The 121,896-nt window shown below is 33.4% G+C and overlaps 2 protein-coding genes and 1 long non-coding RNA gene across 5 annotated transcripts; 1 reads left to right on the forward strand and 2 right to left on the reverse strand.

Moving 5' to 3' along the window:
- Positions 1–48,565: 48,565 nt before the first annotated feature.
- Positions 48,566–62,194, reverse strand: LOC143258049 (uncharacterized). The gene is made up of 2 exons (XR_013032115.1): positions 62,003–62,194; positions 48,566–48,749 (listed from the first exon to the last, which is right to left on the reverse strand). It is a non-coding gene; the product is annotated as an uncharacterized LOC143258049 (long non-coding RNA).
- Positions 62,195–63,883: 1,689 nt separating this feature from the next.
- Positions 63,884–77,154, forward strand: LOC143256091 (uncharacterized). Of its 3 annotated transcripts, none has more exons than XM_076512814.1 (3): positions 63,884–64,032; positions 72,954–73,199; positions 74,148–77,154. In XM_076512814.1, exons 2-3 carry the CDS (start codon positions 73,007–73,009, stop codon positions 74,558–74,560), a joined length of 606 nt encoding a protein of 201 aa, XP_076368929.1. In that variant the 5' UTR covers positions 63,884–64,032; positions 72,954–73,006; the 3' UTR covers positions 74,561–77,154. The 3 variants fall into 3 exon arrangements, with proteins under 3 accessions (XP_076368929.1, XP_076368928.1, XP_076368930.1); XM_076512813.1 differs by lacking the exon at positions 63,884–64,032 and adding an exon at positions 66,443–66,835; XM_076512815.1 differs by lacking the exon at positions 63,884–64,032 and adding an exon at positions 66,713–66,849.
- Positions 77,155–77,284: 130 nt separating this feature from the next.
- Positions 77,285–119,253, reverse strand: PEK (pancreatic eIF-2alpha kinase). The gene is made up of 19 exons (XM_076512811.1): positions 118,930–119,253; positions 116,314–116,443; positions 112,242–112,439; positions 111,221–111,351; positions 107,883–108,108; positions 106,021–106,147; positions 104,610–104,735; positions 102,004–102,123; positions 100,213–100,354; positions 98,737–98,848; positions 97,676–97,791; positions 93,627–93,749; positions 93,099–93,242; positions 90,476–91,055; positions 87,185–87,331; positions 85,370–85,549; positions 85,012–85,113; positions 84,787–84,849; positions 77,285–81,048 (listed from the first exon to the last, which is right to left on the reverse strand). Exons 1-19 carry the CDS (start codon positions 119,097–119,099, stop codon positions 80,878–80,880), a joined length of 3,108 nt encoding a protein of 1,035 aa, XP_076368926.1. The 5' UTR covers positions 119,100–119,253; the 3' UTR covers positions 77,285–80,877.
- Between the last annotated feature and the right edge of the window lie 2,643 nt (positions 119,254–121,896).

Below are 121,896 nucleotides of genomic sequence, written 5' to 3' on the forward strand. Positions count from 1 at the left end.
CGAAACAGTATCCGCAACAGCTATATAAAGCGCTTATATGAGACTGAATTAATTATTTCGTCTTATAAATATTACATTTAAATTTTCAAAATTTGAAGATTTGTTCCGACCCGCGGTGTCCACGGAGCTGCAGGTAATGATAGGTATGGCGCCGATAGGAGCGCTAACTTTGTAATTCTGAAAAGTTGCGACGTTGTTGTTGGAAGTTTGAAAATTTTAGTGGTAGGGCCCTTGGGCACGTGGTCGTCGGTGCGTGGCTCGTAAAGAGCGAGGAATTGAATAATAGTTCTTTAATAGTCCTTAAACATCGCCATCTATCGACCTCTTCGAAGAATGAAGAATTATTGGTTTTTAATGGATGTATTCTCTTTGAGCTGAAGAAAGATGCGAGTCCCACAATTTAATTGTAATTCTAATAAAGACTTAAATCTACCGACAGTCAAGGTCACCAAGTAAAAAAAGAACACGTGAACACATGTTAATTTTCTTTCTCTTAAGTCGGTCTTTTTCTTTTAAAGATATAATTACTCTTAAAATTTTATTTGAAGTTGTAAACTATAACAGCAAAATAAATATATATGTTTTTTGTTATCTTTTACGATTTTCTGAGAACAAATCTTTTAAAATTCTTGATAAAACTTTTGACAACCCAAGTAGTCAGTTAAATAATTTTGTCCTCGGTCAACGAAAGACCAGATAAAGATTTATAAAGTGAAAACTTGATTTATCTTTCAAATTTAACAAAATATTTTCACGATCCTAGAACTATGCTTGATTACATTTTTACGTTTCGCTCGAAGTCAGATTCCATTTTATTCCAGTAAAACGAAGCGACAGTGATTTTCTGTAATTTATGTTCCTGAAACATTCCTTATCTGGAATGGTTAAAACATTCCACTTAGTATTGTTAACTTTTCCAAAGTAAAATGAAACAATAATAGGCAGAGTTAGATTTTATTACAACAATGATCTAAGAATATTTTGTTCGACCATTTTCCTCGTGCTAAAGTAGAGATTTCCAATTGTCTTCAGACATGGCTGTTTACATAAGAGTTACTACCTTATTGTATCCTTTGTTTGATTATTGTAATATGAGCTACTACCTTATTATATCTTTTGTTTTATTGTTGTAATATGAGCTACTAACTTATTGTATCCTTTGTTTTATTGTTGTAATACGAGCTACTATCTTATTGTATCCTCTGTTTCATTGTTGTAATACGAGCTACTACCTAATTCTATCCTTTGTTTTATTGTTGTAATATGAGCTGCTAACTTATTATATCCTTTGTTTTATTGTTGTAATATGAGCTGCTAACTTATTATATCCTTTGTTTTATTGTTGTAGTACGAGATACTGCCTTATTGTATCCTTTGTTTTATTGTTGTAATATGAGCTACTAACTTATTGTATCCTTTGTTTTACTGTTGTAGTACGAGATACTGCCTTATTTTATCCTTTGTTTTATTGTTGTAATATGAGCTGCTAACTTATTGTATCCTTTGTTTTACTGTTGTAATACAAATTATTACCTTATTGTATCCTTTGTTTTATTGTTGTAATATGAGCTACTAACTTATTGTATCCTTTGTTTTACTGTTGTAGTACGAGATACTGCCTTATTTTATCCTTTGTTTTATTGTTGTAATACGAGCTACTACCTAATTGTATCCTTTGTTTGATTGTTGTAATAATTCATAAAATTACTTTCATCGTGTAAACAGAAGATAAGAGAAAACTACAAATCATTTTCTTGATTTATTCGCGCAAGGTTGTCAAAGATTTACTTGCGTTAATTGTCCCGAATTTTGCGCTTACAGACTAAAAGAATGGCAGTAAGTCAACGCTAATGCTGCTTTAAACTAATAATCATGTCACCGAAAATGACTTTCTATTTGGTTATAGAAACATTATTAACAACTACACGCCTGGTTCCACTCCTTGCTTGTTGCGAGTTTAGTTTGGTTTGAATTTCGCCAGCCGTTATTAATTTAGCGGTGAGAAACTAGAGGGAAGACCAACCACCAACAATTCTTGGGCAATTCATGCGATTAATAGTAGGTCTGATCGTCACGTTATAATGTTCCCAAGACTGAAACGATAAGCATGTTTGGTAAGACGAGGATTAAACCCCCGATCTTCAGCTAGCGAGTCAAGTACCTTAACACCTGGTGACGTTATTGAATGTTTGAATAAAAAGACAACTTTACTATGGTGCACGAGGACTTATAGCTCTTTACAACTAATTGTGATATGTTATTCAGTGACAATACGAAATAATTTAATGTTTAGTTTTAGATTTTAAAAGTGCTCATAAGATGGACGTAATAATAAGAAGAGATGATCTCTGTGCTTTACACTGCTTTTAACCCGAAGTGACGATTCACACTGCTAGCACTTCATTCCACCAAACAAATCTTTTGTTACACTTCCCGAAACTGCCCTTTTCTCTCAATACGTCCCTGTAATTGTAACCCACTACACTTTACTGCTCTAATCTACTAATAGAATTTAACTGTCATTTTAATCCACTACACTTTACTGCTCTAATCTACTAATGGGATTTAACTGTCATTTTAACCCACTACACTTTACTGCTCTAATCTACTAATGAAATTTAACTGTCATTTTAACCCACTACACTTTACTGCATTAATCTACTAATGGGATTTAACTGTCATTTTAACCCACTACACTTTACTGCTCTAATCTACTAATGGGATTTAACTGTCATTCTAAACCACTACACTTTACTGCTCTAATCTACTAATGGGATTTAACTGTCATTCTAACCCACTACACCTTAATGCTCTAATCTACTTATGGGATTTAACTGTCATTTTTGTGTTTTACATAACGCGTCAATGCCTCTGTAAGTTTTAGTTTGGATTGAATTTCACTCAAAGCTACACGAAGGTTATCTTTGATAGCCTTTCCTAATTTAGAAGTGAAAAGAAGTAAAACAGTTATCACCACCCCCTGCCAACACTTGTCAACTTTTTAACCAACAAACAGTAGGATTAACCGTGACATTATAACGACCCCATGGCTGAAAGGGCGAGCACGTTTGGTGGGACGGGAATTCGAACCCGCGAACATCCACAGCTCCAAAATGTGGAACCCTTTATTTTTATATCAACGGGACACAAGCCACGGACCCTTCAGTATCTGGTATGCTAACCTCTTGACCACGAATTATCTTGAAAGAGTGATTTGTGTAAAATAAAATATCATTAAAAATATTTATATTTAGTTCAAAATAAGCAAACACTCACGCTCTTAGAGATTAGTAGACAGGTGACTGGATAAATGTTCTAGCACCTCTCGATAAATCGTCATATATTAAAATATTATATACAACACAATTGCATGGTATAATTAAAACATACATTTTGTTAAAAATCGCATTTTATTCACTTCACCTTACCTTGTAAGAAAATGCTTTGGGTTTTTGGAATAGTCTAAATGTATTTACATGAATATAATAATACTGTCTATTGTTTGTCCATGAAATTACTTATCTATATAAATGTAACAATACTATCTATGCAAAAACGGCTCGTTTGGGTTGAGAAAATATTTTACGTAGATGAGCGAACAACGTTCCGATCTTCTTCGGTCATCGTCAGGTTCACAAAGAAAGAAAGAGGTAACTGACCGGAAGCTGACCACATTTTTGGAAGGGGTTGTGTAACTGAGTGTCGGAATGTAGAGGGCGGTGTTATATGTTTGAATATATAATTTTATATTATTATATTATATTAAAACATGGACCCCTATTTCCCAATATTACATGTCCATTATTTTTAAAACAAGGACGCGTATTTCCCGATATTATATGTCCATTGTTTTGAAAACAAGGACCCGTATTTCCCGATATTATATGTCCATTGTTTTTAAAACAAGAACCCCTATTTCCCAATACTCTATGTCCATTGTTTTTAAAACAAGAACCCCTATTTCCCAATACTCTATGTCCATTGTTTTTTTATAACATGGACCCCTATTTCCCAATATTATATGTCTATTATTTTTAAAACAAGGACCCGTATTTCCCGATATATATGTCCATTATGTTTAAAACAAGGACACGTATTTCTCGATATTATTATCGTATTGTCATTTTGTTAAAGTCTAAAATACTTCGGTCTGTTCTACGAACTTTGTTCCCCCTTCCCAGTGGCTTAGAGGAAAATCTGTAAACTTATCACACTAAAAATCGAGTTTCGATTCCTGTGATGAGCAGACCACAGATAGCCCATTGTGTGCCAATGCGCCTGATAACAATCAATTCAAAACCGAACTATGTCAAGAAAAAATAATAATCTTTGATAGTGAAGAATAAGAAATTTACGAGCTATTTACTTGCCCCGTCGCACCAAACATCCTCGCCCTTTCAGCCGTGGCGGCATTACAATGTGACTGTCAATCCCACTATTCATTGGTAAAAGAGTAGCCCAAGAGTTGGCGATGGGTGGTGATGACTAGCTGCCTTCCCTCTAATCTTACACGACTAAATTAGGGATGACTAGCGCAGATAGCCATCGTGTAGCTTTGCGCGAAATCCAAAAAAACAACAACAAAAACAAATACTCGTCCCTTCATCCTTCTATCCCTTCACCCTTCTGTAGGAACTACTCCACAGGAGCTTACAAGCTACAATGAAGACTTGGTATCTGCTTAACATCTCAAAACTTAATGATAGTAGGTTAACTCCAGGCAAGAAACCCTGAATAACTGGGGCTCTGGTGACTTCAACATACTCCATTTAAATGGTAGAAGGCGTACACTGAATCAGATAACAGCAGTGTTTCAACAAACATTAAGAACCACTATATCGACTGTTTTCAAATAATGTTCGAAAATGTTCTGGTAAGAGTCATTGTATTTGTATGAAAGGAACTTTGATGACTTCAGTTTACTTGGTAAGGATGAAGTGTGACGAATGGTTAGGGAGAATTTGTCTGTTATTGTCGCCGTTAGTTTCACGTTAACCTTTGGGAAATCGGTCTTAACTCACAAAACTAAGAACTTATCTAATCGCTAATCCGGCCTTAACTATAAAAACTAGGCTTACGCTTAATACGTCTGTATTACTTAATTTAGTATATTTAAATCGGGAGATAGCATTAATAGCAAGTTGGCAATTTATAAAGTGATTTATGTTTGGAGGGAACATAGTACGTGTTTGACAGAACATCGTTCTGTCTTCTGCACGTGAGAAACATGTCGCATGTTCCTCATCCCTTCAAAAAAACAAAAACAAATAAATTAAAAGCGTATCTCAGAACGGCTGGTATGGGTATTAACACTTTTATTGATAAGCAGAGAACAACGTTTCGATCTTCCTGAAGATGACCTAGAAGGTCGAAACGTTGTTCTCTGCTTTATCAAGTGGGTATCTCGTCATCAAAAAACAACAAACCACTTCCTTGTGCTTATAAACTGTTCTTTGCCAATTTATCATTATATTAGGGTAATATGCTTTCATACTCAAGTACAATAGTATGATTAAAAATACCCGTCACATCAAACATGTTCGCCCTTTCATCCGTGGGGGCTTTATAATGTGACGGTCAATCCCACTGTTCGTTAGTAAAAGAGTAGCCCAAGATTTGGTGGTGGGTGGTGTTGACAATGGGTCTTTCCTCTTGTCTTACACTGCTAAATTAGGGACAGCTAGCGCAGATAGCCCTTGTGTAGCTTTGCGCGAAACTCAAAACAAACAAACCAAAAATACCCATAAATTCTTGCTTAAGCAACTTCAGTAACATTATCTCCAACCGCAATAACAGTTTACGTTTGTTGTACTTTTTATCACTAAGAAAGGCTTAGAGTCTTGTATTTGTGTCTGTCACAAGGTCGAACAAACTCAGGCATTTGCAGTTTGTAAATTAAGTGGTTGTGTCATTAGCATGTTTTACTTACTAACGACCAGATGTTTCCCACTGGGGGAAAAATAAAAGTCCACTAAGTATACATTAATCACCTCACATAAGCTGGTTGATATCTTAATGGATCTTACTTTATAGGTGACAACGACTTTGCTTTCCTAAAAGGGAGGGAATCTACAGGACAAAAAATATATAAAAGAAACTAAAATATTTTCATTTTTGGTTTTTGTTTAAAACATTTCTGACTGTCGGTCATAATAAATATAAAAACACTAAAATAATAATCACAATACAGTTGAAAATTCACGCCATCTGTTAATTTTGTGGATAAATCTATGTTGATAATTTCCAAGACGATTTTTATATGTTTAATAAATTATTTTCCGAGAAGGAAAAGATTGGAATATAAAAGAATAGCTGGATCCTTGGTGGATTTTCACTTATCTAACCGATTTTACTTTATGGGATCCAATATTATGGAATATAGCATTTTACTGGGAACAATACGGATTAGGAAATATTCGATTAACATGAAATTAGAGCAGACTGGACCTGAACATATGGACTACTTAGGAGGAAAGTCTTCTCGTGAGAGAACGTCACACTAATGACATTTTTCTAGCCACCTACTGGTTCTGCAGTACGTTTTCAAGTTTACGACGTTAAATATCAGGTTTTGATACCTGTTGTGGACACGGTACAGATAGCACACTGTAAAGTTTTGTGTTTTAAAGAATACAACACCAAACCCTTTGTGCAAAACTGTCTAATGCACTAAATCTGATCTGTGTTTGTGCACGGGGATTGTTATAGACTAATAAGGAATTATTAAACCAATCTCAGCTGGTCCTACCTTCAGAGAGTTATAAGATCTAATCTCTAGTAGACAACCAGATGTTTTTGATAGCTAAACTTTCCTTAACTCTTAAATCTCGTGTCCTTCGATGGGACGGCGGTAGGTCTACGAATTTACAATGCTAAAATATGAGGTTCGATCCCCCTCTGTGGACATAGCATATAGCTCAATATAGCTTTACTATAATAAACAAACTATATTAAAGTTCACCACTCACTCATAACCAATAGTTAATTTCGTGCAAAGCTTCATGACGGGAGGGCTATCTGCGCTGGCCGTCCCTAATTTAGCTTAGCAGTGTAAGACTAAAGTGAAGGCAACTGGTCATCACCACCCACCACCAACTTTTTGGCTTCTATTTTACTAACGAATAGTGGGATTGACTGTCACATTATAAAGCCTCCACAGCTAACAGAGCGAGCATGTTTAGATAGAATGAAGATTCGAACCCACGACCCTCAGATTACGAGTCGAGCGCCCTCATCATCTGACCATTAACGGTAACTTGTATTCAGTGTAACGTATAACTGTAATGACGCATACCATACTTGTTTGTTTGTGTTTTTATAATAACAGCTCCTTCCCACTTTATAACAGGACTTAGTATGACTTTTGCATTCTTTACCTTTATGCCAAACTGTTCGACGCCACTTATTGAAGCTTAACACGCTAAGAAAAGATAATCGAGTCTCGTTTTGATTGTCGTTGTCGATAGTGAAACTGCGTTAACGACACAGCTTCGGGGAGTTATATCCATCCATCTTTGGGAAGGAGGGAGGTGTCGTGAAGGGGATAACATGAAAGGAGGGTTCAGAAAGGTGCCGGTGACAAGTGATAAGCCTACCAAAACGTGTCAAAGTAACCGACATCGCTCTTTTTAGTCTTTTATACATAGCTTGAGCATTTTGTGTGTGTGTGCTTTCAACTACAACCACCAGAGTGTCAGCGGTCATTAAATGACAGAAGTGCTTCGCGAGAATTGCATATTCCTCATGTGTTGTACATTTGGAGGCGTTGAGCTGCATAACAAGCACTTACCTACCGATGTAGCTATAAAGACAATATGTTAATAAGCCTAACTTCACGTAAGAAAGAAGGACATTTTATCCAGAATGTGTGGGTAAGATGCAGACACACCGCAAGTCGATCTTTAAGAATAGGAATACGAAAAGATAAACGACTTTAAGCCTACAAACAAATTCATACTTTTTCTGCCAACTGTGTCGTAACTTTCAAATAATTAAACGATGTTTCTTGTGGATATTTGTGTAAAAAATAGCAGTACCATAGTTTATCTTCTTACTAGATTAGTTAAAGATCAAAACGAAACTTGTTTATGAAAACAATGTGGTTAATAAAAATTTATTCTCGCCAACTTACTGTATAATCAGAAATAATTCATTTAACTTTGAGTCGAGACTTTTCGGTGGTTGTACTATTCAGAAAGATAGAGTTCTATCTCTTGTGCTCAGTAATTATGTTTTTTAGAAAGTGTGTGCTTTCTTATAACAAAGCCTCATAGGGCTATCTGCTATGTAAACCGATGGGGAATCGATTCCCTGATTTTAGCGTTGTAAATTCCAAGACTTACTGCTGTTCTAGCTGGGGACATTTTCAGAAAGATATACTTTTACCTCTCGTGCTCGGTTGTTATACTCTTCAAAAATGTACACCTTTATCTCTTGTTCTCACGAGTTGTTCTCTTCAGAAAAATACACCTTTGTCACTCGTTTTCAATGGTTGTACTCTCCAAAAATATACACCTTTGTCTCTCGTTCTCAGTAGTTGTGCTCTTCAGAAAAATACACCTTTGTCTCTCGTTCTCAGTAGTTGTACTCGCCAGAAAGATAGACTTCTAGTATCTCGTGTTTGGTAGTTGTCCCTTTCAAAAAGATACACCTTTATCTTTTGTACAAAAATATTTTGCTTGAGGGAAGAGTTATCAACCAGCAAATGTGACTTTTAAACGTTCTAGAATAGAATCTGAGTGGTGGGGTTTTCCAAAAACCATGGAAAAGGGACTTTATAACTTTTCAGACCAGCATCTTTTCAGTGGAATATTTTACTTTTAAAGATGTGACTTCAAAAAATATTCTAACATTCTAAAGCATTTTACTATGAGTCACTTCTTTTGCGCCATTTTTGGTTTCAATATACGCTACTGGCCAAAATCTTAAGGCCAATGAACATAAAGAAAAAAATATGCATTTTGTGTTGTTAGACTGAACCACTTATTTGCGTAGAGCTTCGAAAGATGAAAATAAGAAAAGGGAACAAATAAAACCTTTTTTAGCATTTAATAGGGAAAATGTGAATACTATGAAATTAGCCTAAATACTAGCTTGTCAAAAGTTTAAAACCATACCAAAATGAAGTCCTAAACAGGGTAGAAAATGCCCAAGAAGTAGTGAGTTGCACGGCCGTAATTACGAATAACTTCAAACATTCGCTTTGGCATGGTCGATATAAGCGTTTACAGAAGGCTGGCTGGAATGTTATTCCAAGTGGTGAAAATGGCTTCACGAAAATCATGCACTGTCTGGAAATGACGTCCATTTCTAAAGACTTCACTTACCTTGCTCTCTCCAACATGCCTATGTAGCCAGCTGCTATTTGACGCTCCTGTAAACCTGAAGCTCCATTGTTCCATGGAAGGAGAAAGCACCCCAGATCATGATGGAACCTCTTTCACTGTGTCGTGTAGAAAATGTTTCCGGTGAGATATCCTTATCGTGCCAGTAATGTTGGAAGCCATCTGGACCATCCATGTTAAATTTTTTCTCATCAGAAAACAAAACTTTTCAACGCCCTATGTTTGGTGCTACTCAGCAAAGTTTAATCAAACTGTTTCGTGCTGTGGAAAAAGGCGTGGCCTTTGAAGATGTTTACGGTTTTTAAAGCCTTTCTCTCGCAGATGCTGTCTTATTGTTCTTGAGCTTCATTCTGCGTCTGTAAGGGCCTTAATCTGGTTCAACGATCGGCTTGTGTCTTGCCGGACAACCCGTCGAATTTCCTGCTCAACGCCGGCGAAATTTTCTTGGGCCGACCACTGGAAATTCTAGTTCCGTATCAATCAGGGTCTTTTAATAAACTTGCAACAGCAGTTTTACTACGTCCAATCTCACCAGCGATGTCACGTTGAGAGATCTTGCTTTTACAGTTCGACAATTCTGCCACGTTCAAACTCTGTCAACTTTTTAACCTTTGTCGTGTTTTTACCCAATGTAACACAGGAGATGTCAGTGGGAGATGTTTACAACGCTAATGCTTGAACACAAATGACTAAATTTTGTTACGTGTTTTCCGATTAACGCTTTGTTTCAGTATGGTCTTAAACTAATGACCAGCTAGTATTTGGGCTAATTTCATAGTGTTCACATTTTCCCTATTAAATGCTAAATTTTTTTTTTCTCTTTTCTTATTTTCATCTTTCGAAGCTCTACTCAAATAAGTTGTTGAGTCTGACAGCGCAAAATGCATATTTTGTCTTTATGTTTTTTGGCCTTAAGATTCTGGCTAGCAGTGTTTTTATGATATAAACTATAATTAACAATGAATCAATATTAACTCTAATTAACGATGAATTCACTTCAAATTTGATACGTATTGTTAGATTCTTCTAGAAAATAATTCATTTAATAATGATTGGCTTTTGTTTGTTTTAACATTTTGCACATAGCTACTCAAGGATAATATATGCATATATAGCCGCCGCTAATAACAGTTTGTTAACTTATACGGTAGATGTTAACATTCACCTGCCATGTTACTACTACTTTGTATAACTATTGCTCAACTGAATAGTTAGAATTTACAGTCAATTTTACAATGCTCCACAAAGCGAGGATCGAGTTCAGCGGTAACAGGACGCGAACCACAAATCATTGGATTCACAGTTTGGAGGTACCAAACTCTTGGCCAAACCCTACAGGACCTTTTCAAAACGTATTAGATAAACATACGTTAAACATAAATTATGTTCGCTTTTTTTAACAATAGAGGTTTTATAAATATTCAGCTGTTTACGGTTTGGTTTTCTTGATTTGTTTTAAATTTCGGGCAAAGCCACACGAGAAATATCTGTGATAGCCGCCCCTAATTTAGCAGTGTAAGCCTAGATGGAAGACTAGTGGGAAGGCAGCTAGTCGTCACCACCCACCGCCAACTCTTGGACTACTCTTTTATCAACGAATAGTGGGATTGACAGTAATATTTTAACGTATCCATGGCTGAAAGGGCGAGCATGTTTGGTGTAACGGGGATTTGAACTCTATCCTCAGATTACGAGTCGAGTGCCTTAACCACCTGGCCATGCCAGGCCAGGTGTTTACGGACTTACAACGCTAACATCCGGGGCTCGATTTCCCGTTATGGAAAGAATAACACAGATAACCTATTGTGTAGATTTGCGTTAAAACAAAACAAACAAAGATCTTTAGGTAGGGTCAAGGAAACATAAACTGCTCATATTATACAAAATTAAATTAACCAATCCTTAATGTCAGACATAACGTTGTTAATGATAAAATAAGTTTCATGAATCTTCTGCTAGTAGATTGTAATCGAAATCGTAATTTTTTAGTTACGTTATAATGTTGAAGAATAATTGCACTTTATGAGACAGTTGACCCTGAGCTCATGTTGCATTTCAAACAACATTCTCCATTATGGACCGTGTTTCTTCTAATGATAACCATAAATAAGCACTATTGCCCAATGCCACGTTTTCCAAAAGGACGAGATTAACTACAAATCTTGGACATACTTTCCACAGAATCGCCAGTATAAAAAGTTAAAAAAATCGATTGCAAACACATCTAGGAATGTGGTTGCCCGCGATCAAACAAGATGACTGGGATTCCAGTATCTCTGAGCACTTTTTGTGTGAAAACAACCGTTGATTTCAAGATGTACCTGAAAGTTTTAGGATATTTTTACTTCTAAGCCATCATTTATTTCAATACTTGTTTCGTTAACGTACCGAAAGGAATGCATCAGCCAGCTTCAATGTTCCATTCTGCTTTGAAGATTCTATTCTTTAGCTATTACCTTTACCTTGTTTTGTCAACATACCGGGAAAAATACATCAGGCAGCTTCAATGTTCCATTATGCTCTGAAGATTCTCTTCTTTAGCTATTACCTTTACCTTGTTTTGTTAACATACCGGGAAAAATACATCAGCCAGCTTCAATGTTTCATTTTGGTCTAAGGGTTCTTTCTCTTTTGTAACTATTACTTTCACCTTGTGAATAAGTGTGTTCCTACAGAATGGTTTTAGGTGTGGTTTTAGGGTACACTGCTGTCTCATACACTCTATTAAATGAATTTATTTTTCGTATGCTTGGAGATAATTGAAGGTTCCCTTCTTTTAAATGTGTCGTTTAGTTTAAGGTAGTTTAAGAGTCTCACTCTACAAATATCTGTCTCGTGACATATTCCCTCAGCCTCAAGGGTACCCATTGCGGTAGAGAAAGATAGAATGGGTGGAAAGTCGCTGTGAACCGAATATATAAGTGCTAAACATGTCGCCCGTGGCAATAGGGTTCGAAGTTTCTTGAGAAAATTTTACTGCATCAGCATATATAAACCTATCCTATAAATTATAATTAACCATTTGTACGAAAACGCTAATTTCAGTTTGAATGACCTCTGAATATTTGTTGAGAAGTACACAAAACAATAGAAAAATCTATAAGAATTCCAGTGACAAGACAAATAATAATATATGTAACTCATTATGAAAACAAGAACATTTATGAATCCTGGAAACATAAGTACATTTCTAAAAACAAGAAGTCTTTGCAGATATTTAGAAGCCCACTTCTCTTAATAAGTTGTTTGAGCATGTTTTTACTGGTAGTCTATATGATATCAAACTGAACTCTGTTAATAAGTTGTCCGAGCATGTTTTTACTGGTAACCTATACGATATCAAACTGAACTCTGTTAATTGAATGACAAAGCATGTTTTTCTGGTAATCTATATGATATCAAAGTCAACTATGTTGATAAGTTGACCAAGCATGTTTTTCCTATTGACTTAGTGTCAAGTTTTAAATTAGCTTATCTAAAGACACCAACAAACATTGTAATTTATTAAATAAGTCTGAATGATTATAAGTTTTATTATTGTACGGTTTACAACTGATGTTAAACCACTAGGTTATAAGTTGAGATAATTTCATGCAGCACCGTATGTGTAGTAACAACACATTTAAACACTTACAAAGTGCTTTACCAGCAGTACTTTGTTCAGTTACCGAGAAAGATCCCGGATTAGTTCTCAAGTTATGTGAAAATTGTTGGCTTACTCTAAGGAAATATGACCAAGCGTGTTAAGGCGTGCGACTCGTCATATGAGGGTCGCAGGTTCGAATCCCCGTCGTGCCAAACATGCTCGCCCTTTCAGCCGTGGGGGCGTTATAATGTGACGGTCAATCCCACTATTCGTTATTCCCAAGAGTTGGCGGTGGGTGGTGATGACTAGCTGCCTTCCCTCTCGTCTTACACTGCTAAATTAGGGACGGCTAGCACAGATAGCCCTCGAGTAGCTTTGTGCGAAATTCAAAAACAAACAAACAAAACTCTAAGGAACATTCTTACCTAACTAATGTTTTCTCCACGTTTCTGAGGCTAGGCCTGCGGATGTACTAGTCTGTGAGGAGAAAAGAATGAAAGAACCAGCTAGTTCGAATTGTTAAAAATTACCTTCAAAGATGTTGCTAAGTGGTTAATCTTTTAACACCCCCACACACACATCGTCCCAGCGATAAGCCTGCGGACTTATAACGCTAAAAATTCTGATTTCGATACTCGTATTGAGCATAACAGAGTTAGCTCCTTGTATAGCTTTGTGCTGAACGAGAAACAAGTAATATTTGGAATGCGATAGATTTCTGGTTATCGTAACATATATAAAAATTGCCTTACGACATACGAAAGATTTTTTAACTGCACGACAAAAATCATTTCTACTCAATGGTAGCTAATTACTATTCTACCTCTCGAGCTGACTCAATCTGGTATTCATTTATGTAGTATGTAGTTATTCATTTTATTACGAACTTCAATGTTGATACATCTTACAAAGCTCCCTAGTGACACAGCAGCATGTCTGTGGTCTCAAACAACTAGAAACCGGGTTTCGAAATGCTTGTGGGCAGAACACAGATAACCTATTGTGTAGCTTTATGCTGAATTTCAAATAATCAAATTAATCAAACTATAAGTGCTAAATTAGGGATGACTAGCGTAAATAACCATTGTGTAGCTTTGCGTGAAATTAAAAAAAAAAAAAATCAAACATAAATTAAGAAAGCCTTTTTTTTCTTTCTAATAACAATTTTCGCTGGTGAGCAGCACTTTTAGACTAAAGAAAGGCAGTTAGTAAAAACCACCCACCGCCAACTCTTGGGCAACGCTTTTACCAACGAATAATGAAACTGACATCACATTATAACGCCCCCTTGGATAAAAGTGTGTCTGTTTGGATTAGTTTAAGATTTTTTGAAAAAGCTATTCAAAAGCTACTTGCGCATATCCCCCCATAATTTTGCAAGATAAGCAAGAAAGGAGGCAGGTAGTCTTCATCACCCACCGCCAACTTAGTCTACTCTCGTATACCTTATATCCCACCCATAGCCCTCAAAGTGCAGAACGCTGTTTTTCTTGCAATGGCAGAACACGAGCCATGAATCCACAACTCGCATTCCCCCAAGTGAATTATTTATAAAACTATTCATAAGTTCGAATAAACCATCTTATGCCATGGTATTCTAGTGTGCGTCAAGAAGCGTGTAATTCGTCTACCTATATTTATAGCACATTTACTCTAGCACTTCAATATTGGTGAGAGGCAGGCTTAGACTCAACATTAGTGTGGCTATAATGCTATTGTCTCTGTCTCAACGATGGCCTGATGTTGTTTTAAAATTACGGTCATGAGCAAAATAAACGGGGCCTGGCATGGCCAAGCATGTTAAGGCGTGCGACTCGTAATCTGAGGGTCGCGGGTTTGCATCCCCATCGCACCAAACATGCTCGCCCTTTCAGCCGTGAGGGCGTTATACTGTGACGGTCAATCCCACTATTCGTTGGTAAAAGAGGGCCCAAGAGTTGGCGGTGGATGGTGATGACTAGCTGCCTTCCCTCTAGTCTTACACTGCTAAATTAGGGACGGCTAGCACAGATAGCCCTCGTAACAAACAAAGCAAAATAAAATGATTAGGCCTATCGGTTATTTTGAGAATGAACGGCACCTGGTGTTTGAAATATGAAATACTTATTATTTAAGAAATACTAAGTTTAATAAGCATACAAGTCCATAAGTGGTCTTTGAAGAAAATGTTTTCTTAAAATCTCTTTTTATATATTTTATTTAATCTGGTTGCTGATAATTTATAAGTGGTCAGCTAGAACAATATCGAGAAAGTTGTTCTGGAGTATGAAGAGTGTAACCTCTGGTGCACTGTATCAGTGACGAATCTGGTTTGACCGGACAGATCCCTTCAACTAGGAGTTCGATTTTCTTCTGTTTCGAAGTTACCGCGAATATTATTTAAGAATATGTAAAAAAAAAAAAAAAACCGAAAAAGCGCAAGTGGTTTGGAAAAAGAACACTGCGAAAGTGTCAACCGGTAAGATAAATCGCTTATCATGACGGAGTTTCCCAGGAATAACACAAGTGAAAGTGCTAAGGGAAGAGATAACACGCTTATTATTACAAAGTTTCCCTGGAGGAACGTGAGATTTCGTCGTTGTTACCAAGGTAAAGAACAACAACAGTAATAGAAATTGAAAACAAGTAAATATACAACAGGTAAGAAAGGCGCACCCTACGTGAGCGTAAAATAAATGCATAATTTATCAACGTTAATTAAATACATAATATGTCAACATGGAGTAGATAATCAGGGGTAAGGTAAAGCACGTTCACAAAATATAAAATCAATACTAAATATCACAATGGAAGTACACCTGGTATATCTGCTATATCCAGTGCCGACGAGGGCTTTCGTATAATACCAAGGCTCACTAGGTTGACTACAATCCAACAGAGATGTGTTTGGAGCGTTATTTATATTATCAAATGTACAGTCAATGTGTAAATAGCGACATTCTGCTCAGGTGTTGGCCTAAACATATCGTGACATGACCCCTTAGTTTCGTTTTTGGTTAGGATCAATCGTGAAACTACTGGCTCTTCCTTCCCTCTTTCCCCCTCTAGTACAGCGGTATATCTCCGGATTTACAACGCTATAATCAGGGGTTCGATTCCCCTCGGTGGATTGAGCAGATAGCCCGATGTGGCTTTGCTATAAGAAAAACACACAAACACACTCCTTCCCTCTGCTCCTCTGTCTGGTCAACAGTTCCATACTTCAAATGGCTATGCCCGAACCTTGGATTCTCTAGTATAACCCTTCAGCGAAGGCACTGGATATGGCGTCATGTAAATTATGAATACCAAATAAAGACATGCTATCTTATCTCCCTTCGCTTAACAGTCCAATGGACTCTACAGCCCTCTGCGTTGACACAAAATAAGTGCGTTATTCTGAGCGGTACTTATATATTTTAATGATAATTATATTTGCCACTATTCCTCCAATAAGGTGGAACGTCACTCGTGGAACAAAGTGAACGTCTGGGATTATACAGGTTGCAATTTTACAGATAAGGGAGTTGATAATTGTTTGTTTATTTTTGGAGGAAGGGAAGCCAATGATTATTATTTTATCTGTCAAGACATTATTGGGTCTCTGACATTCCATTTATCCGTTTGTAACAATGTGCCCGTTTTTAGGCTATTTTAATACGTACAGATTAATTAACACCCACGACTGATATTCCATTTATACATTTGTAACAGTGTGCCTGTTTCTAGGGGTAATGAGATAAAAAAAGATACTAAATGTTTAAAGAAACGTATAGAGTGAAAATGATGAAGGTATTAAACCGTTGTATCTGATGTAATAAACTTAAACAATTAACTTAGCAAAGTATTAAATAATGGACTTAGCAAGGTATTAAATAATGAACTTATCAAGGTATTAAATAATGAACATAGCAAGGTATTAAACAATTAACTTAGCAAGGTATTAAACAATGATCTTAGCAAGGTATTAAATACTGAACTTAGCAATGCATTAAACAATGATCTCTGCAAGGTATTAAACAACGAACTTAGCAAAGTATTAAACAACGAATTTAGCAAAGTATTAAACAATTAACTTAGCAAGGTATTAAACAATGATCTTAGCAAGGTATTAAATACTGAACTTAGCAATGCATTAAACAATGATCTCTGCAAGGTATTAAACAACGAACTTAGCAAAGTATTAAACAACGAATTTAGCAAAGTATTAAACAATGAACTTAGCAAGGTATTAAACAACGAACTTAGCAAGGTATTAAACAACGAACATAGCAAAGTATTAAACAATGAACTTAGCAAATTATATATTTGACAATAGCATTTGAAAAACATGACAATTAATTAAAATATTTCATTCTACCAACTCATAGTAGAAGTGATACTCGCTGTGGCGAAGACTGAAGCAAGTTTTGGACTCTTTGAAAGACTGTTGTAATTGTGTGTTGCTTTGCCAAGACCCTAGCTTAACAAACGATAACTGTACAGTGAAAGGAAATCTATGATCAGTAATGCGCGGTAACAGAATATAATGGTTCAGAATAAATAGCAGCCAGATGGCCTTTACAGCAAGAGAAAATAAGATAAAATCTTATTCTTCCCCTCCAATGTCATTGTCTGTGCAAAACAGAATAATATAATGTGATTAAATTAATTAATTAGCCATATGGAGCTCACGTTAGGTCACCTATTTTAGGGCAAACATGGCGACTGGCATGATGCTGTGATGGAAACAACACTGTTGTTATTTTGTTTAACCTGATCATAACTGTTGTAAATCTTAACAGAAACATACACAAATGCCTAAAACTAAAGTTTCTGACGTCTATTCATTGAGTTTAATATCTAGCAGCAACTAGTGCCTACTTTTTGCATCGCAAGATTCTCTTCTAAAAAGTTCACTCTGATGTAAAACAGTAAGGATAAGTCAACAATGCCGAAGAGTGAAAAGTGTGAGTATCACCAAGCCAGAAATATGTTACGGAGAAAAACAAAATACATCATTTGATATCTAGTTAGAAATACGCCGATTATACAGCAACGTATCTAAACGTATCGTATCCATCTTCTTCCTTCTCTTTTGCTTTTGGTAGTTTTTTTTTTATTTATATAAATGTAATAATATGAATTCTTATTGTCGGGTAAAATAACTTCGCGTTTCTATGTATACACAGCGTTAAGTAGATTGTTTTTGAAACAAAAAGAAAAATTACGTTTGATACAAAAATCACGAGGCCCGGCATGGCCAGGTGGGTTAAGACGTTCGATTCGTAATCTGAGGGTCGCAGATTCGAATCCCCGTTGCACCAAACATACTCGTTCTTTCAGCCGTGGGGGCATTATAATATTACAGTCAATCCCACTATTCGTTGATAAAAGTGTAGCCCAAGAGTTGGCGGTGGGTAGTGATAACTAGCTGCCTTCATTCTAGTCTTATACTGCTAAATTAGGGACGTCTAGCGCATATAACCCTCATGTAGCTTTGCGCGAAATTATAAAACAAACAAACAAACAAACAAACAAAATCACGAGGATGTGATACACGGTACACGGTCCCCAGTGTTTCAGTGAGACTTCCTGTCTGGCCTAAATAAGAATGAATTTACATATCTTACAGCTTTAAGTTACAAATAAAAACATCTGAGCGAAATACTATAGATATATGTATATGTATTTGTGGAATAATATTAGTAATTTAAAAAATCGAATTAATATAATGATTATAAACATTTGATTTAGAAATCGAGATAAAATCTAACATTGGATGTGTTTTACTCTCGTTTCATGTGTGCCTTTCATTATGTTTGATTTTTCTACTTTTGTGTATGTTTTCTTATAGAAAAGCTACATCGAGCTATCTGTTGTATCTCCTGATTTTACCATTGTAAATCCGAAATCTTACTGCTGTTCCACCAGGTGACTTATAAACCTTTAACAAATTATGAAAATTCTGATGGTCAGGGTGCTCGAGTCGCAACCTTAGGGTCACGGGTTCAAGTCCTTTTGACTGAGCATGCTCACCCTTTCAGCCGAGAGGGCGTTGTAAGTGGTGGCGAATCACACTATTCGTTAATAAAAGAGTAGACCGAGTGTAGACGGTGGGCAGTATTAACTTGTTGCCTCTCAAAGTCTTTAACAGTCAGAACAGATACATATCTTTCGTGTAGCTTTGCGCGAAATTCAGAACAACCCAGATCACGAAACAAAAAATAATCCCATTAATCTATTAAAACATAAAAAAATTATACATACGAGAACACTTTAGACTAATCAATGAACTCGCCAAGTAAGCAGTAATAAAGACTGTAAGTACAATAATCCATTTAAGTAGCATTCGTTTTAATTTCAGAAAAACGAATAAACTTAATCCAGACAGAACGTACACCTTGAAGTAGAAACGCAGATCAGCTGATATGCCGACTTGAATAATTATAATTCTTAAACAAAAGCACGCTTTAAGATAGAAAGTAGACGAGTTACCAGTTAGATTGTTTTCGTTTTGTTTTTTTTTAACTTTGCTCTTAGGCCTAGCATGGCCAAGTGGCTAGGGCGCTCGACTCGTAATCTGAGGGTCAAGGGTTTGAATCCCTGTCACACTAAACATGCTCGCCCTTTCAGCCGTGGAAGTGTTACAATATGACGGCCAATGCCATTATTCGTTGATAAAAGAGTAGCCCAAGAGCTGACGGAGGGTGGCGATGACTAGCTGCCTTCCCTCTAGTCTTACACTGCTAAATTAGGGATGGCTAACACAGATAACCCTCGTGTAGCTTTGCGCGAAATTCAAACAAACTTTGCTCTTCATCTGTTACTAGTTTTCCATTTCACCCGAGGACTGAGTTTCATAAAACTCAATAGCAAAACACAGTCAACTTATACCTCACCTGAAACTACGAGAAAAAAACTACCTGAAACGTCAACTTTTGGACTACTCTTTTACTAACCAGTAGTGGGATTGATCGTTACTATATAACGTCCCACGGCAGAAAGAGTGAGCATGTTTGGTGTGAAAGGGATTCGAACATAATAAATGCATAAGCTCGAGGTCTGTTACAAAAATAGTTTCATATTTATCACGTAAAAAACATTATTTCTCAACTAGCAATACTGAGCAATTTCCAGAAGGAATGACGTAATCAGTGTGTAACAGTTTAGACCCAAACATCCTGACCCTGGTCGGTAACAGACAGCTAGAGACCAAGCGAAAAGGTTGCTAACTACTGGCTACAGACCAAGCGAAAAGACTGTTAAATACTGGCTACAGACCAAGTAACTACATACATGGTTAGATACACCTATAAGGCATAACACACCAAAAGCCTTGTCTCAGTTGACTAAACTACAACAGTATCATGCAATGAACATTACAAAAACTGTCACATAGTAGCAGTAAACCTGTCAAAAAATACAGATATAAACAGGAAAGAACAGCTTTAGTAAGATGCTGGAAACGTGAGGTGTGGTCTGATGAACTAGATTCGTTGTAGTGAAAATACATTCAAGTAAAACCCCAATGAGACACCTGATCCTGTTTCTTTATTTAGGACAGTACAAGATGGTTGAAGTGGTGTTATGGATTGAGGAACATTCTCGTAGTAGTACTTCGGTCATCTGATCTCTTCAGATGAAGAATAACATTCATGGTTCTACATCATGAACACCTCACATGTTTGTATTCTATCCCTTATGGACCAGGAAGTGTCCAAGATGAAAACAAATAATCCGTTATGCTCTTGTCGACCAGAATTGATTCACAGAGCAAGAAGTCTAGTGGTCTTCCTGAGTCAACATGACATAAATAACATACATTTACATCACTTATAATAAAAACAATGAAACAACAATACAAGTACAACTATTAAAATTGTGGGTGGTGATGATGCCTGAAGGACTTCAAACTTACACCCTCCCACACCTTCAGGAATCCCTTTATGCACCCTACGTTCATAGTCTACATTACTACTTTAGTAAAAGATACAATAATATAATGTACCATGCAACTAAAAATCACCACAGTTACCTCCAAACAAATGATATAGTGAAGTAAGTTAAATACTGCATTTCAGTTCAAATCGATGTATCTATATCCAAAAGAATCAAGATAGAAAAAAATGCAACGATTATGTTAAACGTTTATATTTCAAAGGCATCCAATAATATGAAATAGTGTTTAAAAGTAAAGTGGTTTTTTTTCTTATAACAAAGTCAGAACGGGCTATCTGCTGTGTCAACCGAGGAGAATCGATCCCCTGATTTTAGCGTTGTAAATCCGAAAACTTACTGCTGTCCCTATCGAAACATAAATTTATAATTTTACGAATAAAATAAAGCAATAAATAAATTATGATTTATGAACTCACTGCTACTCTTTCACCCTACTCATAAAGAACTTTTGACATGAAGTTTTAGCATCCTGTGAAGAGCTTGTTTGTTTGTTTTGAATTTTGCGCTAGCCGTCCCTAATTTAGCGGTGTAAGACTAGAGGGAAGGCAGTTAGTCATCACCACCCATTGCCAACTCTTGGGCTACTCTTTTACCAACAAATAGTGGGATTGACCGTCACATTATAACGCTCCCACAATGGAAATGGCGAGCATGTTTTTGATGTGAATGGGTTTCGAACCCCCGACCCTCCGATTACGAGTCGAGTGCCTTAACCACCTGGCCATGCCGGGCCCTGTGAAGAGTTAGAACATGACAAGGAGAGCTTAAGTTAGAAATTTAATGGATCAAATCCACCACTAATCTTACCCTGTCGACTTTACATTACGTTTCGTTCTGCCTATTACATCCCTGTGTTCTTTGACTTGATTTGGTCTTAATTGCTTTGAGCATTCAAAGTGCCATCTTGCTGAATAAGCTGTTATTATATATTTGTTATTCTGCTAATGAAAATACAGAAAGTTACAGGTAAAGATATCTATAATTTTGTTTTATTGGTACTTGTTAGTGTGTCTGGTTGAGGTGGTAGTTCAGCCATTTTGGTTCCACAGTATTATGAGGATTAGGAAACAATTCTTTCTCATTTAATAGTATTGAGTGCCTTTCGAAACCTTTCTTCGAAACACTGAAATATTAATTCATTGCTCCAAGTTCCAGATAACATCCTTTCTATCGCGGATTTATCCAGGATCTAGAAATAGGAACAAACCATGATATGCCAGGAGGCAAAACTGTACTAAATCTCATTTCCTGGACATTTGGTCAGACGTGGAATTTTCCTTATACTGCAACTTCTGCCATCTAGGGCATTATAATGACACTAATTAGAGACTTTTGGTAAGTATAATACAAATTAAGTATTTTTTAATCAGTGTTATGCACTGATTAAACTTCTACGGAAGAGTCATTTTTGAAAATATATAAAATATTTTATAATTACATAGAAACTGTATAACTGAATTCTATAGAACTGAAGACAAGTTTAATGGTGCTATTGAAATATTTACTGAAAACTGGTATTTTCTACACAGCTCAGCTGTTGTAATAGCTCGGTTATTTACACTTCTAGGATGTGTATTGGATTTGAAATGTTCATTAAGATTTTATTGTTATTTTCCGGATAAGCGCTAAGCTACACATTGGGCAATTAGTGCTCTGCCCACCATAGTTATTTAAACATGGTTTGTAAGCTACACATTGGGGTATTAGTGCCCTGCCCACCAATGTTATTTAAACATGGTTTGTAAGTCCGTACACTAAAAACCACGATCACATTTTTATAGTAAATCAAAACAATATGTTTTATAGGATGTTTTCGAAACCACTAGAGTTCCAGCTATATCCTAAATAATTGTTTTACAGTTTGGTTTCAGAAACCTTTAGAATTTCTATACATTGCTTTAAAGTGCTCAGAATAACTTAATAAGTATGATTCACTTTCACAAAAATATCCTAGACTCTCTCCTTATGTTTCCTAAAGACAATTTAAGAGGTTTTCTATACCTTAAACCTTTAGTGTTTTTCTAGAGAAAACCTGTAGAATACCTTTAGAAATGTTTCGCAGGGAAACCTTCGCTAGATATTTTATAGTTCCACACGTTTTCTCTTCCTAATTCTCATTATGACTAGTCATTCCAAAGTAACAACAAAGTACTGTTATTACTCCACGTTGAAGTATATGTAAAGGTATCACACATTAGATAAACGTATATATAACTTATGTATATAGTAACATATGTATATAAGACTGAATATGTTCAATATACATACATATAGGAGGGGAGTATGTTCTAATTCGCTTGTCATATAGTGAATAAGATGTCACTGACTCGTTCATAAACATGTACTTCTTTTAGGACCGCGTGATTGTCTGTAGATATCTATTATTAATGAATATTTTTTATTTATTAAGCGTCAACTGTAAAGTTTCGCTCCTTAGTCAGGTGAAACACTTCATTTTCTGGCAGAATTTCATTTCGCCCCAACGTAAACAAGTTCATAAGTCCAAATTTCGTTATCAAAGGCTTTATAATCGACCATAACAGCGTATTGGCAGCAGACGCCAGAACGTCTTCAAAAGTAGGGATTGGTTATCTGTTTCGAACACACGAATTTGGCCATCGTGGTAAAGTGTCTCAAACAGTATGTGATACCAAATGGTTTCTTAAAAAAGGTTTTACTACACATGTCATTAAGAAAATTCTCGTGGTGTAAAATGCCAAAGTTATAATATGACTTTACGTACATTTCTGTAGGAAAAATGTGTAATTGCATGACTTTCTTTCATTTCATAGAAGCGTGATTTTTGTTTTTATTTTATTAGAGTACTGAGGTTTGTTTACCTTTACGTTGATAACCACTATAGTTTATCTACTGTTGTGTCGTAACCTGGTGTTTATCTAATGACAAGGTGTACTAGGATCTGGGATGGTCAAGTGGTTATGGAGTTTGACTCCCAATCTGAGGTCCGCGGGTTCGAATCCCCGTCTCACCAAACATGCTCGCCCTGTTAGCTATGAGGCGTTATAATGTTTAGTCAATTCCACTATTCGTTGGTAAAATAATATTCCAAGAGTTGACGGTGGGTAGTGATGGCTAGCTGCTTTCCTTCCAGTCTTACATCCATAAATTAGGGACGGCTAGCGTAGATGGCCCTAGTGTGACTTTGCACAAAAATCAAATCTAACCAGATTTCCTAGCCCATCTAAAACCTACATTTTTATCCCACAAATTTCATTTTCTGACTTGTTTAAACTTCGAGCCTAGCGGGGTCTAGTAGTAAATATGCTGGTTTATGGATTCGATGATCCCATGTTCGCGTCTCGTTATCGCAAAAACAAAACACTATTGAGCTCCACACTCTTGAGCTGTAGATACGTTTTAGATCAACAGTCAGAACACACAGTTTAATTTCACTATTTCAAGAGCTGGCTGTGGGTGATATTAATTAGTTGGGTTAACTTTAGTTTATAAGTTTAAACAGAAACTCCTGTTTATCTTTGCGAGAATGTCCGAAACAAACAAACAAACAATAACTTAAACTGCAGTACAAATTGCTCCAAATTACCTTGGTTCTGCCATAAGATAATTCGTTGGTAACGTATTTTTCTATTATTGAACGTGTAATATACTTTGTTTCTGGAATGTCACTAACATGTCCTCAGGATAATCAGATGTCCCAGAACAAACACAACTAACAATTATACACTCAAACTCGTCTACGTCTTTAATTTTTTGACCAATTCTGTATAGTCCACTCATCTGTATCTGGACCAGAGAACACCTTTAACTGTGGGTTGTGTGGAAAAAAATTATATAATATAATTGAAAACTTCCATAATTTAGCCTAACACAGAACAATTATTACGTTTGTTTAAGTTTGTTCCTTCTTAGCTAAAATTCATTTCACTAACTGATTTTATCACAGCACAATACACGTTAAGGTCTTCACATGGTACTCTGTTCCAATTTGTTAGTAGAGAAAGTTAATTTTTATGAACTATATTTCAGTTAAAAAGTATGTTTCACGTAGAAAAATTCTAGTGTGTGAACGAAAATTATACATTAAGTAAAATAAATGCTTTCACACTTAATGTTCTATAATTCGATTAGCAGTTTTCACACCTGTTATTTTGCAATTCGAAAAGCAGTTTTACACCTGGTATTTTGCAGTTTGGTAACCAGTTTTACCGTTATGTTTTGTAGATTCACAAAGAGATTTACGCCTGATATGTGAAGGTTTGATAAGCGGTTTTACACCTAATGTGTTGCAGCTAAAGTTTCTTTCCTTCCTAATCAAAACAACGACAGAGTTTAAATTGCCACGTGATGTACGGACAGAAATGGCGGGATACGCCAGTCAGTATATACGACACAAAGCTGAATTGCAACTGAAACTTGTTTATACATGACTCAACTTCTTTTCCCGTTAAGATTCGCCGTATGAAAAGTTAATTATAAAACCATCATCTTATCAAGATATTAATATTTAATAGATGGCGACGCTGTTCACAAATACATAAATAATTAACCTTCAGGAGTTACCCACGAGTAAGTTTGGCGTTAAACTACCAGTGTTTCCCATTTGCCTGTTGCTAACTGTTTTAGAAGTTTCTAAGATAATGAGGTAGTTTCTTTCATTGTAGATCTAGATCTACAAAGTAGTGTATTTCTAAGTATTTTTTCGTCGCGCTGTACAGGTGTATATAGCTGAGATGGCGCCAGAATCGCACCCTGATAACGATAACTTCCACGTTCGCACGCGGATTAAGATTGTCCTCTTAGAACTCACTGATTGTAAAGTCATTAAAATGCCACGCCTGTTTATTTAGAACCTGGTCCGTCCAGATATGAAACTGTCAGTTCCAAACATACATTACAACATCGATCAATAAAAGTTCAGCTGTTGATAAAAAGACTAGTACAGGTAATTTACAATCTATTCTCAGCTATCATCACCCACGTCCAGCGACACCTGTGATTACAAAAAGTAAGATAACATGTCATTGAAGAAATTAAGCCACATGAAACGGTGTGAAATGTTTTGAAAAGAGCCTAAGTTTTTTGCTTTTTTTTTGGTTAATTTATGTAGCTTACGTTGTCTTTTTCTAGCTGCATGTAAAGCCACCATTGGTTGATTTTCAACACGTGCAATAACTTTGCTTATCGCTGTTAAATAGTTTTCAGCTTGTGAAATACTTAACAAAAGTATATTGTAGAAGTTTGACGTTTCATTGTCGTTGCTGTTCTTTAAATACTTTTTGTTGTTGTTTTTCTTAGCGCAAAGCTACACGAGAACTATCTGCGCTAGCCGTCCCTAATTTAGTAATGTAAGACTAGAGGGAAGGCAGCCAGTCATCACCACCCACAGCCAACTCTTGGGCTACTCTTTTATCAACGAATAATGACATTGACCTTCACATTCTAACGCCTTCACGGCTGAAAGGGCGAGCATGTCTGGTGTGACGGGGATTTGAACCTGCGATCCTCTGATTAGGAGTCAAGTGCCTTAACCACCTGGCCATGCCGGGCCTCTTTAATTGTATACAGGCCATTATAATTCAAAATTACATTACAAGATATATTAATTCAAATTTCAATATATATATATTTAAATCACTGAAAATACACTGACTGGCAATAAAGTAGTTTTCACACGCATAGCTTGCACAGAGTTTATAATCACGTAGCTTTAGAACCCAGTTAGTATGACTATTGGTAGCTTTAGAACCCAGATAGTATGACTATTGGTAGCTTTAGAACCCAGATAGTATGACTATTGGTAGCTTTAGAACCCAGATAGTATGACTATTGGTAGCTTTAGAACCCAGTTAGTATGACTATTGGTAGCTTTAGAACCCAGATAGTATGACTATTGGTAGCTTTAGAACCCAGATAGTATGACTATTGGTAGCTTTAGAACCCAGATAGTATGACTATTGGTAGCTTTAGAACCCAGATAGTATGACTATTGGTAGCTTTAGAACCCAGTTAGTATGACTATTGGTAGCTTTAGAACCCAGATAGTATGACTATTGGTAGCTTTAGAACCCAGATAGTATGACTATTGGTAGCTTTAGAACCCAGATAGTATGACTATTGGTAGCTTTAGAACTCAGATAGTATGACTATTGGTAGCTTTAGAACCCAGATAGTATGACTATTGGTAGCTTTAGAACCCAGTTAGTATGACTATTGGTAGCTTTAGAACCCAGATAGTATGACTATTGGTAGCTTTAGAACCCAGATAGCATGACTATTGGTAGCTTTAGAACCCAGATAGTATGACTATTGGTAGCTTTAGAACCCAGATAGTATGACTATTGGTAGCTTTAGAACTCAGATAGTATGACTATTGGTAGCTTTAGAACCCAGATAGTATGACTATTGGTAGCTTTAGAACCCAGTTAGTATGACTATTGGTAGCTTTAGAACTCAGATAGTATGACTATTGGTAGCTTTAGAACCCAGATAGTATGACTATTGGTAGCGAACTCAGATAGTATGAATATTGGTAGCTTTAGAACCCAGATAGTATGACTATTGGTAGCTTTAGAACCCAGATAGTATGACTATTGGTAGCTTTAGAACCCAGATAGTATGACTACTGGTAACTTTAGAGCCCAGATAGTATGACTATTGGTAGCTTTAGAACCCAGATAGTATGACTATTGGTAGCTTTAGAACCCAGATAGTATGACTATTGGTAGCTTTAGAACTCAGATAGTATAACTATTGGTAGCTTTAGAACCCAGATAGTATGACTATTGGTAGCTTTAGAACCCAGATAGTATGACTATTGGTAGCTTTAGAACCCAGATAGTATGACTATTGGTAGCTTTAGAACCCAGATACTATGACTATTGGTAGCTTTAGAACCCAGATAGTATGACTATTGGTAGCTTTAGAACCCAAATAGTATGACTATTGGTAGCTTTAGAACACAAGAAATGTAATCACTAATTGCTTTCGAACACAAAAGAATAACCACTACAGCTTCTTCGTCAGCTCCAGAAAGAATGCGCTAAAACATTTCGTGTGTGAACAAGTTTTATAAAAAAAAATACACTAACGATATCTTGTTCGTTTCACTTACTTGAAGTTAAGTTAAGTGAATATTATTTGCATTAGTTGTTCTAAAAGTTTAATCTGATACATTTCAGTTCAATTTCAATCCATACGAACTGATTTATCTCCACGTAGCTTCACTTCAAATCGTTAGTTGGTTGTTATATTCAAGGTAAGTGTCAATCATTCCACACTGACTTATTGAAGACAAGCGTGACGTCAAATCTATTGTATAACGTGGTTAACTGTTTTGTTAATATCAAACATGACATAACATCAGTTGTATAACCTGATTAACTGTTTTATTAATCTCAAACATGAGATCACACCTGTTGTATAACCTATCTAACTTACTTGTTCAAGCCAAACATAATATCATGCCTGCTATATTATCTGGCTAGCTGACTTGTTAATGTCAAAAATGACAAAACACCTGTTATATTAACTGGTTAACTTTGATTCAAACATGTGTTTATTGACTTTTTGTTTTTATTTCCCTGTTTTCGTAGCACGTGGTTCTTTCAGAATCTCGAGGCTGTCTTTAGATAAAGTGTTACTCAAATCAGTCAGTTTAGGTATAAACGATTTTCAAATACACGCTAAGAGTGTATGTGTTTTACTACTACAAATTTTCAGTAGTGTGTTTTGATGTTCCAGTGGTCATAAAGCTTTCACGTCACACTTAAAGAAAGCAATAATACTAATATGTAATTTAATCTAAAACAGAAAACTTAGAATTTTGGAACGTTTGTAAGCTAACAAGCTAAGTGAGTCCTGTTTTTGTTATTGTCAACCTAATCCACGAAACAGTATTAATAGAAATACAGTGTTCTTTTAACTTAGTCTATTAATAGAACTATAGTGTTTTTTAACTTAGTGCATTGATATAACAGTAGTGTTGTTTTTAACTTAGTGTACTGATAAAACTACAGTGTTTTTAATTTAGTGCACTGATAAAACTCAGAGTTTTTAACTTAGTCTATTAATAGAACTAGTGTTGTTTTTAACTTAGTATGTTGATATAACTGTAGTGTTGTTTTTAACTTAGTGTATTGATATAATTGCAGTGTTGTTTTTAACTTAGTTTACTGATAGAACTGCAGTGATTTTAACTTAGTGTACTGGTATAACTTAGTGTTTTTAACTTGGTGCACTGACAGAACTGCAGTGTTTTTAATTTAATTTAGTGTACTGGTATAACTGTAGTGTTTTTAGCTTAGTCTATTAATAAAACTGTAGTGTTTTTTTTTAACTTAGTGTATTAATAAAACTGCAGTGTTTTTAACTTAGTGTACTAGTATAACTGTAGCGTTGTTTTAACTTAGTGTACTGGTATATATGTAGTGTTGTTTTTAACTTAGTCTACTGGTATAACTGTAGCATTGTTTTAACTTAGTGTACTGGTATAACTGTAGTGTTGTTTTAACTTAGTCTACTGGTATAACTGTAGTGTTGTTTTTAACTTAGTGTGCTGGTATAACTGTAGTGTTGTTTTAACTTAGTGTACTGGTATAACTGTAGTGTTGTTTTAACTTAGTGTACTGGTATATATGTAGTGTTGTTTTAACTTAGTCTACTGGTATAACTGTAGCGTTGTTTTTAACTTAGTGTGCTGGTATAACTGTAGTGTTGTTTTAACTTAGTGTACTGGTATAACTGTAGTGTTGTTTTAACTTAGTGTACTGGTATAACTGTAGTGTTGTTTTAACTTAGTCTACTGGTATAACTGTAGTGTTGTTTTAACTTAGTCTACTGGTATAACTGTAGTGTTGTTTTAACTTAGTGTACTGGTGTATATGTAGTGTTGTTTTAACTTAGTGTACTGGTATAACTGTAGTGTTGTTTTTAACTTAGTGTACTGGTATAACTGTAGTGTTGTTTTAACTTAGTGTACTGGTATATATGTAGTGTTGTTTTTAACTTAGTCTACTGGTATATATGTAGTGTTGTTTTTAACTTAGTGTACTGATATATATGTAGTGTTGTTTTTAACTTAGTGTACTGGTATATATGTAGTGTTGTTTTTAACTTAGTGTACTGATAGAAAATGAAGAAAATACATACGTGTAACAAGGTTTTAAGAAACAGGTGTGGACAGGATATTCCATTATATATCAATAGTTGATATCCTACATGAAAATCGAATACCTTTTATAGTTTATCGTGAATAGGTTCAAAGATAAAATTACACTCTACCTTGTTGTTATTTATTTATTTGCCTTGTTCGTAACAACTACAGGACATTAGATCGATAAAATTGCGCATCAAGAACCAGTTAATGATTTAAAGAAATAGCTGTTATTATTATAAGTTTGAGTTGGTTGTAAAAATATAAAATACGTTTTAAAAAAGCCTCAACGCTGGTTATTTAACTATAAGAGCTGCCCTTAAAAACAAAAAAAAAAAGAAGTTAAACAGAGCATGCGCAGAAATTCAGTTCTAGGCAAATGTAAAATTTTAGAGCCAGCAGACGATCATAGAGTGTGATAATTAATTAAAGTAGGCGGTGATGATTATTTGGGTGGGTAAATAATACCCATCTCACCTCCCAGCGCACGCCCTTAGAGTTAAATATTAGAAGTATTGTAACGGTGTAGTTTCTGGCTGCAAGTTCTTCTTTCGTCCCATTTCAAACTCAAAAGAGAAAGATATAAAAGGAAGGCACCTCAACTGGTTGCTAGGCAGTTCCAACTTTCGTATCATCCCATTTCATACGCATGCTCAAACAGGACATTACACATATTTCATCAAACGTACTTTTATATATTTGTAAGTTACAAAGCCATATTTGCTTCATTCAGATCAAAATTTTGACAGATCTTAATTCACTTTAAACAGAATATATAATATGATAGGACTTTGTTGTTGTTTTTTTGGAAGGCGATCTGTAAAACAGGTGTAAAAACGACTCTTATAAATTACATTTATAAACATTGTAATGTTTAAACTAAATTCTGTCTTTAAGTCTGACAGAAACACAATATTTTCAGCTGACAGTCTAGAAGCTATGAATTATAAAAACAAGACTTCCAAACCAGTGTTAATTAACACAATTTAGCGCTATACTGCGTCTGTTCAGTGCAGTTTAACTACAGTGATATTAATTGTAATTTAGTTTATCGATACAGTATGTGTGTTCACATACAGTGTTGACTACAGTGTTATTAACTGTAATTTAGTTTATCGATACAGTATGTGTGTTCACATACAGTGTTGACTACAGTGATATTAATTACAACCTGCTTTATACAACACTACATTGTATTGTCAGTGTAGTGTTTAATTATTGTTAATGTAGTGTTGTATTGTCAGTGTAGTGTTTAATTATTGTCAATGTAGTGTTGTATTGTCAGTGTAGTGTTTAATTATTGTCAATGTAGTGTTGTATTGTCAGTATAGTGTTTAATTATTGTCAATGTAGTGTTGTATTGTCAGTGTAGTGTTTAATTATTGTCAATGTAGTGTTGTATTGTCAGTATAGTGTTTAATTATTGTCAATGTAGTGTTGTATTGTCAGTGTAGTGTTTAATTATTGTCAATGTAGTGTTGTATTGTCAGTATAGTGTTTAATTATTGTCAATGTAGTGTTGTATTGTCAGTATAGTGTTTAATTATTGTCAATGTAGTGTTGTATTGTCAGTGTAGTGTTTAATTATTGTAATGTAGTGTTGTATTGTCAGTGTAGTGTTTAATTATTGTCAATGTAGTGTTGTATTGTCAGTGTAGTGTTTAATTATTGTCAATGTAGTGTTTAATTATCGTCAATGTAGTGTTGTATTGTCAGTGTAGTGTTTAATTATTGTCAATGTAGTGTTGTATTGTCAGTATAGTGTTTAATTATTGTCAATGTAGTGTTGCATTGTCAGTGTAGTGTTTAATTATTGTCAATGTAGTGTTGTATTGTCAGTGTAGTGTTTAATTATTGTCAATGTAGTGTTGTATTGTCAGTGTAGTGTTTAATTATTGTCAATGTAGTGTTGTATTGTCAGTATAGTCTTTAATTATTGTCAATGTAGTGTTGTATCGTCAGTATAGTGTTTAATTATTGTCAATGTAGTGTTGCATTGTCAGTGTAGTGTTTAATTATTGTCAATGTAGTGTTGTATTGTCAGTATAGTGTTTAATTATTGTCAATGTAGTGTTGTATTGTCAGTTGTTTAATTATTGTCAATGTAGTGTTGTATTGTCAGTGTTGTGTTTATTGTCAATGTAATTATTGTCAATGTAGTGTTGTATTGTCAGTGTAGTGTTTAATTATTGTCAATGTAGTGTTTAATTATCGTCAATGTAGTGTTGTATTGTCAGTGTAGTGTTTAATTATTGTCAATGTAGTGTTGTATTGTCAGTGTAGTGTTTAATTATTGTCAATGTAGTGTTGTATTGTCAGTATAGTGTTTAATTATTGTTCAATGTAGTGTTGTATTGTCAGTGTAGTGTTTAATTATTGTCAATGTAGTGTTGCATTGTCAGTGTAGTGTTTAATTATTGTCAATGTAGTGTTGTATTGTCAGTATAGTGTTTAATTATTGTAATGTAGTGTTGTATTGTCAGTGTAGTGTTTAATTATTGTCAATGTAGTGTTGTATTGTCAATGTAGTGTTTAATTATTGTCAATGTAGTGTTTAATTATCGTCAATGTAGTGTTGTATTGTCAGTGTAGTGTTTAATTATTGTCAATGTAGTGTTGTATTGTCAGTATAGTGTTTAATTATTGTCAATGTAGTGTTGTATTGTCAGTATAGTGTTTAATTATTGTCAATGTAGTGTTGCATTGTCAGTGTAGTGTTTAATTATTGTCAATGTAGTGTTGTATTGTCAGTATAGTGTTTAATTATTGTAATGTAGTGTTGTATTGTCAGTGTAATGTTTAATTATTGTCAATGTAGTGTTTAATTATTGTCAATGTAGTGTTTAATTATCGTCAATGTAGTGTTGTATTGTCAGTATAGTGTTTAATTATTGTTCAATGTAGTGTTGTATTGTCAGTGTAGTGTTTAATTATTGCCAACGTAGTGTTGTATTGTCAGTGTAGTGTTTAATTATTCTCAATGTAGTGTTTAATTATCGTCAATGTAGTGTTGTATTGCCAGTTTAGTGTTTAATTATTGCCAGTGTAGTGTTGTATTGGCAGTGCAGTGTTTAATTATTGTTAATGAAATGAATCTCTAATTTCGCTAGTATGCATATATTTAACAATAAGTTTTCTTCATATGGTTTGTCCTTTTTTGAACCAGATGTGAAATTTATTGTATGCTGTTCAATTTGTTTTCCTTCTTCCAATTATCGTTCGGTTAACTTTCATCTGAAACAAGAAGTTTGTAGACTCAAATTAGAATTTTAAGAAAATGCAACTCTAAAGGTTGAAGTTGCAGTTTTGAATCTTCTGAGGTTTACAAGATATAATTAGCGTAAGGTTTACTTGTTAAACCTAATTATATGCATTGTCATTATATCCTAACCTGGACGGCGCCATCTGTTGTTAGTTATTCGTAACTTGCAAGGGTGTGAGCAAAAATATTTATATATTCGTTAGGTGTCTTCCAAGCGCAGAGGTTCAACCACACCATTCCAATAAAACGTCTGTGTGTGTTTTATCGTTATGATTTATATTTTATTACGCCATGTTGATTTACTTTGGGGCAAATATTATAAACTAATTTCTACTTTGCGCCTACAGTAATAGGGTTATAATTTTCCTTTTGCCATAATTTAGGAAAAAATAATAAGTGCATGTTTATCGGAAGCAAAAAAAAATTGCGTTGTTGTTTTATAAACGAAGATGGGGTTACAAGATATGGAGGATTGGTTTGTTGCCATAAGTAGCGCTGCTGTACCAATTACATCCGCTTAAGTCAAAAATACAAAAATCTTAGTTCTCAATGAATCAAATTTAGCAAAACTAATCTGTCGTTGCTAAGCTTTAAAAAAAATTTAAAACAGTCCAAGCTTTGAATTATTCGATTAAATAACTATTGTAAACAATGGTGTTAAAATAACTTGAGTTGTATTCAGATATATTACATACAGTTTTAGAGTGATAATACATTACAAAGTCTTTTTGTATTTTCTTAGTCTGACAACGTTACGGTCCGGCATGGCCAGGTGGTTAAGGTACTCGACTCGTAATCCGAGGGTCGCGGGTTCGAATCTCCGTCATACCAAACATGCTCGCCCTTTCAGTTGTAGAGGCGTTATAATGGTACAGTCAATCCCACTATTCGTTGGTAAAAGAGTAGCCCAAGAGGTGGTGGTGGGTGGTGATCACTAGTTGCCTTCCCTCTAGCCTTACATTGCCAAACTAGGGACGGCTAGCGCAGACAGCCCTGGTGTAGCTTCGCGCGAAATTCGAAACAAACCAAACTTAACAATGCTATTAACGGAGCAAAATAAAAACTACATTTTCTTTCATACGTTAGTTAGTGGGTGTACAGGATATTCGTGACGTTAAAAAATAAAATAAAGAGGTGGAATGTGGGATTTCTTTGTTTGCAGTCCTACCTTGTTTCTGTGACAAGTTAATAAAGTTCAATATAGTTTTATGGGAAGACCGTTTAGTACAAAGTACCAAAACTGAAAAACATAGCTGAATTTGATTACTTCACTATACTAGAGTCAGGGAGAAAAATCCAGATGTGACTAAATTGTTACAAAAAACAAACTATATATGAAGGACACCAGCAGATTTAATGGTTTAAAAATAAATTCATGCTATAAAAAAAAACTTCAAAAGTTTGACTAGAATACAATAAAAACGGGATTGAAAAGAAACTATTTTGTTTTCTTTACAACATGTTAATAACAGAAATAATTTCCCCAATCCTGAGTGTTGACAAAAGTGATGCGACAGGACTCCAAAATTGGAGGAAGGAGCCACTGATTTGGCTGGTGCTAAATTACACTAACTTGTAATGAAATAAATACGAAATAATTTGTATATTTCAGGAACTTATTGCGTTTTTTATTTTTCTCCTGTTTACGAATACCTGAATCTCAAAACGTGCTTTTCTGTTATTTCGAAGTTGTAGAATTCCTTAACCCTAAATACTTTCGTGAATCTACGGTGAAAATAGAAACAGTTTTAATTAGTCTAAGCTTATTGTCATTTATAATACTTTTGATAAACTACGTAATAGTCCATAAGGGTAAATTATTGCTAATTAAACTGGACCTATTGCATCCCTTATTTCTTTATACAGCTGGCTTATTTCAAATGAGTAAAATCTTTAAGCGGTTACCAGATGTGTAATGGATTTACTGTTCTACATTTATTTTAATATCTGCGTTTGTTTAAGTGCATGTAACGTATATTGTTAAACGTGCATTGCCTATGTACCGCCTGTTCTCTAAATTTGTACAAGTTTCTCTCGTGTAAGAATCAAAAATATATACTTTACGAAAGCACTGTCGTATCGACGAGTATTGTTGCCAAGTGAAGTGCGCCTAAAGATTATACACCGACGCGCCTAGAGACAGATTTAGAATATTGTTTGGTCGCTACAGTCAGTATACTTTAAACCTCGGAAGCTATAATTGTGGTAAACGCTTATTGGTCGGAAAACTACAGATACTTGACCAGGAACGTTTATAGGTTTCGGACATTACAAACTTCAGTGAATTAACTTTGGAGATTAATATTTCTACGAGAACATTAGATACCTATCTCTGTGAAAAGTACACTTGTAAACCGCGTTAGGCCAAACAAGAATAGCGCTAGCTGGAGTTCCCGTCAAGAGAAGTGATTTGTTTTGTTTTGAATTTCGTGCAAAGCTACACGAGGGCTTTCTGTGCTAGCCGTTTCTAATTTAGTAGTGTAAGACTATTGGGAAGGTAGCTAGTCATCACCACCCACCGCCAACTCTTGGGCTACTTACTCTTTTACCCACGAATAGTGGGGTTAACCGCAACATTATAACGCCCCCACTGCTGAAAGGGCGAGCATGTTTGGTATGAAGGAAATTATAACCTCTCGAGCGCTTTAACCACTTGGCCATGCTGGGCCTAGCTTCATGAAAGTTATCTGTGCTAGCCGTCCCTAATTTAGCAGTTAAGCACTCGATTTAAAATCCGAGAGCCTTAACAACCCGGCCATGCTGGGCCCTTAGAAAAAAAAAAAAATTGTCTCTGTATCAACATAGAATTAATTAGCTGGTCGTGGACCTGCACTGTCAATAAAGCATTCAGTTCCAGACCAGATAATATTGTTTGTAAAACACTTGTATATAAACCATTATTTGTAACAACCGTTATTATAAATTGTATTTTTTTTTCTGTGTATTAAAATATATTTGTGTTGAGAAAAAAAACAGTGTGTATCAATCTTGTTGGTAAATATAATAAATATAATACATATAATAAATATAATACATATAATAAATATAATACATATAATAAATATAATAAATATTTACATTCAATAAACTCATAAATTAACATTAAAATTTCCAGTTAAATGTTAGAGCACGATAAAAACAAATATGGGAACTCATTTTGAAGGAAATTTATTTTAAAACTTATTTGTAGTTCAGACATTACATTCTCATAAAAATGTGATACTTGTAATCTTCCTTACCCAATTATATTGTTGAGTATTTGTGTTGTTGCAAACAGTTACCATTGTTAATTGTACTGTTATATCCTGTCACTCAGTTGGAATAATTTTATGATTACAGTTATCTTAACCGTCTTTTCACGTTCAGTTAATAGTTGTCAGTTGTCTTTGGTTCGGCATAGCCAGGTGATTAGGTGTGCCCACTCGCAATTTGAGAGTCGCGGGTTCGAATCCAAGTATCACCAAATATGCTCGCTCTTAAAACCATGAGGTCGTTATAATATCACAATCAACCCCAGTATTCGTTCGTAAAAGAATAGCCTAAGAGCTGGTGGTTGTAACCAGCAAGCTTCCCTCTATTCTTTCATTGCTTAATTAGGGACGGCTAGCGCAGATAGCTCTAGTGTAGCTTTGAGCGAAATTCAAAAATATGTAAACATGCACTAGTCTTTATATATTAAAAGCTAGCAGTTGTCAGTTTTCCTCGTGTCAGCTATCACTGTTTGTCAATTGTTTTTATATGAACATATGCTAGTTGTCGGTTGTCTTTATATAAACAGTTGCTAATTGTTAGTGGTCTCTATATTAACATATGCTCTTTGTCAATGTTTGCCACGAAATGGTATTTGATATGAAAATTATCCTCTAATAAACTCATGTTTTTTCTTTTTATTCATATAATACTTACTTGGAAATATACAACCACAATTTGTTATCACCCTGACATAAAATATAAATATAAATATACAACAACACTTTGTTATCACCCTGACATATAAATGTAAATATAAATATACAACCACAATTTGTTATCACCCTGACATATAAATGTAAATATAAATATACAACCACAGTTTGTTATGACCCTGACATATAAATGTAAATATAAATATACAACCACACTTTGTTATCACCCTGACATATAAATGTAAATATAAATATACAACCACACTTTGTTATCACCCTGACATATAAATGTAAATATAAATATACAACCACAATTTGTTATCACCCTGACATATAAATGTAAATATAAATATACAACCACAATTTGTTATCACCCTGACATATAAATGTAAATATAAATATACAACCACAGTTTGTTATGACCCTGAAATATAAATGTAACTTGTTTCTTCATGGTCACCTGAGTTAGATGTGGTTCTTATATTTTTTCTTTCTAAATTCCCTATGTTTTAAATATATTTATAATTTATTGTATGGTGAATGATCACTGCTAATTAATCCTTCTAGCGAATGTAGTATTTTTCTTAAGTTTTCTCAACTTATACAGCCCCTTTGTTTGTTGTCGTAACGTAGGTAGTTATTGTATAGTGTTTACTTCATGGTACATCGTCTAAATGTTTTAACTCTCACCCAGTTTACGTGAGTTCGAAACCAGTCACCGACACACGTCTTAAAAATGTTGCCTAATAGTTGGTGTCGTTGTGTTTACTAGATACCTACTCTTTAGTCTATCACTTCTAAACTAGGGACAACTTACTATACATAAAGTCTTCGAGTAGCTTTACGAGAAAATATAAACCCCAAACAGACTTTTCACGCGCAACTGATTGTTGATAAAAATTTCGTTATAAACACTTCTGTCGTTTTCTCAAAATAAACTAATGTTTGTTTATTGTACTAGAACAACTACTCACAAAAAAATTAATATATGATTATTGTACTACGAAAAACAGTCACAAATCATTAATTAATTATTGTTGTACTACAATAACCAATCACGAAGAATTAATGTGTGATTACTGTACTACAACAACCAATCACACATAATTAATATATGATTATCGTATTACAACAACCAATCACAAATAACTAATGTATAATTATCGTACTACAACTACCAATAACAAATAATTAATGTATGATTATCGTACTACAACAACCAATCACAAATAATTAATGTATTATTATCGTACTACAACAACCAATCACAAATAATTAATGTATTATTATCGTACTATAACAACCAGTCAGAAAGAACTAATGTTTCATTCATGATTTGAATTACAATTGCTACTACATTATTGTGTGCGGAATATCTTGTTACACGTAGATATTACATCCGTTTTATCCACAAGTATTGTTTGTTTTTTGATTTAACACACAGTTGTTGATTAGTAGTTGTATTGTAAAGTATGTTTTTACATTAAGTCGATACACTTACATTCTCTGTTCACTGTCATATGTGCCGTATATAAAACCATACAGTATTACAATTCATGCAACGAGTCTCAAACAACAGATGTTAAATACATTGTTATATACAGGAATAATATTCGTCATTTCTTAATTATAAACAGTTATTATTTGTTGTATTTTAATGCTTTGTTTTAAATGGCCAGTGCTTATTAACTGTGACATAGACCTATGCTAGTTGCTAAGTGTTTGTCATATATACAGATAACGTTTATAATTTATGTTTTAAACAGCTAATGCTTATAAACAGTGAGTAAACCAATACTAGTCGTTTATTCCATTGTCATACAAACAAATACCGTTTATAATTTATTTGTTCTAAACAGCTAGTTCTTATAAACAGTAAGTGAACCAATACTAGTCGTTTATTCCATTGTCGTATAAACAGATAACGTTTATAATTTATTTGTTCTAAACAGCTAGTGCTTATAAACATTAAGTGAACCAATACTAGTCGTTTATTCCATTGTCATAATACAGATAACGTTTATAGTTTCTTCTAAACGGCAAGATGTTATTGATTGTCTTGTGGTATGGAGCTATTAATTGTTTAATATGCTAAAATAAATTATAGATGGCGTCAAGAACAATCAAAAACTGTCTTTATATTCCGCAAAAGTCAATATTCGTTTGTTGGGCAGACATCGTTGGTAGTTCGTGTAAAATAAATACTTTTCAATTACTCATAGTGACTAAATCGAACTAAAGTTTTTAACCCATATTTCATTTTACTTATATAACCTTTCTAAACATAAGCAGAGCCAGATTTTTGTAGCTACGTAAAATCTGTGATTGTTGGCGTCCCTCGGAGTTCGAAGCACTGCCTAGTTTCATTCCATAAAACCTTGTAAAATTTTTGTTCGCGTGAGTGGAAATCCTAGTGTTGTACGATTTTGAAATGCGTTGTACTAATTCTGCGCCCTGAATATCTCATAGAAGCGATCCTTAACCTTAATACAAGAAAGCGTTGCGTTCGTTTTATAAGATTTAAAAGTCACAACTGTTCACTCTTCGATGGACTTACAACTCTAAAATTCAAGGTACAAAACGTAAATATCCTAATGTATAGGTTAGGGTTAAAACATGTTAATCTCCTTACAGCAAGTTACCCACATAGAACAAAAAGTTAAAATAAATCCAGTATTGAGAATAGCTAATTAAATAAACTGTTCTTCCTTATCATATTACGTTGTTTTATTTATGGAGTGTATTAATAGTATATCTCAAACGTTCAATCTTTCGTTTTGAGAGCAGCCGCTGTGGTTATTAATGTGTTGTTTATTATAAATTATAATTTGTGTTCTTGTTGTTTTATCCGTAATATATACATTACTTAGTTTTGGAAATTAATAAAAAACGGATGTGATCTTTAAGATGTTAGAACAAAATAATCCACACTTTGTTCTTGTACCTGAGACAGAAACATTCTTTGTTTTGATTGTCGTTTCAATCAGAAAGGTATAATTGTTTGTTTTTTTGTTACTAAAACCAAAACTATACAATAGGTTATCTATGCTAAGCCCAACACGAGTGTCGAAGCCTGGATTTTAGCGTCTTCAGAATCAACAATAAACAACTGTGAGGCAGGAGAAGAAAAGTTAAACATTGAGGTGAACAAAAACAAACTCAGAAGTCTTCGGTTCTTTCTATATCGTGAATGTTTTGTAAACTTAGACATTGAGATTAACAAAAGCAAACTCGGAAGTCTTCGGTTCTTTCTATATCGTGAATGTTTTGTAAACTTAGACATTGAGATTAAAAAAACAAACTAAGAAGTATTCGGTTCTTTCTATATCGTGAATGTTTTGTAAACTTAGACATTGAGGTTAACAAAAACAAACTCGGAAGTCTTCGGTTCTTTCTATATCGTGAATGTTTTGTAAACTCAGACATTGAGATTAAAAAAACAAACTAAGAAGTATTCGGTTCTTTCTATATCGTGAATGTTTTGTAAACTTAGACATTGAGATTAACAAAAACAAACTAAGAAGTATTCGGTTCTTTCTATATCGTGAATGTTTTGTAAACTTAGACATTGAGATTAACAAAAGCAAACTCGGAAGTCTTCGGTTCTTTCTATATCGTGAAGGTTTTGTAAGCTTAGACATTGAAGTTAACAAAAACAAACTCAGAAGTCTTTTGTTCTTTCTATGTGGTGATGTAACATCCATGTACTTCGGCCATATTGTTTTAAATAACTATATATCTCTTATGATATTGTCTTGTTTGAATTATTTCAACGAAGTGAGGTTCCTCAGAAAAGGTAATTTCCAAATATTTCTTTCCAAAATGGAGTATTCCTTCTTCTGTTATATGATAGTTTCGTTGTTACTTACACGACGACAAGGTTCAGAACCATAAACGTTAAGAGTTGTTGAGTCCAGATAACCTGTATATATATGATATGTTTCGATATAAACAGATGCTGCCGAATAAATTCTAATAGCTTCCTATACTCTGTTAGATAAGCTGTGATAGCTTTCTATATTCTATCAGAGAAGCTGTGATAACTTCCTGAACTCGATGCATCAGATAAGCTGTGATAACTTCCTAAACTCGATGCATCAGATAAGCTGTGATAGCTTTCTATATTCTATCAGAGAAGCTGTGATAACTTCCTATATTCTATCAGAGAAGCTGTGATAACTTCCTAAACTCGATGCATCAGATAAGCTGTGATAACTTCCTAAACTCGATGCATCAGATAAGCTGTGATAACTTCCTAAACTCGATGCATCAGATAAGCTGTGATAGCTTTCTATATTCTATCAGAGAAGCTGTGATAACTTCCTAAACTCGATGCATCAGAGAAGCTGTGATAACTTCCTAAACTCGATGCATCAGATAAGCTGTGATAGCTTTCTATATTCTATCAGAGAAGCTGTGATAACTTCCTATATTCTATCAGAGAAGCTGTGATAACTTCCTATATTCTATCAGAGAAGCTGTGATAACTTCCTATATTCTATCAGAGAAGCTGTGATAACTTCCTAAACTCGATGTATCAGATAAGTTGTGATAGCTTCATGTACTCTATCCGATAAGCTGTGATAGCTTCCTATACTCTGTCAGAGAAGCTGTGATAGCTTCCTATACTCTGTCAGAGAAGCTGTGATAACTTCCTGGACTTGATGTATCAGGTAAGTTGTGATAGCTTCATGTACTCTGTCAGAAAAGCTGTGATAGCTCCTAAACTCAATATGTCAAATAAACTATGATAGCTTCCTATACTCAATATGTTGGATAAACTGTGATAGTTTCTTGGAGCCGATCTATCAGATACAATTTAATAGCTTCGTAGCCTCAATATATCAGATCAGCTGTGATAGCTTCCTGGATTCAGTATATCGGATAAGTTGAGATAACTTATCAGACTCTATCGTATGATATGATATTTTGTTTAAAACTCTCTTAAGTTGGTTGTAGTTTCTAGACGTCATCTGAAAAACATAAGTTGTAACAGACCCATGGAAGTTATCGAAGTAACTGAAGTTCTCAACATGGGTACTTATCTCAAGACAAATGACGTTATTTTAAAGTTATTTTACAAATTACATTTTTTGAATTAGATAGGTAAAATTTTGTGTTTTTCCAGAAGAGGGAAATTACGAAAGTAAGAAATAACAAAATATAGTTAAGTTTCTACGGATTAGGGCTAACTTACTTAACCCATAAAGATTAGATTAAACTTCACTGTTTAGATGTCACATAAACTACCAATTTAAATAGCATATTAATCACTGCACTTTTGTCGTATCCTAGCCGGCCTGAAGTTAAACGAAAGCCTTTATTGGCAACGAATATTGTAAATATAGTTAAACGAAAGCCCTTATTGGCAACGAATATTGTAAATATTTTGGGGTTGCGAATAACGACACATTTTTCTTTACATTAATTTGCAAGTTGTCATTAATAACTGATATAAATAATCATTGAATGATAAGGATCTAACATGGTCATGGTATTAATGTCGCTTAAGGGTTAAAAAGAATTAAAACATTTGACGATTTAAAAAAAACAGAACTGTTTCAAAAATAAAACTATTTATTTGTAGGTACTTTCCATGGAATTCAAAAATCGTTAGAATACATATACATAACTCAGCACAAGACCACACAACGAGATATCTGTACTCTGCCCAAACGGGTATCCATCTAGCCACAAATTTAGCGTTATGATCCTGCGTACTTGGCACTGAGTCACTGTGGAGGGATCATAATATTACACAACAAGTAATTTGTTTTGATCTCTTGCAAAGAATTCGCGGTCGACTTGGTATCATGTGCTCATTTAGGTGTTCCTGATTTTACTTGCTCATCCACGTGACAATCTGTATGTATATATTAGTGATTTAAGAGACCTAATTTGGCGCTAGAATCGCGTGAAGTTTTGTTTGTTTTGTTTTTCTAATTTCGCACAAAGCTACTCGAGGGCTATCTGTGCTAGCTGTCCCTAATTTTGCAGTGTAAAACTAGAGGGAAGGCAGCTAGTCATCACCAAGCACCGCCAACTCTTGGGCTACTCTTTTACCAACGAATAGTGGGATTGACCGCACATTATAACGCCCCCACTACTGAAAGGGGCGAGCATGTTTGGCGCGACGGGGATGCGAACTAGCTACCCTCAGATTTCGAGTCGCACGCCTTAACCCACCTGGCCATGCCGGGCCGGAATCGCGTGAATCCGAAATGTCAAGTCTTCACTTAAACACGTAAGTAGATTGAATTCCGTCTAGAGCGGTTTACATTTAACATCCATACTCGTGAACAGGCTTTATCACTGTCTAGAAGAAAAAAAAAAACGTAAAAAGAAGAGAAACCTTGCTTTACCCACACAGTCAGGGGCTGGGTTATTTGTATGGGCAGAAAATTTAAATGGGTGGATCGCTATAACAATCTAATATTCTTTCCGTATCAACTAGTTAGGAGAGCAAAAGCGATGCGTTTAAAGTATAAGACCGAAAAATGCTATTTGAGACCGACTACAGACGAGACCTGCCCATTTGACTGTAATCACAAGAGTTAATCTATGGTTGTATGGATATTCAGCGGAGTTCCTCCACTATTCCAGTCTAATTATTGTAATTTGGATGCTTACAAAATGCTTTGTATATGGTCGCTTTTGGGAATACGACGTTGTTAAGTGCATCACGGCAATCCAGAGGTCGCTCACATTGGCCAGCCGTCTCCCATTTCGTCGGACTGGCTTGAAACATAATTATTATCATTGCTTTCAATGCAGAACATATATGGAAAACATCTTAAAAATATAAGAAGACAAACCCGTAATTCTCTAAACAGCTTATTGGCATCCAAAAATCGTAATTACAGCATAAACGGAGCGCCTTAAGAGTTGACTCAGAGAAATGCTGATTGGTGTAGCCAAGGTAAGGGGCGGAACCAGCGACATTGCCTAATGCACGGGCGGGAGTATATACAAATGTTCTGCTTTTTTTCTTTTTCTTTTTAGATCTCTATAAGCTATTCGCGTCGTAATATTCGCTCTTATGTTGAAAGCCGTTTGTTAAAGTTCCCTGTAAATGAGTCGTGGATGGTGTAATTACAATTATGTTGACAATTATACTGTCCGAAACGATGTACTTCTAAAGTGATTGATTAACGTAATAGAGAAAAGGCTTGTATTTTAGCATCAAACCTATTCGAGAAATCAGTGTAATTTTGATAAACTTAAATATCACTTGTAAACCATTGGCGGTTTATGTACAGTCATTCGCTTACAATAACAGAGGACAATTAATGTACATAATTCTGAAGATATGTAATAATAAATGTAATGATGTGTCCAGTACACGGTGAGATAAACAATGGTAGTTATTTGTAAGAGACAGCTATTAAGCACGCCGAATACCGTACGATTCTCAGTTAAAAGTATTTCAACTTTAACAGCCGGTAACCTTGTGAAAATATTGGACCCGGTCGATTTCATATGAATTCCGTTGTCTTCGGCTTGAGCCAAAAACAGATTTGTGTATAAAGAAAGAAAGTAAAGAAGGTTCTGGAACGTTTGTTCTCAAAAGGACCCCAGAAACGTTGATAACATGAGCCATATGTAATCCACGCGAGTCTTTACCGAGCATAACAAGAACCATATGTAATCCACGCGATTCTTTACCGAGCATAACAAGAACCATATGTAATCCACGCGAGTCTTCACCGAGCATAACAAGAACCATATGTAATCCACGCGAGTCTTCACCGAGCATAACAAGAACCATATGTAATCCACGCGAGTCTTCACCGAGCATAACAAGAACCATATGTAATCCACGCGAGTCTTCACCGAGCAAAGGTACAACATGGTAAGAGAAGAGGTCGTTTTTAGGTATCTCGTAATAGGAGAATAAAACTCTTATTATTAACAGTGCGTTTGTTGATGGATGGTAAAACACACTTTTATCCAAACCTTTTCTTCGAGAAATTCGGTTTGGGCAGTAGTTTACCACCGGCCTAACCCAATTGATTAGAGCGAGCGTCTAAGTCTGCCTCTCCGAATCTGATAAATTATGCTCTCAGCTCCGCCATATATACGTTATGGGAAGAATAAAAGCTCTGAGTTCGTCATGAGAACCTTCTCTCTTCTAAAACAAGGTTCGTGTTTCTGTTGTATTATTAAACAGCTTCATCTATCAGAGTATCTGAGCATTTGAGTGTATCGTATAAGACACACAAAGAGGAATCATTTTTAAAAAGTAAGAAAATGAACTGCGTCCTTATGGCACGCCAGATAAGTGTATATACCGAGTTATTTGTTCTGTCCATCTTTCCTGGTGTATATACATTGGTAAAAAAGTTAGCAGATATATATCTACGTGTGAGAACTATGGTCGGGAAGAAGACAAAAAGGCCGCTAATCATTGCATTAAAAGTTGTGAATAGGGTTAAAATATACAGAACTCTAGTAAAACCGAGTAGCTTTCGTAAACATCCTCCCTTCACAAGTAGAATCAGAATAAAACTTATTTGAGAAATGTGATTTAATTGATAACTTTGTATTAACCTCTTACTGTAAGGCCGGAAACTTACTACTGACTTACCGAGGGTCTATCGGTAACTTTCCAGCATATACAGTGCGTTCTTTATTAACATTGATTTGTTTGACGAACGTCGTGTTAGAAAGTGATTCCAACAAAATAAGATCAAATAAGGGCAAAGGTTAGAATATTTAACCTCTTCGCTCATAAATAAGGTCAGTTTTGATAACCAGTACTAACTTCAACAGAAGTACAAATACAACGGTCTGTAGCTTCAAGTCAGTACTGACTTCACCAGAAATACAAATACAACGGTCTGTAGCTTCAAGTCAGTACTGACTTCACCAGAAATACAACTACAACGAATAACAAGTGTCTGAAATGAAAGTCGAGATAGGAGTACATGAACAATTTATTCGTTTGACTAAACAAAACACAACATCATCGTTCACTGCAGACTGTTTCATTAAGGCTATTGAACTCTGCTTACAACCAAAAGTTATCCAACCATATAAACCAGAACTAAAACTTAGCCTTTTCACAAAGCAAGCTGACTACAAATCCATAATGACCTATAGAAATACATAAGAATCTTAAAATGTGTAATCACTAGAATACACTGAACCAACAAAGTACACTCACTGATAAAGATAGAAATTAACATATATTTTCACTCAAAAAGTTCTGTACTGCTAATGCGGATGAAAACAAAATGGCGAAAGGTTACATGAAACCATTTTTTAAAATATTGTTTTATATTAGTTGAAGGGTAAAGTTATTTTTCCAAACTTTATTGTTAAAACAATACTTTCACTTATAAACTCATTTTTTTTCTTTTTGAATATCCTATACATCTTGGATATCATATATCTGAGGATCACTAATTAATAAGGCCCCGCATGGCCAGGTAGTTGAGGCATTCGACTCGTAATATGAAGGTCGCGAGTTCGAATCCCCTTCACACCGTGGAGGCGTTATAATGTGTGGCCAATCCCACGATTCGTCAGTAAAAGAGTAGCCCAAGATTTGGCGGTGGGTGGTGATGACAAGGTGCCTTCCCTCTAGTCTTACACTGCCATATTAGGGACGGTGCCATATTAGGGACGGCTAACTCAAATAGTACTCGTGTAGCTTTGCGCGAAATTCCAAACAAACCCAACCACTAATTAACTATTGTTAATTAATAACGTTGTGATGTTGAGTATTGGTTTCAGAGTTTTTTACGTCTCCTGGTATTTACGTTACTGATAACTTAAATGATATATTTTATTACAAGTTTTATTTTGAGCTATCGTGTTTTAAAGGGCATATTTGGTTGTATTGATGCATTTTTAAAATTTTCCATGCAACTGTTTTGTTTTAAGTATTTTCAATAAAAAATCTAAATATACAGTCAAACTGAAAGAGAGAAAACAAACGTAAAAAAATACGCATGTGAATTATGGTTTGCTTGTTTAGTGCTGAGTGCTAAGATGTTCAAAGGACTATCTGTCCTCTACCCGTTCCTGTAATGAAACCCGATTTATAGCGTTATAAGCGCACAGACTTTCCTTTGAGTCGCCGGGGGGCAGACGGACTCAACATCGCTGACCATGTTAATGGTGGAGTTGCCTTTGACAGGGATATAATGATTATATATCAGTTATTAAAATTGTAGTACTTACGGTTCGAAACGTTTTCCAAATTATCGAAACTCCAGTTTATCGCTGCACTAATGGGGTGGGTCTAACAGTTAACGTGTCGAAGGGTTCTGGGTTCGAGAAATGCTACTCAACACTTTGGTCTGTTGTAAAACTGACAGGTAATTCTGTTATTTGGTTTAAAGATCCGGACGAAGTCATCATGGCAATGAGTGTTGCTGGATTATTGTCTTCCGATTGATCAGTACTTATAAAAGTAAGAGCGGTTACACCTGAATATTAGGGATCATAATGCGACGGTCAGTTACACTTTTCGTTGGTAAAAGGGGTGACTAAAGAGTTGGCGATGGGTGGTGGTGACTGGCTGTCTTTCTTCTAGACTATAGCTTCTAAATTAGGGACAACTGTTTAAATTGGGGTGGAGTAGCTTTTTGCGAATTCCAAAAGACAAACAAATCCTAGAACTCTGAATTTGTCTGTTTGGTCAACTTCTGTATGAGGTTAAAAATTCCAGTTTCCAATTCTCTGCACTAATATAATATACATTTTCGCAGCCTTTCCCGAAATTTTCCAACTAATTATCCACTTTAGTAGCAAATTTCTGTTGCCTATGCTAAATTATGGAGAGAGAGTTGGCCACTATTCTATGTGGAGAGTTGGTCATTGTTCTGGAAGGAGTGTTGGTCTCTGTTCTAGGGGTAGAGTTGATTATGTTCTAAGAGAGAGAATTGGTCACTATTCTAGGGAGGAGAGAGTTGGTCACTATTTTAGGGGGAAATGGTCACTATCCTAAGAGAAGAGCTGATCACTGTTCTAGGATAGTGTTGGTCACTATTCTAGGGAGGAGAGAGTTGGTCACTATTTTAGGGGGAAATGGTCACTATCACTGTTATAGGATAGTGTTGGTCACTGACTAGTGTTGGTCACTGACTATTCTATAAGGAAAGCTGGTTACTCTTCAACCATATTTCAGTAAAGTTTAGTTCTTTAATGTTTGTATTTTGTTTGCTCAAAAACATTTTCGGATTATTGTTTTATAAATAGTTTTAAGATAAAAATTTGCTTATGTGTATTATAATGTGTGTTGACTGTCGTCCACACTCCACTCTATCTTATTGTACTGAGAAATATGATCACGTTGGTTTCTGACTTTCAAGTTTTCAAATTTCAAGAGACGAGAAAAACAACTTACTGGATCTATAAACTGAAAAACAATAAAACTTAGTAAAGAATGATAACAATAAACAAGTCTGTTAATTAAACCGTGTTTATTTCTTTCAAAGCACAAAGCGACGCTATTGGCTATCGAAACCGATTTTCAACGTTGTCATCCCACTGACTTCCCGTTGTGCCACCAGATGGCATTACACCAGGTACAGCAACATTCGAAAGATTGCCTTGTTTTTGAACTTTTCATGCTTGTTCCTTTCGTTAGCTGCAAGAAAACAACAAATTTTTTTCTTATTTAATATAACAATACTAATCGAAATTTGCGATACAGTATTTCAAAGCAGTATTCACAATTTTGTTTTTAAATTATGAATAAACTTTAAGAAAAACAGCACGAAACATTTTTCTAGTTTCAAAAGAGCTAAATATATATTTTTTATTTTTCCCTTTGTTTAATCGACGGAAGAAAGTCAAAACACATAATATTTCATTAAGCAAACAATTTCTTTACATCGTCGGCTTGTCTTTTAAAATGACAAGTTGAAATAGTGCTTTTTTTTTTAAGTCTGTGAAGTTGATTTTGAATTTCGCGCAAAGCCATTCGAGGGCTATCTGCGCTAGTCGTCCCTAATTTAACAGTGTAAGACTAGAGGGAAGGAGCCTAATCATCACCACTCACCGCCAACTCTTGGGCAACTCTTTTACCAACGAATAGTGGGATTGACCGTCACGTTATAACGCCCCCACGGCTGAAAAGGCGAGCATGTTTGGTGCGATGGGGAGTCGAACCCCCTAGCTCACTTGGCCATGCCGGACCGTCCGTTAGATAAAAGTGAAACAATCAAACTAGGATGAGTAAACCAAATACGTTATATAAACTAATATCGTGTCTTAGTCTTAAAGATAAAAGGTATCAGACAATAGACATCCTACAGTTTATATCTAACCAGTTATGAATACACAATGTACAGAACACACACCAGCTGTTTCGCAGTCAACGGTGATAATTTAGTATATTTATTAAGTTTATTACTCACAATACGGACTATGGCAAAGAAACTTTATGTTTCTTTGTTAGAATTTCCTTGTAAATCTTTACAACATAGCATTACGTAGCAGGAGAAGTTTTTACACTGTTTTATACGGTGCAAAAACCAGCAGATGCAGGAAGTAGATCCCCCGTAAATAGAATTTAAATAATAACTTCCCATACGTGTAAACTACCTACTACGAACAACACTAAACCTCACCCTGGTCACCAGTATAACTTATTAAATATGCTTTTTTTACGTTTATACTTATATATATCACAGAGCACTGTTTCAACACTTAAGTGTCCTCGTTGTTAGGGGTATTTTCAATCTAACCGAAGCATTATGAGCAATGGTCAGAGTTTCTCGTTCTTTCAAAGCTTTAAAATAAAATAAAGATATAATACATACTCCAGGAAACGAAAAATACACAACATTGCAACGCCTCGAAAACTGACAAAATTGTAACTAAGAATTATCAGTTTAACCTCGCTGAATTTTTGTTTTGTTTTTCACATATCTTAATTACTAGGATGAGAGTTTGTATGTTACCTAAGTAATGCATACTACATTGTTTGTTGGTTGCTACTTTCATTAACAGTATTGGTTATGTTATTACCCTTTGACTATGCAGACAGTTCTGCATTGTTATCTAAAATGTGCATTTAGGACTAATTTAAACCTCCAAAGCTGAATGAGACATTGTTGGGATTACGGCCGAAAATATAACTATATGTTAACAAACGAAGCTACACAACTAATAAAAAAAATGCATTCTAATCTCTGTAAGTAGCAACGTCAGAAAAGTAAATTTAATGAAATACACTGAGAGCTTGATTTTTAGTTTTGCTACATAACTTATTCTGATTGAAATTTATTATTATTATCATAATATCAAGATATTCTGCTGTTGAAAAGACTAAATTTTATATTTCTAACTATGTTAAATTTTTATATAGCTTTACAAGTTAGTAGAAGATTTTTCAATGCTATCATTTATAGTTTTATAAGATGTTTAAAAAATTCTCGTAATGGCATTATTTGAATATCAACTAGGCAATCTGTGATAGTTAAGACAATGACGTGTGAGTAATTCACATGTCTGAAATATTAACCTGATGCTCAAAAAGGAATGGATCGTTGGGAGTTCCTGTTATCTGAAAAAAGATAAAATTATAGTTTCTTAAAAAAATATTTTGGGATCACACTAGTATACTTATTAGAATAAATGTAATAACAAATTTAACTCACAGCTACTAATGTGATATTTTTTACCCACCATAATTCACACATTGTAAATATCACCGTTCTAATTAAAGTTTCAAAATTAGATGCTGCTAATCTGGCTGTGCTGCTACCACGAACAGACTCTGACTACAGACGAACCTGACATGCAACATTAGATCTAATGATTCAAGTTACTCGTCAGTTAAATATAAAGAACAAAGAAGAATCTTAAGGTAAATCAAATAAATTGAAAAATGGTTTATTTTAAATTAATTATACTGTTTCCAACTTGTACAGCTTTTTCTAGTTCTTAAAGCAAGTTATTTTATCGTATTAATCAATGGCCCGACATGGCCAGGTGGTTAGTGCACTCGAGTCGTAGTCTGAGGATCACGGGTTCGAGTCCCTGTCACACCAAACATGTTCGTTCCTTTCAGCCGTGGCCATGGGAACGTTATAATGCAATGGCCAGTCCCATTATTCGTTGATTAAAAGAATAGCCCAAGAGTTGGCGGTGGGTGGTGATGACTAGTTGCCTTCCCTATAGTTTTACACTGCTAAATTAGGAACAGCTGGCGCAGATAGCACTCGTGTAGCTTTGCGTGAAATTCAAAAAACAACAACAAAAACACCATTAATCAAAGCGTCAGCTGATAAAATATTACAGACTTACGATATGTTGACCTCTAGTGGCTCAGCGGTAAGTGAGCTGTACAAAACAGAGTTATATTCTAGTAGATAGACAGATCAACACAATAAAAGGAGGGATGGTTAGTACATTAACTCTATGAGGTTTAAATTTCGCGCAAAGCTGCACGAGGCTGGTGGTGATGATTAACTACCTTCCCTCTAGTCTTTGACATCTAATTATCACCACTGCCCACCGCCAACCATTGACCTACTCGTTTACCAACTAATAATAGAATTGACCGTAAGAGCATAACGTCTCCAAGGGTGAAAGGGACGAGCATGTTTGGTGGAACAGGATTCGAACCCGCGACAAAGACAGTTTTCAGCATTTAAATATTTTTTTTTAGTTTTTTTGCCAAATTGGGTTTCTATAATACTTGCAGTACAATTTTTAAATTATAAAATAGGTGTTTCATACAAAAAGACACAATAAATTTAATACCTTGAAACAACAAGTAGCTAAATAGTCAAAGACTATATAAATAAAACTAACAAAATTCCGACCTAACTTCTAAGTATTAGAGCACAACTTGTAGAGAAGGCGAGTTCTAATCTTTTGATAAATCACTCTTTATCAGCAGACGTCAGTTGTTTCATTATTAACATACCAGCAGCGACATCTGATAAATTATACGTAACAATGAAATATTTTCAATTAATTTCCTGACATTCTTCACTCATTAATCAAAAACAATTATTTCATTTACAGATAATCAAGTTCCTTGCCAATATACACACGATTACGTTTTGTATAAAGAACATTATCAGTGCTATATAGTTCAGATATCTTTAATGTTTTCTCTAAAACTATTTCTTCTCGTTAGTTACTAACCAACACTTTCACAGCGATACCGTAATGATTTCAGATTGAAACTGTCCGGAACACAAAGTTTCGATAGTCTGATCTTAAAAGGATGCATGGATTATAAGTTAAAGAATATTTTGTGATTACACTTTTTGAAACATAAACATATATTCTACATATTAAGAATATTTTTGCACTTATCACTGTAACCCTGAGTAAACTTATCTATCCATTTATGATACTGGCTAAAAATGTTAAGTACAAAGGAAAATAACTATTAATGAATGTCTCTTTAGAGCTTGGTTTCACTATATTGCCCTCTATTGCTAGAAGTTTGAACTAATATACTACCTATTCTGAAGAATAAACACAAGTAAGATTTCATCTTTTTCTTTAAGGGTTATAATCTGTTTCTTTAAATTTAAATACTACATACGAGTTAACCTGAGCCTGTTCATATAGAATACATCTCCGTTACCCACTTTTAATATAGCATTTTGTTGTGTTAATCAACGCGCGATAATCAGCCTACCAGCTCGAGCTTTTCATACAACAATTATCAGTTAACAAATGCAACATGTGCCACCTCATAATAACAGAGAATAAATACAAATGGCTGAATGGAGGTTTGACAAATGACAAATAAATAATTTATCGGTGTTTGTTGATTTTTCTTTGTAGATATAAACATTTAGTAATATAACAAATGAAATTATTTAATAGAAAATAAAATAAACTTCTGGTAAGCATAAACATAATTAATTCTAAAACATGATAACATCTGAAGACTTCTAATAATAATTTACTGTATATTATAACCTGTTTCAAATAACGTGTCTCCCATTAGAATAGAGGTAAGTCTACGGATTTACAAGGTTCAAATCAGGGGTTCGATTTCCCTCGCGGGACACAGCTCATAGCCCGATATAGCTTTGCTATAAGGAAAGCACATACACGAATAACATACCTCATCATTATCAGAGCAAAAATACTTAAAAATCTCTTCGTCCCTCGGTTTTGTGTTTCTTTAACTCATGTAATAATATTTACTTCCCACGTGTTTCAAAGCAGTTGTTTAAATCAAAGTAAACAGGTGTGTGCTTTATGAAAATTTACTAACACGGTTACTTTTACATATAACTGTGTATGCTTAAAGAAAACATTTTCTGAGACTTAAACTAATGAAGGAACCAGAAATAATTATATTTTGCAGTTCACGATTTACTAAAGTGTTTTCAGTAAAAATGAACTAATCACGAACTTTATATAGAAACTAAAGCTTCACATGACGGTATTAAGGTTGTTTATTTGATGTTCCGCGTTTCATGCTTCACTGATCATACTGCATTATGAAATGGCGGGAAAATACAGAATATTAGTATGTTCGATTGTTGATGAGAACGTCACCAGAATCACGTGATTTGTAAAAATGTTCATGCTATTATTTCATTCCGGCTTATATTTACGGATAAAATGTTTCTCCATAGTTTTTCTGGTTTGCTTGGAAAAGGTGTGTGTGTACATATTTCTAAAAATACCGCAATGGGAAAACAAAAGATACCTTAAAATAACGGCGTATTCTCGTCTGCTAGTGAAAAAACGTTCGTAAATGCAGGGGATTCCTAATCCGTTCTTAGATTCGCTACCTCTTCAGGGAATGACGTCACTGTGACATCAAAGTTCGTGAAGGACTTAGCATAAAAACCAACAAATTCTAAGAATCTTGGTATCGCTAGCAGACGTCTGTATTTCGGTATACTTTATTAGTGACTGATTTTTGTTGAGTATAAAAACAAATCGTGGTAGCAGGACGGTAAACTCAAGTTATATTTTGAGAATTTCTCGCTGAAGAGATGAATATTGGCAAAGGCTGAAACTTCTAGTGTAGTCACTTCTAGAAAATGAAACTAGCGAGTTCGTCAACACTGGTGTTAATGAATCTCATAACGTAGAAATAAACTATGATAATGATTAGTTTTTAGACAGTGACGGTTAAGGAATTTGAACCATAACGGCTACAGCAGATAGCCTTCGTGTAGCTTTGAGCGAAATTCAAAAACAAAGATCAAAAACAATATTGGATATATAAAAAAGCAGTTAATCATGTGAAAACCACAGCCGATATAAAGTTACAGTGGAACGGCATATATCAGAACTATGTTTTGACATTGTTTGACATGTTTTAGGTAGTGTGATACCATAGAAAATATTCATACACTCAAATCGTAAAGATGTGGTCAAATCGTAAATTAAAAAAATATTCAAAATGGAAAATTCTTTGTGCTTAGTGGCATTGGAAATCAAAAGAACAAGGATCAACTTGAGGTACCAGAATAATCCCAAAGAAGACCTGCCACAAGTCATAACTTTACTGTAGTAAAGTGCAGCATTTTGTAGCATTTGAGAATACTCAAACACAATGATCAATGAAGAAAGCATTCCATGTGTCATAACACAACATAATCTAAGGAATCTTCATTTGATAGACACAAATTACTTTTACACAAACTTCTTCAGTTACATATTTGTTCAACCATCGAATACCTCAAGCAGCTGGGGAATGAAACATATATTTATGCTATCTATTTCAAACAAAGACGTAGCAGTCAAGCCGTCATTGGATTTCTATGCGATCAGACTGTTGAAACTGTAACTGGGAATCCGCTGTCCTCATACACTCGTTGGATTATGGAAAGCTGCGCAGAAGATGGACGTGCATTGGACATGATAACTTTCGATGAAGCCTTTTACAATGAAAACTGCAATTTAGGAATATTTTCAAGATGAACAATCGTTGGGTACAGCGTGATCGACATAGACTCTGACCACATAGAGAGATTCCAAAATCGCTTTAATATAACGTACTTAAACAATATATACACATATCCTAAGAGCAGTACAAAATTTAGTAAAGCACAACGTATCAACTTTTATTACACACTTCTAGTCGCTTATCGTCCACGGTTTATTGTTTAAGCACCAGAGAGCTTTTTCTTTCTTATTTACATCAGCAGTTTTAGAGAAGATGACCTAAGAAGGTCGAAATATTGTTCTCAACTTTACTTTAACAAAAGTTTTAATATCCATACCAGCAGTCTTGAGATACATTTTTAATTCAAGTGGATTTCTCGTCATCACGAATTAGTAACATATAGTTTTACATATTTTTTTCTGTTACCTAACAAATGATATGACAAATTAACACCATTCTCAAGGAAGACCACTTTTTTATCCACATATTATATATTTATATACAAACGTTAATATACTATAAATATATTGATATATTATAAATAAATATGCAAAATATTTGATGACTCACAGCCACCATTTTTTTTATGTTTGAGTGCGTATGTTTGTGTGTTTTTTCTTATAGCAAAGCCACATGGGCTATCTGCTGAGTCTACCGAATGGAATCCAACCTCTGATTTTTAGCGTTGTAAATCGGTAGACTTAACGCTGTACCAGCAGGAGACGATTTGTGTTTGAGAAGAATTAGGCTTAAAAAGTAAACGTAAAAGTATGGACAAAAGTTTTAATTCAAATATTTAAAGAGATTTTATCGAGGAATAAAACTAATTTCAAGAGTTTAAAGTTACGGAAATAAAAAATAATATAAACAGAAGAGAAAGAAATGATTATAAATACGAAACTATTTTTTTTGTGTTTGCTGTTAATCAAAAAGCTACAAGATGAGCTACCTATCCACGAAGTTTCCATCACAGAGTCGAACCTCTAATTTCAACGCTATAAGCTTCCAAGCTTAACGCTGACCACCGGGGCATTTGTTTCGGAGTAAAGTCACATTGAACTATTTGGTGAATCCAACACATGGAATTCGTCCCCGGATTTTAGCATTATAAGTCCGCAAACTTATTGTTATCTTACCGGTGCGTAAAAACGAATTTAGAATACCAAAACATGTCTTGAAATAGGAAGCGTGTTTTAAGTAATCTCACTGTTTAATCTGCTGACACGTAACGTAAAGAAATAACATTACTATTTTTATAAAAGTTTATTGTCTCTCACTGTTGATACACGTGCTGTTTTCGGACTAAGAAAGTTCAAAAGATAAAACCGATACCACTGGCTGAAGCATATGTAGCTGTTTATTTCACTATGTGGGACTCATGTAAAAACTCACGTGTTAAATCTTGCCGACAATCTAATTTAATGTCAACCAACCTTACACCACTTTCCACCCCACGGTACAAACTCCTTAGTGTTTAGAATAGTTTCATGTGCTTTAAAATAGTGAATGATCCGTAGATGACAGAGACCAGGCACGTGCTTTAGTCACGACCAGAAACACCCTCAGGGTGCCGGGGATGATCAAAAAGGCTTGTTTATTTTGCTGTTAAGCACAAAACTACACAATGAACTATTTGGGATGTGCCCACACTTGGTATCGAAACTCGATCTTTCGGGTCATAAATCCAGAGATTTGTATCTGAACAACAGAGGGACGACCCTCCCCCCCAAAAAAAAAAAAAACAGACGATCAAACAACAAACAACAACAAAGAAACAATAACCAAGTTTAACTCCAAATAGAAGTACAGGAATCGGTTGTGAAAAGCGAGTAGCAGATTACTGGCTGGCTTTATGAAAGCTTGAACGTTAACTGTATAAACTCGGAAATTAGAAACAAACTTTCTTTTGTTTTTCTAAATATTTCTTTAAATAATTGTGTATTTCAAGAGTCTGGTAATGAGGAACATGAAAAGTAAAGTGAAATGTGTGTGTTAGCAGTAAAAGTGACTCTTAAAATTCTAAGAACACATGAGTGAAAACAAAAGAGAATATATTATTATATATTAACCACAGTACATGGGCTATCTTCAATGCCAGGGATAACCAGAGCGACTGGGCATCACAGACAGGGTAGTGCTGTAGGTACTATATAAATATTTATCAATAATTTTCATAAACAACAACCTTCAGAGTGTGAATCGAATTACACAAGTAAATTATAATGAGTGAAAATTTCATTTCAGTCACTAACAAGTCAGTATTGTGGGTGAGAATTAATAACAATATCATACATTTAACTTATTTATCGTTGTATTCAAACCGAACTAACAAGCTAGTCTCCATGTTCCTGAGGCAGTTCACGCAACCACAGCACCAATAGGAGAAAACCACATTAGAATGTCTAAAAACCCATGGGTGAAAGAAAAGGAGAGCATGTTAAAATATTTTAATTGCATTACATTTGCCATATACAGTGCCGACGAAACCTTTCGTACAATACTAAAACTCATCAGTATATTACAGATATAGTAGTGTTCTAAGTGTCAGTATATATATATCAGTTTTTATGAACAACATGAGGATCTGTATCTTTTAAAAAACTAGAGCCTGTTTAAGACGTGGGTTAATATTAACTTATGTCATCTACATACGACAGGATTTGTACTTTTCACTAAATATACAAAGTTGAATGCACAATACACGGCGAGAAATATAACTTTCAAATGAGTTTTAAAGTTCTTGTTTGTTTTATTCAATCGCAAGGCTGCATAATGAGCTACCTGTGGTAGGCCCACCACAAACAGGATTGTACCCTGAATTTTTGCTTTTTAAGCTCTCAATCGTACCTGCTTAAGCCGCCCCGAGAACGGTTTTGGAATGAACTCGTTTTATCGTTGACTGCTGAAATAATGTAATAGACTACAGGATTACCAACGTAAGTCGTCCAGTTACAAAACTCTGATTTAGTCCTAAGCCCACTATCCCCCAAAAAGAATAAAATATCGCAATGGATTTGATATCTTCGGAGCTAATTCTGCTTGATGTCACTATGACTTCCTTGAGGAGTTAAAACATCCAACATGGCCGCTGTGAAACGAAGTTGTTATATCTTGTCCAGTACAACAGCTAAACAATTTATTTTGTGTCTGTTATTAGACACAATATTACTTGTTATAATTCATTTCTGAACTTATTTAACCGATTCGAGCACTTCTTATATCATTAAACGCACAAAACTGTATAATCGGACAAGATTTTACCCGTCACTACTTTCTTCACTGCTGTTAATGTTCTCATGGGCTTTTGGAGTCACATTTTGTTGTTGTTGTTGTCCCATCTGAAATCCACCTGATTCTCTGCCAATACAAATTACCAATTTCACTCCATTATGTAATTTCAACTCAGTAGATGACGCCACTTGCAGATCACCATCTATCAATTAGGAGTTCCTAATCATAATATCAAAAAATCCCCTCCAGACGTTAACTTTACTTTGTAGAGAAAAGAGTATCTCCAGTAAATAATATGTAATCATAAACATATGTTTACTGTGAGAGCCGCAGAGTAAACCTAGGCACTTGAGATAATGAAAATTCTCCAGATAGCCAGAAGCTTAAAGCACAGGTACTTATAACAGTATTTAGTCCTGTTACAAGCAGCCCTCCTGATCCCAAAGGATGAGATAATGCATCATAAAGAAGCAGATGTAATCCTTTTCAAGTAAATAATAGTTGTTGTAAAACAGGGATGCAGACATTTCAACAGACACAGGAGAAATAACAATGAAACAGGAAGGCCTCAAACTTTGACTGCACATGCTTTTTCATAGTGTGATATTGTTGTCTGTGTACGTGGTATTGGTAAGGTCACGATAATGAAGGTATTCTAAAAAAAACCCAAGAGCTCTTGAAACCTGATGATATGAAAGTGAACTTGAACTAAGTTGATGCTGAGGTAACAGCATTTGTTGTCACCTATTATGGGATCAGTGCTAAGGGAGTGTATTTGAAGCTCACTATGACAAATACCTAAGTAAAATAACACCAAAGAAAGTGGCCATTGCTCCTAAACTAAAATCTATTACACTGATGTCTGAGGCCCTTTGTGAAAAGTACATTCACAGAGAAGCAATTATCAGACTGGTTGATTTGAAGAGGACCCAGTGAAGACATTGCTATCAGTTGTTGTGCCATAGAATGTGTAACCAGGACCTGCTGCAAATTTTCGGACAGTTAGCTATGAATTTATACAGACACCAGTCACGCGTAACAACAGGTTGTGGATGTTTTACTGTCCAGCTTGCATACAACGGTTACGAGGAAGATGGCTGAAAGCACAGATGGACTAAAACTGCAACAATGTACATTGATGATGAAAAGGAAGGAGAAATATGCAGTAAAATAGAAATGTGTCTAGTTTGTCAGTATAATACTGACAATGAGCAGCGGTTGTTAGCTATTTTCTACAACCAAAGTAAAACACTGAAACAGAATAAGAGTAACATCATTTGTCCAATATGTATTTGATACAAATTATTTTTCACTGTAGTATAGTCAGCATTCAGCAGTATATTGTATTAATATGTACCAAACAAAGTACATTATAATTACTAACTGCCCCCTAGTGGCATAGCGGTATGTCTACGAACTTACAACACTAAAATCCGGATTTCGATGCTAGTGATTGGAAGAGTACAGATAGCCCATGGTGTTGATTTATGCTTAACTTCAAACATACAAACATTATTAACTTTTGGTTTTTAATTTGGTGTTTTGTGATGTGTTCTGTTACATACTTTACAAATATGCATATATATATATACGTTGTAACAAACTCAGTTAAATGTTCCCGAAGGCAAGGCTTGGTCATTTATTCGCGAAAGGTTGTCATTTTAGGGTATAATTAGATATATAATAATGTACGAAAGTTTTAAATAAAGTAAAAAATATATATATCCATCTTAAATACAACTTACGAGACACGTATCCCCACTAAACTTCTACTTACTTTAAAAATTTAACGTATTTTATCACAAATTATAAATAAAATTACTGTCAAAAAACTGTTACTTGTACCAGTAACACTGTGGGCATTTCTTCACTATACATTCCATAGAGTGATGGGTGATATGCTTTGAAAGTTACTTAACCGTACCCAATCCGTGCAAAGCTCACAAAGTGCTGATCTATCCGGGACATGTTTTAATTTTAAATAATATTAATTTCACCACGAAAACCAATTACTACCACAGGTGCTGCCGGTAAAATATCACTGAAATAAAATGTCATAGACTAAAGATATCTTGACTTTCTTTACCAACGAATAGTAAGATTAACCCCAGTGGCGGCGGCGCCAGGATATTTTCGTTGGGGGGGGGGCTGAGGTAAACTGTGAAGGATGCAAACCCGCGACCCTCAGATTACGAGTCGCACGCCTTACAACGCTTGGCCATGCCGGGCCATGCGTATATGTAAAAGAGGAAGCTCACCTAAATTCCACCCAAGGTAATATATAATAATAAAGAAAATCAAGATTAGCTTAGATTGAACATTTAACATACCATTAAGAGTAAAGCTACAAATCAAAAGAAATATAACATAAAGACATATTTTACATAGCAGAAACGAATTATCCCATGTGAAGTTAATACACTTTGAGGAAAAGTAAGGTCACTATCAGGCTAACTATCTTTCATCATGTTGTGTTTATAGTCAATAATACTTCAAAACAATGCGCCTGTTCTGGTGATTGGCAGCAAATGTGTCTATACAGTATCAATATTGAGTTGTTTTGTCTTCCTGGAGTTTACTGATATGACAGGTTGTTGGTGTGGTTGTAACCACTGCTGTTGTACAAGTATGTCTTGAGAAGCTTCAGACATGAGAAACTTCTCTCACAGGCAGCTGAAGTGACAGGCAAAGTCACAGCGATGCATACAAGTTTGTGGAGATCCATGAAGGCATCCTTGTATGGCTCCAGCATGGTTGCAAGTTCCAATGGTGTGGATACTTCCTGCCCCTTGTCTTTCTTCCTGGCAATTAGCCAGTTCAACTGGTGGACCTTCACTGCGAGATCATCCTTAGCCAGTTCAACTGGTGGACCTTCACTGAGAGGTCATCCTCTGCCACACCATAGTTTGCTTCCCTTCCTAAGAGTGCTTGCTTGTCCAGAAATGTGGAGTGTTTGGGGTTCAATGCAGTTGCACCCATCAGAACACTGCAGGCATCAGAGAAGAATCTTCTATCCAGCTCGTTGAGCATCCTGTTTATGATGATATAGGTGTGTCTCCTAGCACACAGGGAGCGACAATACAACGCATAAGTTTCAGTGCATTCAGTACGGTGCTATGGGACGCATGACACATACTTCCGTCTTAATGAAGACGTTGAGTTCTACAGATCTATGTCTCTTTGATGTTAATTGTTAAGCTACAACGACGATTGTGTTTTCCATATTGTATGAATATACGTAGATAACAATATTGGGGGCTGAGGGCTTGGCTAATATGGCGGGCTCAAGCCTCTTCTGGCTCCGCCACTGATTAACCCTCACACTATAACGACACCATGGCTGAAAAATCAAGCATGTTCATTAATAGGATTCGATGCCACAGTTCGCAAAACAACCAAGCTATGTCATGCCTTTAGTCATACGTGTTTGTTCTATTGTTCTGCATAAAGCCTCAGAATGGGATATCTTTAATGTACCCACCACATGAATCGAACTCCAATTTTTAGTGTTATAAAGACGTCAGACTTAACGCTACCGGAGGAACGAGAATAAAGAATTAGTTACAAATCTTTACAGAATTTGCGGACAGTTTCAGACACAGACTCAGCTAATCCATACACGTATCAGGAAACAGGATTTACTGATACCATCTTAAAAAAAAGAGGTCTCATAGATTAAGAGAAATAGGTAATCAAAAGAAATGTAAAAAACTCTTGTCCTTGTACGCTATACGTGATACACAACTACGTTTTGACATAACCTTGGAATATAGCTTACATACTTTCTGACCGTGGATGTCTTCTGTTCAAAATATTCCAATATTATAAGAACAACGACATATCGTACTAACTAGATAAAACCTAGATTTGGAGTTGGACCACAACAGTGTTTAGAAACCATAAGTAAATTTAGCTCTATGGGTCTCATGAAGACTAGCTGCGACATAGCCCAAAAGTTGGAGACAACCGCCCTTCACGACCTGATTTCCTTCTGAGATAGCTATGCGCAGATTGCCCTTTATTTAGCTATGCGCAGAATTTTAAAACAAGGTAACTGTGTGCTTCTTCAGGACGTTTATATCTAGTTGTTCTTACAATTCTCGCTCTGAGACGTGCACGAGGGCGTCCAGAATACACACACACACACGTATATAAATTTATTAATATATTTTATTTCGCTCAATAATTATTTAATTTGATAGTTTTTTTTGTAGCTTTCGTACATAAGCCAAGTAGTAAAATGTAGGTTTAACTGAAGACGTTTTGTTTATGGGTGTACATGTGTAATAAACATAATCGACATTGCAACACAGCCATTTTTGTTTCGACACATTTCGACATTTCACGTCTTATCTCGCGAGCGACTCTAGCCCCAAATCTCCCATTTAAATATCAGTGCTGCACGAGAAAAAGAGAGAGAAAAAAATTGGAATGTGAATTACTGAGTGTTATTATAATCTGAAACATGACATTTGTTGGCAAAGTAACGGTTGGTGATGTGAAAGGAAAACGTGCTTCGTTAACAGTATTAATTTATGAATACTGCTCTAAAATTTAAAATCATATCAATAAAATGACACTACGCATATGTAGCTTATAGTAGGTGCACGAAAAGCAGTTCCATCGCCCAGCATTAAGTATATATCAATTAATTGTGATTGTTCATGGGTGTCTGCTGTCTCGATCGAGGAAAATCGAACCGCTAATTTTTGTGTTGTAAATCCGTATATATACTTTACCGCTGTCCCATTGGCAGACGTATGAATTAATGAATGTTTGATACACATTTAAATTAAATTTAATAAGTGCACGTGCATGTTTTAATTACACTCAGTGGTATTTTTTTATTTTAACCTCGTACCAGCTGTTACTATACTTCTTAATACAAACCGCTAACTTTAATAACTATAATAATGTTTGGTTTCCCTATCGTGGTTCCCCAGTGGCTCAGCGGTAAGTCTGCGGACTTACAACGCTAAACACCGGGTTTCGATACCCGTGATGGGCAGAGCACAGATAACCCATTGTGTAGCTTTGTGCTTAATTCAAAACAACAAAAACAATCCCTATCGTGACATGTGACACTTACTTTTCCCAACTGAACACTCATATAACTGTTTTATAACAATACTGTACTAGTTTTTACAAGTCCTACACCCACGTATTTACGGCCCGGCACGGCCATGCGTGTTAAGGCGTGCGACTCGTAATCTGAGGGTCGCAGGTTCACATACCCGTCGCGCCAAACATGTTTGCCCTTTCAGCCGTGGGGGCGTTATAATGTGACGGTCAATCCCACCATTCGTTGGTAAAAGAGTAGCCCAAGAGTTGGCGGTGGGTGGTGATGAAATAAAAAAACAAACAAATAACAAACACTTATTTATGTGGGGAGAAATATAGTACGAATACTCGATTTGATTGTATCATATTTCTGCAAAATATCACAGAATAAAAATAGATATTGGCACTGTACATTCATTTAATGGTGTTTATAACTGTAACCTTTAGATTAAGCAATAGCTTCGTAACATTCTACTTATCATATTTATGGATTCTGACCTTGTAATTTAAGTCCTTTAATGACGTCATAAGGCGTACATTGACGTGATGCAAGGATACTGTTGCCCTTAGCTTGCCAGCTGAGCGCTTTCCTATTCCAAGTATTTTTTGTCTGTTTGTCGTGTACTATTAGACCAGTTTTACTTTAGTTATTAAATTTAGAGTTTATTCGTGGTTAACATCAGAGACGTAGTGAATGCGTCGTTAATATTTACAGTTGTTGAATTTCAAGTGGTTACTCTTCATGGTATAGGTTGGTGTTTTATATTATGATAAAATTTAAAAATTAAATGCGAGGGCCTAATGTGTTACAATTCTAAGAAAATAGTATTTAGATAATATTAGTAATAATATAACATTGTCTGTGAGAGTACAGTACAGAATTACTTAGTGTTTTATTTTTATGGTACAAATATTTACTTTAAAAAACCCCAAAGAAACACAGTGGCGACGCCAGTATATTTTCGTTGGGGGGCTGAGGTAAACTGTGGAGGAGCTTCCCAAAATGCCATCAATATGAAGTATAGATGGTAAATTATAATAATGTAAATACAGGTAAATGTAGGTAACAATATTGGGGGATGAGGGAGCTTGGGGGGCCAAGCCCCCCTTGGCGCCGCCATTGAAGAAACAGCAACTGAAAAACAACCAAACAACAATAAAAACAATGCCAGCCTACTTACTATCATTTAAGTTACATGATTACGTTATTTTATATTTTATTTGGGAGATGGATATCAGAATGAAAAATATTAAAAGTAGTAGGCTTATATAAGCTATTAGTGTTACCGTTGTCCCTCTGGGGGACATTAGTATTGCTATAATAGAGTATGTTAAGTATACTTGGTTAAAATCTATGGAGTTTGTTTGTTTGTTTTTTTAATTTCGTTCAAAACTCCGTGAAGACTATCTGCGTTAGCCGTTCCTAATTCCTCTGTGATAGACTAGAGGGAAGGCAGCTAGTCACCATCACCCACCGCCAACTCTTAGGATACTCTTCTAACAACGAATAGTGGGATTGACCGTCACATTATAACACCCCCATGGCTGAATAGGTGAACATGTTTGGTTTGACTTATTCGAACGCGCGACCCTCAGATTATGAGTCGAGCGTCCCTTAACCACCTGGCAGTGCCGCGCCAATCTGTGGAGTATTGCTATCAATGTCAACTTACATTAATGTTACTACAGGTTTGTGTAAGTGATGTTAAAATGATTTTGAACATTCAAATCAGTCGTTATAAACTCGCAATAGTACAGAATGTATCAGAACTACATTTTTGACAATGTTTGGCGTTACTGAATGATGTGATATCGCAAATTTAACGCTTTTAAGAAGGGTGTGTAACAGACAGGAATGTAAAGGAAAATGAATCAACCTGGTGTTTAAGGATCATCCATAAAGAGACCTCAAAACCGTTGCTGTAAACAAAGTGCGGCGTGTTCTAACAGACAAGAAGTTGATTTCTCTTAATATCAAGATTTCACACAAGTCGTTCCATTTACTGTAATTATACTGTATTATATTATACTAATATTATCAGGCCTGGCATGGCCAAGCGCGTAAGGCGTGCGACTCGTAATCCGAGGGTCGTGGGTTCGCGCCCGCGTCGCGCTAAACATGCTTGCCCTCCCAGCCGTGGGGGTGTATAATGTTACGGTCAATCCCACTATTCGTTGGTAAAAGAGTAGCCCAAGAGTTGGCGGTGGGTGGTGATGACTAGCTTCCTTCCCTCTAGTCTTACACTACTAAATTAGGGACGGCTAGCACAGATAGCCCTCGAGTAGCTTTGTGCGAAATTCCAAAACAAACAAACAAGCTAATATTATCTATGAAAAATAGTGTTGTAAGCTATATCTATATAAATATAAAAGTAGTGTCTGTTGTATGTTCTATGGCCAGTTGGTTAAAGCACTCGACTGGTAATACGAGGGTCGTGGGTTCGAATCCCCGTCGCACCAAACATGCTCGCCATTTCAGTCGTGGAACCGTTATAATGTAACGGTCAATTCCAATATTCGTTGGTAAAAGAGTAACCCAAGAGTTCAAGAGAGGTGGTGATGACTAGTTGCCTTCCTTCTAGTCTTACACTGCTAAATTAGGAACCTAGCGCAGATCGCCCTCATGTAGCTTTGCACAAAATTCAAAACAAACCAGATCTGTTGTATGTTCCTGTAACTATTTCATGTGCGTTTTTACGTTTATCACCACTACCTCGCCTACTGCGAATATATATTTACCACATTCACCATGAAGATTTTTTTCGGTCCATTGGAGATACATGCACACTTGTGGTTTCATATTTTGTGTTTTGCAGTTTCTATGGGCATTTTATTACATATAAGCATGGATAGATACAGAAAGTGGATGGGGGATGCATCCCCCCACTGGACATAACAAAATTGTGTAGGTTAATGGGAAATCAGAAGTATAAAGTACTGATCATCTCAATTGGAATATTTTTGCTGTATGTTTACTTGTAACATGTTATTTAGGAATATATGAAAGTTCATTGTCACATGCACTATGTTGTGTGGTTCAATATAGTGCTGTAAGATTACTTGTAACTTGATATTTTAGAATAAAATCAATAAATGAGAGTTTATAGTCATATATGTTTCTTTTCTTTGTTTCTAAATTAATTCCATGAAATTTACGTTGCAGTAACAAGGAAAAGTTTACTTGGGGTCGGGTTTAAGTCATTGTTGCTTAGTCGATTATCCTCTCCCACCAAACAATCCTCTATCCACCACTGCATATAAGGGAAATAACTTTATATTTCCTAAGATAGCCTTTTATTAATCATAAATTTTCAGAAATTCCGTCCAAAACTGATACCCCCAGCTAGTTTTAAATAACTTGTTTGCTAGCTAGAGGAAGGTGCGGTCTCTGATGGTACAGACCTTATAAGTGATGTTCGATTCGTTTTACGCCTGGAACACTCAAATGAAATTTAGTTATGTGGGTGAACCATTTACGAAAAAAGTAGAATTTAATGAGATATTTCAGAAAAGAGAGTTCTTGTTGGTGTTAGCTATTGCGCTACATTATACAAGTAAGTTAAGTTTTGTAAGTGTACTGCAGTTAAATTGGCTGTGGATTTTTGTTTATACGCTACAGTAGTTTTTAACTTGTTTTATAATAACGTTAAACGTAAAATTTTCTTTTTAAAATTAAATTCTCTAAGGCGAAAATATACTAATTTGTGACAGTTAATAGGGTTAGACGTTGAATAATTTTCCCTATATAACTTGAAAGAACCCACCAACGAAATAACTACGCTACAACAATAGTACCAATGATGATGCAAAGGGTTAAAAAATATTATTACAAAAAATAGTATTACATAAAATTGTGAACTTGTTAGAACTTTGCTATAAAATCATTGAGAGAAATGGTGTCTACTTTTCATTATCTGTGTTAATGGCACCAGTTTATTTTATTCATACGCTATCTGACTACTATTAAATTCTAATAAACTCGTTATTAAGGTTCAGCAGATTAGTTTGTAGGCTGTTATGAATAAGCTGAGCTATAGTGATTTATATATGGTGCATAAGCAGAAATCATTCCATAAAAATAACATTTATATAGAATTGCTGATCAAAGTTTTACCAGTTTTTGTACAGTTGTATTGGCTGCTGTTTTAAAGTATATAATGCACGTATAATTTTGTTTTCAAACGTTTGTTGATTGTGAACAGGCAACGCAAACTGTAGTTATTATAAAACATATTTCTCTTAATGCTCTTGTTAGTTTGCATAGTTTTTTAGAATTTTTTTTAAAAGCAGTCTGTTTTAAATTGTTTTTAATTCTGAGTTGCATCACCCTATGTGTAATGTATAGTTACACACTTGAAACATTTAATTTCCTCATCATGCTATTTCAAAACCATGGTCATAAAAATAACTCTTACTCTTTTATTTTAATATGAGTTGGCTTGAAATTTTACAATTTGGTTTTGGAATATAAAAATGTATTAGCTCACAGTAAGTAATGTACATATTGCAGTGAAACAGTAAACATTTGTTGCTATCCTCACAAGAATCTCATTCTGTACATTGAAAGCCTGTTTTTGGTTGATTGTATTTTTGTTTCCTTAGCATTTACTTGTTGCAACAATCCTACAATGATTATACTTCAACTTTGGAGGACTTCTTTCTCAACAGCTGTGCATTAAAATTATTTCTATGTAATGGGATTTGGAGTTTTACACCTTCCACTGGGCTTCTTACTATATAGTTGTTTGTATCTGGTGCTGAAAGGAATTTCGTGTATGTCTCTGTTGTTAGTTGTGTTTTTTTTTTAACTCTCTTACTGCCATGGTATTTGTGGTGACCCTCACAAGAACATTGCTGTGCCAGTTTGGAAATTTGTATCATACTGAAAAGGAAAAGATATCCCACATACCAAAATATTCAGTTTCAAGTTTCATGAAAGCAATGATTTGTGGTATGTTGGCATATTGCATATTTTCTATCTCCTTAATTAATAAGTAGAATTTTTCAAAGTGTTTGTACTCAAAGAATATAATTACGTCCCAACATAGAATGTCTGTCAAGGAAACAAAAAGGTTTTCCTACAGTCATATATGACACCATGGAACAAGATTACTTCAGTAGATCATCAAATGTATTTTATTACATGGAAAATAACTGTACAAATCACATTGACAGTAATATCTTATGTTGGAGAGTCAGTAATAGCATGTTCTTTTACTGAATTGAAAGTGACCAATAGTGAATGGTGTATACCTCGATTATCCTGGTATTTGTTTTTATTGTGTATACAAAGTTAAGATATCTCATTAGGGAAGAATTTGATTCAATTTAATTTGAACAGATTTAGAGGTAGTTTTAGATAAGAAACAAAGTGAGCTCTGCTGGAGATCCTGAATGTCTTGATAAAGATTTAAGTATACAAATTAAATTTTCAAAACTTTAAATAAACTTTTATTTTGAAAAACATTAAACTATGGTTCATAATGTAATGGAATGCTTAACGTTTGAGAATTCTATAAGAGTTCATCTTGTTTTTTGGTAAATGGTGTTTTACACTTATGAATTGTGTTTGTTGCAATGCAAATAATTGTAGCAACTGTATTAAAATTTGCATTCAATTGATAGAAGAAAAATTCAGGTTTTGCTTTGTGATACGATATATTGTGAATCTTCCAGGTATATTTTGAGTTTTATCCACTACTGAGTGAACTTGGTGTACTATAGAATGTAACAGTATCAAAGTAATTTTTAAAATTATTTTGTAAGGAGTTAAAACAAAATTGCCATTGCAACCAGGGCCAAACAAAAATAATTTATTAAATCGACAACCATAGCAACCAAAATAGAACTTTCAAAAAATTAGAACATAAAGTTTATCACTCGCCAAGAAACACAGTTAATAAATGGATGATTGTCCACGACTTAATACTAACATTGAATAGTACAACATAAATATTAATGTTATTAATTATTTCAATGACTAAAGGAACGAGGAAAAATGAACCAGGAAAAGAAAAAAAACTGATTCTGAAAAATGATAAATTTCTAGATTAATAAAAATAATTTTGAGTAATAATCAGAAATAATTTGTTTTATCTCTATCTCCAGAATTAACTTGTTTAAACGTTAGACAGGTTGCACAACAAGATTATACATCTTATGATTAGGCTATTTACAAAATCTTTCACAACACTGATATCTGTATGCCACCATTACCACTAGGGGAAGAGTGCATCAGCATTTTAAAACAAACATATTCAGTGTGAACAAGCCAGAAGTTACATAAGCATTTCAGTAGGACTAAAATATTCATAACTGAACTAAACAGTAGAAGGAATAATACATAACGGTAAACAAAACCACCATAAAAATGAAAGTATAATTTACCATCTGAAAGTAAACGTTGCATTGGAAGAAGTTTTTATTTCTAAATATGGCAGTGAAAGAGTTAACAGTGGATACCTTGTCATTCTTCTTTCTTAACAAGACCTGCTATTTTAGTTTCTACTGCCATTTTGATTCGGTATTATAACTGAGATTAAATACTTTTCTGTATAGTAAGTTGTCTCTTTCCTCTGCTAATATTCCACTGCATAGTTCTTTTAAGATTTTGTCACAAGTTATGGTGACATAATGTTGTGTTCTGTTAACAAGTAACTTCAAAACTGCTCAATCCACTTTTTGCTTTAGTGAGATCCAAAATTTGTACCACAAATAAAACTTTTGAGAGTATCACTTTGTTGTAATGTACTGCTAATAATTATCAACAAAAATTAACCCAGTAATGAATAAAGATATTTTAATATACATTTTCTACTTGTAATAATTAAACATTATTATTGGACACTTCTGCTGCTTGTAAGATGTTTGGCTACAATTGCTGAAACATCTAATAAGTTTTGGTCAGTGTGGAAGATTCATGTTAGTCCTAAATCTGCACACGAAGCTAACAGTCTAAAATAACCCTTGTATTGAATATATTATAAATATTTAAAACACTTTGTTATATATTAAACAATTTAGCCAATACCGTCTCAAGTTAAAATTATAGAGAAGAGAAGGTAATTAACAAGTGTTTACTTCGTGTACTATTTTTGACTTCCTGTCCCTAAAGAATATGTAAAAGTTCAAAGGGTAATTTGTTTTATCTTCCTAGCAATGACCGCCCATTTAGTGGTGCTGACAGTGCAACTTCCAAGTAGCAAATCATCTGAGATATGACATTGTTTTATTTTTGGTAGAGTATAAGGATGGTAGAATGAAGTTATACATTAAATAGTAAAAATTAAAATAAGTTAAATGTAATCTAAAGATTAAATAACCAAACACTTCATGAGAAACAACTAGTGGAATGTTTGGTTGGTTATATTTTTTTTTAACATAACCATATCGTGTTTTAATTATTAGTTATACATATGCCAATTTACAGAATGGCTAATTAGAAGTAATAGTCATGAAATTATATTTTCAAAATCGAATTCTATGTATAGTCTAGTAAACATGAGACTATAATACTCAATTGGATGGATTTTCCTTTATTGTCAGCTCACTTAAGTTTATTAATGAAAGATGACTGAATGTTATTTGTCAGTTAGGAGCATTTGATTTAGAATTTTACTACAATACGTTGCCATGTTTGTCTCACTGCATTTGTAAGTAGTTTTTTTATGGCTCTAGAATCTGGAAGTAAAATTGTTTTATACACTTTTTTTGTGATTTGTATTGAGAAGTTTGCACATGGTATCATTTAAACATTGTAATGGTTTTCAAACAAAACTCAGACTTGATCTCTTTCAAATAGAATGAAAAATAGTAAACTGTTAAAAAGTGCCAAATTTTTGGGTCTCATTTGAAAACTGTTTTTTATTTTCATTTATACTCTATCAACTCTGCACCTTTTCAAGAATTAATATACTTCTTGGAACATATTGTTAATAGATTTCTGAGGTATATTATGACACTCTCAATTAAGTAATAATTTGTTGTTGTTTTACTTGCCTTGGACAGATTAAATTACTTTGTGGTTAATGGTTCTTATTGTTTTGTTGTTGCTGGTATTTTAGCTTTTTAAAAATAAATGATTTGCCTTAAAACAGATTGCAAACAAAGGAAATTCTGTTTTCATCTCTGCTATGCATTATTCAATATATTGGGTCATCCCATAAGTAATGTACAAAAATTTAATACAGAAAGTGCATCATGTTTTCTGTCTTTGTAGAAGGCTTTAATGACTAAAATATGTAGTAGGACGTGTATAAAAATGTTCAGACAAATAAAAGAAACTAACCCAACTCCACTTTTTCAGACAATTAATCAAATAAACCCTTAAGAAGATGGATGTGTCTGAGGAGTACATTAGGTATATAATGCCTTTATAAGTTTTAAAAAGGCAATAGTGCAGCAGAAACTACACAAAACATTCAAGATGTTTATGGTGTGGAGTCTGTCAATGAAAGAAAATATTGAAGTTTATTTCAGAAGTTCAGATCATGTGACTACAGCTTCAGTGATGCAACACGTTCAGGTTGTACTGTTGAGTTTAATGATGACTTGCTGCTGGCTGCACTTGTGCTGTAACATAAGACTGTGCTGTAACAGTTGAAGAACTAGCACAGAAGCGTAATTCAACCCATTAAACAGTTCACCGTCATCTGCAACAGCTTGGAAAGGTGTCAAAACTTGGAAAATGGGTTCCTCACAATTTGACAGAAGCCAACCTTAGAGTAAGGGTGGATGTAACTCATCTTTTTTGGACATGTTAGTGACTGGAAATGAAAAATGGATATATTATAAAAATGTTAAGCATTGCATATAATGGCTCAGTGCAGGTAAACTGGCTAAAGCACAGCCCAAAATAGACCTCTGCTCAATGTAATGATAACATCATGCTTTTATTGTGAACAGTTAGAGCGCTTGAATGTTGCCCTGAAAGAAAAGAGGCCTGGTTTGATGAATTGTAAAGGGGTGTTGTGTTACACTAGAATAATGCACATCCCCATACAGCAAATATCACATCTGCAAAGACTGAAGAGCTAGACTGGGAAAAACTTCCATATTCTCCAGTCCTTGCCCCATCTGATTATCATCTATTTCAAAGTTTACAGAACTATCATAATGGAAAAGAGCTTGGAGCACATGAAGTTGTCAAAACTACCCTCTCTACATTCTTTTCCTCCAAACACTGAGAATTTAATAGAAGTGGCATTCAGAAGCTTGTGAATCGTTGGCAGGAAGTAATTAATAATAATGGTACATATATTATTGATTAAATAACATTGAAAGCATTTGAAATCCCTTCTTTTTCGTACCCTAAAAGCATACATTACTTAATGTATGACCTGATACATTTCTACTGCTGACTAAGCAGTAAATTTAAAACCTCATTGTGGTAGCTGATGTCTTACCCTGATAAGTAGGTTAGATAATTAGTCAAGGGATAATATCAGGTTTTAGCAAGCTGGTTTCATTGCAAGACATTTTACTAATTAAACTTTTTTTAAAATTCATTTACTTTGAAATGAATAATTTTCAACTAACTTTCAATATTAAAGAGCTCTTGCAATCTTAAATTTTCATCCGTTTCTTCTTGACCGACTTCATAAAAGTTAAGTCGTTGATGGCAGTGGTATAATTTAATTTTATTATAGTTATTTACTTTTATCTCCTTTACAGGTTCTCGTTTCCTGATTCAGAGAAAGCCTCAAGCTAAGAAATAACATTTCAAAATGACTTCACCTCCTTCAGAATCAAAGCCAGTACCTTTTCGCAAGTATGGCATTTCAGCATGGGTGGGAGAGAAGTTTGAAAAATTAGCTGGTAGGTCAAATATAGAGCAGTTGCAAACATCACCACCAGGAGAGGATTTTCTTAACAATTTAAACAGACCACAAATTATTGTTACTGATGCAGGAATGGAAGGTAATTATTGGTTTTAGTAGATTCTGTTTTCATTCATGTTTTGATAGTTCGATAACTGTATAGTGATTATATATAAACCATACTTCACAAATAAAACATTTACTTAAATGTTTTAATTTGTAGTTTATATATATACTTGTTAATGAGTTGAAATACAAATTGAACTTTTATACAAAAATATTTCTCTGTCCCTGAAAATCTTGTATGAAAACCTTTGTTTAATTTGGCTTTTCTTTTTAATTGTAGAAGTAAAACTTGTTAGTGACAATACAAAACTTTTTATGTAATGGTTAAGACCCATTTTAGTTTCTGTTTAACATTTATTTGAGTGACTAGGGCAGTATCAGTAATTAAAAACAAACAGTATTTTTGTGTTTATTTAGTGATATTGGTGAACAAACAAGACTGTCTTGATTTTAAAGTCTGTTGAATCCACTAGTTCTTAACATCCAAGTTATGTTGTATGCCTACTTGTGGCTAGTTTTGTAGAGTAAAACAACTGGTCAGTAAACGCCATAACAAAATTGGAACCTTTCGTGCGGTTTTTAGCTATGGACTAAATAGTCTCTGTTGCATAAATAAAAATTGTTTAATATGTAGGTTACTGTGTGTGTGAACAGGCATACACACTTCATGTTATGCGAAATGTTATAATCAAGTTACAAAAGTAGTACTTGAAATACTTGCTTGAGTCAGGTAATATGGAGCTTTTTATGGATATAAATACTGTTTATATTAACTGCTATTTTTACTAATTAAATGTAATTCTTTCTTCTATTGAAACTGACTTTTTGTTCAATGATCTGTTAAGTGTTTATCTTTGAAGAAGGCCTTTAAAATGTACATGTAGTAAAGATTTTGTTTGTACATTTACAAACCTATGCACAATGCAATATTTACAGCAGATATTACAATTTGTCTTGACAAATAAAACTTGGTACATTACAGAAGCTCAATCAAGAAAAAAAATGATTACATCTGCATCTTCTCCTGCACTCTTTGACCTCGGCAATTTGAACGTGTCGAGAGAATGCTCTCCAAATGTATCCCCGTCCTGCTCTCCTAAGGTGCTGCGTAAAACACAAGAAAATAACTTGCCTGAAGGTACAGCAGATTCAAATCGTTTGGGATGGGCTACTTCAGGTTTCTTTACATATGGTAGAAATACTGCTAGTTTCAATGCCCCCTTGTCATCAATTAAAGAAGTTCCGGATGTCCCTTCATCCTCGACAGAAACTAAATTTTATTTAGGGAATAAAGATGAAACTCGTACACGAAAGATTTCAGCTCCTGCCACGAGCCACCGTAAATGTGCCTTTTCCAACTTTGATATGAATGCTCTTAGTCCAACATCTTGGTAATACACAGATGTTATTTTTAAAAAAATGCATGTGCATTGTATATAATGTGAAAATAAATATTTGCATATGTAACTTTTGTTTTAGAATATTACTCCAAAGTTGGTAGGTAGCTTTGTATTATTCATGAGTTAAGAAGTTAGTGTTAAATGTGTTCTTAAATGGGAAGATAAGATTTGGTATTGTAAATGTCTTGATTTGTTACATTAATGCTTTGCAGCTAAGTTTTAAGTTGCATCTGTTACATTGACCCAGCAGAAAGGCCCATATGAGATGTGTAAAAACAGTAACAGATTACATATAATGTATGGCACGTTATCTCTTTTTGTACACGTGCTGTGTAACAACACAATTTTGGTTTGTATTAGCATAAAAATGGTATGCATAATATGACCTTATGTTATTTATGGCTAATATATTCAGATGAGATTGAAATCATATTTCCCTTTCATTGTTTTGAGACCCAAGTCATTTCAGGCCCTTACAGAAACCTACCTTGTTTAGGACTATTGATACAGTGCAAGTTTATTCATGTATTTTGATACAAACTATAAATATCTCGGTGCTTGTACAGTAGGGTGGTCTAGAAATATGAAAATGAAAAATTAGTTTGCATGGTATTTGTCTATATTCCACTACCATTAAGAATGTTGGAAATAGAATAAAACCCTGATACTACTGGTCTGTGTCTGCATATCTAGAGGTGTACTTGAACACTTGATCATCATTATATATAAGAAATAATAGATATATTTTGTTTTTATTCATAAACAAAAACAAAGCTTTACAGATCATTAGAAAACTAAATGAAAATTTTAATAGTATTCTCCATATAACTATTAACTGATGTGAAAAATTATTATTATAAGACACATTTTCTTTTCTGAAGTTTGGAAATGTCTTTTGGCAGAGTTTAATTGTGTGGAGGACGTAATGATTTTGGTTTTCGTCCTTAGTGATAAAGACTTAAATGCTTGAATCTTTCCAAGCAGTAATACTTTTACCTGTGCAATCATTCACAACTTTCAACCTGACAACTACCTTGGCCATTTCTTCATACTCTGGAATCCTACGTTGGAGTGCCTTTGTGTTTCTTTTGTTTCCAAATTTAAGACCTTGAATATGTTGAGTCCTTTTTGTTACATTGGATTACACAGGAGCCTTGACTTTAAAGTTGTTTCTGTCCAGTTGGTGAACGTTTTATTTCTTTTCTGGAGTATTTTGATTTTTCACAATTTGATATTTAGTAGTTACCTTATTAAATACAGCCAAAGTAACCAAATATTCTGATAAAATACCTGAAGTGCTGTTTGAATCCTTTCAATGCAGTATCATGAACTGATTGATCTGGACAAGCTAAAGTCATTGAAGGGTGCAGCTGTCATTACAGGACCTTCATTCCAAAAGTGAGTGTAGACTACAGCTACAAAAATGCATGCTTGTGTTGAGTCCTTTATTTCTTGGTTGACAAGTTAGAACTGTTCTCGAAAGAGAAATATTTTGATAGTGTGTATGGCTTTGGTCATCCAATGTACATAATTTTCTGAAATTAAGGTAACAGAGGGAGGGCTAGTCCTTAGAAAATGGGAAACACCCACACTGCTTAGTTGTTTGGAAAAACATGTCAAAAAACTTTAATGCTGGATTGCTTCCTCTTAATTCTAGGAACTGTATGGTGCATAACTCATAATAAACTTATGAGATCATGTCACATCATCATTGTTTGCTAACTGATAAAGGTTAATTTAGAAAATTAGCTAGAGAAGTAAATTTCTTGAACTTTGTGCCATCCTTAAATAGTCATGTATTTAGTTTAAAATCCAGTCTCCATCTAATGGATGAAGGTATGCATCAGGAGTTCTCAATTGTATCTTTCAATGTTTACCACGTGTTGACCACCCTAATGTACAGTTTGCTTTTATGACAGCAAATTAAGACAATCTTGAAATAAATATCAATTACTGTTTGTATCAAATACATAACTGAAAAACCTACATTGTGAAGTGTATTTTTGTAGAATGTACAAAAGCATTTCCTGTATTCCACATTTTAAGATAAAATTTACAAGTTATATTTTTATATGATGTATACAATGTTTGTTATTAGTGAAATGTTCCTTTTTTTTTTTTTTTGTTTGGGGGGGTGGTGGTGATGTCAGTTTATCATGGACAGGTAACAACTCCAGCCTTAGATGTTTTATTGACTGCAGTAATTTTGCAGGGGAGATTTAGTGTTACATGCTGTCATCTACCTTCTTCAAAGCAGTGGTTGAAGATGATTAAAGCTACATTGTAAGAATGTAAGATCAGTACTGGACTGCTTTTGCTGCTAGTGATGACTGTCCATTGATACTCTAATTTTATAAATCTCGACCAAATGTTTATTTTCCTGGATAGCCCCCCTTACTAATATTTTACATATTTTAGATTCTCTAAATAACCATATGCTAAATTTATTTTAAATTTTCTTGGTGTGTGGGGAGGAAAAAGCTACATTATTTTAGAATGGGGATTTTTGCCTAATTATAAATCAAAGTATTCTTAATGTTGTACAGTGTATTATCACAAAACATTATTAAAAATACAAGTTTAGAGAAATGTGTAGATAATTTGTGCTTTGGCAACAAACATAGTAACAAATGTTTTGGGTAACTCCAGTGTCAATACTAGCAGTAGCATCAGATGAAGTTAGAGGAATGAGTGTAATGAAAACTTTTCTAAAACTGCGACCCAGAGAAAACACATTTTATTGACAAATAGTTTCTTTCCTTCGTTATAAAGAAGCACGTATACACAAATCTAGATAGATACCGAGGCATGTTTTATCTGAACTCTTAAAGCATGTATTACCTTAAGTTCTATTGCTAGCATATAATTAAACTATTCAAATTTCTTACACAATACAGGGTTTAGAAGGAACAGTAATTGCATATTTAGTACACGAGTGAAAATCATTGTTTTATTCTTAGTTTAATTCATTATGGGTCTATTTTACAGATTTATTTGAATGAAGCACATGGGTAATAAGTACATAAACATTTCATGAAAAAAAAAATACTAGTAATCATTCCTTAATAAATAATCAATTTATTCACAATATCTACAAACGTTTACCACAATTTTATTCATATATTCTAAACTCATTATGTTTTATTTTACAGTCCCCAAAGTTGTGTTGTAGATAACAGCACTTCAACTGGTAGTTGTATCAAGAACATATTTCCACTTCAACTGGTAGTTGTATCAAGAACATATTTCCTGATCTTAGATGTTAAAATTTAACAGAAACAAACTGAAAAAATAATACTTTCATACAGTTTTATAACTACTATCTAAAGCAACTTGTGTTACAATAAATGAGGGACTCTACTTAAGACGGTCCCCTTTAAAATGCTGTTATTAGCAGTTTACTACTATTTAAGTACAGGTACAAGGGGGGTAAATAAAATACTGAAATAAAAACTGATATTACTAAACCATGTCTAATTTTAAGAAATTGTGAAAATCAATGATTGTGTGGTTTCACAAACAAAAACTTCTAGTCTGTATTAATTAATTTACCATAGTTAGATAATTGCAATGTTAAAATTTCATAACCATTGTGCACCCTAGAAGATAAATGGATTTTAAAGTGAAAACCAATGTGAGATACTGAAAAGGAAGGAAACAGGGAGTAAGATAAAATGATGGAACAGCAAAACAATTGAAGAAATACTTTTGTCACCATTGTGAAATCTTTCTCATTATACAATAATCAAACTAATAATGAATAGAATAATAAAAATATTTATTCAACAGCTGTGAAAAACTTGGTGAATCCTATACAGTGCTAGATATGCCACTCACCACCTCATAGACCACTGTCTATACCACGTTCAGAAAAAACAACCTAATATCTTGCATTTTATCCTAACGTGCCTATACTACAAGTAACTGGTTGTAGTTTCAATCACAAGATATACAGAAGGCAGGTCTATTGAGGAAATGCAACCACAGCATACTGCGTAAGTCTATCTTGCAGTATGTAGAAAGGCTTGTTTCTATGCTGCACAGAGGTAGTCTCAACTCTAGTTCACATAGAGCTAAATCACAGCGTCACAAAAACAAGTTTAATAATTGTTGAAGTGTAACAATGTCAACAGGTGTTTCAATGGTAAATTTAAAACAGAAATACATCAACACAAAACACACTATAGATACATTCCAATATTTAAAACTTCTTTTTACTAAAATAGTTCTCCCATAAAAAATATAACATTTCACACTTGGTCATTCATCACCAGGTGAACTATTAGCTTCGACATTCTCACTTTTGTTGGACAAAAAAAAAATTCAGAAACAAGTTAATATAATTCCTTATCTAATAGAAAAAAAAGGATGGCCAAGTTGTATACTCAACAGAAAATCAAACAGAACAGTTAACGATCTAACACTGATAACAGCAAGTGCAGAATATTCCGTTAGAAACAAGTATAAACTTCCACGTTAATCTTGAGAAAAACTAGTTTCAATTTCAGAATGGGTGTTTTCACTTCCTTCCATTAAATGTAAAAAAGTAACAGGAATGTATAGAAAGTTGTTAAATAATTTTTAATAAACATCACGTTTATTTTTCACAAATATCTCGCAAGATGCAGGAGAAAAATTACTATTGATTGTTGAAAATTGTTTTTTAATTATTCATACAGAGATGGTTCATTTACAACTGTTGTTGTGAAATTTGTTTAATTTTATCTGCATCTGTGTGTATTAGAGGTAAACATTTCTTCAACTGGATGGCTCAATTTTATTTTCTAAATTATTCGAAAAACTGTTTTAACATCTAGAATTCCTAAATATAAATTGTTGCACTAAGTGGTGATAAAGGCAGTCTTTAGTGTTGTTTTTTAAAATATAATTCTGGTATATTCAATCTATTAATTCAATCCTTAAATCATTTCTTTTACATAATTATATAAATGAAAAGTATTTATTCTGAAGTTGAGATTTAACTATTTTAAAGATAAATGTGTAGTAGTGACAATGAATATATAATTTAGTTACTTTCATATTTGATTACATATATACGTACACACAACCATTGAGCTAGCAAGCTCATGAAAGTTCTATCCATTATAGTTATTATGGGGATAGTGAAACAAACGGTGAAGGAAATTATTATTTAGAAAAAAATTAAAATATCCTGATTACTTCGTTTTCAATACAGCTACAACTGGAAAAATGGTCATTAGTTTGGATTTGGAAATTTAAGATGTGCTGGTTTGAACTTGAACCAAAGAAATAAATGTTTTACATAGTTTTAAAATCCAATTAACACTGGATTATTCATCATCTGTTTCTACAATGAAAATACATTCCAACAGTATTAACTTTTATTAAACAGTATCACAATAATATTATGTAGTAACACCCATTATTTACAAAGTACCTGATGATACTCATGGCTGTGTTTGTAACAATATGCAAACACACTCAAGTTGTTTAATTATATAATAGTCATTTGGTACATAATTCCTTGCATTACCATATCCAACTCACCATTATTTCATTACAGATTCAATTTTATGAAGCCAATATCATATGTTATAAATAAATAGCTTTAGAACAATTACTTAAGAACCATATTTCTGAATTGTTATGCAAGTACTACACCAAAAATTATGAACCAGTTTCTTTCTCAATTTGTGAAAGAAAAAAAACTTTGCAAGGTTGAATTCATGTACTTTAAGATCCATTCTTTTTGAGTGCAACATAAGCTAGTGAAAAACAAATCTGTTAGTAGTTAGGAAAAATATTAGAACAAAGCTAACATCACCCACCAGTTTCTGTAATTTAGTTCACAGCTCGAGTTGCATGATTAATAAACTTGTTATGGCACTTTAATGGGTCCAGAACCAAATCCAGCAGCTACATGGCGGGTTGCATGAACCTTTTAAGTTCATGGGTCTGTGTTTATGCTAATTCCCTTAACATAAAAATTTCTGCAAGAGAGTATATGCAACCAGTACACATTTTAATAAAATTATATTTACAAAACAGACAAGGGAACTTACTGTAATATACACTGAAACCTGAAATTCTTACAGTAACACACAAAAAATATAAAATGACTACAATTTCCTAGTTTAGAAATTCCAGAAATTACCACGGATTTAGGTTTAAAAAATATTAACATATTTAGAACCTACTTGAGAATGTACAGTTAAACAAAGTGAACAAAAATACTAGTTTAAAAAAGTGATCTTGTGAAACCTATAACATTACCCACTTTTGATTCAGTTTATTATTTTTTGTGGAAGTTGCTATGTGGTCCCTTTCCTGTTAATCAGAACTTGAGGAAGACAATCTCTGGGAAAATGTTCTGTGTCGCCGAACACTGGTAACATCTTCGAGTACTGGTTGAAGATGCTTAAACAATTTATGTTGTTTGATTTCCCCAGCCGAAGGTCTGTTCTTAGGATTCGGTGAAAGAAGCTCCTTAACAAACAGGCACTAGAAAATTAATTCATTAAAACTTTATTACTTAATACACTCTTTCAAACGAATAGCACTAACACTGAAATTTTGTAAAATACGAGTCGTGTTATCTCAGTTTACCAAATTGCATGAAAACTGTCATTCTAATGTATAGTACAATGAATTACATTTATAAACATTTTTATTTAAATGATATGCCTACTACAGCACACAAATTACTGTTTTTAATGTAAATTACGCATATGTGTTCATGGTTTAGGGTTGTTTGGAGTTCAGTGTGAGTGTACACTTACGTACAGGAGCCACAAAGGCCCAAAATGAATCACCAAAAATTCAGAATATTAAGTTATAAAACTATACAGTATTGTGATACCACTTGAATACAAGGAAAATATTACTATAAATTATAAAACACACATCAAAATAAAAGCCAACATGTAAGCCTAACTAACTGAACTTAGATTCTATTGAACAAACAGATGTTAAATATTATAAAGTTCACCAAATAACAAGGAAACTTGCTAAATTTATAGATTCTATTAACTGAACAGCTAACTTAAATCTTAAATATTACAAAGTTTACCATCACAACTAGACTTTGCTTAGAATTTCATGCAAAGCTGCACAAGAACCATCTGTGCTAGCTCTCCCTAATTTAGCAGTGTAAGACTAGAAGGAAAGCAGCTAGTCATTACTACCCATCCAAATGCTTGGGCTACTCTTTTACCAACAAATAGTGGGATTAACTGTTACATTATAATGCCCCTACAGACGAAAGGACAAGCATGTTTGGTGTGACGGAGATTTGAACCCCGGACACTCAGATCACGAGTCAAGTGCCCTTCACCACCTGGTCATAACTAGATTGTAGTACAGCTCTGATAAGACAAAAGATGAACTAAACCTACAGCACTCCCTTTAAGCCAATTAATTTGATTAACTTCTACCATATTGTCTATTTTCAAGTTTACAATAAAGTTCCCAACATTAAAAACTACAGTGATGACAGTTTTCATGTGTGGTTGGTGTTGATATCAAATGGCTGTCCACATATTTTCCAACCATTCAAGCACTCACAGAAGCAAGACTGCAATGGGACAATAAAACAGTTGTTGTGACCATACACCACTGTTTCTTTTTGTCTTATCTGATCCATACCAATGGCAAAATAATAAATGTCTAAGGTTCTTAAATATTCAGACTTCTGAATAAAATTAAGATGCAGTCTATTATTAACAGTAAATTAATAATTAAAATAAACTCATTAATGGGTTACTTAGTGTATATTTTGTTCAGAATCAGATTGTGCTATTAAAATAAGTTTTTAGAGATTTTAATTTACATTCCATTACATTAAGGCACAAAAATAACATACTTTATAATGAAGTTTTAGTAATTTGAAATATGTTAGTCTTGTATATAATTCTTAAATAATTTGAAGCAGCTGAAGATAATTGCAATTACTTAAAAAGTATATAGAACAAGAAACATTACATACTTAGAAAATGTAAATTCTGACCACTACCATGTTTATTAGTATGAACTACTAGGTAAATCAGTCAAGTTTCAGTTTTGTGTTGACGAAGTCCTGACAGAATTACTAGATACGTCAGTCAAATTTCAGGTTTTGTGTCGATGAAGTCTTGACTGAACTACCAGATACGTCAGTCAAATTTCAGGTTTTGTGTCGATGAAGTCTTGACTGAACTACCAGATACGTCAGTCAAATTTCAGGTTTTGTGTCGATGAAGTCTTGACTGAACTACCAGATACGTCAGTCAAATTTCAGGTTTTGTGTCGATGAAGTCTTGACTGAACTACCAGATACGTCAGTCAAATTTCAGGTTTTGTGTCGATGAAGTCTTGACTGAACTACCAGATACGTCAGTCAAATTTCAGGTTTTGTGTCGATGAAGTCTTGACTGAACTACCAGATACGTCAGTCAAATTTCAGGTTTTGTGTCGATGAAGTCTTGACTGAACTACCAGATACGTCAGTCAAATTTCAGGTTTTGTGTCTATGAAGTCCTGACTGAATTACCAGATACGTCAGTCAAATTTCAGGTTTTGTGTCTATGAAGTCCTGACTGAATTACCAGATACGTCAGTCAAATTTCAGGTTTTGTGTCTATGAAGTCCTGACTGAATTACCAGATACGTCAGTCAAATTTCAGGTTTTGTGTCTATGAAGTCCTGACTGAATTACCAGATATGTCAGTCAAATTTCAGGTTTTGTGTCTATAAAGTCCTGACTGAATTACTAGATACATCAGTCAAATTTCAGGTTTTGTGTCGATGAAGTCCTGACTGAATTACTAGATACATCAATCAAATTTCAGTTTTGTGTTGATGAAGTCCTGACAGAATTAATAGATTCAGTGAAGTTTTAGTTTTGTGTAGAATAGTCTTCACATTATTGCTCAGAAAAAAACAAGTCACCAGAAGAGTAAAAAGTTTAAATGCTGACCACCAGAAGAGTAAAAAGTTTAATAAAAGTTTAAATGCTGACCACCAAAAGAGTAAAAAGTTTAATAAAAGTTTAAATGCTGACCACCAAAAGAGTAAAAAGTTTAATAAAAGTTTAAATGCTGACCACCAGAAGCTACCAGTTCTTAAATTTGTGATAAAGATCATGTAAACTGAGGTCCTTCCCACTTCTCCTAATTTATCCTTTAATTTCAAAGACTGTTGGTTCCAATAGCAAAAACATCACAGACTACATTTAAAGTCTCTATATACAAAGTATCGGTAACATATATAAGAATAGATATTAACCACAAACACCAGCAATGCAAGAAATGCACACAAGTCAATTACTTGTTTATCAAACATCTGTGTAACAATGAATATTGAGTAAACTAATTAGCCAATTCTTTTCGAAGCAGTTTTCCATCTTCAAAGAACAAAACTTCTTGCAAGCCCTATGTGTAACCCTATCTAGATTGCCATTAGCAGACACACAACATTTACATTTATTACCACAAGCAAAACAAAATATGCAGTGAAGTCATATTCAAAATATCATGACACTAGAAAGATGTTTAGAAAAACCACAGGAACATGAAGGATGATGGAATATATCAAATCATAAATACAGGGGTAAACCAATTTTACAAATTATCTTGTAACCTAAGATAAACATGGAATCTCAACATCTGTTGAATACATACATAAAGTCCTTCCAGCTAACTGTCAAATGCTAAGACAGATGTTCTACAAACTGTGAATCATTACATAAATGCATAGTAAATGAACTGAAAAGCATTTTAAATTAATAGCTTGAAAATTTATTTGAAAATATTTAAAAAAACAGCAATTACATATTCATTTTTAAGTTAATATAAAAGACATTCAATAGTTTTTGATTTTCTATGGGTTATCATAAATATATTGTTACATTTACTACTATTTTTCAATCAAAACACAAACTTGGTTGTAAAAAAAACAAGTTCTTGTTCCATTGTTAATGGTGAAAATTAAGTTTGTTACAAAAATTAAGTAGAAATGGATACACTACAAACACAGAAACTAGCAAAACATAATACGTTCCAGGTTTTATTCTAGTATTGAAGTTTATACTTTGACGTATTACTCTATACTTAATAGAAATTTTCAAAAACAGATGAAGTAACTTTCCACAGATCTCAAAGTTATCTTACAATAAATATATGGAATCATTTATTTATAATCCAACAAAATCTGAAACACCCAATAATTACTTGGAATACACAATGAACCATGTATTATTCTGACCTCTTCATGATATTCAGTGATGAATGTTTCAGGAAAGTCCTGTTCCTTCACTTTCAGTAAAATCTATGTATTAAAAAAGAAAGAAATTGAAAAGTAACACAAATGTCTCGATACAGCCAATCATAGACTAAATATCTGGTGTTTTGTACTTATTTTTATAATCCATATACAGATACAAAAAACAACTAAAACCATGAGCAAATAAAACTAACATTTCTAACTTACCTTAATACGTTCCATCTGAGTTGGAAATGTCATAAGTAGTTCAAAAAAAATTAAACCGAGGGAAAAAATGTCAACTTTGAAGTTGTAGTTCTGGCCAGTCATCTGAAATATGACCAATTTCATAAGTATTTTGTTTAGGTAAACATTTTTAATGACAGTAGAGTCTGTTATTTCACTTAAATATATTACATACTTTTGTTTTACATCACTTGCACTGAAAAAAACAACCAAAATACAATAAGAAAACTAATATCTCATTAGTGTTTAATCCTTTTGACAGTTTATTACTTCACCACTGGCTGTTAATGAGTTGTTAAAACAAGTGGATGTTATCTAAGCAAGTTATACCAGGAAGTACCTGTTCTGGACTCATGTACAAGTGGGTGCCAACTTGATCTGTATGTTTCTGATTAAAGCTGTCCTTTGTATTATTATTGTTTCCAGCTGGTGTGTGAAGACCACTTTCTGCCATTCCTGTCACTAGGCCAAAGTCTCCAATCTTTACAATTCCATCCATGGAGAAAAATATGTTGGAAGGCTGGAGAAAAAGGACAGAAACATAATGAAAGTAACTGATGTTATTTCTTGTTACTTTTACAAATTATCTGAAATATTAAGGAGGATATTTATTATATTTTTATAATGTATTAATACCCTGGTCCTTTTCAAAACAAGTGTCAAAAGAACTGCGTAGTATTAATTACTTCAAATGTTTAGCTGACCCAGTATGAGTTTCTAACAAAAACAGTGTATAATAGCTCACTAGCAGAGACCACGATGGTGACAGTCATAACAACGAAATAAACACTTATTAGAAATATGGCTGAGAAGGAACATTAGATTCTGAGATGTCTGTGTCTCATTTTCAGACTTAAACAACCACGATTACCCATTGCAGAAAATAAAGTCCACACCCATGATAGCTATCAAAGTAACTGACAAAAATCTGAGCTATTATAAAATGTTGTGAAATCTGTGAAGTAAATCAATTTTTTGTTAACATCCTCACACTTTCCATTACATTTGAAGTATTGTAATAAAAGCAATTTCTATAATCAAAGAATACTATGGATGTGTACACAAAAAGTTGTGAGTTCAAAGCTTTCCCCATGCATCATCGTGCTCTCGAACAGGACCACTTACCACAACAGCTTCAGTCTACCCAGCTATAAATTGGGTAGCTGAAGATTAGCCTCGATGGACTGTCATCCCATCCAAGCTCTGTATATCACCACTTTCATAGGTCTTTATGGTACTGAAACCAGAGTCAAAAACAGGCCATAGGTGCCATCTGGGCACAGGATTGATTTCTTGTTTTAACTTTCTAGAATTACATTTCCCAAGATTAAAAATACTCTTACTCATATTAATTTTGTTTTAAGAAAGGAAACTAACAAAATTTTCCGGTTAACAAATTACAACCTCACTCTTTTGAAAACAAAAATTATGCATTAACAAAATTTTAGATTCATAAAATGTATTAATGTAACACTGCAATGTTAACCTGTGCTACTAGTAATATCTTAAAGCACTGGAGAAGTGCTTGTCTCAATTGTAAATAGCTCATCCATACACATTTTACAAAGTTGCTAAACAGAACATTTTCGTCACCAAGAAACATATCGCTAAAACTTTTCTCCCAAATTGAACATCATAGAGCTGTCCAGCATCTTTATATAAAAATTAACTGATATAGTATAACCTTTCATGACCAGTATTATTTATTTCCAAGAAATCAAATTCAATGAAATATCAAAATTATTTATATTTGATTACAGAAGAGTCCTACAAACCATACATCAATGGTTTCAGCATAAAATATCATCGAAATACATTCATTAAGTCCCTGCAAATAGAAATAGTGGAAATAACAAGTAGCTCCCCCATGATACACAAGAATTTAAATTTGATAGAATGTAGTATTCTACCTGTAGTCCTGCATGGTGTTAAAAACCTTCTCTACAAAGCTAGTTTCTAATTGATTAACATTATAGAATAGTTTTGAAGAATAACAAAATGCTCATACATGCCACACAAGCCACTACAAATGTAAATGCTGAACATTAAATTTCAATAGACAAACATTTAGAAGAAAAATATAAATATCTTCTATTGGAGTTTCCCATAATGTATCACAAATTTGTAAGAGTCTATAAAATGAATACTTTCTTACCTTTAAATCTCGATGCATGAGTCCTCTCTCGTGCACATACTGCACAGCATCTACTATCTGATCAAAAATATCTAAAATATTTTCACGGTCTCTTTCAGTATTTGCTTTCATCCAGTCTTTCAAACTCTCTTTCTGGCATAACTGCATCTATAAGAAAATATATACGTGCATGCATGTGAGAGCAAGAGAGGCTTAGCATGCTAATAATTATAAATTTAAGATTTTAAATAAATGAAATTTGAAAATGTGTTTATATTTCATTTGTAGCTATCCTAAACTTAGTCAGTACAATTGAATACCATACTTTAAAATTCTTATTTAGAAGTACATTAGTTTCATACATTCCTAGCCATAAATTAAAAAAATATCCTAGTGTAGATGAACAGTTCTTGTCACAATTGCATATATTATAAACATTAAAAACAATTCTTGAACCATTTACATAAGTATAGTATGCTCAAGAAATGTAATTCTCTCTCTCTCTCTCTATATATATATATATATATATATATATATATCCTTTTTTCCCCTGAGACAAAATTGGAAATAATTTAAATTCTGGATAAATAAGTATTGTTTATTATACAAATTATAACAAAATTCAATGAAATTTTAATCTGGTGAATACTCTATCTTTTGCAAACAAAATCAATCACAAAAAGAATTTAAAACATGACACTACCAAATGATCAGTCTAACTTTATTATTACTTGTGAAAAAAAAAAAGAAACTAAATATACATCACCTTGAAGATTAATGAATTAGTGGTTGTAACATTAATAAATTGTTTGTTTGAAAACTCATCAGTAATCATATTCACATTTTTAATCAGGATAAATGTACATATTTCAATGGTTCATGGCACCATATCAGAATGTCCAAGTAAACATTTCTTTTTTTTTTGTTTTAACATTACTACCATACAACTTATTCCTTTGATATAAAAGTTTATAAATGAGAAATGTTCTTTCAATTCAACTATCTCTTTCTCATAAAAAAGTATACCTTTAAATCAACAACATTTAATTAAGAAACTGTAATTGTAACAAAACCTAAAAACTGCATGCCTGTAATATATGTATAAATTCTACCTTTCTTATTACTAACATATCTAGATATAAGCTACAAACTAGGATGGTTAGAATTTGAACAAATTTTAAACAAAGCCCAAGTTTAGAAAGTTTATAAATTTTTAGCACAATTATCTTTCAAGACACCTACAAAATAATTTTAAAAATACATACATTTAATGCTTAAAGTTTAACATTTGCCTGATGTTCGTTTATTATTAGGCCTAGCACTGAAATGCAATATGGTAGTTGGAATTATATTATCTGTAATTATTTAAAATATTTATAACAGAACATTTTTTAAATTTTATTAAACATCATGAAGAAGTTTAAAAATTGAACTACAAATTATATTTACAATATCTAAGAGATCTTTGTTCTTGTGAAAAAAAACATTACTGTCTTCCTAAGCTAACTCTTACGTTCATACATTTAACAAGAGGAAATCCTCAATAGTCATAGAACTTCAAATTTTTTTTAGGTAGGATTAGAGCAAATTAATCTGTAAGATCTTTTTTCCCTTTTTATTGGCTAAATTTTTAGGCACATGTATATCCAATTCAGTTTTATTACTTATCACAGTCTCTACTAGCCTATTTTCAAATTAAAATAATTTTATTCAGGATTACAGTAAGTTAATCTACAAAACCTTGGGCATGATAAGATACATCAATCAATAGCATTTGACCTCCTGAGTCAAAAACTGTAATTAGATCTTAAATCAATCAAGGTATGGCAGAAATATGAGCTCCTATGCTACAGCTAAAAATATAAACAAGTTCTCATTGAAATAAAGTGACTAGACAACTGATGAGTTACAAGTTTCTGATCACTCTTGAAACACCGAGTTCTTTAGCTAATATAAAACTACTTTAAGGCTTTAAAATGATGGCAACAGAAACTACAAGTAAGTGTTTGTATTAAAGTTAATACAAATTCTGTTTAAAAATATTTCCTTTCTCATAATGATATTAGTTCATATTTTTATATGAAAACATGTTTGCTTAGTGTCTTATGACTGATTAGTTTATATTGACGAGTTTGTTAAGTAATATATTAAATGAATACTATTAAGCAACAATATCAAATGAAACTTCAACTTTCTCTGTTGTTTTTCTTAATGACAAACTTTTAAAACTAGCTGCATATAAAAAATATTAGTTACAAATCTGAGTTATTTTGCTACTTCAAGTGAGATACGATGCTTTTATACAATTAAATATAGAAAGTTACTTCAAAATTTATTGCACCTGTGTTGCTCGTGTTTTTAACCCTACAATTAGCAAGTCCTTGTCACCAAACCTAAACATAAGTTTAATTACATAAATTGTTGGTAGGTCCATGACTTTCCTATGAATCACAAATAAATGTACAAAAGGTATGTACCACCAATATTGCAGTCAATCCTACTAATTAGAATCTCCTTGTTTACTTATGAGAGAGAAAATATTTATACTGAAGTCAATTAAAACAAAATCAAAAGGTTTGGTTTGTTTTGAATTTTGCACAAAACTACACGAGGGCTATCTGTGCTAGCAGTCCCTAATTTAGCAGTGAAGACTTGAGGGAAGGCAACTAGTCATCATCACCCACTGCCATCTCTTGGGCTACTCTTTTATCAACAAATTGTGGGATTGACTGTCACATTATAATGCTCCCACGGCTGAAAGGCCGAGTATCTTTGGTGCGACAGGGGATTCGAACTCACAATCCTCGGATTACTAGTCTTGTGCTTTAACCACCTGGCCATGCCAGGTCTACAATCATAAGGAAGGACTGCATTACATAGCAAATCCAAACCACTGACTAATGGTTATTAATTATTTGGATCTGCTGTTTTTAACACAGTACTTACTTTTGATTTTATTTTATGCAACTCTTCAGTATTTATATTCTCTCTCTGTCTGTCTGTGTGTGTGTGTGTGTGTGTGCATGCGCGCACGCGCTCGTACACACATACATATACAAAACAGTTCTTTATATTAAATGCTTAACAGGCAATCCCATAAAATTATCCAATGTAATGCAATGTAGAGCCCATCTAACTCATTAAATTATCTGATACACTGCAACATGGATCCATCTAACCCATGAAATGATCTAATATGATGAAACATGGAGCTGACCTGCTGTGAGCAGTACAGAAACAGATAAAGGTATTTGAGAGTTAACATCAAAGATTAATGACATACTTTTTCTCCACACTGTAATAGCAACTTACCTGAATGTATAGGAATAATCTTCTAGGGTGTGGCTCTTTTGAATTCTCACCTCTAGTCTTCACCTCAAGTTTGCTAGGCCTACTTTGTTTATCACATGATCTATTCTTCAAATTTTTATTAGTCTGTTTTTCATTTGAAATGGAACTGATACCACTTTCTGTCTGCTCCTCTTCAATGCTTTTATGAGAATTACTGTGGCTAGTACCTTCACACTTTACAGAGGAGTCCAGAGGGAACAAATCCTGATAGTTCTGAAAAGGCAAACAGTCTTGTTTACCTTCAACAGATGAGATTGAGCATTCTTTATACAAGGCACCACCACAATCAAAAGCACATTCGTCGAAGACAATGTCAAACGATCCCTGTGTCGTTGAAATTTCCACGTGCTTTCGGGAAAGGTCATTTCGCAGGTTAATCAACTCAGTTCCTTCTTTGCTGTGATTAGAAAATGAAAAACCCATAGTTTTATTTTCAGCTGATATAGTGAAGGGTTTCAAAGGGTTGGTCTCTTTTGTCTTATTCTTTTTGGGTTGGAGGTCTGAATCAACAGAATTGAACGATGTAGATGTAAACCTTTCACTGAAATGTTCAAAAATGTGCTGATATGAGCATTACTGTAAAAAGTAATATCACAGTCACAATCTTTCATAAAAAATTGTACTGAAAAGTATTCCATATTCATTTTTTAAAACAAAAATTAAATGAATGTAGTAAGGAACTTTTGTTCTTAACACATTTAATATGATCTTCACTATTTTACATCAAAGGTTTAAAATTAATATGGACAACAGACATACAAGTTTGATTACAAAATACCTGTTACATATTGTATTCTTAGAAAATACAAATGAAGTAAAAATACTCGTGGGATTATGAAATGAACTCTTTTCATTAAGATACAAAATATACACATTTTATAGCACCATATTGATATCAAATACACACAATCTATAGCTTGGTTTTACTTTATTTCAAGTCTTTTACCTTACAACTGAAGTAACTTGGAATATAAAAAGGGATATACAATTTGATGGTTTGTCAAAAGCAAATATCTTTCTAATGAGGTATACCTCACTTTGAAATGTTCTGTATTTTTGATTGAGATGTGTCATTATTTTCTGAAAATAAATTATTTACATTTGCTGTAATATTAAAGTAATAACTGTTGTAATATTGCGATACATGTTAGTAACATGGTGTTACTGAAGATTTTATATTTTACTACAAAACAACATTGAAATAAAACAAACTATTGACTTACAATTGACATTCCATTTGCACATGCTCAAGAATGTCCTAAAAACTTTATATTTTAGTTTTGTTTGACTGACCTTGTAACCACTGTAAAGAGAAAATAAATCTAACACCCCCAGACTTTTTGTCTATAATGACTGCACACTAAGAGAAAATTAGTGTTATCTTAAACAGCTCATAAGTCTACATTTTCATTTACTTTTATTGTTTTATTCATGTTTGAACAATGATTAACTGCTACACAAAGCAATAAATCACTTAGAGTGAAGAGAATTTAGAACAAATAAAATATGAGGTTACTCAGGGCAAAAATGACTTAAAAATAATACACTAAGTTTTGAATTTTAACATAATTGTTACCTTAAAAAGATTATATATTTGTTATTTTAACTCAAAAATAAGCCAAAACAAAAACAAATTAAACAAAAAATGCTGCATCAAGTGAAAAGATCCCAGGGTACAAGCTACAATGTGAGATTATAAAATATATCTTAGGTTCTGGAGATAACTGAAGAAGTGGACCCACCCTTCACATTTAAAACATTTCATTACTTAACAGAGCACGGACTTCAGTCTTTGCACAATAAAACTTGCTTGGGAAGGCAAATCTTTTCACCAAAGTAGAATACAGATGTCAATCATGTATTTCATAAAATGGCCTCTCTAACTGGTTATAAACAAGTGCTAACACAAACGAGTACACAAGTGATTTCAAAAGCATGAAGAATTGGGAAAGGCTTCTGTCGTGAGCTTATCGATAAACTCAGAAAATAAAGGTTGGAGGTTTTTATTGAAATTCTCACTTGTCAATACCTCTGACTGGTGGACATTCTGAAACCAGCTTCTGCAGTGAGTTTATTGGTAACTCAGAAAATAAGGCAGGAGGTTCTTATTTAAAATTTTGAATTGTCAATATCTGTAATTGGTGGACATTCTGAAATGCATATAATGAAAGAAAGAATATCTGAAAAGAGTTCAGAGCAGAGAAACATCATGTGACATACAGGTGAAGATGGAGAATTTATTGAAAGTATTTCATTTTTAAACTAAAAAATCAAAACACACTTAAGTTTGAATTATAAACTAAATTTTTAAGCCAAGTGTATTCACATACATAAATTAAAAAAACAGAAGCTTAACCAATATTTGATTGTAATCCTCTAAAAGTCATGACAAGTTCACTCTGATTCCCAATCATGCATTTGGGGTTAAATTTGAGAGTACAGGGCAAGCCTACAAACAGAGGGTTAAAGTAACTTACAGTAAATACATGTATTCAGTTTTTTGGGCATTATTCAAAGTATTAGTAAATGTCACTACCTACTACACATGTTACCCACGTGCAGTACTGAAACAATATAGTTATACCTGTGGTCACATTGAAAATTAGGTTGTTCTTGCCATCCAGGTGGAGGACATTCCATCCAAGCATTGAAGTATCTAACAATACCAGGGTGATCAAGTTTTGCAAGAGCTTTAACCTCTCTCATAACCTTCTCTCTGGCCTCCTTCCTTTAAACATTGACAAACAAAGTTAAGAGTTTATATATTTTTATATTCAGGAGTTCTCTAGCCCAAGAATCTCCATTAAATACAATTGAAAAAAACAATTATTCAAGATTCAGCAGTTTAAAATACCAAAAAAATTATTTTTTTAACTTTATATACATATGTTTGTATTAATTACAAAACAATCCTTTGAACATTAAAGAGTTATGGAAGAAAAAACTAGTCAAAGACTCTCCATGTTTCAGTAGCTAAACTTTATGCCTTAATAATTTCACAATCTTGTTTAATGAGACTTCATTGTTTAAAAAATCTCTTACAAATGGAAACTATTCTTGTCTTTATTCAACCAATATTTTTGGTACACAAAAATACTATTCACATACATACTTGTTAGGCAAACATATTCTCTTAACTGCATAATGACAATCATCTATTTTATTCTTTGCCTCAAACACAAGTCCATAACCCCCCCTTCCTAAGCACTGGATGGGTTCAAAGTCTGTAAGATATCTGAAATAAGGAACAGAAATTTCCAATCATCAAATCTTTGGCCTTCCTTTAGTATCAAAGTAATGCATACAATATTTGTTGTCCACAAAAAATTAATAAATAACTATAACTGAATAAATCAATTTGAGCTTCTGCAATATTTTAGTTTACCAATTAGAATGCTAGCTGATCACTAGCAAACTAGAACACCCAGTTAAACAAAACACTACCAGTGACATGATATAAAAACTACAAAACTAGCATACTATTAAAGATTTACCTTTTTTGTTTTCAATTCAAAGTAACTACCAAGTTTATTGTACTAGCTAATGCAATTCAATAATTGTTGGATCCACTGACAACCTTTGTAAACAATCTGAGAAACAATGGATGTTTATAATGCAATAGTGACTACAAATTTACAGCTAAACTGTCTCTAAATTATATTTTAGATATGGTCAGTAGTGTTCGGGAAAGTGACTTGATACTGGGTGATGTCGATTTACTTACCAAGAACTAAACTAAATACAGTCATTCTGTAAAAGCAATTTTGCTGGTTCAATCTTTATTATAGGACAAATATACAATTCAAAAATAAAGCTTGAGTTTCATAAGTGCTTTTTCTGTCAGCTACTTAGATTACGTTCTCTCAGATATTATTTTAACACAGATTCCTTATAAAACAACCTTTTCTTCCCCATGAATGCACCATGCATGTCATTTACTCTAAGATTTTTACAATATTGTTACTTTCCCTTTGAAACCATGCAATCCATTTTACAATGATTTCTACTTTACACAAAAATGTTCTTCAGGTGTATTGCTCCACTGTTAAAATTACACGTCTTTTAATTACAAACAATACGTTTGTAACATTATCAACACACTGTCATTCATATGAACAAATCTTTGCAATTTCAAACAATTTTCTGAGAAACCTGGGAAAGTGGGTTGATTGATTGATTGATTTAGTGTTTTATGGCACAAAGCAGCTAGGCTATCTGCGCCAAATGTCCAGTAAAAAGGTAAAAGTAAAGTAAATGTACTAAAATTCATAAAAAGAAACAAAGGTAAAAACAAAACATCATTGAAAAACAGAAAAAGCATAAAACCAATGTTGACATCCAGTCTACAAAGTTGTAAAGGATTTCCTGTAGCAGAATGGTAATGATCATAACCCGCCAGGAAGACTAACAGGCAAGTACCAGAACCACCGTCAGTAACCTGAAGTTGGTCTTTCCAGTCCTGGTTATGTGTCATTATGGCCAGTACCAAAGGGTAAAGTAATAAAAGTGTTAAATGACATGCAGCAAAAGTGTAATAACAACTCGCCAAGACGACTAACGGGTAGTTCAAACAGCAGTGTTAGTCACCTGAAGTTGGCCTTTCCAGTCCTGGTGTCGAGTTATTTAATGTTCTGGCCATTTTACAATGTCAAATTGAACTAGAGAGATTGAGACTCTGAAAAGGGAACCACAATTAAAAAGGTGTAATGAATAAATATCAAACACTTAAATGAGGTTAAAAAGATTAATGACCATTACAAAACAAAACTTTATCAGGGTGGACAGTATCACCATCACCAATAACATTGTCCAATGTTACAGACAAACCCTGGGACAGAACAGGTTTAAAATAGTGCTGTCGTTGAGAGTAGTAACAATGGCAGGAAAGTAAAATGTGGCATGCAGTGATTTGAGTGTTAAACAAACTACACACTGGTGCATCACATGCTGATCAACCAATAGTGCCACCCCTCCATGTACTCACCCATCACACAGCCTGTAATTTCTGTACAGAGAAAACTGCCGAATGGTGACTGTATCAGCAGGTTTTAGAAATGTTTCTTGTAAGGAAAAACACACAGGATGGTAGGAAGCAATCAGTGTTTTGATATCATCTAGATTAGAACGTAAACCTCGACAGTTCCATTGTATCAAGGTGGCCATTTTGTAATGATGGGTAGGCAAAGTGGCTGGAGAACCCTTCTGTTTATGACCACGTCTTTTTTCCTTACTGTCCTTATTCAGAGGAGGTCTATCGACCTCCATGGATCCTGCCCTGGGTCGATTGGGCAGGTCTTTGTTGTTGGAAGGGGATTCCAGTGACTGAGGATGCAAACGAATGATTGTTTTGCATCGTGGGTTGGAGAAAAAGATTTATCAGAAGAAATACCTGTATTTGAAACCAAAGGATGTGGATCTTGAGATTTGTTGGACTGTATTGGAGGAACAGAGATGGGTGTAGAAGTCGATTCATCAACCTTTTTAACCATGGAGGTCAAAAGGCTTTTCATGTGTTTTGAAAACAATTCTCTTGGAGGTACAGAGAGACCTGTCTGCACTCCCACTGTAGTTGTGGAATGAAGTGCAGCAACATATGTCCGAGATGGAGTGGCGGACAGCAATTTCCAAGCCTCAGGATAACTAATGTTAAGGGTCATTTTCAAACGCTGCACCTCTTTTTCCTCCAACCATTTTGGGCAAGAACGAAAGTAGGAAGGGTGGGAACCATTGCAGTTGACACAATGTGGATCCGTGTGACACTCAGAGGCATCGTGGTCCTTGCCACCACAACAAGCACTTGTCAAAAAACCACAACAGGATGCCTTTGAGTGGCCGAACCTCTGACATTGGAAACATTGAAGAGGGTTTGGAATGTACGGCTGTACCCTGCAAATTAGATAACCTGCCTTGATGGTGGCAGGTGCACGTGGTGATGTAAATGTCAAAACGAGGACATTTGTCAGCAGTGTAACTCTGTCTTTGTGAGTGGAGATGTGCCTCACTGCAGAAACTCGAGTGGAGAGACCAGCGAGAATCTCTGACTCAGGGACGTTCTTCAAATCTGTCTCAATAACAACTCCTTGTGATGAATTCAAGGTACAATGAGGGGTAACCTCAATAGGTACATCCCCAATTGCCTTTGAATTCAAGAAGAGTTCACTGTATTGGGATGTGGATGTTTCAACCAATATGTCTCCAGATTGAAGCTTCTTTACTGACTTTGGAGAGCCAGCAAATCCCTCTAGTCCCTTCTGAATAAAAAAGGGGGACATTTGCCCTAAAGGTTTTTCTGAAAGAGAATGTAATATAAGAAAATGGGGTACAGGTGTTACAGATGAAGACTCTGAGCAGCAATCTTCAACAAGACGTGGTCGTTTACCTATTGACTGTTTTTTCACTATTTTATTTAAATTTTTTGTTGGAGGATCCATAGAGAAAAGGAAAATTTTGGTACCCACTGACCCCACCCACCATGGAGCCCTACGAGGGGACACACTACAATGCCATGCAAGGACATTGCAGCAATGACAGGGTTTCGTGAGCACTATACCCAAACACCAGCATCAGATACAATGTCCACAACACCCATTTAGAACTTCCAACACTGGTACTTGGTTGACTCTAGCCCAAGTGGATCAGCCGATTGACCCAAGGGGCCACCCAAAGGCTGCCCGTCTACAGGAATTCAAGGCCAAAATGGTGTGTTAGGGTTGGACCCCTCAACCACCAGGATCCTCTCCTCCCCTTCATGGGTCACCATGCACGGCAAACACATGGGTGGATGTTTAGATCCCAGAGGAGGTAAACTGAAAGAACAGAACCTTCCCTGGAAGGTCCCCTCACCACGTACAGGAATCCAAACCGAGGGATGGGAAAGTGGGCCTTTGGACATACATGGTTCTGATGTGACAGGAACAATGTAAACTATGTTGGTACATAAAACTTAAAGTAGGTTCTCTCCAGTGAGAACACATTTTAAACCATGTTTCAGTCATTGCATTCTCTTAATATCTTTCAAAGAATTAAAAAAAAAAAATTATAAATTAAAATCACTACTAAGCAATCTGAATATCTTGTGTACCTCAAAGAACTTTCAATATTTCATAATTAAATTAAATCTAGATTCTTCATACAAACATACAAATTGAGAGCTGAACTTACCGTGATACAAACTGATTTTTACAGTTATCTGTCTCAATATTCACTGGACTTTTTGCAGTTTCACAATTTTCTTCATTTGATGCAGAAGTGAAGTACTGTAGGCTTTCCGTACTTTTCTACAGAAATATGAAGATTTTTCAAAGAGAATGTTTATATATAACTTCTCCAATGTGAGAAAAACTTATAACCCTGTCAAAGGAAAATTTAGGGTTCCAATATTTCACCTGATAAAAATATAATCATACATAGATAGACTCTAATTTTAGTCTTACTTAATAACTTATCAATATAATATATTTATCGATTATTACTATTGTTCACCTACTCTGTTCCATGTTGTTTTTTTCCACGTCAACATTGATATACACAATGCAATAAACTTGATGATAGAAAATTTTTATCTATTTTATTCCATTAATCTTACAAGTGACTGTATGGACATTCTATGCTCCTGGACAAAAAAATGCTACATCTATCTATTACACACACATATTTTACCCCTGTACTTATATTTTGTATTAATCATGTAGCAAAGACAGAAAACAGTTGTTTATTAAGAAGAAAATGGTAATTATAATATGCTGTAAGTTATGTATAGAGAGGTACAGGACGTATGTTGTGGAACCAATTCAAACATTTCTCTATGTGCACCTATATTAATAAATATACAAGAGTTTTCAAAAGTTAAATGAAATGTCCAATAGCATGTTGTCATGTTAACAATATGACATGTGAAAACCTCATGTATTAAGAGAAAAACTGATGGTAAATCAAAAACAGTAAAATGGAACAAAATATCTTATGAGGACAGAGAAGTTCATAATTACAGGTTAAAAAATAATTGATATCATTTAAGAATGAAACTGAAATTCATTCTAATTTAAAACAAGAAAGATTTAAATTGGACTTTACAATATTAGGAGATCTTATGCTTCAAACAAGTATCTATGTGACAAGAAAAATACCATGTATACAATAAATTTCACTGACATATTCAGGGTTAACCTGTACTTACAAATATGATGAATAAAAAGCCAAAAAATGTCAAAGTTCGTACTTACAGAACCACTAGATTCTTGAAGAAGTTTCACATGCATTCGTTTCAGAACGTAACGAGTCACCAACAGATTAACAATAACAGAAGTTCCAATACTGATAACTAAGACTTCTTTCCTTAAAAACCATAAGAAATATATTATTAAACAACACAACTTAAAAAACAAACTAAGAATGTCGAATGTTTTTTATTGTGAAATTTTCTAAAATAGTATTGTAATAACAAACTTTTCTTTCATTCTTACCAGGAAGAAAATCCTTTCTAAAAAACATATTAAGTGAAAGCTAAGATCAATGGTTCAAGTTTGTAACAGCTAAAACTTTAAGCATTTCCAAAATTTCTCAAATCATTTGTTACCCACCTGAGCAGCCACGTAATTTCCTGGGATTCATAATCAATGGGAGAGGTGAGAATATGCTTCTAATATATTACAGTAAAGTCTAGAAATGCTCTTACCTCTTGTACTGTTGTTTTACTTCCATAAACTAATTTTAGGATCACTATTTTAGAGAGAATTATAAAATTTAAAACTATTTTGTTGTATCTGGTAATGTGACTCACACTTCTTACTACCCACCAATAGGTCGCAACCCACAATCTTGGTTATTACCCACAAAATTTCTTGGCCTCCTATGACATTCTACATAATGTTAATAAACCAATATTTCAAATACAAATTCTACAGAAGATGGAGAACCCTATAACTTTTGTTCAGCAGGAAACATTAAGAGGTTAATTATCACTTTTGAAACAAAACTTGTTTCCTGAGCTTCCAGTACTCAAAATATTTGGTACTTTCTATAATGATTACTTTTATCTTAACAGAAAATATTAAATTTATTCAGATTCCTGACTGAATATTTCAAAGATTCATTTCACTACAGGTAATGGCTATATATAATGGTTATATGATTTATCATCACAGAATACATGAAAAACTAAACACATCATGAGTTCTACATCAAAATGATGAGAAAACATACACAGAAGTAATCATATTTAGCAATGGACAACACAGTCCTAATTAGGAGGAGAATATTGAATTTTATGACTGCCAAAAAAACACAAGAAAACTGTCTGATATAATACTCACCACCAGTACCAATGCAAGATAATAATGTTATGAACTTACATTGAACACAAGAATACTGTCTAGCATAATACTCACCACCAGTACCAAAGTGAGATAATAATAATCTGTTATGAACTTACATAGAATACAATACTGTCTAGCATAATACTCACCACCAGTACCAACGTAAAATAATAATGTTATGAACTTACATAGAATACAAGAATACTGTCTAGCATAATACTCACCACCAGTACCAAAGTGAGACTATGATGATCTGTTATGAACTTGCATAGAATACAAGAATACTGTCTAGCATAATACTCACCACCAGTACCAAAGTGAGACTATGATGATCTGTTATGAACTTACATTGAACACAAGAATACTGTCTAGCATAATACTCACCACCAGTACCAAAGTGAGACTATGATGATCTGTTCCAAACTTTCCTCCTCCTGTTTATCCACTCTGTCTTTACTTTCACAATGTGAGGTATTGTCAATCATAGTTTGAAGCTCCTGAGTGCCATACAGGTAATAACCATTATCTGTAGGAATTAATAAATCAGGTTATGATACCAGTAACAGCCATTATCTGTAGGAATGAATAAATCAGGTTATGACACAAGTAACAGCCATTACCTGTAGGAATTAATAAATGAGGTTATGATGCAGGTAATACCCATTATCTGAAGGTTACAATCTCACAAACTTAAATATTTATACATAAGTGTAATTTATGTAAATAAATAAATGGTTTTATATTAGATGTGTTTATTGTTTCTTTGTTGTTAATCACAAAGCTACAATTTTCAAGTTATCTGTGCTCTGCACACTATAGGTATCAAAACCAGTTTTGGCATCACAAGTCCTCATACTTTCTGTTGAACAACAGTAGAGTCAAATGTGTTTACCAGCTTTAGTCAAATAGAAGATTTACTTGGATGTTTGACAGGAAACGTACTTCATTGTAAGTATCTTCGTTTTCACTCTCATCACAAGCAGTGGAAAGTTTTAAATTAATCCAGTAATAAATGTTGAACAGGATATCACTTTCTGTACATGTTCTTTTAGTTGCAACAAATCATTCATTTATTTGAATGAGAAATATTCCAAAAACTTAACATGTTTCACAGCATAGTCATAAAATACAAATTTAGCTTTCAAATCTCAAGAGTTCAGTTTTAATTTCCTGGTTGAAAAGATTTACAAACTGTGTTTTTCAATAAAGGCTTAGGAAATTGTTAGTCACCATCAAAGATCAGTTGAATTTGTTTAATCTACATAGAGGATGATGTGTGTACAGGTTTTTTAAATAAGATGCTTTAAAACTCCAACCACAGAATATAAACTTGAAAGCATTCCTACACTATCTTAAACAGCATAAATGTATAACTTGTCTTAATGTTTATATTACAGGTACTTTGTTCAATGAGAATTTATTGCTAAAAATATTACTTATATCAGTGGTTTTTCAGCCTTTCTGAATCCACAAAACTCTTCTGGTGTCAAATGTACGTCATGGAACATTTCACAGCATTTATTACACAAAACATTACTACAAATTTAAAACAAAGAAGTGATTTGTTGTTACATTGTGTTTTAAAACTATACTAATAAAAGAAATTTGATGTAGTAAGATTGCAATCACGTGAACAGTATGTATTTACGCATTAGAATATGCAGATCTCTTGCATTCTATAGAACCCAACATCTCATTTAACCCCTGAATGTCTGTCAAGAAGCATCAGTTAGGAAGCACTGACTTATGTCATTAGTTAAATTTAATATTTTTCTATTATGTGAAAAAATTTAGTTAGGTAAACTTAGTAAAACAATAATTTCTTTTCTCTTTGTATTCAGAATGGCATGGCTAGTTAGCTATGCCTTACAGTATGAACAACTTTTATACAATAGTTAATGCACATATTATAGAATTATTTACATTTTTATGAAATTAATCCCTGAAATAAATACTCAAATTTTATATAAATTTGTTATTGTATATATCAAGGAATTGAAATTTTTACACACCTAAATCGCATGAAATTTAAACTTATTTCTTCATAGTGAATTTGTTTTTTCACATATAAAATTACAAATGAATCTTCTGATTGAAACTGAAGTATTAAGTAAACAAAACTCAATTCTTTTTTATCTTCTGTAATAAATACAAAACTGCTACTTATATACATACCATATGGGTATTCCAAATAATCATGTCGGAGGACTAACGAAGTTGACTTTTCATACTCTGGTTTACCAAGCACCTCGGATGGTTTTATGCCTGTGTTTATCACGGGTGTTCTGCTTAGTGCTTTCATATAAAAGTTCACACAGTTTTTTATTAATCCAAGAAAACCATCAACTTCATTAACATCACTTATTAGTATACAATAGATAAATAATAATTATCTCCACATAAAAATATCAATTAAAGATGTTTCTTTTGAAGCTGAACACAATATTATCCTGGGAAATTTTCAAAGGAGTCTTAGAAAACTAAACTAGGAAGTCTGGGGAGCATTTTAACTTCCCACAGCTGGGCATAGGATGAAGCCTTAACTGTGAATATATTTAATATTTCTAAAAGACAATAGGAACTAACAATTATGATTAAGTTTGAAAGTGTTCATTTATGAAGGTCAGAGAATCACTTTAATGATGAAATAAAATATGCAACACCTCCTTTTCTTTGTGTACACAAAGAATACAATCTGGATATGTTTCCCTCAACCAGCACCACCTCATTGTTGTAAGCAAGCACATACAGTAAATGCTTGTGCTTATAAATATCATTGACACTCAGGCAAACGACTGTCTCACAGGTGGAAAAAGCTAATATGCTGAACAATGCATTCAATACGAATGTGCAAGCTTTCTACGTCTCCGTTACTTCTACACTCTTCTTTGATTACAAAACACCTTTAATTAATCTTATATTCAAGCAGTGTAGACTTAGATAAAAAAATATGCTATAGAAATTTCACAAAATACATGGGAAATCACACTGTAAATAAAAATAAAGTACCTATTTGTTGTAAAAAGTCAGTTTCTTTTGTTTTTACACAACTTGACCGAAGGAAAAACAGCTCATCTTATAACTTACCTAACAAATCCTTCTGATCGGTATTTTTCACGTCCACCCAGTTACAGTACTTTTTAATGTAATTTGAAATATCAGAAATAAAATGTTGAATGCAACTGACCTAAAATTTATGTGGGTATTTTAAAACACACAACACTGCTTTTACCAATATTAACAGGAGAAATATTGTTATTTCTTTCATTAACTGATTTTAGCTCTTATTTTTGAAAAAATCATATCATGCAATGAATTCTCCATGGAAAGTGTTTGACTAACTTGAACCCCATTGGTGCCTATCACTTTATGTCTGTGTATTCTATTAAAAATGTGTTTGTAAAGTTAACTACATTTTCTACAGTCTCGGACAAGTAACTAATTGTACTTCACACTCCACAAACTTCTAACATTAAGTTTTATTTTTCAGATGCTGTAATTCAAAAGATAATCACACAAAAACATAAAACATTATTCAAAACAAGAATTAAAGACCTACCAGTACAACAACAAGCTATACAACGAGACATTTTCATAAACAACTTTGCGATTACAACTCAACTACATTTACAGTAAAACAGTCTAAAAGATCTACAGTGAATTACATTGTTCTGTTGAATGAACCTTGACATGAACATTTGTAATCACTGTTTCAGAAATCAGTCATTCTGCACACATATTGAGGAATGATTCACATAATCAGCCTTAGAAAAATAAGATTTAGGACATCACATAACCTTAACCTGTTATTTTAACATATGTGTCATGCTAACAAACAAAACACCCCAGTTTGTTCAACAAGATGACCTTTACAGAGAACAAAGTTTCAAACAATTCATCTACAACCATTATTTCAAATTCAAAAATCACTAAAGTACAAAGAACAAGTCCTAGTGGCTAAGCCACACAAGATACAGAGGTGTTTATTTTAATTATCTTTATTGCTGAATGTAGTAAGGCTTTGTTCTGTTAGTTTCAATTTTCAACATAACTCTGACATGTTTTACTGCAAATTATCTATTACACAAAAGAATGTTGATTGATTTGTATAAATTTGAAAAGAGGATTTTAAAGAAACCTTGTTGTTCTTCTGGTTTTGGTTTTGTAACATCATATTAGTTGAGGTATTTCCCCAAATATTGACAAGCCTAAATATCAAATCACTATTCTAGTAATTTTGTTCAAACTTAATGAATACTTTTTAGATATTTTATTTTTATCTTTTAATTTTGTTTATTTCAAAATGTTGTGCAAACCTACCCCAAGGTTATATGCACACAGCTATCCCTAATGCATACACACAGCTATCCCTAATTTTGAACTTATAAAGGTAAATAAAATTAAACAATAAACACTGACAAGTCTTGTCTAACTGAATAGTGGAATTTAATTGTCACTCTTATAGCACACCATGGCCACAAGGTGCAGAGTGCATTTTTGTAAAATAGATTGCAAACAACAATTGAGCATGGTAACCAGCTAATCCCCCATAATTATAGAGATATTTTATTAAGGCCACAACTCAATACAAAGACACCAAGTTTTCTAAATATATCAATATTTTGCTCATTCAGTAAACATTTCAAAATCTTTAAAAAACCAAGAGAATATTTTTTATTTGGGATAAAGATGTCAGAGAAGTCCAGTTATGAAAGAGTAAATATCAATTTTAGTGTAATTTGAAACAAACATGACCATATGAACAAAATGTTGAAGACTACCAGTAGCTAGGTAAGGTTTCCATTCCACCTTAGGAAGATGGTCAGTATAATGAGTTTTTGTTACTCCATATAACATGTCCTTCATTCCTGGTGAATGTTGGATGTATGGTTGTTTTTCATGGATACCTGTAATAAATTTAAGAAAGATTTCTATCTAGAATAAATGAAACAAAAATTAATATTCAATATCTTGGAACAATTAATTTAAATTGTAAAAGTAATAAATTACTACTTAATCAGTAAGTGAACCCAAAATGAAACTAATTCATTTGAAGGTTTCTTTTGCTTATATTATTTAATTTGTTGACTGAGTGATTTCTACTGAGCTGCCAAATAAAAACATTACAGAACTAGAATTTGAGCACATACTTACAGGCTAGTGCAATGTTAAATAACCTAACTCAATCAATACTAGTTATTAAAGTCATGCAGGGGGCCTATATACGTTGACATCCATATTTTCCTTTAAATAATCAGCAGTTTACGCATGTTGCCTTCCAACCTAACTAAATTTCTGAATACACATATATAATTAACATTATTCTCATCTCATTAGTAGAAATACCACAACAGAGATGTTCTACTGCTAATCGAAAGGCTCGAATATAGTTTATACCAATATTAACAGAAATTGTAAAGATTTAAGCTTCCTAGGATTTGATTTAAAATTTTGCAGAAAGCTATACCAATGTATTTGCACTAGCCATCCCGAATTTAACACAGGGAAAGCAGTTAGTCAACATCATCTCATGGGATACTCTTTTCCCAATGAATAGTGGGATTGACCACCACATTATAATGCCTCCATAGATGAAAGTGAGAAAGCATGTTTAGTGATGGAGCTATGAACTTGTTATCCTCAAATTTGGAATCAAGAGCCCTAACCATTCCAAGGCCTTAATTAAAAGAACAAGTTCCAATGGTGTATAGCCAATGTTACAAAAGTGTAAGAAAAAACACTGATCCAAGATGACAGCATGTAAATCACAAGTTGTAACAAGAGATTATTCTATGAGTTACTCTGACATTATTGTGAGATGTAAACAATCATTACACATTCAAATCTCAACCTCAAAAACTCATAAAATAAGACTCTAAGAAACAATTCTTTGATTGTGTTCTTTCTCTAACATGGTAATGTTAGGGAAAACAAAGTACTGGTCTCAGTGATATTACACAAAACTAACACACATGACTGGGATATCATTAAGCTTGAAAGAACATGAGGAAATAATTATGTTGTTATATTAGTGGTTTACACTTGAAACAAAATTCACATACACACCAAGAACAGATAATTTAAACTACACAACTGCAGCACACACTACCATAAACAAGTATAATGTAATTTATAAAAACAAAACTGATATGTACATGCATCTAAAGAAATAAACTACAACTTTTAACTCACCAATATATAATACTGGTGATAATCCTGGCTGACTTTCATATCCTATGATCCTCTTTTGCTCAAACAAATCTACATGTTGGAATGCACCTTCCTTCAACTGCCAGGCATTCACAATGGGGCTTTCAAACTGAGAAGAAACATGTTTTGGGGGCTAAATAATGTTGTTCTTCCTATTTCTACATGTGCACCTAAACTATCTACTTTATATATCCTTGTAATGTTATGTACTACTAGCTACAGACTATTACCATAATAGAGTGAACAAAAATATTTTAGTAATCAACAGCTGGCAATAACATTTTTTTTCTTCTTTAACCCTTTATGGACTGGAAGAGTGTTACTGATATACCTTGCTTCTTTTTTATTCTCACAGTAGAAATACTTGGACAAATTACAAGAAACATAAGCAAAACTTACTAAATAGTATGTAGCTTCAGTTAAAAAAAATTTAGTTTAGTTACCCTATAAATTTTTATGTTGTGATGAACCACTTTTAAAAACATTAAAAATACTTAATTTCACCATTTAGAGTTTAATTTTTTTTATGGTTGATCAGAAGGTTACATTTATATATATATGCAGTAGTAACCACTCATAGCAATAAACTAAAAAAGCATGACAAAAATTGATGAAGCTTCTATCAGTGACCACTGAAAAATAACATGACCACAACCTCTTTCAACTTGGCAAAAACATGTTTCAAGTATTCTTGGTTGAGATTAATTTGTAATTAATAAATAACTTCTGTTCAATAAATATTAATTTTATTTATGTATATTTGAACATAGTTAACATAATAATAATAATACCTAATTAATAAAAGTTTGAGTCACCACAATTTCTAACTGTTGTCTCTTGCTGAACCTATTTACACTTACCTGATGGCTTGCCATAGATTAAAATTTCCATACCTTTCAAACATTTAACACAACATTTTCATTATCAAACAGAACATAAAAAAAAACAAAATTTCCAGATCTGTGGTTTGTTCCCAAGTCTTCTAAGCATCCCACTAAACTCCTCTGTTTGTACTTACAAGTACTTGATCTAAAACTTTTACACAAAACCATAAATCACTACCTACACCATTTCATTCAATTTACATTTGTTTTAAAAAATAGTATTTAAACTTAAACTGTAGCTATTTTCAAAGCATAGCTTCATCAGTAGTTGTTCAAATCATTTGAGGTAATACCATAAAAGGGTAGGAATATAATATTACAGTAATAAGTTCAATAAAATGATAATAACATAAGAAAAAATTATATTCTCAAACGGTGAAAGTTGTGTGTGTTTTATTATAGCAAAGCCACATTGGGCTCTGTGCTGAGTCCACCGAGGGGATCGAAAAGGGTGAAAGTTACTTAGTAAACACAAGTCCATGCTTTGGAATGGGAAGTCTAAAAACAAAAGCAAGTGCACTGTTTATGTGCAAAGCTTCTAGGTTGTCATGTTTTCTGCACATTAGTAAATCAAGATAGCAAAGCAGCAATTTTAAAACATCCTTGTAGAAATAATTAGAATTATTATTTTAACTTAAATTATGAAGTTGGACATGCAGGTGTGTATTTTTCTACCTGAAAACTATAAACTTTTCTCACAAATAATAAGCCTGGTAATACTATATGAATACACTACAGTACTGTATTAACTGATTATAAAAAGAAATTCAAATTTACTCGCTGTTAATTGGAAAAAAATATTCATCATTTCATCCTTTAAGAACACTTAAAGTACTTATGGATCTTATTGAGCAGAAATAACACTGGGAATGCATGAAGGGAAACATCAAATTAGTATAAAAGTACAAGTGTTTGTGCAGTTGAGTTAATGTAATTAAGAAGTGCACAGTTAGTAATCACCTTGTGTGACCAAACAACCTTCTCCTCATTATTGGCAGCAAATATCATTCCTTCTGGAACAACAACTTTGATGGTAATACTTTCCTCACTCCAGCTATTACTGTACGAGTCCTCACTTTCACACTGCACTAGGACATCAGACACATCTGCTTCTTTCTGCAAGTTGCAGCCCTCGTTGAGCCCTTCTACCAGAGAAATGCAGTGCTCTCCCACACTGAAGTTCCATCTGTGGTAGCAATAAACATAGCCACTATAAATTTTGTCAGGCATCATAGAAACACTTTTGGCAAAATGGCAAAAGCTAGAGATATAGTCCAAGCATAAATACTAATTGATGTAATTATATTAAGGAATATTTCACAAATGTTTATCAAAATTATTTTTTCTTTTTAAAAGAGAGAGATTAAAATTTAAGAATGAACATACCATTCTCTATTTATTTCACATGTATAATACAGAGAAGGCACATTTATTTTTCAATTCCACAAAAAATCCACATAGCAAAACCATCATTCGTACACTCAACATAAAAGCCATTAATTTTTTACCATTTTCATTAAATACCTTTCACACAGATGTCATTTGGCTAAGGTACAACTTACATTGTATCACTAATTACAATTATCACGTATACATTACAAGTCAATAATTATGTTTATCATTCACATAATGCTAAAGTAATCTTTCAACATCAATGCAAAAAAAAAACAAAAAAAAAACACTTAAATAGGTTATACTAGATAATTAAAAAGTCTATTAGCAGGCAAGAACTTCAGAAATGGAGAAATACAGATGAATAATAGTTAAGTTGTATTGAGTGAGTCAGTGTAAGTCTACATTGTTTGTGAAAATATCACTGGTCACTTAAGGCCATGTTTGGACACTAAGAAATGAAATATGTTAAAAACTTACAGAAATAGCAGTTATAGGTATAAATATAGATGAAGTAAAATCCTAACAGTAATATGAAATGTTGAGGCTTTGCTTATATTTTTGTTATTTACATTTTGGAGATAAGATAGTTATAGCTTTGATGGATATGGCCTTGAATGATTTCAATAACTGTCACAGAACAGGCCCAAAACACCTCATTCCATTTGAATTATTTTTCTCTACCTCTACCACTTCTGAATTATCTGCCTCTCAATGAATTTCTATACCACCCTTTATATGCTACTCAAATTCATTTAAAAGAAGTTTTTACAATTTAAAAACATTTTCAAATTATAAAAATCTTAAGGTTATTACAGTTTAACTGATTTAAAAATTCTTCAGAGAAAGCTTTTGAAATCATAATTAATATACTCAAAGTAGTTATTAAAAACTAAAAACAAGTAAAAAACCAAATTTGGCCTCTAAAAATTTGTTTATTATTTTTAGATTTTAGACTCTTCAACATACTGGAGTATAACAACAAGAACCCTTAAATCTAAGGAAACTCAAATTATTATTATTTATCAGGTACAACAGAGACACCTTACTGTATTATATGCATACATTATTCAGCTGAAAAAAACACCTTAAAATATACACAAGTTAATACTTGAACACTGCTATCCAAAAGCCTAGTGTATTTTACAGATATTGTCTGAAACAATTCTGCACAGATTCTGATCAGTTTCAACTGTATTCTTTCAAACAATATCTTGTAACAGTACAGACACTGACGTTCTTACAAATGATTTTATTTATTAGTGTTATGACTGCATGAACTATGTAGCAAGTGGTAAACAAGGTTGTTTTGGAGTCATTATTAAATAAAATGGTTGAATGAAATAAGGTTACTTATTAGGAAATTTGTCAAAATGTAAAGAAAACATTTCAAGCAGTAAATGCTACAGCTGAATGACTGCAGTATTCACTACTGTGTACACTGCTCGATATCAAGCAAAACAGAATTTTAAATTTACTACATATATTTCCCATCTTCATGATTAAATAGCTTGTCTGTTTTCCTTAATATGTATATAAAATTTACATTATTGATGCTTTACTACAAAAGTTATTTGCTTCTAAAAATTATTAAAATTTCTATTAGCCATCACTGAAGAAGGTTCTAAACAACTTACATAAAAATGTGTTTAAAAAGAGCTGTACTATTTAGATTTTAAAATGTAAAAATCTAACAAGAAGTGTCCAGACAATTACAGAAAATTGATCAAAATATTTCCAGTTCTTGGTGAGGGGCTAACTAAAAATTTACAATTAACTATACAATAAATATCAATTTTTAGTCACTGATAAAATATGAAGAACAAATATATAAACCAAAATATTCAACTCATTTTTAACAGTGTGAGTAATATCTGGTAAGTAATTTTTAAGTATGCACAGAAAATGAGGAACTTACTCCCCTGCCCCACCCCATTATTCTTTTTATGCTTCACTTCAACTACACTTGCTACAGACTGGTTTAATAAATGTAGCATGATAAAAGGATCTATAGAAATGCTTCAGCCAAGTTGTATTGTGGGACACCATGCAACTTCATGTATAGCTTTTATTTGCAGGTTTATAAACTGTAATAGGAGAAACAAATTGAAACATACACACGATAAGACTAACAGCTTATTTCATTATTTTATCAATGCTTCAAAATAAAACCTTAATTAATGAACAGTGTAAACACATTCACGTCATCTTCTGTTTAAATACGTACCTGGGTTGTTTACTACAATTTAAGTTTTATATTTCAAGATCCTAAATTTGGTTTGACAGCTTAATTGTTGTAACTGTTTATTTTACATCACCAATTAATATACAATCATACTAACAGTTAATATACAGTCATACTAACAATTAATATACAATCATACTAATACCTTTCTACTAATTGTGGGATTTGGTGCTAATTATTTTAATACCAGAAAGTCAGAAGAAGAAATAAGTTAACAGGCCTCAGAGGCTTTACCCAGCTAGTCTGATAACAGCCTTTATACTCAAACTCTACAACCAAATTACCCTTTATTCAGAAACAATTAATATGCCCACATGCATTCTGTTCTATTCACATAATTATTTATCTTTAATGCTGCTTAAAAATTTTGTACTTGACATAATACTGGTTGTCATTAATTATAAATTAAATCTTGACACCCTACCAACCACTGAGAGAGCTGATTATCCTGACTAGACAATTTCTTTTATATATTTTTATGTTACTGTTTTTTTCCTTTTTTCCCCATTGTGACAACAATCTTTTATGACCTTACAGGTTTGTGAAAAGTAAAAATATTATTACAGGACTTACTACAATGTTTTTTTTTCATAAAACATTGAAGAAATATTTCACTTCCAAATAAAAACATAGAAAGTTTCCCAAGCAGAAAATTATTCACCTTTCTTCACCAGTCCTTGGTTCAACAGCTCGAACAGTTTGGGTGTGACGGTGAACCAAAAGGATATCTTCAGTCATAGCCACTTCTTCACCAAGAGTCTTACAACCACTCAGCGTGCATATGTATCTCATCTACATAGAAAATGACGTATACCAGCCAAACATTTTACTCTAAATGAACACATATATCCAAGACAAACAATGATTATTACACAGTCCTTAGGTACTTAAACAATACATTACTCTTAAAGGTTAGATTTGTTCACAAACACAAAAAACTTTACATCTCTCAACCAATGCAGATGTTGCCAGAAACTTAGTATAATAAATCACTTCTCATCTATCTTTAAACTTTATTCAAACAATTTACACTGCTTTAAATTGCAAAATAAACAAAACAGAATCTTTATAATCTAGATACTCTGAAATATGAGGTGTGTGTGTGTGTGTGTGTGTGTTTGCTATAGCAAAGCCATGTCTGACTATTTGCTATGTCTACCAAGGGGAATCAAGTTTCATGTTATTCATTAGATTAAATGTACATGAATATTAAACAAATATTATCATAAGCAACCAACAGTAGTTCAACTTTCCGCAGATTTCAATATTGATAAGAAAGAAAATGGGCAGTAAAATATATGCTTGTTTCAGAGCAAAACCACATTGGGCTTTGTGAGAATACAGACATGCCAACAACAGTACATTCAAAACACTGTGATAACAACTACACATTGAAGTCTGTTAGAATTATGCTTTTTTGTTGTTACCATCTCTAATACATGGTTGACAAAATTTCCACACAGCAGCAGAACTGATATGACCTTTTAATTGTCAGAAACAACCTGAAAGGTACCTTTAAATCACCATTTACAATTAGAACCATCAGATGAAGTATATAAAATAAGAATTGTAGAAAATATGATACCAGGGTTAAAGATAACCAACACGTGTAACGAACAAATGTCAATTTTCTTTGTATGTTTGCATTAATATTCAAAAGAAAAAAATCTTTACATGCATACCTTTCCAGTTCTCAAGTCAATTCCATAACTTCTAATTTCCTTCCCACCAGTAATAAGAATATCATCAGCCAGTTTATATGAGCTTTTTAAAAGAGTTTCAGCTGTCACTGGTACAGGTTCTACAGTTTTTCCATCAAATTTGTACAAGCTACCATCTAAAGATGGTATCAACCTAATCCATTTTCCTTGACTAGAAAGCTAAATAGAAAATAAAAAAGAACCAATTATTGTATAATTCCACTACTGATAAGCACTCAGTTTGACCTTATGGAAACAGAAGAGTCAAGGTGAACTTTTCACTACCTGTTAAAAGTTACACTTAGAACTTAATAGAACTACTTAATTACCAAAAGTTAGAGGAAAACTTAAGGAAAAAAAAATCCAATTCTCTCTCTTGAAGGAATGCACAAAGGTTGCTGTTTTATAACATAGCTTGACAGTTTGTTTAATTTAAGCTTTTACTAAGTGACTTATTGTTTGTGATGCTAAGCAGCCACTGTTTAAAAAACTACAAAATTAAGTGAAAGCAGTTACAAAATGGTAAACAGGCCTAATCATTGCAATTGTTTGTTATAAATTTCAACTTTTAATAAAAAAAAAAAGATTTCTGATTAGATTTTTCAACTTTTATTTACTTTATTTCATGAAGATAAACTCAATACATTGATAGTTATAAGACCAGTCATACAAAACTTCCCTATGGTGAACCGTACTGGCATGTATTTATGGTAATTTTCTAAACAACTTTGTAAAGCTTCTTTATCAGACTATTTAAGATTACCCAAAGTAAGACAAACTGGTCCATCATTTCCAGGACAATTCTTAATCACCTCCTTCAAAAAGAGAAATAAGAATAGTTACTTCATTGATTAGGTTACTGCCCACTCTCTACTGACCTATTATAAACCAAAGTGAGAGGTTTACACATCTGATTACTGATCTGGTTTAAAACCCCGGGGAATACCCTTTCTTATTTGATAGTAAGCAGAGATTAAGAAGTTAAAAATACATAAAGCTCCAAGTTAATTCCAATATTTTCCAAGGAATACCCAGGATACAACTAATTACAAAGATTCTCTTGTTTAGAAACAGAAGAAACCATTCAAAAGTTCAATCTCTCTGTCTTCAACAACAACCTTGTATCAGCATCCTTCAAGAACCCAATCCCCATTCTAACATTTTCCTGACCTTTAACCTATCCTTGCTGTTAGTTTTAGCATTATGAACCAGCTTCTTCTCATAACTTCTTTTTTAAAACTAAATACAGTTTTTATGTAAACCTTCTAAGCTATCTGTAAATTTAAACTTCTCATACTTATGTACGGTGCCTTTTATTTTCTCCTTATTGTCTTCAATAAGTCATTCAGGTTTGATTTTGGAAGTTATCCTATTTATCTTTTTACAAACATCCTCACCAGGATTTAAAAGTAACTTGTTAAAAACTTACCAAATCAGTTGTACATCACCTTTTAATTTATTGCTCTGATTAATTACAAAATAATCTTTTATCCTGGCCTCAAAACTAACTTTTGGAAACTTGGGATATAAAATATAACTTTAGTTCAAGATGAAGCAAAACATTAAATATGTTACTTCCATGATATAACTCAACCACAAATATTCCCTCACTTCAACTCTTACAACCATAACCTCATTTGGGACTAACTTATTAGAACAAACTACCAAATTAGATGAAAAATAAACCCAGTAATGAGCAAAGTTAATCAAACGTAGTGTTCTTATGTTTTTACTTAAAGTGATTAGAATGTACTGTTTCATAACTACATTACTTTCTCTGTTGTCAATATGTTTAGTTGAGACAATAAACCTAATAGTCTATCCCTTAACTTGCTTTCTGCATTTGTAGAGCATACAGTCATAAAAAAACATTTGAAATTAAAGTTTACCATAATCATTACATAAATATTTTAATTGGAAGCAACCATGACCTTACTAAAATCTCTCATTGACCACATCAGAGTCTGATCAGGTAGCTTATAATAATTACCAATTAAAAACTTTCTTTCATTAAAACTCATGATTGTGATCCACACATGTTCAACATCTTGGCAATTTTTCATATCTCCATCCTAACAGTCAATAATTTATCCCTTATTAAAAAGCTACCCCATCACTTCATTCCTAACATCCAATAGTTCATCCCTTATGTAAAGAGCTACCCATGACTTCATCCTAACAGCCAATAGTTCATCCCTTACGTAGTTCATCCCTCATGTAAAGAGCTACCCATGACTTCATCCTAACAGCCAATAGTTCATCCCTTATGTAAAAAGCTACCCATGACTTTATCCTAACAGCCAATAGTTCATCCCTTACGTAAAGAGCTACCCATGACTTCATCCTAACAGCCAATAGTTCATTCCTTACATAAAGAGCTACCCATGACTTCATCCTAACAGCCAATAGTTCATCCCTTATGTAAAGATCTACCCCATGACTTTTTTTTTCAAACTTATAGCTGTTAAGTAATTTATAACTTCAAGTTACAGTAACTTCCATTATATCAGTCTCAAGAAGCCTAAGCTCATCCATCTCGCTCCTCATACTCCTAAAATTAACTAAGGTTTATCTTGATATCTGAGAGGCTTGTCTTTAAAATTTAAGTCTCTTATTTCCAAAATCTTCATTTTCCTAGCCACCCAATCAAATTGTTTATCCCCATCCACTACTATGTTCATTGATACCAGCAAATAAACTGTCTGTACACTATAATATTCTATCCTTTAACACTTGCAAGCAGAATCTAGTCCTAGCCTTTATATGCTCTCAACTATAAAGAGCAGTCAGTGAACTTCATGAGAAAGCCTCTTATGTACATCTATTAACTATTTCAATTCTCATTGAGTGTAATCAAAGTTTTAACTATTACAGAATTATGCCAGAATTTTAATTACATCTTACCAGTTTCACTACTTTGTAACCTTATAAACTCAGCACTCTCTTTCCTACCCTCTCCCAAAATAAATTTTATCTTAACTATATCCAACTCTGGTCTTGCTTCTTTAACTTTTATTACTAGTCTACTAATTAGACCCTTTAACAATGCAACTTCCCAATAGCCATCTTTAATTCACAATACTGAAGTTATTTTAAGGTTTTGTTTCAGGTGGTGTGTTAACTTTAAACTCATAATACATGAAAATACCATATATGGAGACATTAAAACCAATACCTAGTTTACAAAATGTTTACTAAAACAAGATAATACTAAGATTTTGAAATTGTAAAAACTGGACTGTAAAACAGATGACTTGATTCAGGTGTTAGGAAAGTGTGAGGATACTGAAAATATGAAAACAAACATAAATGATGAAAAATTTCAACTTTGAAAGTAAGTGCAAACTTGCTTTTGTTGTATGTATGTGAAATGGTGTGTCTGAGGACATGATGTACTCCATTACACGCTTTATTTTAACATTTTCCTTGTAGCGTATATAGTGTGTAGACATACAAAATCACTGCATTTACTTTAATTAATGAGGAAAAACCTTAACTGACCAAAGGTCCTTTCAACACTCTAAACATATCTATTAAATTACTTATTGAAATCTGTTTGGATAAGAAATGAAATATACAATATCCACCATATCTATACAAATCATTAACACAGATTATATGTAATAGTGGTCACAAACAAGTTTCCAGATGGACATTATTATTTATTCTCACATAATCAATGATAGTTATGTGCTCCTGTGTTACAACCTATACCATTCTTAGAGTCAAAGGATATAGAACTGCATTTTTCACTGTAGGTTTTCTAATATGTTGGTCAAACAAAAGAAAAAAGAAATCCCTATAAAACACAAATATACAGATTATGTTTATCTGAAAAATGTCATACCTATCCAATCAATAGCAAAAATAGCATAGCAATACTCTATGTTTACTGGCAAGCAGTAAAGGTTTGACATGCTTTAATATTGTGGTCACAAAATATGTTTTGTAAATTTTAAACGTTGACAGTTGTTAGGAGACTTAATGGTAGAAGTTAAAGAAATCCACTGAAAATGACTGGTACATAACCTAGAGTAATAACACTAGTCACAACCTCTAATCTGCTGATACTAGATGACAATAGTGGACCAGGTCCAGTAGTCTGTGTCCAAACCATCTGCCCTCCACTATCAGAGTCCAATGCTGATACTTTTCCATCAAGAGTACTCACTACGATCAAGTTTCTGTAACAAATGTTATTTTTAAAATAGCTTACTGTCTTACAATATAACATTAAACATATTAATTGTTGTTTTAAAAATACTGTAACCAACCAACTAGTGAAATGATGCATTCTAATCTTTATAAATAATGTAAAAACAAAAGACAGTATGGACAGTTATGACAGTAACCTGGTTTAGTTTTTGTTTGACACTAAGTAGATAGCTTGCTCAGATGAGAAGTTAATATAGTCACAACTTACAAAATAATAGTAACAAGTGTTCATGTTTATATACTTACTGCACTTGTAAGTCTTTATATTTTATGATTTTTGTTATAATTAGGTTTAATTTTGAAAATATAACTATATTCAGCATAAGGGTAGAATGGATATCTTTTTTCAGCCAGTTCATACATGTACCTAATTAATTACAGATTACAACTGTCCAAATAGGTCCAATATCTAATTTTATTGAGCTTCACTCCTATTTTTTACTTAAATATTATATTTTTTCCATATCAGAAGCAGTAATACTTAGGTTAAAATAAAGTTTAATGTTGAACTACAGCATTACAGCACTAAATGTTTATAGTCAAAATACTGCATTTTCACTACAAAAGAAAATTTAAGCAGGAAAACTACAAGCACATTATGATGTGAACCATGACCTTATCTCACATGTTCAACAATAATAACTCTGAGAAATATTCCTATTTCACAAAACAAAATTGACTACTAGGATGACTTGTATGATACGCATGTGTGACATACATAAAAATGCAGCAATGTAGCCATTTCCCCACTTATGTCAAACATTGTGTTATCTGTTCTAAACAGTCATATGAATTTGAAACTTTCATCAAGTTGAAAGAATGCTACAGTTAATTTTGTTTACATAAACAAGACATTTATAAATTTTTTATTCAAAATTCACTCACGCTAATCAAGTCTGAATGAATATAACCAAGCAAGCTGATGAACATAAAATTATTATATAAAACTGTCAAGAGTTCCATGTATTTACATTTTCTTTAACGCTATTCTGACTAAAATGTTTGTAAACTTATTTTTGTTGTTTAATTATATAAGATTTTCCATGTTTTTATGAAGCTTTCTTGGAGTACCATTTCACAGTCAATTCAGAAACATGCACAGTTTACAAACTATGCTGACTTATTCATTTCTGCAAACTTTACACAGAAAACAAATACTGAATCAGTTTAAATGTTCATTCAAAAATGAAAGCACGGCTTAAAATTTATCATTTTGTTCACAAAAAAATTGTTTAGATGTACATTTACAAATGTGTTAAAATAAAGAGATCAAGTGTTTGTAGTCACCAATTTTATATGACAGATATCATTTGTACAAGTACAGTTTTTAACAAGTTCCAAAACCAAAACTGGTTATTATGTTAACCATAAAGTATATATTTGGCTGAGCAACTACTTGTGACTGTAATTCGAAGAAACTTTGAAAGTATCAGATATAAAGTGTGATTAGTCATAAACAGTTCACTAAAAAGAGTCGCACTGTGCAGGAGTTCATTTACAACTTGCTGTAATTTATTACAAAATTATTTTTGGGGAATATGCTGTTATCCAACTTTTTTTATCCTTCCTTTTAAATGTTAGATGTTTATGTAGTAAATCAAAATATAATTTATATCTTTTTTTAAGATAACTTATATCCTAAGCTAATTCTCATAACTTACTGTTTGAAATACAAGACTTAACTCACTACTTGAAAATCATACTGTACAAAATCAATGATTTTCAAGATAAAAAATATATGTAGAAAATAATTTGAAACCAACTCAATTAAATTGCAATATTTTCCTTCTACATTCTAAGAAACAAAAAAATAATGCTAACTGATTATAACTGATGAGTCAAAGATTATTTTATATTGATATTTCAACCAATTTGCAATATTAATTAATACTATTCTCAAAAATGTACATTTTTATTTATATACATTTTGGAGCTTAAAATTACAGTTCAACCTAAAGTTAAATGTAACCAACTTCAAAACCGAATATAAAGCAATAATGACAAGCTCACAAAATTAAAACAACTTTATTAATAAGACATAAGAAAAATGTTTAAACTATTTTCATAAATATCAATTTCCTATATTCGTAGGTCTTTTAAACTTAATTAGCTGGTTAAATGTCAGATTAACTTAATTTTTGATGTCACTACCACAGTTCCACTATAATAGTATAAGTTAGTGTAACTATTAAAAATTAATCGTTGCTAATATGCTACTTGTGATTATCAAAACGTTTACGATAAATTGTGGAGAGTTTTTAATTTCATTATCCAAATTAAACTATATATCATTAATACTACTATTAGGCTTACGTAACTGTTGCTCGATAAAACAATTACAGATTAATAATATTCAATATAATTTACTTTCGTATTCACTAACCTCAAGTACGTATGTGATTTAACATTTATTTAGTAGTTTAAGATTAGTAACAGTAAGTACACTGTAACATACCTGTAAGTTTCAAATGTATTAATTTTATTTTTATCCAAAGTTGCCGAGTTACAATCAGGTAACTCTTTGTTGAAGGCTTCTGAGATTGCAATATCAAAAAATAAAATCCAAAATATAGTCGATGTTGATATTAAGAAACATACTTTCATCAATAGAGACACCGAAGCCATTAAAACTAATTACGTTTGCCCACCCTTATGTTGAAATTTATAATTCAAAACGCATTCAAACACAATGAAAAAGAATACTAAACTCATTCTTCGAACTGACAGACTAGATATCGGTCAGCCCTATGTGTATAACTTCAAACAACAACCTGTCTCGACACATGGTACCATACATTTACGCATTACCACTTAACCCCTCACGTCACTAACATCTTATTGGCCAACGCAAGTGTAATGACGTGGCACGTTGAACAAAAGTTCCGCTAATATTATTAGAGTAATAAATAAAAACATAAACTAACGTATTTACTTGAAAACGAAAACTCAAGTAGTTTCTTTTTGTAAAGCTAAGTTAAACAGATATAAAGTTTATTCATTAGGGCTTTCTTGCGAGTAAATAAAGTTTTTCTACTTTTGTTTCAGAAGTTACAAATTAAAAATAAAATGCTTAAGTAAGATAGGAATGTATAAATTGCAATTTACATCTTTTTGTGGTGTGCTGTTTTATAATAGAAATTTTTATTAGGTATTCTTTGTAGTTATTATATACATGCTTTAACAGGAGGTATAACGTTTAATACAATCAATGAATGAGGCAAACTGTAAAAAGTCTCTTTTTCAGATTACCTACTTAACTTCCGATCAATATTTTTAGTATTTTTCCTTATTTCAACACACATAATGTTCACTTTCATTTTCTAACGGTGGTGCAGTTCTTACAGTTATTTTAGTAGCCTGGGAGGCCTTAGAATTTCCATGTTTTGCTTTAACTTTTCCCCTCGATGGACTTAGTAGATAGCCCAATGTGGCTTTGTTATAAGAAAAACACACATTCACACACACTTTAACTTACAGTTAATATATTTTAAAGTGGAATTTAATAAGTAAAACGGAGTGTGTAATTAACCTTTTAGTAGTGCAAAACACAAGAGACATAGTGTGTTTTTTCTGCAGCTTTATTAGTTCTGCACCTCATTGTCATGAATGCAATATTCTGGCCTTTTACTTATAATATTCCTCTCACACATCACGAATTTATAATATATTGTTTAGTTTTCGACTCTGCAATTACACGTGCAGAAAGATAAAATTTTCTATTTTAATCTACCGCAGTTTTTACACAATAACCTTTTAACAAAAGCAAAAAAAAAAAAAAAGAAGGAGAGAGATTGGATTTGAACCGCATTAATTCCGGCCACTTTGTTAAACAATCCACTTCTAACATGATATTTTTATATTATATTCTAGAATGGATTAATAGTGGTAATTCCAGTGACAAAATGCTTAGATTAAATTTATTTTGGGGTTAGTAGAAATATAGATTATTATTTGTTTAGTAAAGTATCCTCTAGTACTATAATATACTACTTTAACTATCGGCCGAAAGGTGTCAGCGATCGTATCGTATAATTCCACAGGACGAGTGGCGAAACACAGCTGTACGGTAATTAAAGTTGCATATGACAAGTTGTAATAACTATTTATGTTTAGAGACAGCTTGAATGGGTAACATCTTTATTATATGTTTAACAAAGTAATAAATGTACAAATATTTTGTTATAGTCTTTGGCTGAAGATGTAGAGAAGGAAGAGGTTGACTGTTAAAAGTTACGCTATAGAAAAAGTAACCAATTAATATACATAACTGGCAAAATATATTTTAAAACAATACCAGTAGATGGCAAGGCTAGCAGATGACTCGTAACCCTTGTTTAGGCCGTTACAAAGATTTAAAGAATCCACTCGCTGTTCACAGAAATGAAATGGACGGTAGCTGCCTAGTTTAGAATGACGTTTGAGATGAAAGTCTTGGAGAAGTTATCAGCAATAATAGGTTAAGTAGAAAAAACGACGTTTCGAAAGACGTCTGTCTTTGTGTCTAGTGGTTGTGATATTTGATTCTCAAATTTTGGCTTTCCCTTTCAGTCGTGGTAACATTATAATGAAATGTTTAATCCCGCTGTTTGTTGGTAAAAAAACATCTTAAGAGTTGGTTGTAGGTGGTGTTAACTAAACGCCTTTTCACTAAATTATTACTTCAAATTAGGTACGACTAGAGCTGATAGTCCTCAAGTAACTGTGTGAAATTCAACAAACAAACAGTTTTTCGTCTCACTTGTACCTTTTAACTTTCAAAGTTTAATATCATTCATGCTGGCAAAGTTCTGTAATAATAACAATGAGTATTGAAATAAAAGTTTTTTAATTGTTTGTTTTTCTAAGATTTTAACCCCTATCTGCTCATATTCATCCCTTAGTTGAACAGATAGACTAGAGGGACGACACTTAGTCAACAACCTTCAATTCCGAAGTTACTCTCATCTATCTGAAAAGTAAGGTTCGATCCTTACTTTTATAGCGTATCCATGGTTTCGGAGTGTGGATCGAATCTTTGCTAGTGAATAGCGAACCATAAATCCTCGAACTGGAAGTCGAAAAGTCTAATCACTTGCCTATACACGACCCGAAGTGTTGAAAATAACAAATTATGGCATGTGAGCTTTATTATAAAACATGTGTAGTATTTTAATGACTTATTTGCCTACCATATTTTGATAAAAACAGTTTTGTAATATAAATAAAGAGAAGTAATAGTAAGATTGAAAATGTTTATGAAACACACAAGCGACGCATACATAGAATCCCAATCAATGGGTAACTGCAAACAAATGGTCAATTTATCATCAGCACAATCCGTTGTTTCTGTAATTATAAAAAGAACTAATATGTTGTGCATCGTACAAGTATTTTGTGTTTCTTTTAAACAGAACAGTAAACCTTGTTTCCATTAAACCATATG

Source organism: Tachypleus tridentatus, chromosome 7 (genome assembly GCF_004210375.1).
Source record: "Tachypleus tridentatus isolate NWPU-2018 chromosome 7, ASM421037v1, whole genome shotgun sequence".
In the NCBI taxonomy this organism is placed as follows: Eukaryota; Metazoa; Arthropoda; class Merostomata; order Xiphosura; family Limulidae; genus Tachypleus; species Tachypleus tridentatus.

Coding starts and splice junctions, on each gene's coding strand:
- PEK (XM_076512811.1), bottom strand. CDS start 119,099: ATGGCTTCGGTGTCTCTATTGATGAAAGTATGTTTCTTAATATCAACA. Junction 100,355..102,003: donor TTATTTGGAATACCCATATG/GTATGTATATAA, acceptor TAATTCCTACAG/ATAATGGTTATTACCTGTAT. Junction 84,850..85,011: donor CTCAGATGGAACGTATTAAG/GTAAGTTAGAAA, acceptor TTTAATACATAG/ATTTTACTGAAAGTGAAGGA.
- LOC143256091 (XM_076512814.1), top strand. CDS start 73,007: ATGACTTCACCTCCTTCAGAATCAAAGCCAGTACCTTTTCGCAAGTAT. Junction 73,200..74,147: donor TACTGATGCAGGAATGGAAG/GTAATTATTGGT, acceptor GGTACATTACAG/AAGCTCAATCAAGAAAAAAA.